This window comes from Larimichthys crocea, chromosome X (assembly GCF_000972845.2).
Source record: "Larimichthys crocea isolate SSNF chromosome X, L_crocea_2.0, whole genome shotgun sequence".
Lineage (NCBI taxonomy): Eukaryota > Metazoa > Chordata > Actinopteri > Sciaenidae > Larimichthys > Larimichthys crocea.
In genome coordinates this window covers 18,305,048-18,449,226 of record NC_040020.1, presented here as the reverse complement: position 1 = coordinate 18,449,226, position 144,179 = coordinate 18,305,048, and the positions used below count along the sequence as shown (strand labels likewise).

At 40.9% G+C, this 144,179-nt stretch overlaps 6 protein-coding genes across 16 annotated transcripts in view; 4 read left to right on the top strand and 2 right to left on the bottom strand.

Moving 5' to 3' along the window:
* The window catches only part of tenm3 (teneurin transmembrane protein 3), a 229,612-nt gene extending 175,333 nt beyond the window's left edge, over positions 1-54,279 (top strand). For 4 of the 7 annotated variants that reach the window (XM_027282802.1, XM_027282800.1, XM_027282798.1 and 1 more), the window contains 28 exons: positions 7,985-8,056; positions 8,610-8,787; positions 9,504-9,524; positions 21,738-21,862; positions 22,053-22,160; positions 23,929-24,083; positions 24,827-24,928; positions 25,091-25,264; positions 25,560-25,619; positions 26,007-26,169; positions 26,675-26,813; positions 26,912-27,017; positions 28,264-28,406; positions 28,908-29,086; positions 31,390-31,494; positions 32,651-32,781; positions 34,844-35,013; positions 36,112-36,238; positions 47,017-47,274; positions 47,801-48,145; positions 48,696-48,940; positions 49,024-49,205; positions 49,570-49,772; positions 50,297-50,407; positions 50,517-50,659; positions 50,773-50,897; positions 51,348-51,478; positions 53,483-54,279. In XM_027282802.1, the coding sequence (XP_027138603.1) occupies positions 7,985-8,056; positions 8,610-8,787; positions 9,504-9,524; positions 21,738-21,862; positions 22,053-22,160; positions 23,929-24,083; positions 24,827-24,928; positions 25,091-25,264; positions 25,560-25,619; positions 26,007-26,169; positions 26,675-26,813; positions 26,912-27,017; positions 28,264-28,406; positions 28,908-29,086; positions 31,390-31,494; positions 32,651-32,781; positions 34,844-35,013; positions 36,112-36,238; positions 47,017-47,274; positions 47,801-48,145; positions 48,696-48,940; positions 49,024-49,205; positions 49,570-49,772; positions 50,297-50,407; positions 50,517-50,659; positions 50,773-50,897; positions 51,348-51,478; positions 53,483-54,238 (4,757 nt within the window). In that variant the 3' untranslated portion in view covers positions 54,239-54,279. The remainder of the gene's footprint in view (positions 1-7,984; positions 8,057-8,609; positions 8,788-9,503; positions 9,525-21,737; positions 21,863-22,052; positions 22,161-23,928; positions 24,084-24,826; positions 24,929-25,090; positions 25,265-25,559; positions 25,620-26,006; positions 26,170-26,674; positions 26,814-26,911; positions 27,018-28,263; positions 28,407-28,907; positions 29,087-31,389; positions 31,495-32,650; positions 32,782-34,843; positions 35,014-36,111; positions 36,239-47,016; positions 47,275-47,800; positions 48,146-48,695; positions 48,941-49,023; positions 49,206-49,569; positions 49,773-50,296; positions 50,408-50,516; positions 50,660-50,772; positions 50,898-51,347; positions 51,479-53,482) is intronic. The other 3 variants (XM_027282804.1, XM_027282801.1, XM_027282799.1) reach the window with 1 other exon arrangement.
* On the top strand, positions 16,306-19,174 carry LOC109140120 (piggyBac transposable element-derived protein 3-like). The gene is made up of 2 exons (XM_019265921.2): positions 16,306-16,721; positions 17,635-19,174. The coding sequence occupies exons 1-2, from the start codon at positions 16,624-16,626 to the stop codon at positions 19,124-19,126; spliced, it is 1,590 nt and encodes a 529-aa protein (XP_019121466.2). The 5' UTR covers positions 16,306-16,623; the 3' UTR covers positions 19,127-19,174.
* LOC109141790 (uncharacterized) lies at positions 38,917-44,043 on the top strand. Of its 2 annotated transcripts, XM_027282806.1 has the most exons (3): positions 38,917-39,524; positions 39,612-40,835; positions 41,690-44,043. In XM_027282806.1, exons 2-3 carry the CDS (start codon positions 39,659-39,661, stop codon positions 42,736-42,738), a joined length of 2,226 nt encoding a protein of 741 aa, XP_027138607.1. In that variant the 5' UTR covers positions 38,917-39,524; positions 39,612-39,658; the 3' UTR covers positions 42,739-44,043. The 2 variants fall into 2 exon arrangements, with proteins under 2 accessions (XP_027138607.1, XP_027138606.1); XM_027282805.1 differs by having other exon boundaries at positions 38,917-40,835.
* Positions 54,280-80,555: 26,276 nt separating the features above from the next.
* On the bottom strand, positions 80,556-107,293 carry dctd (dCMP deaminase). The gene is made up of 6 exons (XM_019265897.2): positions 106,948-107,293; positions 106,224-106,323; positions 104,617-104,752; positions 98,859-98,975; positions 93,680-93,775; positions 80,556-81,777 (listed from the first exon to the last, which is right to left on the bottom strand). Exons 1-6 carry the CDS (start codon positions 106,983-106,985, stop codon positions 81,749-81,751), a joined length of 516 nt encoding a protein of 171 aa, XP_019121442.2. The 5' UTR covers positions 106,986-107,293; the 3' UTR covers positions 80,556-81,748.
* A 1,725-nt stretch (positions 107,294-109,018) lies between these two features.
* cep44 (centrosomal protein 44) lies at positions 109,019-119,082 on the bottom strand. 3 transcript variants are annotated; one of them, XM_019265923.2, is made up of 11 exons: positions 118,881-119,082; positions 118,699-118,796; positions 116,937-117,084; positions 116,611-116,748; positions 115,967-116,041; positions 111,737-111,877; positions 111,369-111,488; positions 110,759-110,857; positions 110,592-110,660; positions 109,761-109,798; positions 109,019-109,316 (listed from the first exon to the last, which is right to left on the bottom strand). In XM_019265923.2, exons 2-11 carry the CDS (start codon positions 118,788-118,790, stop codon positions 109,256-109,258), a joined length of 981 nt encoding a protein of 326 aa, XP_019121468.1. In that variant the 5' UTR covers positions 118,791-118,796; positions 118,881-119,082; the 3' UTR covers positions 109,019-109,255. The 3 variants fall into 3 exon arrangements, with proteins under 3 accessions (XP_019121468.1, XP_019121470.1, XP_019121469.1); XM_019265925.2 differs by lacking the exon at positions 115,967-116,041 and having other exon boundaries at positions 118,881-119,080; XM_019265924.2 differs by lacking the exon at positions 118,881-119,082 and having other exon boundaries at positions 116,937-117,100.
* fbxo8 (F-box protein 8) lies at positions 118,445-132,281 on the top strand. Of its 2 annotated transcripts, none has more exons than XM_027283090.1 (8): positions 118,445-118,568; positions 121,237-121,336; positions 124,798-124,881; positions 127,667-127,811; positions 128,246-128,372; positions 128,528-128,646; positions 128,823-129,019; positions 129,981-132,281. In XM_027283090.1, the coding sequence occupies exons 2-8, from the start codon at positions 121,237-121,239 to the stop codon at positions 130,166-130,168; spliced, it is 960 nt and encodes a 319-aa protein (XP_027138891.1). In that variant the 5' UTR covers positions 118,445-118,568; the 3' UTR covers positions 130,169-132,281. The 2 variants fall into 2 exon arrangements, with proteins under 2 accessions (XP_027138891.1, XP_010744415.1); XM_010746113.3 differs by lacking the exon at positions 118,445-118,568 and adding an exon at positions 119,396-119,563.
* Positions 132,282-144,179: the final 11,898 nt, after the last annotated feature.

Sequence of the window (144,179 nt, the reverse complement as noted above, 5' to 3'; positions counted from 1 at the left end):
TTCATTGTTAAAACATTCTGGAAACTCATGCACAGTCGGTAGGACCTGACTTAATGTACAACCCTGATTCCCAAAAGTTGTGACGCTCCTCCCAGAGGACATAATCAATCCATCCATCAGGGTCACGGTGAGGCTGGAGCCCATCCAGCTATTCACCTGCCAGCCTCTTGTCACGGTCCCTAATTTTTCAAATTCAGAATGAGAATGAGATCAGTTTAAGCATGAAATATCTTGTCTTTGTACTATATTCATTTTCATGTAGGACATAAAGGATTTTTAAAGTTGTTACTTTCTGTTTTACACAGCATCCCAACTTTTATTGGAATCAGGGTTGTACATGTACGCAATATACAGTAACATTAACCAAAATAATTTAACAATCTACTTTATCTTGACCAAAATATTTGAGTCTGATATTAACCACCAAAAGAAGTGCATGGTGTCACTTTTATGAACCACACGACCCCATGACACATACTGTACATGGAGCGAACATTTTCTTATTTAGAATCAGAATCAGAAATACTTTAATAATCCCATTTATTTTTTATTGAATTATTTTTATTTTTAAAAAATGAACATTATCTTAAATTATATTAAGTTTTACTGACCATACTATTAAACAGAGCCAAGTAGAATTGACAGTAACTTTATCACAGCTGTTTTTTTTATCATTCAACTCTTCTGCAAATAAAAAAAATCAAGAAGTGAAGACATGAAGATGTTGATGAGCCTTTTTTAAGTTGATTTGATTCCAGCTCAGCAGTGTGTGCGTGTGTGCGCGTGTGTGCGTGCGTGTGTGTGTGTGTGTGTGTGCGCCCCTTCTGCTCTGTAAAGGCTGTATGACAGTGATCAGTGATGGTTACTCAGTATATACAGTATATTGATTGACTATATTTGAAGATAGAAAAGAAAAATGCTTGCACTTACAGCCCATCTGTCTGCTTGTCTAAGAATAGATATATATTTTTAAAAAATGCATTTTGCAGTTTTAAAGGCACTTTGACTTTATAAACTCTCCTCCCCCTCCTCCCTCCCTTGCTTCTTTGCTGTCCTCTATCTGTCACCCCATCCATCACATTGCTATTCATCCCTCTCTCCCTGCAGTCCTCTTGGGCTTTCAACACCTTGTCACCCAATTCAGTGTGTGTGCGTGAGTGTGTGTGTGCGTTTTAAAATGCAGGTGTGATCTTCTGTTTATATGCGTACTGGTCTCTGTGGGTGTGATTTTGTGTCTTGAAGGGACAGTACTTCAACACACTGTGTGTGTGTGTGTGTGTGTGAGTGTGAGTGTGTGTGTGTGTGTGTGTGAGAGAGAGAGAGACCATTAAACACTTCAGCTGTGTTTTCTTCGTACTTCTTGTCTTGTAGCGTCACTAATGATGTGTTAGATTTGGAAATGTCTGCATGTAAACATACAGTGAGCGTTGACTTCCAACAGCCTTCAGGGATTTCATTGTTTTTCTTGTTTCTATCACTGATAGTCTCAGATTCAAATTTGAGTTTAGTCTCAGATCTGTAGATAGAAATATGATGCAGCTGTCAGATACGTCCAGCTTTTAGTTGTAGATGCGCCGGTCCTGGCTATCAGACTGTAACGTGACACATGGTCACGCAGTATATTGTTCATATCATATATCATCTACAGCACTGACACACATGCCCACTGCATATTACAATGACCAAGCTGTGACTGCTTGGTTAAAATAGTCACACAAACAGGCTCTGGTCTCAGTCTCTGAGCTTTCAGATAATTTTTTGTCTGGATCTGACAAATGAAGGCCTGAAGCATGCAAGTGTGTGAAACAAAACAAAACTGTATGCAGTTTCTATGAGCAAAACAAAAGATTAGAGCTTCACTTTCTATCCATGTTCTTTCTCTTCTCACAGATATATAATATTAGCCCTCAATAAGAGTAATAAATAAAGCAAACAATCAAAAGACACTTATGTGGAGCTGATTCTATCAAAGGTTTAATGTGTAGGAAGCCAGTGTTTGGTTGGTCTGTAGTAACTACATCTGGGCTACTGTAGAATAAAATATGGGAATTAAAATGTAGCTATAAAAGATTCATTTTAACAAAAACAAATCAATTCAATTCAGTTTTATTTATATAGTGCCATATCATAACTTAAGTTATCTCATGACACTTTCCATACAGAGCAGGTCTAGACCGTACTCTTTATAATATTATTTACAGAGACCAACAGTTCCACCATGAGCGAGCACAAAGATATATATTATTTTCACACTAATGAAAACAAAATTATGAAGATCATATTCCATCCCTGCTATTCTAAAAACCCCAAATCTAACAAATTGGACGTTTATTTATTATTTTGTTCTCTGTTTTTGGATTTGTAATAATGCTTCACATAACATGTAGTAACTAGACATTCTTTGAAACTGCTTCTTTTTCTGGATGATTTGGAAAAAATCTAAGCATCATACATGGAAATATGAATTCCGTTGTGTGTAAATAATCAAAGTAAGTCAGTCTATAGTTTGGACTATACAGTAATTCTGTACATTGTCATATTTAATGAAATATGAAGGACTGACAGAATATAATATAAACAGCAGCATGTCTCACATCGACATTTACTGTTGGAATGAAGAAGCATGTCTTTGTTTTATAAGCTACTTCTCATTGACCAACATAAACTAATAACATTTATTTTAAAATATTTTTTTTACATTTTGTAGGAGCACTGCCATTTTTATGAAATTATATTTATTATATATGATTTCCATTAGGCATACTTTGACCTTTTGTGTTTGACAACACTGATTCTTAAACTCTCAATAAACTTTTCTTTCCTACCGGGAACAAATCATCTGAAAACCATGTCATGTATTTTATAATGTGGATATTCTATATTTACTTGTGAAACGAGAGGTACCAGAAGAAATATAACAAAAGACAGCACAAACGTAGATGAGCAGGATTTAATAAAAGATTAGGAAAACAGGAAATACATGAAGAGAGAACGAGTGGACTAAAGGAGACACACTGGATTTGTGTGTAGAAGCTTTGTTCACACTTTAACACACAGACACAAACACACAGACCGACACGCACACCTGGTGTTGTGTGATCTGTAAGCACTGAGTAGTGAGCACTGCTGAACAACTCTGATAAGACTGGATGAAAGAGAGAGTGTGTGGAGGGGTTTCAGTGGCAGTTGACGCTCTGCTTCCTTGTGCATGCATTGTGAGGTTTTTGTGTGGGTGTGTGATTTCCATTCAAGTGCACGTTTTGAAGCCACTGTTTGTTGCATATTTCCACAGTATTGTCCTTTGTCCAAAAATCCTGCCACCAAGTGCACAGGTAAAAATAATGTGCGACAACGACCACTCCCCAGCAAGCCAAATGACTTCCGGTTAACGCTGTGTTGATGTCACTCTGTGACGTTTCGGACTAGGCTACATCACGTTCAAATAGGTGTTGTTTTAGACGTCATTTCCAGGACATCCTCACCAAGACCTCACCTCAACAGCTTTTTAATAACCCTAACTGACCACATAACCGTCCAATTTATGTCGTCGAGAGGACGTCTTGATGACCACGTCCTGGAAATGACGTCCAAACGTCCCCCTATTCAGCTGTGATCGGGCCCATTCCTAAACTTCACTGAAAAGCTGTCATCGCATCATATTTAAACATCCATTGTCCTTTTTTTTTTTTAAGGCAATATATGCAATACATGATCACAAATAGACATGGTCTTTTTACAAAATTCAGCATTTCAGTAATTTCAGTACAATATTTAGAAAAATATTTATTTCATAAAAACAATATTGAACAATTTGAAGACGCAAATGATGCAAATAAATCAAACTTTACAAATTAAAACACTAATGATACAAATAAACAAAAAATTCAATTAAAATACTTACAAGAATACTATATATTTACATGTAGACTATATATTTTACATTGAACTAAAAAAATATTTTACCACTATAACTTTCACCTTAATTATTATAAAACTATACAACTTTATTATTTACTGGAAAACTTTTATTTACTTATTATTGGTGTGTGGTGTTATGGGGAGGGGAGAGGGTTCGAGATGGTATTCAATAATCTGCAACAATCGCATTTATGCTACTGTCAGTTGCGAACTTGTCCCAGCATTTGATAGCATCTGTAATACAAAATCAATAACACTGTCAGACTTTGAAAACTTTAATTCTAGGACAGTAAAAAACATTAATAACAATGCTGTAATTACCTAAGACAGATGCATGCACAGCTGTTGGCTGGAAGGCCATCTTTACCCCTGTCCCCCTCATGTTCATTCCAGACATTAGGCTATTGGTGAACAATCTGAAATAAAAGAAAGACAAACAATATCAAACACAATCACACACTAATTCTGGGCGTGTAGTATTTGTGGTGTTATCTTTGGGTTTAAAGTCGATCCACCAGGATGAGTTGGGCAGAATGTGAGACCAACTCAGGCACTTCTGATGAACTTTGTCTCTAATTCTCCTTGATCAAGCGTCAATAAATAATACAGCATCAGACATCAGAGGCTCCTGAACACTTTCTGAACTCCTGACCTCACCATTGACCTTTGACTTCAGCAATTTCTCCACAACAATCCCCAACTGACTGCAAGTCAAGACATGATCAAATAAATTGTCAGTGTTGACCTGCACCAGTCTGCATATTCTAGGATATTCATTTTTACTGAAAATATCAGTCATCTGTCTCCTTGATGACTAATTGTTACCACTATCTTAACCCTCCAACACATTTCAGGTTAAGAAACGTTCCGTGCTTAAATCGGATCATTTGTGCATACCGATCCAAAACCCTGTGGACACAGTTGATCAAGGACTTCCCTCCTACACTGGCCAGTAAGGCTGCCACGATTAGTCGATTAGTCACGATTATGTCGACGAACAAAATCATCGACAACTAATTTAGTAATTTAGTAGTTGACGCATCGTTTATTTATTTATTTTTTTACTTTGCTTTTCTCTTGAAACTGCGGCTGCAGCCTCCACTGCATCTGCCTTTCTGTCACATTCACACACACACACACACACACACACACACACACACACACCCCTACGCACATGCGCAGTAGTGGTAATTGGCGTCACCTCGATTTTTCCGCAACTTCCGCGCAGTCTGCCCGGGGGATTAAACTCGGGTCAGGGACGGCCGCACGGTGCGGGAGGATCCCCTCGTGGGACCTCTCCCCGGCACTGGCTGGCCTCCGCTGGGCACATTTCCTCCGCGGTGGCTCTGGGTCGGCATGGGAAGACTCAGTGACAGTGAGCAGTCGGAATCAATCATTTCACCATTTTATGCATTTTTTCTTCTCCTCCTCTTCATGTGCAGCTGTTTGTCCTGACACTTTATTCTCTGTGAATTGTGCATTGTAAGAAGGAGTGACGCAAAGACAACGGCTGCCTCTCTGGGCAGCGGGGTGTTTATATTGCTTATAATGGAATAATATCAGTACAGCAACATTGCATGAGCACATCTACACACACACACACACACACACATTCTTAATTATTTGTCTGTTCACATTAAACCAGTTCACAGGCATGAAATTGGCTGACTGGTGTGTTGTATTTCTGTTATGTTTTTTGGCTTATGAATACAATGTCAGGCAAAATAATTCAATTCACTTGAATTAAAATAAGTTAGGACATCAACACGTCTAAAGCGGAGTGATACATATAGTTAAAAGTCCCAGAGTTATGGAGAACTATATCAGCACTCATGGATTCAATTCAATTCAATTTTATTTATATAGTGCCATATCATAATCAAAGTTATCTCATGACACTTTCCATACAGAGCAGGTCTAGACTGTACTCTCCACAATACAATCTACAGAGACTATTCCACAACAGTTCCACCATGAGCAAGCACTTGGCGACGGTGGCGAGGAAAACCTTCTTTTAAACAGGCAGAAACCTCGAGCAGACCCAAACAAAGCTCATTGGTAGACAGTCATCCACCACGACTGGTTGAGTTAAAGATAGAGAGGGACGGATAGAGAGAGAAGGGAGGATAGATAGATGAATAGAGAGAGATAGAGACACACAGATGCACAGCAGCAGCAAATCATACACTAACTATAAACTGTAATGGAGATATGGCAGCAATAATGACAGTGGTAATATGTGTAGTGGACGTCGTGCAGGATCACAGCAGCAACCACGATCCACGAGAACCTGCTGGACGACAGAGCACAGAAACTCCAGGGAAGAAGTTTAGTTAGTAACATGCATTAATGAGACATGGATAAGACAAATAAAAAATTTTAAAAAACCTTTTCATCAATCTGACTTTGTTGGTGCCAGATTTTTGAGATCAGATCAGTGTCTGGGCCCTGAGTAGATGGGGTAAGAATGCAAGAATCTAGGTTTTCAGAATGAGAGTTTTAAAATCAAGGTCAAATGCGTGCACAATGACAAACACACACACACAGAAAGCCATGTGAAAAAGCCTGACTGCTCTCTCTTTTAACACAGCAGGAGAATTCAATGTTCCTCTTTCTTTGACACTGCTCTCTCTCTCTCTCTCTCTCTCTCTCTCTCTCTCTCTCTCTATCTATCTATCTATCTATCTATCTATCTATCTATCTATCTATCTATCTCTCTCTCCCTCTCTCTGTCCACATCACCACACATACACACCTTTTCCTGTCAGGCAAGTAGTTGGTTGCCTGTGTAGACCGCAGCACAGCATGGGTGGAACCCTGCTGGTTTGGCCTCTGTTGATCAATCAACACCTTCTAATGGAGGGAGAGATGAAAGAGGGAGAGGAGGACAGGAGGATACAGAGAAGGCCAAAGAGGGGGATATAGATATAGCTGGATGGGAAGGGAACTGACTGACTGGGGATTTAAGGACCAGTAGCAGTACGTCATGCTGGGATTGAAGAATTTATATTTTGACTACATTAACTGTAGAAGGTTAGAGGAATGGAAAAAAGAAAAGAGTTTGTCTCCTGACTTCCCATTAGCACTATATTCATTAAGATAAACAACTAGTGGCGCCAGTTCTCCAGACGGTTGTCATTAAGAATTGCAGAAGAAGAAGCAGCAGCAGTCACACCTCAAACGATGGAAAAATGTGTGGAAAACATTACGGACGTGGCATTTTTGTTTGTTTCATGTAGTCTATTCGTGTGTGGAATATTTTAGTGTATGTATGACTCTACACACATCTGATGTGTGTTTTTTTTTCTGCTGCTGAAGTTTGAGTCATACTACGTCAGGATTTATTCACTGTCTAGATAGATAGATAGATAGATAGATAGATAGATAGATAGATAGAGCGCAATACATGCTGGTTTCCAAGATGGCGTCAGAGTTTGAATAATTCAGCTCGCCACAGGAGGCTCCTCTTTGAAGTCTCACTTTGAAGAACGAGTGCATCCCTCTCTTTTTCTCTCTTCATCTTCTCTTTTCTTATCACTCATATACATTAGCCTTGTCACACGTCACACACTCAGCCCACACTTCTTTGTCCTCCGCTTAGCTCACATAGTCTTTCCTCTCCTCTTTCATCTTGTGTTTTTCCTATCTGTCCACATTTCTGCTTCTATTTCCTCTTTTTCATTCCGATCTCTCTCTGCAGTGAAATATGAAGTGATTTCTTTTCTAAAGGTCTCTCTCTCTCTCTCTCTCTCTCTCTATCTCTCTCTCTACCTTTATTTATTTGAATGATTATGCATAGTTTGTTTATTATTAAGTGTAGCAATAAAGTAGTTTTGCACTGTATTAATGAGTAAAAATGAGCTTCAATACAAGAACATAGTTCAACATAGTATTGGGTTGGGTGTGACAAGTTAATCTTCTAGTTGAATCTAATAAACATGGATGTGTTGACAGCATGTGTCATATTTGGGTGATTGTGTAATGACAGCTGTGTCTAATGCTTTCATTCACATCACAGACATGCTCTTTATATCTTTCTCTCGTCTTGTCATATCCTGTCCACCAGGTATACTGTACAAGGGCAACGGTGAAAACATTTTCATTTCCCAGCAGCCCTCTGTCATCAGCAGCATCATGGGTAAGTACAGATTAAAAAAAGAATTGAGCTTCTAAGACCGGCACATTTGTGTCGGTGTTGTCGTGTCATTGCATGATGGTTAGTCATTTTGTCTTGCTCCAATGATTTAAGTGTGAGAACTGGGAATCTAGCATGACCCTTAAAAAATAGCTTGTGCGGCTGTGTGCTAGCTGTTCTCTAAGAACTACAGAACTACAAAACTGCAAAACTTATGAACCATTAATACCAAATATTATACACTCACAGAATTTAAGATTCAGTCATCACTTTTTTTGGAAGACAGTATCTAGTGGCCATCAGTTTGTCTCTCACCATGGAATGTCCATCTCCCAATGTGCTGTAGTCCTTGTCAACAATAAATGACACATTTTGTCAGTGCCCACATCTTTTTCTTTACCTGTCCCGCATTTTTAAGTCTTCCTCTGAGGACTCAACAACCTAGCCTACAAAAAAAAGTCATATGGAATGAGCTCTCAGCTTGAGTAAGTTTTGTGTAAAGAGCAGAAATCAAATGTTGCAGTCAGTAAAAATGCATTTCAACATCCTGTATTAGGAAATGGGCGTCGCCGCAGCATCTCCTGCCCAAGCTGTAATGGGCAGGCGGAAGGCAACAAGCTGCTGGCGCCCCTAGCTCTGGCCTGTGGAGCAGATGGCAGCGTCTTCGTTGGAGACTTCAACTACATCAGGAGGATCTTCCCCTCTGGGAATGTTACCAGTGTCATGGAGCTGAGGTAAGAGTAGAGGGAGGGAGGCTGGCTCTTGCTGCGGCCAGATCTGGGATATACATCTCCTAGTGTCACACAGATAAAGATGTCACTCAGAGAACTCTTCATCCATTCTAGTAATGCTCTGCCAAAACAATTTCATCTATGTCCCCCAGGTCATCATAAAACAAACATATGACATAAACATTTGTAAAAAATAAACCTATTTGTGAGTGCTTGGTTTTTAATTAAAATGTACCACCCAAATTCATCTTCTGCCTCAGCTTTTTGGGCATCTTTCCTTCCTGCACTCAACTGTTCAACTCTTGGAGGTTTTGAAGCAGTGCTTGAAAACATAAAGGAAGAGACGGATAGATGTATGGCCAGATTGGACACTTTGCCGCTGCACACTACTTACTCTTTAGCCAAAGCGCTAAAAGATACAAGAGCACTCTGAATTTAGGAGGAAAAATCTGCATTAGTGCTCTGAATATAGCACCATGCTTCTGGCACACTCATGTCTCAAAAACTCCTCATCTAACAGCTGTCTGAAATCTTTTTCCTACTGACTTCTGTTCATGATTCAAATTCTGAATTGTGACTGAATCTTCTAACTGTTCCCTTTTTATCTTCCAGTAAATTACTCTGCTGATTTTAGTCATAATACTTATCAGAGACCAGTCTGTCTACTAACTCATGTTTCTTCTCTCTGTTTTCTTTCCTTTGTTTGCACTCTATTAAAGAAACAAAGATTTCAGACATAGGTAAGACTGACTAATCCTGTTCAACCCCTTAACCTTCTTTTCATTCCACTGTCAGTTGTGCTACTTGTGCACCAGATTCTAGTCTGCACATTTGTTCAGTCTCTCTTTCCTTTTTTTCTTTCAAAACAATCACTGGTGCTCATTCCTGGTAGTTTTCTTTAGCTCCGCTAATTTTCAAAGTTGGAAACTTTCCATGGGAATTATGGGAATTTAGGGGAATAAACAGGAATAAACTGTGAATTTACAAAACAGGGAACTTAAATATAGTTGGGTAAAATATATTTGAGCATAATATTGACTAAAACAACCAGATTTCATGCAGTTCCACTTGAATATCTGCTATTCCTCAGTCACATGCACATAGCACACTGCTTACTGCAGGGCTATTGAGGCTACGCCCCCTACCTGCACAGGTGATTTCTGTACCTGGACCACAATTTAGAGCCCAGAGCACACAGAGACTGTTGAAGACACACATTTGAGCTTGTGGACTACATAATATTGTTCAATAAAATAATTAAAACTTGATAAAGTTCTACTTACAAATAAATCTGTTGAAATGTTTTGTAATTGTTTTATTTTGCATGTCTGCTTATGACAAAACAAAATGTTTAGATTCATGTTTGGATATGATACAGTTTGTTTAAATTACCCAACATTTACAGTTAATTCACATAAATTTCCATAATTACCATGGAGTTTCCGATTTGGAATATTTCCAAAATTCTGAAATTCTCTGGTTTTAAATTAATCAAATGATATGTCATATATCATATATCATATGATATATGATATATGTTAAAACATAACTGAGAGGCCTTTTTCCACTTTAGAAGAATTCTTGTTAATTAAATCATCATAACGGTTGCAATGATGTAATTCAATCCTCTCTTGACATATTTACTACTTACTATTGCTTTTTTGATATTTTATTATGTATAGTTTGCTTTATAGTATATTTTTATTCTTTGTTGTCACTTGTCACTTTGTGTAATGCTGCTAATCTATTTGGCATCCACCAAATATGTCAATCAAAGAATATCTGACAGAGACAGAAATCATTGTCCCAAGCACATTTCAAAATAACTAGGGAAGTGTTCTGCAAACTAAATAAATAATCTTATGCAAAGGATATTGATGCTTAAGCTGAGCGACTAAAGATTCCATGGGTGTATTGTCAGGCAGTCCAAGTAATTATAACTTTGGTATCTGTCATGATCAAATTTCACTCACCAATGTAATTGATAAAATCTAGAAACGTGGATCCATTTACTGGCTAATCAGTAATGTTGCAATATGACTCTCAATAAGGAGGAATGAGGCCTGATGCTTATCGTCTTCCTCAGTCTCATTCTCTTTTCTGCTCTCGTCTTGGTTGTTCACACCAAATCGAGTTCTCTGCTCTTTTGTTGTCAGCTCAGATGAACAACACAGTGATAATTTTTAGCAGCCCCTGGCAAGGAGAGATGTGGGGTAGGGTGGTGGATGGGTGGGTGCTGATTATGGTTACTGGTCTACCTTATTTCTCTCTGATTTATATTCCAGTCTCTTTATCCACCCCTCTCCCAGTGACACCTTCATTGTTGTATTTATATTCTTTCAAGTTGATCCATAGTTCATAGAAAGAGTACACACAAAAAAACTATATATTTATATATATATATACAAACTTGCTGTGGCTCAGAGGCAGAGCGGGTCGTCCACTAATCAGATGATCGGCGTTTCAATCCCCGGCTCCTCCAGTCTGCATGTCGAAGTATCTTGGGAAAGATACTGAACCCCAAATTGCTCCTGAAGGCTGTGCCATCAGTGTGTGAATGTGTATGAATGGTTAGCTCCTCAAACTGATGAGCAGTTGGCACCTTGCATGGTAGCCAATGCCATCAGTGTATGAATGTGTGTGAATGGGTGAATGAGATATGTAGTGTTAAAGTGCTTTGAGTGGTCGGAAGACTAGAAAGGAGATATATAAGTACAGCCCATTTACCATTTGTACATACCAAAGATATTACCATTTTATATAAATAATGAACATGCATTGTTATAGATTAAAATACCTGCAAGTATATAACAGAGTTCAGCTTGTTCACCAGCTGGCTGCTAGCTTGGTCTTTGTGCCGCTTGGTGCTGAGCAGGTTAGTGCGCAGAGGCTTTATGAGATACTGATATTGGTTGTGGCTGGAGAAGAGTTGATAAGAGTACAGTATCTGTCCGAAAACCAAAACAAGGAGCTAAAAGAGGCTCAGTGACAGGGCTGTGCAGAGCAGTTCAGTGATCATCACTACATGCGTTCATAAATTTAATTATCATGAATGGATAGAATGATACATATCATTTTTGATCCCCTCCTTAAATTTAACTCCAACAACAAGGAAGAGCTTGAAGCTGAGGCAGCCAGGCGGACACTTAGTTATTTATACAAGTAAAATATGAATTTGGTTCACAAACTAGTGTGATCCCTTTCCGTTCCTTTGGCTGCTTAGTCTAGTGGAAAATTCAAATCTCAAGTTTTAAAGTACTCTGATGTTGAGAGGCAATTTAGTGATGGCATGTCCTGCTGCTCGCTGCCACCTAATGGGCACTGTCCAAATAAACAACAAGATAAACTCTTCTATGTCCATTGCAGAGGAAACATCAGACTTTTCTCAACTTTTCCTAGTAAATAATAATACCAGAAAACTCCATGACAGGGTGAATTCAGTGAACCCTCTCTGCTTCCCCATCACTCTTGTCTTTGGTGATGTCAAACATTTTCTTGATGTTGATTCCTCTGCTGTGAGAAAAAAAGCACTTGCCCTGTCATTTCCTTTAGTTGTGTGGTCTCCTCTTTGCCAGGTACGGCACTCATGTTGTTATACAGCAGCCCTCAGCGTGAAGAGTGTGTTTTTTTTAAATAACATATATTTTCAGAATGAACACATTATGCTTTTATCACTAACCTAATTTTGGAACCAGATTAATATAACATGGGTTTAGTGTGCCCAAGCTGGCATACTTGTCATGGGTTGCAACCCCCCAGTAAGTGCCCCAAAATCAGCATCTGTTGACATGTCTCAAACAGAGAAGCTTGGGTGGGTGGTTGATCTTTCCCTACCTTTAACCACCTGGTAATTAACAAAGTACATATCTTAACTCAACCATTTTTTAAAAAACTTAATCTAAACCTGATCCATGTTACTGTATATGCCATAAGGCTGCCATGTGGGTAAATCCTGTGTTTAATTTGGTTTTCTGAAGTCAGTGAAGATGCATCCGTCATCACGTTCAGTGCTCCATCCTTCTTTACAATGCAATGCTCACTCTGTGATTCAGGCTGAAACATTAGGAAATGCAGCTCTGTCTCGTCTCATCCTTTTCTCTTTCGTCTCTTCTGAAAATGACGCTCAGCCCAGTTAGTTTTCTTCTGTATCTCCTCACACGCGTACAAAGCAGCACCATACCTGGAGCTTCTTTGCCACTGGCAAGACACAATGATTGGATTTCATTTTTTTGACCCGTCCAAATATAGTTTTAAATTAAATGTAACTTTTTAATTAAAACACAATTTCCTCTCAGGTAGAGGAGCATTTTTCTACCTTCTGTCCTTCCTTCACTTATTCACACCAGCTTGACTCTACGTTCCTCATTTAAGACTTTTTTTTGTTTTCTCTTCTTTTACAGCCATACTGTTCTTCCTGCTTTAATCCCTTCTTTTCCTTATTCTTCATTTATTTCCTTCCATTTTTTTCATTCCATCCCTTCAGTGAGTCATATATATATATATATATATTATATATATATAGATATATATATATATTATATATATATATATTATATATATATATATATTCATTCTTTTGTCTTTCTGCTGCTGCCCTCACTTCGTCCTATATCTTGTTCAGTCACATATTTTAATGTGTCCTGGCATGTTTAGGTGATCAAGTGCCAACCATGTCAAGTTCATCCTCCGGGCTGTTTAACTGAACACACACACACGTCTTAAATTAGCTTTGCCATCAAAAACATCTTCACAAGTTGTTCTGTTGGTTCATGGGAAAATAAAAGTGAACCTCATTAAATGTTTAAAATCTGAGGATGAAAATGATAAAAGAGGAGACAGAATTGTCAGGATGTCATTGTGTTTAATTAACAGGATGGCTCTTGCAGACAGGTGGAAGCAGACAGACTGTGTTCACACTGAATTCTGACAGAAATTATTCACTGAATTTAATTAAGTCCTTCCATCTTCCAGTGCTGTTTTTGCATTGGTTTTAATGTGCACAATGCCTGATGCCATGCATTCTGTCTATACTGCTGCCTATTCTGAATCTTGAAAGTGTTTCAGTCTTCAATGGATCGCTCTGCCTAAATAAGGGTTCAATGAAAACAAAAGGGCATGCTTATCAGCACGTCTGGGCCTCACCAGTAGAGTCCGACTGATATGGGATTTTTAAGGCCATATCCCATATTCCATATTTGGTGATTTAAAAATCCAATATTCCGATATATCAGCCGATATATATATTTAAAAAAGAAAACAGAAAACAGATTTCCCTAACACTAATTATATGTACAAGTTACAACAAACAATTTTCAATCATCATTTGCTGCCTGCCTTCTAAAATCTACTACCTAGTGATGCACTAAATCCATTATGTGACTCGTTAATGCTGTGGCTGAACGACGGCAGTGCACACTTGCGTCACTGGATTTCACACACGTGTAAAAGAAAAGCTAACTTTTATGCACAAGCTGTTTGATTAGACAAAAAGAAAACCCCTACCCGAATCCCCCTGTCCCTCCCACCAACCCATATCAGAAGTAGTCACAATAGGTGGTTAAGTTACACAACATATCACATCAACACACAATAAACATGTAGTACAGTAGGATTTAAGAAAGAGAAAAGAAAGGATGGAGAGAATAGATAGATCAGAAAAAAGGAGGGGGGGGGGGGGTACTCTCTCTTCCAAATTGTTAAGAGGCATCCTCAGCATCATCAGGAGTGACATTGAGACTGTTACTAATATAAGCCAGCAGTGGGTCCCAAGTATTATGAAAAGCTGCCAGAGATCCCTTCTGCAAGAACCTCAACTTCTCTAACTTTAAACATTGTAAAATATCCCGTATCCAACTGCTGTGGGTTGGTGGGGAAACCTGCCTCCACTTCAGGAGAATGGACCGCCTGGCTAGAAGGGTGGTGAAAGCAATAACATGTCGTATAGAGACGGGAAGATTTTTAGACAGAGTGAGACCAAAAAGGGCAGTCAGGGGATTCGGTTCTAAATTTGCGTTAAGGGCCTGTGTGAGAGTTTGGAATACACTGGACCAGAAGTTAGTCAACCTCAGGCACGTCCAAAACATATGTACATGGTCGGCTGGGGACTGTTTGCAGCGGTTACAGGCATCACTCTGACTCGGATATATCTTTGCTAATTTGTTATTAGTGAAATGAGCTCTGTGAAGCACCTTCCACTGTAAAAGACCGTGCCTAGCGCAAATCGACGAAGAATGGATCAGCTTTAACATGTCTCTCCACTGGACCTCAGTAATGTCTACGCTCAGGTCCTTTTCCCATGCATTTTTAGCCGATACGGTGGGGGTTGGGCTCAGAAGTGCAATCTTGTTATAAATGACAGATATCAGTCGCTTATGTCGCAGGTCAGGAGATAATAATTGGTCTATTTCAGCTTCAGGGGGGCGATTTGGAAAATGCGGGAACTGCTTTTGAATAAAGTGTCTCATCTGAAGGTACCGGAAGAAGTGACTATTAGGTAAGTTGTATTTTTCTGACATGGATGCAAAAGATGTAAAAACACCCTCTTCATACAGGTCATTAAGTGTTCTAAGACCCTTATCAGACCATATGCGAAACGTGGGGTCAGAGTGGGAAGGGAGAAATGCATGATTGTTCAAAACTGGGGCGAGGGTTGAGGCCCTGTGCAAGCCATGCTGTTTCCTGAACTGGATCCAGATTTTTATTGTATTGGTGACGACCGGATTCAGTGAGACATCACGGGCACTCATGGGGAGCTGTGAGCAGATCGTAGAGTGTAGAGAACAGGAGGAAGATGATATCTCAGTATGAGCCCAGGGTGGGCAGGTGCCTACACCCTCACCCTGGAGCCAATAAGTAAGTTTATTAATATTGCAGGCCCAAAAATAGTGGCGGAAATTTGGCAGTACTAGTCCCCCTTCCGATTTGGGGAGTTGAAGGATGTTTTTTTTTATACGGGCTGGCTTATTCTGCCAGATAAAAGCATTAAGTTGTTGGTCTAGATTAGTGAAAAAGGATTTATTGAGACAAATTGGGATGTGTTGAAAAAGATACAGAAATTTTGGAGGAATAACCATCTTAATGAGATTAACTCGGCCTGCAAGGGACAGGGGTAAGGCAGCCCATCTGGACAAGTCTGACTTGCATTTATCTAATAACGGCTGAAAATTCTTCTGAAAAAGTTCTTTGAAGATTGGTGATGAACACCCCCAGATATTTGAAACCCTTTTCGGCTATTTTAAAAGGGAAAGTGGAGTGTGGGAGGGATCTCACTAAATTAAATAAAAACACACATACTCAAAACATTGACAGCATTTGTGACCGCTCTGTGGGCTGAACCCTTAACCCTTAACATCTTCTGAGCACCCATGCTCACAGCTAGCAGCTAAGCTAACCTTCCGGGGTCTCATCCCTTGTTTTAACATAATTGACCCTATAGGTCACAGAGAAAATGTCGATAAGCAAACAAATGCTTTTTTTTTCTTTTCCCCTTGGAACGATTTAGAAAGGGTTACTGCATACAGCTAATATACCTATGGCTCCGGAAACAATGCCAGAAGCAACATCTATGTGTTAGAACATGTTAAGCCATGTAAATACATGGAGAAAACCAAACAAACAATTAAAGTAAGTGAAAAAGTAAGTGCCTGTACGGGGCACCAAGACTTCTTGGGTAGGCCATTGAGGTGACAAATGAAATTCTACCTATATCCTCCTGAGACCCGGCCTATTAATTTATGTCCTCCATAATGAACATTGTGTTCACCTGCACCTTTCTTAAGTATTGAGTTACCCTATCAAGCCCTATAGTATTCTGTAGAGGACATCCAGGCCTTTCCAGTGATGTGTCATGTGATGGCTTTGCATGCTGGGAAGTTTATTTTTTTCCTCTATGAAGATGTCTGCCATACCAGCAACCACATTTTATGGAAAGAGGAGAAGTAAGTCAAATATTCTTTATCTTTTTCTATTTTACCATGAAAACTATATATATTCTTGTTCATAAACATGTTAAAAACAATATTTTTACATCTGAAAACAGTTTCATAAACATGTTAAAAACAATATTTTTACATCTGAAAACAGTTTTATTATTTCTGTTCTGAAATAACAGTCATTTAATGAATGTCAACTGTAGTGGACACCGGGACCATGTTAATGTATTTATTGACTGCACATTCTTGTAGGAGAAAGAAGTGAAGCAGAGAGGATTCTGTACAAGATAGTAGAGGGAGATTCAGATTTGGAGCTGTCAGATGAGGAAAAGGATGAGGATGAGTATCAGCCTGTGATAGGTGAAGATGATGATGAAGAAGAAGAGGAAGAAGATGCAGGAGAATCTGATGAGACTGAGTTAGAGGCAGAGAGGGAACAGCAAAGTCGTCGTGCTCTGTGGGCCAGGACTGACTTGTATGTTGTTTTTAGTTTAGTTAGTTTCAGGCTAATGTATTACATTTTATGATCATGCTAGATCAGGGGTGCCCAATACGTCGATCGCGAGCTACCGGTCGATCGCCAGACATGATCCAGTCGATCGCAGAGCCGTCCACCCACACACACCGCCGCAGCCGACAGTATGTTGGGCCGTCCGTACACCGTGCGCCCCCCCTCCCCGTAGATCACTTTGACTTGGTCATTTGAAAAGAAGCTCACGAAGCGTGTAAGTGTGGGCACCCCTGTGCTAGATTATTGTAGTATGTGCAATACTACTACTATGATGTATGATGTAATTTGCCTAAAAATATGCTTAGAAAGTTGGTCAATAGGGAGTCATATCACATCCATGAGACTGAAATTACTGCATTAATCCAAAGTGATGTGAAAAAAATTAACTGTTGCTTTTTATCCATCCAGATTCACACCTGTGCTACCTGAGCTTCCTGCCGATCAAGATGACCCTAAAATCCGTGAACACTGGAGTCCAATCCAGTACTTTTCACAGTACATAGATTACAAAATATTTGAGGATCTGGCAGCTTTTACAAATCAAAGACAGCTGCAAACTACAGGAGTGTCACTGAATACTACTGCCCAAGAAATCAAAATTTTCTTTGGCATATCAATAAACATGGCATGCCTTGGCTATCCCAGGGTCAAAATGTTTTGGGCTGAAAAGACTAAAGTGCCAGTTATTAGCAGGAAGATGACAAGAGATAGGTTCCACAAGCTGAGGAGCTCACTCAAGATTGTCAATGACCTGGATATAACTGAAGAGGCAAAGGAGTCAGACATTCTTTGGAGAGTCAGACCATTGCTTGACCGTGTGAGGCAAGGTTGTCTCAGCCTTCCAAGGAGTGACAAGGTGTGTGTTGACGAGCAAATCATCCCATTCACAGGCCGCTGCCCAGTCAGGCAGTATGTCCCAGGAAAGCCAAACCCTACTGGCCTAAAGGTTTTTGTGCTTGCCTCGCCAAACGGTCTGGTCCTGGATTTTGAGATCTATCAGGGCAAGAACACATTCAGGGGTCAAAGACTGGGAGTTGGAGCTGCAGCAGTCTTGAGAATGGTTGAGTCAGTTCCTACCGGACCTAAAGTGTTCTTTGATCGTTATTTCACATCAATCAATCTCATGGACGCTTTGCTCTCAAAGGGTCTCCCAGCAACTGGAACCATCATGAAGAACAGGGTTCCAAAGCAATGCCAGCTGCCAGGAGATAAGCAGCTGAGACAAGAAGGGAGAGGGGCTTCAGTGACGTTGGTCCGGAGGGGACCTGAGCTGGCAGTGACAAAATGGTTTGACAATAAACCAGTTCTGATGGCCTCCACTGTCTATGGGAGAGATCCAGAGGATATCTGCAGGAGATGGTCCAAAAAAGAAAAATGTCATGTCCAGGTGAGACGGCCAGCAGTAATAAGGCAATACAATGACAACATGGGTGGCGTAGACCTCTGTGACCGAATGCTGAGCTTCTACCGCATGTCAACCAGGACCAAGAAGTGGACGTCACGTGTGATGACACATTTCTTTGATGTTGCCATCACAAACTCTTGGATCCAGTACAAGTCTGACAGCAAAGTGCTGAATCGACCAGCTAAGAACACCCAGCAGTACCTGGACTTCAAATTGCACCTGGCTGAAGAGCTGCTGGATAGCCTTGCATTTGATGACAGCAGTGAAGACAGTGAGGATGAGTATCAGCCACCAACCAAAAAAAGAATCCCACAACCAGAGCCATCTGTACGCAGGCTAGGAGCCAGACATATGCCAGAGATGATGGACATCAAACATGCAGAAAGATGCCGGAACAAGGGATGCAACGGCAAAACATACATGAGGTGCACCAAATGCAAGATGTTCCTCTGCATAACCAAAAAGAAATCATGCTTCCAGGATTATCACACCTAAATTATCCAGAAGAAGAAGAAAATTATACTTATGATAGTTATGTTCTATGTCTAAATTCTAAATTCTGTTATATTTTCACTGTTGCTCCGTTGCTATTTTCATGCAGATATCGTCCTGTTGTCCTCTACAATGGACATGTTGTAAAATTAAAATAAAAAATATATTTAAAAAAATTAAAATTGTAAGGTGTTTTTTTTAGGCCCAAATAGATAGGAAATCACAAAAAAACAGAAATTGTAAGACATTTTTTTCCCTTGGTTCTCAGGAGGACGCCTTTGTATGCCACACTGGCATCCATCATGGGTTAAAATTGTCTTGAATTGAAACAGGCAATGTGTCAGCCCGTATAAAGTTGTAACGAGAGTATGGATAAATTGCAAGGAGCATGTCTGCAAGCCTCTTGTGTTTAGTATAAGAGTGGGCGGAGGATGATATAATTTCTCAAAGTAAACTGCAGAAGAGGATTGGAAAACAAAAAAGAGGGAATTCAAGTGATGTGTTAGAACGCCCAGCGTTGTCATGCTTATTTGAGTTTAGAGAACTGATGGTGATGTTCTTTTAATTGTTATTAAAGCAATGTATGTCTTGTGACAGTTGCCAGCTTACCATGAACACACTTCACGATGATCTCAGTCGTGGATAACTGCCCGACTCTGGCTGGATCAGCTGTTTGGTTTGTGGTTGGATCAGCTGGTTGTAGGGTTTGTGGCTTGATCAGCTGGTTGTAGGGTTTGTGGCTGGATCAGCTGGTTGTAGGGTTTGTGGCATTCTGAACAGTGTTGCCAACAGGGACGTGGTAGAGTGCCACCTGGTGGACAAAATATGCAATGGCAACACTCATAACATGGTTGAAGGGTGTCTCGTCCATTTTTTAAAATATTCATTTATCAACCAATATAAATGCTGATGCCGATAGTTTGGAAAATGCCTAATATCGGCCGATAAATCAGTTTTAGGTGTCTTAATTAACAGCCTGTGATCATCTGCTGATTATCACCACCACGCAGACTTATGGCCAGAGGTGTGTGTGTGTGTGTGTGTGTGTGTGATGGATTTTCCATTCTAACATGACAGTGTGGCAGGCATCATTAATAGTGTGTCACAGAGAAGTGATGGCCCATCACCCATTTCTGTTCAGCTGTTCAGACTGACAGACAGACAAACCTGCTGTCAGTACTCACACAGTCACACACACACACACACACGCACAGCATAACAGCACTCTTACTTTCTCACTGATGCTTTATCGTCCATACACTTAATTATAGACGAAATAATCCAAAACATATACGCAGAAATAGCAACACACAATCACCCAGCATTCCCTCTCTCTCACACAGACAAACACACACACCAACCACCCGCTACTCCACTGGCAGTAAATTAACACCAGTTTCATCAACCCTCTTTTTTTCATTACTTTTTCATTATCATCAGCAAGTCTTCTTTATTTCCACATCATTTTCATTGTAAGTTTTTAACCCACTGGTAAAACTGCAAGCCTTAGACTTGATTTTAGTGTTTGTGTGTTTCAAACTAGGTGTTACCCTTTAAATGTTGAAGTCAGTGATATCAGAGGTGCTGACATTACAGTTTTTTCCAATTGCTTAAACACAATTTTGCAAACTAGGCTGTTTTTATCAAAACACTAACACAATTCACCAAACCACACACCCAAACTGCAAAATACCTCATATATCCCGCAAAATGAAGCAGCAGATGGCACACACTTCATTCGTATTACAGATTACAGATTTTTGTCTAACCAACTACACACTATTGGGCATAATGAAAAGCACTCTCATCTTTAGTATGCTTTGCCATAATACTACCATAGTTCAAACTGTAGAGAATTCTTCAGATTGTTCACAAGCACAGAAATATTTGCAGATACACACACGTGCTATTGAAATATTTTTCACCAAACAAGTCAGTGCAACATATGCACAGCAGACATATTTACATTGGAGTGAACTAAAATATGCTCACAAAACAGGAAGCTGAAAAATGCAATGTCAGAAATAATGAAAAATAAAAAAATAAAGAGGAAAGCAAAAATAATTAGACAACACTGCTCTACCCCGACCTCTCGCTCTTCCTCCCCCTCTCATTCTCACCCTCCCTCTTCCTCTTCCTCTCTCAGCAATGTCTTCTGTTGTTGTTGTAAAAGAAAAAAAGATGCTCACCTGTTCTCTTTTATTGCTTACTTCCTGATTGAAGTGTTAACAATTACATAACACCATGTGCTACCTGTTCGGCCAGGTGCCACATATAGTGGCCAATGAGCTCATGTAGTGTCATTTTAAATGGCAGTATTTTGAAATTGCAAACATGTGACTTTATGTCAGATTGTTGTGTTTTATGCAGAGAACCGCGTTCAGTACACTTAAAAAGAGCCACTTCGAATTGCAAAATGTGTGTAAAGCAGAAAATGTGTTTAAAGTTTTGGAGATTTGAGATGAGGTTTTGCTCCCTGTGTGTCAGTTTAAATATTTGTGCTATCCATGTCATTTCAGTGTGTTAGCAACTGGACAAAACTGTAAATATGCACAATGATGACAGTCATTTCTTCTTGTTTCTTCCCTTTTGTCTGCCACCACTCTCACCACAGCAACAATCCCGCTCACCGTTACTATCTAGCCACCGACCCAGTAACGGGGCAGCTTTATGTGTCGGACACCAACTCACGCCGAATCTACCGACCCAAGATGCTCAGTGGTGCCCGTGACCTCATCAGTAAGAATGCTCTTGTTTTTCTCAGTAAGACAGCATGAAGTCAGTGTTTCATAAAGTCATATTAATATATTTGTTATTAATATTGAATGTATTGTATTCACATTTATGCATTATAAGTGAGCTTCTATAAGTGACAAAAGAGACACTTGCAATAAATACATGGTGTGTGTGTGTGTGTGTGTGTGTTCAGGTAATGGAGAAGTAGTGGCTGGTACAGGTGAGCAGTGCCCTCCATTTGATGAAGCACGATGTGGAGATGGAAGAAAAGCTACAGAGGCACAGCTACTGGGACCTAAAGGTGCACACATAAACATACACACATACACACAAAAGATAAATACAAGTAGGTGGTTATTCTTATTAAAACTGACCTTTGAAGTTGAAATAAATCCTTTATTTGTCAAGCATTTATCAATGACCACACAGCATCAAACATTAGACATATACCATCATCACATAAGACACAACTAAACAGATGACCACCAGACAAAAATTCAGTATTTGTTGCTGATGTTTGTGGCAAGAAATTTGAGTCCGTGATGGTTATGGGTTCTCTTGAGACATGTCTAAAGTGTATCGTAGATTTCAGACATGAAATACTATTTACTATAGAGTGGCTACTGAATTTGAACATCTGTCTGTCAGTGGCTGGTAGATGTTTACATTTTAAAACATTAATTTCCCACTCTGTTTACCAGTGTTATGTAGCAAATCAATCTTTCACAAGCGTTTTAAGTGTTGAAATACTGTTTAGTCATTAGCATTATGAAAAAAAGTGATTGACATTATGTGTACCTGTATAGTATTGCTGGAAAAATATTTATTTTTCAGTCTTTCATCGGATGTATCTCTCATAATGAACATTTTCAGCTGTTAACCGCTGACATTTTTCCAAGTTGTTTGCATATGACATGGTCCAAACAGTTTTGTCGTGGGGACTACCAGTCTGTATTTAGTCTTTACAATTTATCGAAATGGTATTGAAGATAAATGGTTTATAATGTCAAAGTACACGATGCAAACAGTTGGATTTGTGATATATTAGTATGTCCAGTGATGAACAATCAGATCACCTCTTTCCATGCCTTTTCAAATCAGTGCACCTTGATAGAGAACAGAGAACAGTAAGTGTCCCTAAAAGGAAACTGGTGCAGGAGGCACAGAATCCCCACACGCCAGCATACAGCACCTGAAATGAAATAAGATGGGGAGGAGGTGACGCATTTGGTTACTGTGCTGCTCCTTGTGAGGAGAACAGTAGGGAACAGAAAATGACAGTAAACCACAGGGACACTTTAACTATGGGAGGACAGCTTCCACCACTGCAGTCCCCAGTGTGTGCAGAGGTTCTGGGTAGACTTTTTCACACTGCAGCAACATGTGCCCATTTGCATGAGAGAAGTACCAAATGGAGTTGGCCAATGTATCATTTACAGAACTGGTTCAGAAGCTTTCAGAATAGATGTGAAAGTAGTAGCTGAACGTTTTTCATCAAGCTCAGTAAATGACAGAGAAAAGCAATGAAGCCTTCAGCATGTCAGCTTTATTTATATAGCTCCAAATCATAACAGAAGTTATCTCAGACACTTTCCATACAGAACAGGTCTAGACCATACTCTATAATATAATATTATTTACGGAGACCAACAATTCCACCATGAGCAAGTACTTATTACCATCTAGATATGAGAAGATATTTAAGCATGGGAGAGTGAACATATTTCAAATGAATACACCATGTTCAATGTCTCCATATATTTCTATACCATGTTCAGAATCTTTTCTTTGCTCCTCTATATAATACTTTTTTATCACGTCTCACATCTTCATTCATATAGTATATTCATCTTGGCTGACTCTGTGGCTCTATAAACAATATGTTCTTATTCATATTTTTCTTTAACTGTGTCCTTTTTAAATGAACAGCTGCAGCTGCATCTGGACTCCCCCACAAGGAGGACTGCCTCTTTTTGTTTTCTCTTTGGAATCGGGGTGTTGATGTATTAATGATCAATTGAATGGTAGTGTTGAGCTGTGTGTGTTCTTTGTTTGTCTGTTCCCTACAGGGATTGCAGTTGACAGAAATGGTTTGATCTACTTTGTGGACGGCACTATGATCAGGAAAGTGGATCGGAATGGGATCATTTCCACAGTGCTGGGCAGCAATGACCTGACTTCTGCACGACCTTTGACCTGTGATACTAGCATGCACATAAGACAGGTAACATGTCACGTAACTCTGTGTCTTAGATGCAATTTATATAATAGCTAGTTCTGATGTGCCATCAGACATATAGAGCCCTATATACCCAGGCAGAGGCAAAAAAGATTAAGCCTTGAAGGTCTCATACTTGACACTTGCAGTGTGTCTGCTTGTGTGTGTTTTCTGGGCAGCATCATTAGAAGAATTTCTTGCTGAGTTGTTGAAGTTGTCTGAACTCTGACCACGTGTCCTTCTCTGCAGAGTTTAGCTCAGTTTGACTTCTAGCTGACCTCGAGTTGACCTCCTGAGTTGACTCGTGAAAACAGTGAACTGGCAGCCCACACACTGTTAGGTTTCACAGCTCGTTCCATAAATTCATGTTGTTCTATTTTTTGACAGTGTAGTATGTATGTGAATATATTATACAGAATGAACAGTATCTGTACTGCTCCCTGTAGACTATCACTTCATCATGTCATCTTTTGGTTCAAACCAGGTGATTCAGTAGACCAGCACTGTGTTTATAGACTATCTTTACAGGTTTATATATTTCCAGGTGAATACAAATACAGTGTAGAAGATGTTTCGTGGAAACAGTATATATATTTTGTTTGTAAACCATCTGTGGACATTGAACCACTACGCACGGTGTATATCAGTATTTAAATCTGTGGTATCAGAGAGCAAAATGCAGTCTGGTTTAATGAGACTTTAGCAAGTCAGAGTAGTGTGTGAAGCCAAACTCTCTCTCCTCTGTCCAGGTTCGATTAGAATGGCCCACAGATTTAGCCATCAATCCCATGGATAACTCCATCTACGTCCTGGACAACAACGTTGTGCTGCAGATCACTGAAAACCGACAGGTATTCTTTACACCCACACTGACGGCACTTCCTGCAGCATGGGCTGCTCCTGGATTCATTTCAATTCATGAAACAGCTTCATCTCTCTTTGACAACAATTACAAGGTATTGCTTAATGATTAAGTTATATCCATGTGTGTGTGTGTGTGTGTGTGTGTTCAGGTGCGTATCGTGGCAGGTCGTCCCATGCACTGTCAGGTGCCTGGTATAGAATATACTCTGGGGAAGAGAGCAGTTCAGACCATGTTAGAGGGAGCCACAGCCATAGCCTTGTCCTACAGCGGAGTCCTGTACATCGCAGAGACAGATGAGAAGAAAATCCACCGCATTCGACAGGTAATCTTAAAGATACATACGACCAAGTCAGCAGTAGTAGTGGTCAGGATTCAGGATCAGGATTCAAGTTGACAGTCCATCATTAGCAGTGCTGAGATGTACCTGTTCCACCCTCTGGCTTAAGAAAAGGCATTGCCTGGCAAACAACCTGTGTTCTGTATCATTTGTATCAATTATTATTTGATCTTATTGTAGTCTCAGAAGTCAGATTTGAACCCCAGATGCAGGCACAGTACTCATGGTGTAATAGCATTTTGATTTTCAAATGTCTTTTTCTTCTTCTTCATCCCACTAGGTGTCAACTGATGGAGAAATTACCCATCTAGCTGGGGCACCATCGGACTGTGACTGCAAGGTAATATACCACACATACTCCCTATACTGTATATGTTACATGGTTTAACACTGAGTCTCAGTCTTCACATCCAGCTTTTAGTTCTGTATATTCATTCATCTTAAATTTCCTGGCACAAAACAGCTGTTTTGTTCATCAGCTCACCAGAACCACTTCATTTCAAAATCACTGTGTCGCAGTCAAGTAATAACAAAGTTTGACAGTGTATTAATAATCGAGTAGAATAAAAAGTATGTTTTTTTTTCCTGTTGACTTTTTGGTGGTGCCCAAATCTCCTCTCTCTTCTCCATAACATATGCCAAGTTAAATTATTCATGCTGTGTTGTTTTCTACCTCTGTCTTTGTTTGCTACTTCTTCCTCTCACACTCCCTCCCTTGGTCCTGCAGAACGATGCCAACTGTGACTGCTATCAAACAGGAGACGGCTATGCTAAAGACGCACGGCTTAACTGTCCTTCCTCTTTGGTGGTGTCTCCGGATGGGACATTGTATGTGGCTGATCTGGGAAACATCCGGATACGAGCCATACGACGCAACCAACCACCAACTGGTATGCATACAGTACACACACACACACACACTGTGTGGGTAATGTTGCTCCCCGTGTCTTTCTGTATTTAGGGGGATCCAAATATTAGAAATAATTTGAAAGTTTCAGGCTACATTATTTGTCACAGTGTTATGTTGTCTGCTGCAATTTCAAATGCAGACCATGATGAATGTGGACCACGTGTTTGGGCTAGAAAGGATGCTGTATACCAACCACTGAGAACAGCAGTCACACAGCATGCACTTACTACACTGATTGAAGGGGTTAACAGCTACTACAGCAGTATACTACTGACCAAATTGTGCATGGTCTTCAAGAAGCCCCACATATATTCCATACACATTATAGACAGTGATCAAACAAAGTTCTTCTGCATACAGCACAGTCAATTGTAAAGGGTGCTGGGAAGAGTTTAATGGACTGAAATAATAAATAATAATAGAAAATCAAATAAATTAGTTTCAAAAGTCTCTCTCTGACTGACTGACTCACTGTGTGTCTTCAGGCTCCCTGGCGTCAGGTCCAAGCTCGTATGAAGTGGCCTCTCCAGCTTCTCAGGAGCTCTATGTGTTTGATACAAATGGGACTCACCAATTCACCATGTCTCTGGTCACTGGAGACTATAAATACAACTTCAGCTACAGGTTGGTGTGGATGTGGAAATAATTTGCTTTTGGGGTGTCATATTTGAAGATGACTGCAATCTCTTGCAAATTTTCACTTCCTCCATTCCTTCACTCAGCAATGAGGAGGATGTAACGGCGGTGACAGACAGCAGTGGGAACACCCTGCGTATCCGTAGAGATACCAACAGGATGCCTGTACGCGTGGTCGCCCCTGACAATCAGGTGAGACAAGTCTTTTGCCATGCTGCACAGCTCAACTTGACAGAATGAACTTTCATATGAAGACATTGGTTAACAAGAGGTTCCACCATTTTGTGATTTTGGAAGCAAGAAAGATGCTAAGACACTGTACTGTACAACCCAGACTATTTATCGTATTACATATTATAATAATATAATATGGAGTGATTAGTGATGTGATGATCAAGTTAAAGTCACAGGCGCTGTGGTTAATATGCATATCTGATTAATAGGCACATGTTGCAGGTGGGTGAACTAGGGCAAAGTGTCTCCTTATTAAGAGATGCAGTCCATATTTGGGTGTTTCTACATCTGTGCCCAGTTGTGAAATTTTGGTTTTCAGCTAAAATTATTCACATGATGCTTGATAAATATATACACAGTGTATATACATAGCTTCACATCAAAATAACTAGTAAATAATATGATTGAATAAAATCTATGAAGGTTTTTATGGGTCTAAACACAACCAATAAACTTTTGTTAATGTCCTGCACATTTTAATTGAATTATCTCATTTCGCATATCTCGACACTGAGATATGCGAAATGAGATAATTCAATTAAAATGTGACATCATTTCAAATAAAATGTTAGTTCTCGCCTTTTTTGTTTAGTCATCTCATCTAAATGTCCTGTCCCAACACTTCTGACTTTTTACTGCAACACTGAACAAAATACCACAGTTTTCAACACCTAATATAGCTTCTATGGAAACTGAAGTTAGCAGTGAGCACATGGACGACAGGTTAGGCCACCTACACAAGGTGACCCTCAAGCTGAAGAAAAACCTCTTCTTCAGTTTGTTCTGTGTCCTGAAATCTGAATGACTCAGAATGACAGTTTTGCAGTTTTTTTAAATGTCAAAACATGAGGTACAGCAGAGTGATATGCATATTGATTATTAAAATCTCCTGACAGCCTGCCAGGATGTAATGTGAATAAATGTTCTGTGTTCTTCGACACACAGTCCAGGATCATACAGTGAAATTTACAGTGCAATATATATATATATATATATATATAATCACTGAAGTCGATACAGCAGTACAACACACAATAGGCAGTACTGAAGGAGTGAAATGTTCATGCAGGTGCTGCTCTCTGAAGTGGAGAAGATGTGATGTGATGTGGTGATTTATGCATGCACTCCATGTCATACTGATATTATTCCTGATCCCTGTAGAATGTTTGTAACCCTGTTTGATTGTGTCTCTGCATGTGTGTAGGTCATCTGGCTGACCATCGGGACAAATGGAGGTCTGAAGACTCTCACGGCTCAGGGTCAGGAACTGGTTTTGTTTAGTTACCATGGCAACAGTGGCCTGCTGGCTACCAAGAGCATCCAAATAGGCTGGACTACCTTCTATGAGTGAGCAGTTTGACTATGTTTCTATCTTTGTACATGTCTGTACTTTTTTTTTTCAATAGCATTAACCAAGTTAAATTCTCTCAGCTCTAGCTTCATCTGTTCTGATCTGCAGGTCTGTATAAGATGTCAAGCTAAGCTGACAAAGTTGTCATTTCATTAGTTTTTATATCTAGACGAAGGTTTTTGTGCGAGCAGTGGGCAGGAGACATAAAATAATTGAAAAGTTACTTAAATGACCAAGCAGAATTTTACTGAATTTAAAATGTATTTCCTCCAGTTACAACAATCAGTTTTACTCTCTGTCTCTGGGGAGATCCACTTAAAATTTTACCTTTTCTGAAATTGCTATTCCACAGTCCGATGTAAGAAACCCGCCACTGCTGTGTGTGTGTGTGTCTAGAATATTTAGTAATTTTTTTTACACAGGTGCCTATAATGTAATTTAGAGTAATGCCGACTAATGTGCCTTTATTCGTCCCTCATTGCATCGTGTCCTTGTAGCTATGACAGCGAGGGCCGTCTAACTAATGTGACCTTCCCTACCGGCGTGGTGACCAATCTCCACGGCGACATGTCGTCAGGGGCTGTTGCTGTGGACATTGAGACGTCAGGGAGGGATGAGGATGTTTCCATAACAACCAACCTGTCATCAATAGACTCGTTCTACACTCTGGTGCAGGGTAAGGCACTTACACGTGTGTGTGTGTGTGTGTGCGTGCGTGCGTGCGTGCGTGCGTGAGCATTTATTTACATACTGGACAATATTGTCCCAGTAGAAACTGTGTGTTCTCTATTCAACATTTTTCTTTAATCGAAAACCGTGCCCGGTTTCTATTTAAATCACTGACAGGCAGCTGTGATTCACATGGAAGTCACTGTGAAAAAAGCCCAACTTGTATTCAAGGAGCAATCATTATCTCAACCAATTCTTCCTCACACTGAAGACACATAAAGCTGTGTACTGTCTCCAGAGAAAGCAGAGAAAATAGGATTAGCTGATAGAAAGTTGTGCAGTGTTTTGAACAAAGGACACATTTTCTGGAACAGTTAGACATGTGGTTGTAATGTCATAAACCATGATGCAATGACTGAAAATGTCAGACCAATCTCCAGAGTGTGTTTTGATGCAGACTTATGAACTACTGACAAACACAAAGAAAGAAATGTACACAAACTGGGTTTTATTTAAAATTTCTTTTCAGTTTCCAAACCTGAGTGCTCATGAGGACACTGAGCAGTCCTTTTCTTCTAATCCTAATACGAGCATTAGAAAGGGCCTTATTTTTATTGATTCTGTGGACTGGAGCTTTGATATAAACATATAAAAGTGCCTGAAGCTCTTTCCTAACAAGTGCACTTGTTTTTAAAATGTGTTTTAAATTCTTCTAAATGTAGATAAATGTAGACCTTTTTTTGGGGGGACAGAGACAGCTGAAGAGTGACAGGAATGTGGAGAGAGAGACGAAATGACATGCAGCAAAGAGCCACAGATCGGATTTGAACCCTGGGCCACTGCAGCAAGGTCTGAGCCTTCACACATGGGGCAGTTGCTCTACCAACTGAAATAAACGCCGCCTCAATCTTCAAGTCTCTTCCCTTTTACTTTGAAAAGCAGTATGACGCAGTAAAGTAAATCACAGCAGCACCATGTGTTACAGTTGATAATGAAAGCTGTAAAGAGGATTTAAAGTGTTCTATCTCTATTTTAAACCTTTTAGGAACTGATCTGAGATGAGGAAGTGGCTTATGGATTTATCTGTCAAAGCATCCCCTATGAACTGCAAAAGGAAAGAAAAAATGCTAGCTTACCATCCTCATCATCCTTCATGTGAGACGTTGGGTCTATACAGTGAGGGAACACAATAATTTAGCACTGATGCCCTTGTTAAATCTGAACTAATGAGCCAGTTGAAGCGAGGCCTCGAGTGGCCGGCAGTGATTTGTTTCAGAACGAGCTACATGTGCCCAGAGTGTGAAGGAAAACAGAGTGGGATCTCTCTCTCACAGCAGAGCAGTATTGATTGGAATGTAATAAGTTATTCAGAGCCATCGACAAGTGTAGCATTCCTCTCCATCAATTCATGTACATTATTTATCGTTTCACCTCCTCCCTATCATCTAAACCACACACACTGTGCCAGTGTGAAAGTGGTCTCGGTAATGTGAAATCACATTGGGTGCAGGCCAGAAATTGTAAACAAGCTAATATAGTTACTTTATTTTTTTATGTTATAATGGGCTGTCTCTCCACATTCATAATATATTGCACAAACCTTTCCTGTGTGCTATAAAATTGATGTGTGTGGATAAAAATACAATGGTCGCTGTTACATTCGCCACAGATCTTTGTAATTATTATTTGACCTTGAAACCTTGAAGACTTTAGCCAACCAAAGCTATATTTTTTCCACTGGTGTTTATGGAAAATCTCGTTTTATTTTTTTTTTTTAAATGATCCTGGTGAAACAAAATCAAACTCAAAGTGTAAAATGAGATTTAGAAGATCATCCCTGTGTACTGTGTAGTAAAATGTGTAACAAAAGAAGTGTGTTGAATGTGTCAGTGTTTTCCTGTGCCCTTGATTACTGTGAAAGGTTTCCCTTCTACTAACTACTTTGGTTCATTGTTTAAAGAAAATCAGTCAAAGGGGAATCATTTAAGTAAAAGTGTCTCATATCTCACACACACACAGACACACACACACCCACGGCCATTAGCCCTGTGAGAGGTCAAAGGGAATGTAATTAAGAGAGCCTGTGGATGTTAATACCATTAGCAGGTTCAAACACTGCCCACAGAAATGAATTGTACCATTTTCTCTCTGTATATTTATCCCTTTATCTCCCTCCCTCCTGTACTTTCTTGCTCTTTCCTTCGCCTCCTCCTTCCTTACTTCAGTTCAGTATTAACACAGTGTGTTTGCATCAGTGCATTGACATTTGTCATATTGAACACTACTGATACGTGTCTTTCTCTCGTATAGATCAGCTCCGGAACAGCTACCAGGTGGGTAATGACCATTCACTGAGGGTCATCTATGCCAATGGGATGGACACACACTACCAAACAGAGCCTCATATACTAGCAGGTATGCTGCTTTGAACACCCTGATTGTATAATGTGGACTAATGTGAGGCCCTGTAAAGACCGACATATGTGACAATTCAGCTTGAATTTAAGCAAAATAATTCCATTATAGATTAGTTGAAATCAAAAAGAACCTGTTAAATAGCTTCATTTGTTTTTATACTGCAGTATTTGTAAAGCACTGGGGTACAGTGGTGGTACAGAGTGAATGCTTATTCTTATATAATTATGGGCTTGTTTGTGAGAAGAAGTATAGTGGGATGTCATTGTCATGTAGTTGTCCAGCTGTAATCTAATGTTGTGTAATGTAATCTACACAAATGTTTTTGGCACACTGTTTTCTTTGCAAGTATCTGAAAATATCACAATAACACAAAAAAACACAACAAAAATGCCTTTCATTTGGTCACCACCATCATGCTTCAGCCTTTGGGCTGTATTTAGCTCATGCAGTTTTGAAAAATGTTGGATATACTCTCATGAAAAACATGGCTGCTTTTATTTATGGGCAGTGATAGAAATAGGATTTTTTCAAAATCTTTTTTCCAAAATCTTTCGGTTCTTAATTTTCACAATCTTCAGTATTGTGTGATCAATCACTTTTAGATATTTTACACATATAAGTTTAGGCATTAGGACCCATGTGCTTCAGTCCGTATCAAAGTGCAATAATTATTGGGGATTACAGTCTGAATCAAAACCTGGTTAGTTTGTTCACAGGTCTCTGTAAAGTGAATGTTTTTACGTGCTGTCAGACATTTTAAACACATTCAAATATTACACAGCATCAAGTCACCCTCAGCTCAGAATCAAACCTCTGCATGTCCCTCTGTGAGTGAAAGTTCTGAAGAATAAGTATAAAGCTTTAGACACAAAGATCAGTCATGATGAGGCTGGACACAGTGATGAAACATAATTCCAGTAATACTGAAGATTATATGTTCATATTCATGTAAATAGGTTGCATTTAGAGAGAAGGCCCCACTCAAACATTTTACACACAGTAGAAATTGTGTGTATGTAGTGGACAGCACATTTTGATTCACTGTTATTTTGTTGTTTTTTGGGGGATTTTTTTTGGCTTTAGATATTCTGCTTTAGACTTTTCCACTGTCATATATTGTTGGTATTCATGTCTTATTCTTCCTCATTGCTAGGTGCTGCTAACCCGACTGTAGCCCGACGCAACATGACACTGCCGGGAGAGAATGGCCAGAACCTGGTGGAATGGAGGTTCAGGAAAGAACAGACACGGGGAAAGGTCATCGTGTTTGGGAGAAAACTCCGGGTGAGTACTCTTCAGCAACAATAGAAAGCTTCATGACTGACTGCTGACCTACAAATGTTCTTAAATTGAGAATGGGATTTCCCTGTGTCCATTTGGACTAATTGATTGAGTTTAATGAATTATGAAAACATCATTTTTGTTGTTAATCATGTATTTGACTTCCACTATTCCACCCATTTAATTCTACTCCTCACACAAATCAGAGTTTTAATATTATGAAAAATATTTAAATGATTGAATCCTTTAATACACACACATATATAATTCCAGTTCCAGTATACAGAGAGGAGGTCATAGAAGGCCAAACTGAATGTTTTTACTGTAGCTCCGAATGGATAAACTAAATGCCAGCTATGGGCTTTTTGTGTTTTTTTCATGTTTTGTTGTGACCATAGTTTGCTTCATACTAGAAAATATAACGGTGAGATGATTAGGGTTGCAATCAGCGATTACACTGCTGGATGCCACTGCTACACACAACTTCCTAACCTAACATCCAAACCTAACATCCATCCTAAAATTGGACATTGGCTGTGAAAACTGGGCAGCATGACCTAATTTTTCAAAACTGTCCTAACTCTGAAGGTCAGTTACTTAAATTGCTTCTCGTAAAGATAGAAGTGAAAGTGCACACACATATGAGATTGTAGAAAGAGGACAGCATAAGAAAAAAAATTCAAGCTGCAAATGGGCCAATTGACATAGTGCTGTAAAAGATATAAAATGAGTGACTTGGAGGAAAAGGTAAATGGGTGAAGAACATTCAGTCAATCAAACTATGACATAAAGTCAGAAGAAACTTCAGGAGCTCAGTTCTTTGCATACAAGGACCCAGTAACAGAAAGGAAAAGCTAATAATTTGCGATTGATGAATACACCCCAAATATGTTTCCAGTAGTGCCACTTTATACTATGTAGTTGAATAAATGTATTCCAGCCTATGTTGAGCAATTCTATGCTAAAGGGGACTGTCAGAGAGCCAGAGAGAGTCTGGCTTTACATTGGAATGAAAGTCACAGTGCTTGGACCCACATGGACGTGACAGACCATGCCAACCTGCAAAATGATTTGTTTCCCCTGATATGGTGTGGCTCACACTCTGCATGGCTTTTGGCTGTCATCCCGATGGTCTTGTTTTTCATCCAGCTGGCTACTAGCCACCATCCCAATATCCTCCTTCTCTGCCCTCTTTATTCACCTCACTGCATTCAACTGGTGCTAATTTACAAATGAATGAGTGGCTGAATAAAAAGATGAGAAAAATTACTCTTGAACATTTTCCAGCAAGACTCTCTCTTTAATGAAATAGGTCTGTAAAACAATTGATTGGCTAAATCTTAGTATTTCCCCTTGCTTCAAGGACCCATAAGGTGAGTTTAGTGCTGAACCTGGGTTATCTGTCTTCGTAAATTGGAGTTCGAACAAATAGCAAGTCATTTAGAAAGTAATAAAGAGTGGCTAGCTGCTGATGCTACAGTGTTTTATGAGTCTTGGAACAGAAGTTTGTTTTAATTCTTTGGCTGAGGCGCAGATGTTGAATTGAACAGCCAAGAATTTAACACCTGGGTTTATTTATTGTTTGTCTGTTTGTTCAGCCAGGTGGCTAATCCTTCATTGTGGAGCATTCTTTGCATGTTTCTTTGTGTAGCAATAAATCAAACAAACAGAAAAAAGATACTGAGTAAGATCTAAACCTGAACTGGCACTCTTTGTCTTCATTTCAAAGTATTTGAGTCATTTAGTCAAAGTTGACCCAACATGTCCTCAAGTTGCAAAAGGTGGAGCAGTTTATTGTATCTATCGGATATTTCTTACTCCCCAGAGGATTACCTCCCTCCATTCCACTCCACTCAGGACAAAATGTATACTAGTATTTCTGTAGGTTTAAATGTACCGGACTGCTATGATGACCTAATTTCCCTTCAGGGATAAATACAGTCATTCTATCTATCTATCTATCTATCTATCTATCTATCTATCTATCTATCTATCTATCTATCTATCTATCTATCTATCTATCTATCTATCTATCTATCTAATTTGTGTGTCTCGACTCCTTTAGGTGAATGGTAGGAACTTGCTATCTGTAGATTATGATCGTACGCTGCGAACAGAGAAGATTTATGATGACCACAGGAAGTTCCTGCTAAAGATCATCTATGATACCCAAGGCCATCCAACACTCTGGGTTCCCAGCAGCAAGCTACTGTCAGTTAACTTGACCTACTCCAGGTAAGCCATTCTGTATCAGGGTATTTATTATTTTAGGAGGCTCTGTCCACCTGCTTCACTCCACTATACAAAGTTGTAACATACAGTTTAGACTAGACAGGCCAGTGGCATGGGGCACTGAAGGACAGTCCAACAAGGTTTCACTTCACTTTAAAAATCTATCAACACTTGTTTGTACACTAGGAAACACTTGTTCACCACACCATGACTGATGTGAAACAAACCCAAACCAGCTGCATAAGCAATAATGTTACAACTAAAGCTTATAGACAAAACAAAAGGTCTGTGCCTTTTAATTTAGGTTTAGTTTTAAACACTTTGTGGTATACAGTTTGTGTAATAATTTGATTTCATCACCATTACATAAACTTAACTCACCAGTAAATAAGAACAGTGGTGATGAGCCTTGGACTGAAGATTCAGGTCAGGTCAGTCTTGTTGTGGACATTCAAAGTACACCCGCAGAGGTGACTGTCACTTCTCTCAGACTTCAGTCTGCACCTGTTCAGTGTCACAAGAGAAAATGTTTGCTCCCCTATGTACAGTATCTACCCTTTTTTGCATGGTAGATTGATGATGATTGGTGTTGGTGTACTTGAGTGCATTCTATTGAAAAGTATTTTTGAACATTTTCTCCATTGGGCAAAATATTAGACACACTGTGGCCCGGCAAAGCCGTTTTGATACAGGAGAAGAGTGCAAACAATGTGCCTATAGTGACACCTATTGCTCACAGTACGAACTGCACTTGGTCAGCTGGTCAAATCAGATTTTCATCGTAATTTAATTAATGGGTCATATAAATGAAGGTGTTAGGCCACATATGTCCCACAGACACGGCTAGTGTATACAGTAGGTCTGAAGGCATCCTGAAACTGGTCAAGGTTGTATTTATTTTATGATTGTATTGAACATGAAACAGCCTCTGAGTCTGCACGACTGTGCCACTAATACACTGACATACAGTGCTGTTAGTGGCACTGTCATTTTACTTTAACTCAGTTACTCACTTCAATGGCACATCCTTATATGGACCAGAAGAGTTTTATATTCTGTGTCTGTGTGTGTGTGTGTGTGTGTGTGTGTGTGTGTGTCTAGTACGGGACAAGTGACAGGCCTTCAGAGGGGCCCAACCACAGAGAGGTGGGAGTATGACAGTCAGGGAAGAATCATTTCCAGAGTGTTCGCTGATGGAAAGACATGGAGCTACACTTACCTGGATAAGGTACAAGATCACACAAGTAATACACACACTAAAATTCTTCACTGCGGTGGCCAGATGGGGCCTCTAAAAATCTTAAATATCTTATACACTAACACCAAAAGAGTGTGACGTAGTGACACATGGTCAAAAGCAGCTGGCTATGCATTCATTATTTTTATATGTTATGAGAAATATACATTATTGATTTAAATAAATTATACAGCCCTGTTTCCACAAAATGAGCATACCATGTTGTCTTTGTGCTGTTTTCAATTAATATGGAGTTTCAATATTCACATTTCACACAGCGCGTCAACATTTTTGGAAACAGGGTTGTGACTAATATTATGCATCTGAGACTGTATCAGGGTGGCTGTGCCCCCTGAGAGGGCATTGCACATTGTTTTGTTCAAAGTAGATGTGCCCATGTGTCATCACTATGTGAGCATCACTTTTCATGTATGTTATTGTATTTACTCTCTCTCTCTCTCTCTCTCTCTCTCTCTCTCTCAGTACAGGAGGTACTGTGATAGAAATGCTGCTCAATTCTGCAGATAAATGAAAAGATAAATGACATAGCCATAGTACACACATATTCACACAGTTTGTTTTCTGTTTTTCCACACAAAGCAAGGTTACTGCTGGTCAAGCAAAATAAGCAACACTAATTGAAGCGTTTCCCACTGTGTAAAATGTACTGTCACAAAGTTAGTGAGGAAAACAAAAAGCCACACAAACAGTCCACCAGGAGAGGAGAGGAGAGGAGAGGAGAGGAGAGGAAAAATGGCTTGTAATAGTTTTGCTAATTTAATAATAAACAGCTCGCTAGTCTGTTAAGGAGAAATGAAGAGAGGGAAAGACATGAAGAGGAATACCTCACACTATCTTTTCCCTTCCAGGTATACTATGATTGTCAAAAACATCTGACTTTGAGTTCCAGGGGATTAGGTCAGAGTAGCTTGGATGCTAATTTGGCATTGACTCTGGTCTCACTTCATTTCACTGAGAATGAGATTTATAGGCAGTGGACACAGATTAAAAGTGGAGCCAGTAAGCTCTCAGCAGGCAGGTTTGCAGTGACATTGAATGATAATTAAAATATGGAAAGGCAAAGTAGCATCTGTTAACTTAGACCTGACAATGCTGTATCTGTAACAGAGCCAAAGATTTCCCCAGTGATCATATTGCTCCCAGGGGGCAGAGAGAGGCAGCTTTAAAATTGGTGACTGACTTTGTTTCTTACACAAAAAAGAAGAGAGTAAAGGAGGACAGAGCAGTAAACCAATGTCTGTGAGGACAAAGAGGCGACACATGAGGAAAGGAGAGGTGACTGAAGAAAAAAGACAGAAAGACATACTTAAAAGGGAGAGACTTTAAAAAACAACTCACCTTGTCGCTTAAGAAGTACAAGAGAGGGGGTTCTTTGCAGTACGAAAGGTAGGTTGTAGAAAAACAAATGGGTGTGAGAAGGATGAGACAGGAGGGATAAATCAGATGCTTTCTGTGTTTGTTAGCTCAGGAAGACAGAGGGGCAGACAGACAGAGCTTGACACCAAACAACAACAGTGCACACTGAAAGACAGAAATGATAGAGAGAGAGGGAAGACGAGAGACAGATAGTGGAAGGATACATATTTAAGAGAGCCTAGAAAGACAGAGGTACTGCTGCAGAAACAAGGCCCAAGGGATGGTGGGAGCTTAGTTAAAGCATGTTAGACAGAGTGAGAGAAAGACTGAGACAGAGAGAGAAATAGCAGTAATTGTGATGAAGAGAGGCAAGAATTATGGGAAGGGAGTGATAGAGTACAACACAAGGAGAGAGGAAGGAATAATAAGAGAGAAAAAGAGAAATAACAGGGCCAGAAGACTAAAAGAAAGAAAAGCAGAGGAGGTTTTCCCACAGTACACTGTTTCAGGATTTTTAATGCATTCTACAAAAGATACAATACATTAAATGACTGTTTATTGTTTAGTTCAAAAATAATATACTACATATTCAGATAGAACATAAAATCAGCAATGAAACAATGACAACAATGAATCACAAATAAACAGGTTTTCAATTAGATTTTCAGTCTGGTGAATCCAGGACACTTAAAATACCATTTCACTACTCTATGCATCTTAAAGAAAACTGTACTGACACTGTATTGTACAAAACAACTGTGCATACATAAGCAAACTTGCACAACACAATAACAAATAAAGCACAAATCACCTCAATAGACTGTCAATCAGTCAAGCAGAGTTAGGCTTTAATATCAAACTTTGTCTGAGCATCAAAGTTTATTCTTGGGATCAGTATGTGTGACAAAGCAGTGCCAACTTAAGCTCTACTCGCTAGTGTGTTTGGAGCTCCATCTCATCCTTATTAGTGAATCAAGCTAAATCAGGAGTCATCACATGACTTAATGTGTAGAATTTGTCATTTCCCTCAAAAAAAGCCTCATGAGTGCATTCCGATCTGTTAGTGTGTTGGTTAAGTATGTTTGGCTAACTAAAACTATGCTACCTACATGACCTTCTGGCTTTCGTACTTAAGGGTAAGGGACTCTTGGACAAACAGGCTTTTTGTTGAGTGGCGGCCATTTTAGTAGTTCTTGGCACTTAATTTGAACTTGTCTGTCTAAAATGACAGACAGAGACAGCAGAGCAGCTAGCGTGTTAGCACTAGCTGTAAAGACAGGTAATTGCTAACATTAGCGGCCAATGTTAAAATTAGTGCTACCGCTAATTGCTAGCACGTCAGCGCTAGCAATTAGTATTGCTAGCACATCAGACCCCCGGCAACAAAACTCATCAGTCTCAAAATTTCTGCGGGATTTTTCTAGTACTGAATTTTCTGAGCAGTGTCAGTAATAATGTATGGGGGCGACGGGGCCAGAGTCACGCACACTCAAAATTTCTTTCGAAATTTTTCAAGTTGTAGAATACAAACTTTATTCAGGGTTCGTACGGTCATGAAAAACCTGGAAAAGTTTTGGAATTTTAAAATTAAATTTCCAGGCCCTGGAAAAGTTATGGAAAAAGTATTTTGCCCGAAAGTTTTGGAAAAGTCATGGAAATTAATTTAATGTTTCGCCGATTATCTGATTTAATGTGCCCGGTAACGAAATGTTAACTAAATTGCCACGAGTTGACTTTTAAATGTCTCAAATGCAGTCCGCATATGCCCGTTGACTGCCAAACCCTGTGTTGCCAGATTGGGTAGTTTCCCTAGTTTCCGCCAGGCGGATCTTGAACATTTTGAGGGCTGGAAATCTTCAGTAATATCTGGCAACCCTGCTCGGCGCGCTAGTGCTGCAACGGCTGGATGATGGCGTGACATGATTTAGTATGCCGGGAAAGTGTAGCTTTAATAGTGCGTGGCTTTCAAAAGAAAGCTACCAACAGTGGCTGGCAAGGGATGGCGACCAAGGACGTGCCCGGTGCAAGTTTTGCATGAAAAGTTTTGATGTGTCTAATATGGGCGAGGCAGCACTTGTTAGCCACCTAAAAGGCAAGAAACACCAGGTGCTAGCCTCAGCTACGAACAGATTAGCAATAACTGACTTCATGACCACGGTCACAACAGAGAGGCCATCTACCAGTAGCGTCGTCTTGTCAGCAGCAACAAAGCAATCGACAATCAGTTCTGATTCAAAAAACGAAGTCCTGAAAGCTGAAATATTGTGGGCGCTGAAAGTAATGAATTCACACTACTCGTTTAAATCGTCCGAAGACACAAGCAAGCTTTTCGGCGCAATGTTCCCAGATAGCGAGATTGCGAAGAGATTCGCCTGTGGAGAGAGAAAGTGTGCGTACATGTGTACATTTGGGATTGCTCCTCATTTCAAAAAGCTGCTACTGTCAGAGGTGTCGAGCCAAACGACGTATGTCATGTTGTTCGACGAGAGCTTAAACCACCATTTGCAGTCTAAACAAATGGATTTGCACGTAAGGTTATGGGACGGAGCAGAGGTGAAGACAAAATACATCGGCTCGGAATTCCTGGGGCATTCCACTGCAATCGATCTTGTTGAGAAAATTAGCAACGCGCTGGCCGAGACAGGTGTGAAGAACCTCATCCAGCTGTCCATGGACGGCCCTAATGTTAATTGGAAAGCGTTTTCCCTGCTTCAAAAAGAGATGCAGAAGCAAGTGGACAGATCGCTGCTGAACATTGGCTCCTGCGGTTTGCACATACTTCACAACTCATTCAGAGAGGGATGCAAGACTACTGGCTGGGACATCGAGCACACCCTGTCATCCCTTTACTGGTTATTCCACGATTGTCCGGCCCGCCACGAAGATTTTGTCACAGCCACTGGATGCAGCACTGTGATGCTGAAATTCTGTAAGCATCGCTGGCTTGAAAACGTGACCGTGACTGACCGAGCTCTGAAGCTTTGGCCTTACGTCCAGATCTACGTAGAGAGGGTACTTCGAGGCGAACTTCCGAATCCAAAGACCAAATCTTTTGAGACAGTGAAGAACAGTACCAAGGATTGTCTGTTCATCCCAAAAGTGATGATCTTCAACAGCATCGCGAGAGAGATCACCCCTTTCCTTACACTTTACCAGACGGATAAGCCGATGCTCCCCTTCCTCAGCGAGGATATGCTTCAGCTGATGAAAGGTAGGAATCTTCATTTTTGTTGTAATCAGGGCCGGTCCTAGCTATGGGCAATGTGGGCGGCAGCCCAGGGCGCATTCTCCGTGGGGGGCGCACGAACGCCCGAAAAAGGGCGTCGGACATCCCGGGGCGCACGGCGCATCCAGGGGCGCACGGGCGGCCGTTAGGGCGCACGAGAAAATATTCGCCTCGGGGGGGGGGCAAATGTGGCCAGGACCGGCGCTGGTTGTAATGCATGCGTGCGTGTGTGGATAATTCCTGATTTAGCGATCTATCTTTGTGCTTGTGTGGATAATTCCTGATTTAGCGATCTATCTTTGTGTGTGTGGATAATTCCTGATTTAGCGATCTATCTTTGTGTGTGTGGATAATTCCTGATTTAGCGATCTATCTTTGTGTGTGTGTGTAGTTTTTATAATGTCTCAAAGTAAATCAGATGGACCAATGGGTTTACTCCTTAACACTAAATTTAATCTAGGCCTTGTTCATTGCTATGTTTTAATGTGGCTCTAAGACTAAAGTTTGTATGAATAATGTTGCTGCATAGTGTCATGCAAACTTGTTGATGGCAATGACACTTGATAAAGTCTATAGGGAGAAAAGTCTGCCTCCTAATGGACAGTAAATGTAACTGAATTGTTTTGATTTGTACTGTTTTGACTTACGTTTTAAATACTGTTATAAATGATCAGTAATTGTATTTAGCAAGGCAATGGGTTGTTGTTGTTGTTATCATTCCAGTTTGTGTGTTTTAACTTTTATTGATGCCAGATGTAATTTGATTTAGCGCCATCATTTTTCTCTGTCTTTGTAGTAGTCGGTATATTTACTTATGTCTATTCATTTATTATTTACAGGACTAATGGGGCGATTCTGCAATGACAAATCTCTGAAGGATGTTACATCAGTCATGAAGCTTCTGCATATCCCTTTCGAGGACAAAAGCCTGCATAAGGATACCAATAAAACCAACCTGGGTTTCTCAGCGGAAGCCTGTCTTAACCAGCTGAGATCAGACAAAAAGGTGTCGGAGAGGGAAGCACTGGAGCTGAAGAAAGAATGTAAAACATTCTTGATTACCACACTCTCAAAGCTCCAGAGCAAGGCTCCTGTGAATCATCAGTTGGTGAGGAGCATGCAGTGCCTTGACCCCAGGCGCATGGCGTCATCAAAAGAGGCGTGTCTGGTGCAAATGAAAAGAATGCTCCACCACCTTGTGGAGGCCAACCACATTGAGGAGTCAATATGTGATGATGTTCTCCGTGAATTCGCAAACTTCTGTGACTTCGCGGCCCTTCAAGCAACTTTCAGAGAATTTGACCCCAAGACAGACAGAGTGGACACTCTGCTGTATGAGACGATGGGAACCAGCAAATCCTTTGCCAATGTGTGGCATGTCGTCAAGATGCTGCTTGTCCTATCTCACGGGCAGGCCAGTGTTGAGAGAGGCTTCTCAATTAACAAAGAGTTGGTGGTTGAAAACCAGAAGGAGGCCTCTTTGATTGCTCAGAGACTGATCGTTGGCCACGTCCGATCTGTTGGTGGGGTTACAAATGTGGCCATCACTAAAGAGCTTTTGCTTTCTGTTGCTGGAGCCAGACAGCGATACCACAGTTTCCTTGATGACCAAAAGAGAGCCAGTGTGAAGGAAATGGGTGCGCAAAAAAGAAAAGCTCTTGGAGATGAGCTGGATGAACTGAAAAAGAAAAGGAACAGAGTAAAGGAGGACATTGGCGCGTTGGAAAAGTCAGCCAACAATTTCGCTGACAAAGCTGAATCCACAGGCAATCTGACATTTATTGCCAAATCGAACAGTTTGCGTCGCACTGCGAAGGACAAGAGGGCTTCCCTTGAAGAAATTGAAAAGCAAATCGACCAAAAGGTTGCTGAGATGAAGGACAAATAGTTCTGTTCAATGCATACAAGTGTGCAAGGGCTACGAGGTACCCCCCACTCACACACTGTCAACATCACACTCAACAGCCAAACACCAGGCACCACATGCGCACGCACACACAAACACATACACAATCAACATGGCTTTCAACAGCCGAACACCAGGTACAAAACACAAAAACACACACTCACACAGATACAGGTCTCTCACACACACCATCAACATGGCATTCAACAGCAGAACACCAGGTACCACACACACACGCCCACACACACACAACATAGCACTTCAACATGGCACTTAACAGCAGAACATCATCTACCATAATCTCTCTCTCTCTCACACTCACACTCACACACACGCGCGTGCACAATTGTAGAATCGTACTGTGCCGTGTAGGTTTTAAGGATTTGATGGGATTTTTTTGTTGTTTGAAACGCCTAGTTTGTAATAGGTAGCCATTTGTTAATCTTGTGTTCTCTGAATTTGGATGTCTCCATTAGTTTTTGCTTAAATTTATTGGAAAAGGATGGACATTTGACTTCAGATTTTTTGCAGTCTATTTTCATTGTTGATATTCAGTGTAGGGCCCTGATGACCTTGCTGCATTTGAATGTAAATGTTGTTGAAGAAATAAATACACTTGTTCTCAATGTTCTCTACACTTCATTTCCGCATTTACGATATCATGATATCATTTTAGGGGGTGCGTGTCTTAGTGCCGATGTGCACTACGACAATTATGGTTATGGATAATCTGTGAAAGGTTTTGGAAAAGTCATGGAAAAGTTATGGAAAAAAACTAGTGAAAAAGTGTATGAACCCTGTTTATTTGACTTTTATTTTTTAATGAATACAGAGAAAATAGCAAAAAACTAATGTAGTAAAGACAGGCGGTAGAGAAAGAATCCAAGGAAGCTAAAAAAGAAGTGTGGGAAGGCACAAACCAAGTAGAGAGTAATAGAAAGAAGAGATAACATTTCCCCTATGAATAAATGAGCCATATTTTATTACACCATGTGTCACAATGTGCACGTTCTCACCTTCTCTTGCACTTGTTTTTCATTCACGTCCTTCCTCCATCTGTCACTTTTTCTCCTTGGTAAATACTTACCTCGTTAGGAAATTCAGCGTCATATCATTCACAATGAATGCCATGAGCACAGTTGAGTGGACAGTAAGCCCATGAATTTCCCAAATACTAAGTAGTATAACCAATTACAGCTCAGAATCTTTTTGTCGCAAAAGGGAAAATAAGTCAAGTACCTACAAAGGTAACATCAACAGAGTGAGAACATAAGCCATTTAACAGTTTCAGACATACACAAATGTAAAGTAATGTACATGTAGTGTAAAAATGACATCACTCTGCAAGAATTTAATATCTCTGCTTCCTGGCAACACAAACTGAATGTGATGGTGTTTAAAAACATGAAAGCACTAATGCACATATTACACATACACATAATAAATCAACTTAGATCACTTTAAAATAAGAGTTTAGAGCAAATATGCAAAGAAGCTAAAAAGCGCAATCATTTCCTCATGAGCCAGTTCAGCAGGTTAAAATAATCAAGGTGATCTTTACCTCCTGCCTGCGGCAAGAAGCACACACCCAGGAGAGCATGATTTGTGAGAGCATGTATTTTCACATTTAAAGAGTTATCTTCCAGACAAAGAACAGCCGCTGAGATTAGATGTGTTCTCCTCACATTTTACATCAGTGTGTGATGAGGGAGAGTGCGGAAGGGTCCCAGAGGATTTGTGAAAGTGATGGGTTCGACTTTAGTTGTGGGAACTTTGAGGAAATTGGCGTCACATTATCTACGAAGATGCCCAGTTTTCCTTATTGTGTAGCACACCTACAGTATGTGTGCTAAACCCAGAGCCCCAGTGCAGTGTGGAGAATGCCCATGGGACGAATTAAGTAGCAGGGCATCCAAGTTGAGGAAAACATGTTGTGTTATGTTTTAGTGTCAAAGCAATTTCCTTGACCTGTGCTGCCATGTCTGCCTATTATGGGAAATGTTAAAATGTTTCCTAAAGGTTAATTAAAAATGTACAGGCCATAGCACAATCACTTGCTGATTTTTTCAAAATTGTTTCATAACTGTCCTTGCTTCCTTTGTGCTTTTGTGTGCGACAGTTCAATAACATCCCCACCTGTGGTTCAACAAAAGCACAATCACCAGGAACAGACTGACAGTAACAAATGGTGCTATTCAATCAGCACAAATGATTATTTCTGATACTGAACAATCTAGTATGTAGAAAACTAAACTACGTCTTTTTCAAAACACCTCCCTTTTTAAAAAAGACACACTGGCATTTTTTGAAAAGACAAGAAGTATTGATGACCTCAGAACAGCCAACTGGAATTCAGTCAGACACACTTGCTTCATAGACTTGACCATTTCTAGAAATTTATGGAAGAATTATCCTATCTTTATTGAAGAGCGCACATTTTCAGTTTGAGAGCATGATTTCTCCTTCTCGTGCTCAGATTTATTGTCCTCGTGCTCACATTTTATGCTCACACTCAAATCTAATGTGCTCGCATTCAAAACATGTCCTGTGCGCGCTCAGATCTAATGTGCTCGTGCTCAAAACAGCACATCCTCTCAGGTTGAAGTGTCTGCACAGACTGAAGGATGTCCCGCCCTGCGCTTAAATTAGTGTGTTTCACCAGCCAATAGGGAGACAGCTAGAGTCTGGCCCAATCTTGGGTGTGTTCCTTCACGCTTTTTGGGCACTTCGCAGGGGCGGGTATACGGTCTGTTTGTAAAACTGCGTTATGGTAGCCGAGGGGTTGTTATACCTTGAACCATGGGACACCGGTTCGCATCCCGGCCGTTGCACTCTTGCTGCATGTCATATTATGATTTTAAATTTAAATTAACTGATGACTGTTACCGTAATATAATCTGTGTAATTCTCTTATTGTAACGTTCAACAAGAGATGGTGGGTGAATAGGCTAGGCTACGTGATTAAAAAGGTATAATATAAAATACGCTATGATGATAATGACTTGAGGATAACATTGGTAGCCTATTTACGACGTACGATTCTACGTATATATGTCTATATAACCAATATTGATCCATATATAAGGTGCATAGGATTATAAGACGATAAGACTGTCAGCTTTTGAGAAAATTGAAGGCTTTTAGGTGCGCCTTATAGTGCGGAAAATACGGAATATACCTTTTTAATCACGTAGCCTAGCCTATTCACCCACCATCTCTTGTTGAACGTTACAATAAGAGAATTACACGGATTATATTACGGTAACAGTCATCAGTTAATTTAAATTTAAAATCATAATATGACATGCAGCAAGAGTGCAACGGCCGGGATGCGAACCGGTGTCCCATGGTTCAAGGTATAACAACCCCTCGGCTACCATAACACAGGTATGTGTTCAGGTGTATTTATAGTATGATATGACTGTTTTATGATATAGAATTAGAAACAGTCTACGATAAATGGAGTCATATGGTGTCTAAACGATGATAACTCTTTTTAGGATTTTTTAAGATTAATTATAGATAAATAAACTGGCGTCTTAAATAGGTGACGATTCAAATAGCTGGCTAGTATGGTAAATTGGTGTATTTTCAAGAAAGGCAGTTTTACAAACAGACTGTATACCCGCCCCTGCGAAGTGCCCAAAAAGCGTGAAGGAACACACCCAAGATTGGGCCAGACTCTAGCTGTCTCCCTATTGGCCGGTGAAACACACTAATTTAAGCGCAGGGCGGGACATCCTTCAGTCTGTGCAGACGCTTCAACCTGAGAGGATGTGCTGTTTTGAGCGCGAGCACATTAGATCTGAGCGCGCACAGGACATGTTTTGAACGCGAGCACATTAGATTTGAGTGTGAGCATAAAATGTGAGCACGAGGACAATAAATCTGAGCACGAGAAGGAGAAATCATGCTCTCAAACTGAAAATGTGCGCTCTTCAATAAAGATAGGATAATTCTTCCATAGAAATTAGTTAGAAAATTACATTTGGTGGGAAGTCTCTGTGGCAGCATGTTTAGCAGGGAACTCCTGACCCCCTACTCTCCAGCAGCACATTCCAGCTCCTCCTGGGGGATCCCAGGCTAAATTGGCTATATAGTCCCTCTAGCGCATATATATCTATATACTGTATATACTGTATATTGTGAGATAAAAGTGCAAATTAAATCTAATGTGTCTCATTGAGCATCTACTCTGTATTTTTTACTGCTTTGATGACATCTTAGTTATTGTCTTTTGTCCTGCTTTCTTCCTGGCAGTCCATGGTCCTGCTGCTGCACAGCCAGCACCAGTACATTTTTGACTACGACTCAGGGGACCGCCTGTCAGCGGTCACCATGCCCAGCGTGGCTCGACACACCATGCAGACCATCAGATCAATAGGATACTACAGGAACATCTACACACCCCCAGAGAGCAACGCCTCTGTTACTGTGGACTACTCTGAAGATGGACAGCTCCTCAGAGTTGCCCATCTAGGCACTGGCCGGCGTATACTGTATAAATATCGCAGACAGGTATTTCATTTTTATTTCAAACATATGAGTTTAGAGTTATCTTAATGTAAATTTATGTTTGTGTTTATCTCCTGATCCACAGAAAGTACACTATAATTTGTTCCTCAATTATAAATCACCTCACCTCACCTCAGTCATCCCACATATGAATAGTTTGTTGTGGATAGGTATAAATAACTGAACAGAGTTAGTGGATATATAGAAAATAGATGGAAAAATTATTTATTTTAGCATCAATCAATCATACTCAGTTTTGTTTAATTGAAAGCCAAGGCAGGGAGAGATCAATACATGGAACCATGAAGGAACAGATTTAGGAGGAGCCTGGGATGGTGGTGTAGCGTGATATGCATAAGTAGCAGCTGCAGCAGAGAATGAACAGGAACTCTGACAGCTTGAATAGACCACTCAAGAGTTAATGGCAGTCTTTGAAGTTAACTGATGGTATAGCTGATCCTGAATGAACATGATCTGACAAGGTCCATTATTGTAAACACATACTGCACTGTTTTATGTGCCTCATCAGAACAAGCTGGCAGAGATCCTCTACGACTCAACACGGGTCAGTTTCACGTACGACGAGACCGCTGGTGTGCTCAAGACGGTCAACCTGCAGAGTGAAGGCTTCATCTGCTCCATCCGGTATCGCCAGATTGGCCCACTAGTTGACCGGCAAATATTCCGCTTCAGTGAGGACGGGATGGTGAATGCACGATTCGACTACACCTATGACAACAGTTTCAGAGTCACCAGCATGCAGGCTGTAATCAACGAGACACCACTGCCAATTGATCTCTATCAGTTTGATGATATATCTGGGAAGGTGGAGCAGTTTGGGAAGTTTGGAGTCATCTATTATGATATAAATCAGGTAAGATAGGATCGGCTGCACTAATGAATAAGCAAGCAAGTAACTCCAAAAGTTGGACATAGTGATACCTAAACATTATATACATCAATTTAAATGGTGAAGTGAAGAAAGCCAGTTATGGCTAGTGCATCACATCACAGTCTTTCCTACATTACTGATGATATAGCATATTTGAAGTATTAGTTGTTATGCAAATGACAAGTAAAATGACATCATTAAACCTATTGTTTTTATTCAGATTGTTTCTTCTGCTAACCAAACATGTCAATAAATCAAAAGCAAGAATGTACAAGCAAGAAAACAAAAAATCAGCATTTTATTGCATCTACGTAAATTGAAAGTAGCAGCACGTAATCTCCCTCAGCAGCATCACTGAGAGTGAGTGCAGAAAGCTTAAGACGCTTGAGACACCTGATTTCCTCATATACTAATACATCTTGTATACAGCTTGTCATCGGTGTGTTTGTGTCTACAAAGCAGGTCAAGAAGTTATTCAGTATTAATGAGCCGTCTTGCAGCAAACAGTTGATTTTCTGAAGCTCTGTTTCAGATCATCTCCACAGCAGTGATGACCTACACCAAACACTTCGACCAGCACGGTCGCATCAAGGAGATTCAGTATGAGATCTTCAGGTCTCTGATGTACTGGATTACCATTCAGTACGACAACATGGGCAGAGTCACCAAACGCGAGATCAAGATTGGACCGTTTGCTAACACAACCAAATATGGTTACGAATATGACGTTGATGGACAGCTTCAAACAGTCTCCCTCAATGAGAAGATGATGTGGAGGTATGATCACAACATTAACCTGATAAAAAGCACTATTATTTAATGATGCCAAATATTAATACTACCATTTTCTGCTCTTCCAGATATAATTATGACCTGAATGGAAACCTGCATTTGCTGAACCCTGGGAACAGTGGCCGGTTAACACCTCTACGCTATGATCTGAGGGACAGAATCACTCGTCTGGGAGATGTTCAGTACAGGCTGGATGAAGACGGTTTCCTGAGACAGAGAGGAGCTGAGATATTTGAATACAACTCCAAAGGTGGGAGGAACAAGAGATATATCTGTATCATTGAGTCGTGTCTCATACCTTTTCTACAAACTATTGCTCTTTTGTGGAATAGTTTAGACTCTAAGATGGATGAAGGTTAAATAAAAGTGGGTGGTGCAACACAGTAAGCCACTAAGATGGCTGTGGCTCACTCTTTCCTCCAAAGTCAGTGCTGTCAACTCAAAACAAAGATTGAACACAGACTTGACATGAATTAAATTCCCCAGTGTGGTGATTCAACAAATGAATGAACTTAACAAATGATACCACGTCTACCTTTTCCTGATGGCTTTAACATCTACCCTACTGTCATTCTTCAAGTCTGTATTCATCCTTTTTATCGTCTGTGATTCAGGTCTTCTAGTTCGTGTCTACAGTAAAGCAGCCAGCTGGACCATACAATACCGTTATGACGGTTTGGGTCGGCGCGTGGCATCTAGAAACAGTCTTGGCCAACACCTGCAGTTCTTCTACGCTGACCTGAACTACCCCACCAGGATCACACACGTCTATAACCACTCCAGCTCTGAGATCACATCCTTCTACTACGATCTGCAGGTAGCTACACTGAAGAAGTCAGTCTGGATCTCTCTTCCAAACTCAAATGATCTCCAGCTAGAGACAGTCATGACACTGAAGGTAGAGGAGTCTAGCTCTCTCTGCACAGCGCTCTCACTGACTGTTATTTATTTCACTTTTGGTTTTCAGGCTTAACTTTTGATTTATGATAGCAGGTATGGAGCAGGTTTCCCTCCAGTGACTATAGAGAAAACATGGTGAATGCTCAGCATCTCAACTAGAGAGGATGGATGTAGCAGTTTATCACTTCACTTTATCACATAAAACATATTTTCTCCTTTAAAATAATTTACAGGTTAGACAACTTGGAAGACAGTGACAGCCAGATTTTGTCTGTTTTATTCTAATGAATATGGTTCATGAACAACCCACATAATTAAAAATGACATCATTATTTAAAGGCCTCCTATTATCACGTGTACAAAATATATTAGTAATAACAAAAGTCATCATCATTAGTATGATGTTCATAATAATTGAAATAAATGTGTGTTGTTGCACAGGGCCATGTGTTTGCTATGGAGATCAGCAGTGGAGAGGAGTTTTATATTGCATGTGATAACACTGGGACTCCGCTGGCTGTCTTCAGCAACAATGGACTATTGCTTAAACAGGTATGTGTGCACAGTTATTGGAAGCTCTCAAGTGTGTATGTTCAAATTATATTCATGAAATTGTTTCATGTTTCCAGGTCAGATCATAAATATCTGTTTTTGTGTGTAGGTGCAATACACAGCGTATGGTGAGGTTTATTTTGATTCCAACCCGGACTTTGTGCTGGTCATCGGTTTCCATGGAGGCCTGTATGATCCTCTGACACGACTGCTGCATTTTGGAGACAGAGACTACGACATCCCTGCTGGGAGGTAGGCAGTCTGTCACTTCTTCACTCATTATCAGTCTAAGCAGGTGATTCTATACAAGAAGATATTCCAGATTTGCCAGTGTCTCCTGTGACCAGAGTGTGTTTGTTCTGTAGGTGGACCACTCCTGACATTAGCATATGGACACGTGTAGGTAAAGACCCACAGCCTTTTAACCTTTATATGTTCCGAGGCAACAACCCCATCAGCAAGATTCATCAGGTCAAAGAGTATGTCACAGGTAAGAAGAAAGCTTTACAGTGTAGACTTTTAAAAAGTTAGACAAAACATGCAGCAGATACAGTCTGCCTGCAAATATTTTGATGTTCTATGTCTGTGTTTGTTGTTTCTGCTTCACTGCTCAACATTATCTGAAAGCTACATGTGATGAAAGTACACCGAACAGTGTAGTAAAATGAGCCTGGTGCTGGTGCAACAGCTGCAGAACAGATCAACGATCTGAGATGATCCAGCCTTTCATGTGGATCACATTTGGAGTGCAGAAATTGGAAGTAATTGACAGCTGCATAAACTGTTTATGGTAACAAGCTGCAACCATGTGAGCCATTAAATGATTTTTTAGAGATCTACAGTTTGTTCAGCTGCTGCTGCTACTGAGTACTGTAATATCAAAGCAGTATGCTTGAACTCAATCTCTGACTCTTTCTCTCCTCTTTCTTTTTCTCTGTAGATGTCAATATCTGGTTAGTCACATTCGGCTTTCATCTCCACAATGCAATCCCAGGATTCCCCATTCCTAAGTTCGACCTGACGCAGCCATCACTGGAAATGAAAAAGAGCCAGCTGTGGGATGACCTGCCTGTATGTATGCCCACTACTCATACACAGAAATGTTCCCCTGTTGTATTAGCAGCAGACTGGACTCAAACCGTGAAGCATTGTTGTGTGAGATGGCCACACCCAAATCAGGTGTTACTGTATTAAATGGTAAATGGTAAATGGACTGTACTTATATATTATAACACCTTTCTAGTCTTCCAACCACTCAAAGCGCTTTACAGTACGTATCTCATTCACCCATTCACACACATTCATACACCGATGGCATTGGCTGCCATGCAAGGTGCCAACAGCTCATCAGTTTGGTTGTTTGTTTAATCTTACCATTCATATGCGTTCACACATTAAAACAACATATTTGAATAATATTTGACTATTTCACATCAATTGAAAGGACACGACGAATTAGTTGTTTTCTGAATGTGGTTCATGCTAAACAAAGATATTTAATGCATATTCATTTTCTATAAAAAATAAATCCATCAATGATAACAAAAAGTTGATTGATGGTTCTTATATTTGGTGATATTGATAGAGAAACAGAGAGACAAAAACAAGACACACAGATGATCAAATGTCCATGTGAAATAGAAACAGTTAAGAAAAAAATAAGATGGAGCTAAATATATATTCAGAAAATCCAGACAAAGGCTACAAACTGACCATTCAGAAGAAAACAAAGCAGTTGAAAACGTTAGAATAAAGAGAGAGAGAAAGGGTAAAAAATCGAGGAAATCAAAAAATCAACCTGACATTCACGGAGAAAAGAAAATGAGGAAATGGAGTGGAAAGAGGAAACTATAGGAGGAAATGGAGTGGGAATAATGAGATACGAAATGAGGAGGAAAGACAATAAAGAGTCATCCAGCAAAGCCAGTGATTCATGCCTTTTCATCTTAAAGCTCCTTCCTCTTCTTACAGTCACTCAGTTAATGTGGCTGTTTATACACTTTGGTGGACAGGTTATGAGGATGTCACACTTGTGCAGAAAGAGTGAGATACTGTGTGAAACTTAGTAAAAGACACCAACATGAACACTGCTTAATGAAGACAAAAATAGAAGCGGCACATTCAGAGAGGAACTGGAAGGAAACCAGAGAAAATGAGGAAGGGAACCAGAGAGACTTGGACTGACTGACAGTGTTGTTTGAAGTGTGAATGCACTGGACTTATTTGTGCAGTTTGAGAGCTGTAACGGCCTTTCTCATCGGGAAATTCAGAAGCTACAGGGGTGTTGATGGGCCGAGCCCACACATGTACAACACACAGAAAAATACACTTTTATGCTTCTAAGCTTTATGAAAAAGTTTCAGTTGAGTTTGTGCTTTGCTTGAGATCAAAAATAGTTATGTTGCATACATGCAGTATGGACTGTATGAATTTTTTTGTTGTTTCAAATCCTGTCAGTGCTTTGATGCAGAACTTTTCTGTTACTGGTCCTTTCTGCTTTATTCTGATTTTGTGCTGTATAGATCTGAGGAGAAAGCACAGGGTGCACACAGACCTGCAACAGACTTACAGTAAACTAACAGATAGAAAAATACAACCAGACATCATATGTTCTGCATAACATACTGTACACCCACACACATTACCTAGAAAAGACAAAGCAATAGATCAACGTAAAATTGCAAGAAAATGTGTACATTACAAAAACAGTCCCTTAAATTCAACAGTTACAATTCATTTATAGTTTTATAGCAACCGTAAAACAACATACAGCACTTTATCATATTGTCTACCCAAGAGTAAGTCTTTTTCCTGGCTACCCCAGGCACAGAGCAGTACTAGACCACAGAACATTTGTTATCAGGGCTCAAGAAAGGGATTTAATTTGGCAGCTCATGTTCATACAGACAGACTGAAATCTGACTCAGATTCAGTCTTCATTCCAAAAAGTAAATTTTTAGGACAGAAGTAACCAACCAGACATTCTCCATATTGTCTGTATTATCATCCACTGTTTCTGTAATGTCCTCCATGTTATTGATATCAAACATGACTTTCTTTTTCTCTTGTCCACAGTCTATCTCAGGTGTCCAGCAGGAGGTGACTCGTCAGTCTCGGGCCTTCCTGTCCTTTGAGCGAATGCCAGAAATCCAGCTCAACCGGCAACATTCTGACCAAGCCAGACAGTGGCTGTGGTTCGCCACCGTCAAATCACTGATTGGTAAGGGAGTGATGCTTGCTGTGATCCAAGGCCGCGTGGTGACCAACGCTCTCAACATTGCCAACGAGGATTGCATCAAAGTGGCTGCAGTCTTGAACAATGCCTTTTACCTTGAGGACCTGCATTATACAGTGGAGGGACGAGACACGCACTATTTCATTAAGACCAGTCTGCCTGAAAACGACCTCAGTGCACTGCGGCTCACCTCAGGCAGGAAATCACTGGAAAACGGTGTAAACGTCACAGTGTCCCAGTCTACAACAGTGATGAATGGGCGAACGCGGCGCTTCGCTGACGTGGAGCTGCAATACGGGGCTCTGGTACTCCATGTGCGTTACGGGACAACGCTGGACGAGGAGAAAGCACGAATCCTGGAGCATGCAAGGCAGAGGGCACTCCTGAGCGCCTGGGCCCGCGAGCAACAGCGGGTGAGAGACGGTGAGGAAGGAGTCCGGCTGTGGACAGAGGGGGAGAAAAGGCAGCTGCTGAGCAGCGGGAAGGTTTTGGGTTACGACGGCTACTATGTCCTATCCATAGAGCAGTACCCTGAGCTAGCCGACAGCGCTAACAACATCCAGTTCCTACGGCAGAGCGAGATAGGGAGGAGGTAACACGGCATCATTTAATGTCAAACCCCCCCCCCCCACCACCACCACAAAAAGTGAATTTTTAACACAAAATGGATGTCACAGACTTAACAGTCTTGAGACTCAAAACTAGCCACTGAAGAGACCCTGTGTTTGCAAATTTGTTTTATTCTAAGATGGTTACGTAGAATTTATAGACTGATTTGATTAAGGATGTAACATTCACTTCAACACAACTGACGAGTAACATGATGAACCTCCAGTTTAAAACATCTTCATGAGCCCTGCACTCTTTTTCGACCAATGCCTTTTCTTTCTTTCTTTCTTTCTTTCTTTCTTTCTTTCTTTCTTTCTGGCCCTGTTGTCTGCCTTCAGACCACCTGCACGCATGCCCCTCCCCATCTCTCTGGTAGGCGGGACTGACCTGAGTGCTGTCTAGCTGTGAAGCAGTGGGATGTAGAGAAGTGTTCAAATAGCAAGTTTAGCATTTGGGCAGGCTTCACAGCTAGATGAGCCCGCAAACATTCAGACAGTTGTAAACTGTCAGAGCAGTGAGGCTAACAAATGTTTGTGGATCCCTAACAGATGTTGCAGGTGTCATATCTGTGTGAGTCCAGATGTGACCCATCGCTCTGGGTTATAGACCTTGAAGAGCCATGTCTATAGGATCTGTTGTTTCCATGGCTGAAGCCATTGAATGGAACTGTTGTGGAACTCTCTCTAAGAGAGACAGGCACAAAAAAAGGACTACACTTTGTACGAAGGAAAAAAAAGACTGATTTTCTGTTTGATTTTTTTGTTCTGTTTATATATAAACTTGCATTTGCTTCAGAAAAAAGGGGATATAAAAAATGAACAAAAAAGTGTTTACATACTATTACCTATACCACTATTACTACTATTACTACACCACCACCGGATGGACCATGATTGGACTAAACAAAACCAGAAACTTTGAGTTGTGTTTTTGTTTCTTTCTTACTGATATCTATGATCTGTTTGGTCAGTTCTAAAACCACTCCTCCTGATCCCCTGTGCTTTTACAAGGTCTATAAAAATCGACTACAATCAACAGCAATGATTGAGGAAGCAGGGCGACCACGGCCCAGCTGTTTATGATTCTATGTGGTTGTACTCTTTGTGGACCAAGTGGGCTCACTGGTCCTGTAAAACACTGGTCCCGTGTCAGCCCAGGAGTCCCTCACTTTTGAAAAATGTGACTCAGCCTCATAATGCATAGACCTTGTGCTTTTATCGGTCAAAGGTAGTAGTATTGCTTGCAATAGAAACATGTTGTCATGGCTTTGGGGGGGCAGGGTTGCTGTGAGTAGTAACTAATTGTTGCTTCTCTCCTCGTTTTTGCTTGTTCCTCCTTAAAGGGACAGTGCATCGCCATCAGTGACTTTAATGAGTAACAGTAATTGATCAAAAATCGATCTGGATGTTTTCTCATTGATTGTGGGTCTCTGTACTCTTTTAGAGGAGTTTTCTTTGTGTGTATGTGTGTTTACAATGGTGGAAGCCGACTTTAATCATTTCAAAGGAAAGGACAGGAACTTTACACAGAGAGTTAACATCATATGCTACCAATCTTTCTTCAGAGACAATTGAGATAGTTGACAATGTTTTATGGGTTTATCTTTTTTATTTGGAAGATTGAGAAATTCCACATCCGTACATCAAAATTAGTCTCAGAGAAAGTAATTTATGTACAGTGTTTCTACGGTAAAGAATAAAATCCTTGAACCTATTTTTTGCTGTCTTGTTTTTCTCTCCACTCTCAAACAACAGCAGCAATGATGAACACAATGTCCTATAATGCCTGCCTTGTTACTGACACATTTATCCTCTGAATTTCTACTACTGTTATGAAATATTCTGAAAACAAATGTAAAAGAATTATAACTTCAAACTAGAAAAATTCTGAAGAAATTTTGAGTGTGCCTGACTCTGGCACCGTCACATTTTTGGGAGCTTTTATTTTGTTAATTTTATTTTGGTAGTTTGACCGTTCGCCCTGACGTGATGTCACTTCCTGGAGATTCTCCTCAGTAATGGTACACTGCTGAGGAGAGGTGTGCGTCTGGGGACAAATGTTGCTGAAATGATCTTGTTGTGTTGTACAGACTGGCGAACAAACATCCATCACCTTTCTTCATTCACTACACAACGCAGAGTCCAATTAAAGAAGTGTCAGGCCAGACCGGCTACACAAAGTCTCAGTCTATGCCGCAGTGGCGGAGGTTTTGAATCCCAGAAAAAGTAAAAATAAGAAAAAAATGTCTGAATTTTGAGAAAAAAAGGCAGAATTGTTGTGTTTAAAAGTCAGGATTTTTTTTTTGAGGGACCACTGTATTATTACATTTTGGGAATATGTTGACGTTTAATGTCACGTTTAAGACATCTTTTGCTCGGCAGAAAGAGTGGACTATTTGTAAAAACACATTTCTTCAAACTCAATACACTGTAAATGTTCGTTACCAAACCCATTTTTGTCGTCTTTTAAAAGTAATGAGTGAGCAAGGGATGCTGTGGTTATGCTGTTAGCCATTATCGATTCCCCTTATTAATCTGATTCTTTGCCAATTATGTTATTGATTTATGGTCAGTATTCTGTGCGGGGGGAAACTTTACTGTTCTATTATTGTCACTGTTAATAGTTTGGCTTGCTATATACAGTCTGGAGGCTGCACTGCCCTGCACACACACACATGAAGCTGCACTTGAGTTCTGCCTTTGTTGATCAACATCATATGATATTGGATCCAAATTCAATTTGTTGTTGATTTTCAACAGGAAGTGGTTCTCAATTTCCCATCCCTAATTGTTATGCTGCATGATAATTAGAGGAATTAGAGGTATGGAAGGAGGTTTGCCCATTTTGCCAAAGAAGGACAGGCAACCCTTCGAGACAATGTACCACCGGTATTCAGGATCACACGAAAAAGAAAACATCTAAGCAGCACCATGGTCAGTGAAGACCTTACACAGTATCCATCACTCCTGCCTGTTTGAAAATAGGTCACCACTCAAACAGCTATTAAATAAACATTCATAGTACACGATGCAATACGTTTTCGATGGTACTATGTTATTATACAGTTGCATTCAAAATTATTGCACCCCTATTGCAGAATCGGTGTATTAGCAAAATTAACAAGCTTTCAGAAGTTGGCATTAAACAAATCAAACATGGACAATTCAAATGGATTCAAGAATACATCTGTCATTTTTGCAATAAATGTATTTGTCTGTCACTCAGGAACATTTCTGACATGTACTTAAACGTCACCATTCACAAATCTCTAGCCAGTACAGTTATTTGAAGTGATATCTGAAGCACACCTGATATAACTAATGAAGCTATTGATAAATTGCATCAAGTGTACAACACCAGTTTTGCAAATGTGTACTCTTATGAGGGATTTCATTGCAGGGATTGGATGATTTTGAGACAGCAGTAGTCATAAAAAGTGGGATTTTGCATCACATCTTGAAAAACCACAATTATTGTGTGTTGTCTTTTCCAATGTTTTTTGGTTGATTTGTTTATTGTAAAAAGCAGAAAGTTTGTACATTTCATCAATAATTCAATAATTTGCAATGGGGGTGAAATAATAAGTGCAAATGTTAATCCTCTCTGGATCCCCATAAAACAAACTGACATAATTATGGTTTGCTTTCCACAGGACACAGACCCTGCCACCGACCACACCACCGACCACATGTATAGCAAGGCCTTACAGCTTTCCACCCAGAGAGCAGGTTAATGTGAGTGACGATTATTGCCTTGTCTCGTCTCGTCTTCTCCCGCTTATCCGTTTGAGTCGGGTCGCGGGGGCAGCAGTTTCAGCAGGGAGGCCCAGACTTCCCTCTCCCCAACCACTTCGTCCAGCTCTCCCAGGGGGACCCCAAGGCGTTCCCAGGCCAGCCGAGAGACATAGTCCCTCCAGTGTGTCCTGGGTCTTCCCTAAGACCGCCTGCCCGGAATATCTCACCAGAGAGACGTCCAGGAGGCATCCTCATGAGATGCCCAAGCCACCTCAGCTGGTTCCTCTCATTGCAAAGGAGCAGCGGTTCTACTCTGAGCTCCTCACGGATGGCCGAGCTTCTCACCCTATCTCTAAGGGAGAGCCCAGCCACCCTGCGAAGGAAGCTCATTTCGGCCGCTTGTATTCGCAATCTCATTCTTTCGGTCACTACCCAAAGCTCGTGACCATAGGTGAGGGTAGGAACGTAGACTGACTGGTAAATCGAGAGCTTCGCCTTTCGGCTCAGCTCCTTCTTCACCACAATGGACCAGTGCAGAGTCCGCATCACTGCAGAAGTAGCACCGATCCACCGGTCGATCTCCCATTCCATCCTTCCCTCACTCGTGAACAAGACCCCGAGATACTTGAACTCCTCCACTTGAGGCAGGATCTCATCCCTGACCCGGAGGCTGCACTCCAACCTTTTCCGGCTGAGAACCATGGCCTCGGATTTGGAGGTGCTGATTCTCATCCCAGCCGCTTCACACTCGGCAGCGAACCGCTCCAGAGAGAGTTCAAGGTCACGCTCCGATGAAGCCAACAGGACTAGATCGTCCGCAAAAAGCAGCGACCCAATCCTGAAGCCACCGAACCACAGCCCCTCAACGCCCTGGCTGCACCTAGAAATTCTGTCCATAAAGGTTATGAACAGAACCGGTGACAAAGGGCAGCTCTGGTGGAGTCTAACTCCCACGGGAAACAGGTCCGACTTACTGCCGGCAGTGCGGACCAAGCTCTGGCACCGAGAGTACAGGGACTGGATAGCCGGTATTAATGGGTCCGGAACCCCATACTCTCGGAGCACCCCCCACAGGACTCCCCGAGGGACACGGTCAAACGCCTTCTCCAAGTCCACAAAGCACATGTAGACTGGTTGGGCGAACTCCCATGCACCCTCCAGGACCGTGCTAAGAGTATAGAGCTGGTCCACAGTTCCACGACCAGGATGAAAACCACACTGCTCCTCCTGAATCCGAGGTTCGACAATCTTGCGGACCCTCCTCTCCAGGACCCCCGAAAAGACCTTCCCGGGGAGGCTGAGGAGTGTGATCCCCCTATAGTTGGAGCACACCCTCCGGTCCCCTTTTTTGAAGAGGGGAACCACCACCCCGGTCTGCCAGTCCAGGGGCACTGCCCCCGATGTCCACGCGATGTTGCAGAGACGTGTCAACCAACATCCAGAGCCTTGAGGAACTCCGGGCGGACCTCATCCACCCCCAGGGCCTTGCCACTGAGGAGCTTTTTGACTACCTCAGCGACCTCAGCCCCAGAGATGGGCGAGACCGCCACGGGGTCCCCAGACTCTGCCTCCTCAAAGGAAGACGTGCTGATGGGATTGAGGAGGTCTTCGAAGTATTCCCCCCACCGACCCAAAACATCCCCAGTCGAGGTCAGCAGCACCCCGTCCCCACTGAACAGTGTTGACAGTGCACTGCTTCCCCCACCTGAGCCGCCGGATGGTGGTCCAGAACCTCCTCGAAGCCGTTCGAAAGTCGTTCTCCATGGCCTCACTGAACTCCTCCCACGCCTGGGTTTTTGCCTCTGCAACCGCTGAGGCCACACTCCGCTTAGCACGTCAATACCCGTCAGCTGCTTTAGGAGTCCCACATGCCAAAAAGGTTCTGTAGGACTCCTTCTTCAGCTTGACGGCATCCCTCACCGCTGGTGTCCACCAGCAGGTTCGAGGGCCCGAGGGTCGCTGCCACGACAGGCACCAACCACCTTACAGCCACAGCTCCGGTCAGCCGCCTCGACAATGGAGGAACGGAACAAGGTCCACTCGGACTCAATGTCCCCTGCCTCCCCCGGGACGTGAGTGAAGCTCTCCCGGAGGTGGGAGTTTAAGCTCTTTCTGACAGGAGATTCAGCCAGACGTTCCCAGCAAACCCACACAGAACGTTTGGGCTTGCCAGGTCTGACCGCCATCCTCCCCCACCATCGGAGCCTACTCACCACCAGGTGGTGATCAGTTGACAGCTTCGCCCCTCTCTTCACCCGAGTGTCCAAAACATGCGGCCGCAAGTCCGACGATACGACCACAAAGTCGAACATCGAACTGCGGCCGAGGGCGTCCTGGTGCCAAGTGCACATATGGACACCCTTATGCTTGAACATGGTGTTCGTTATGGACAATCCATGATGAACACAGAAGTCCAGTAACAGAAAACCGCTCGGGTTCAGATCAGGGGGGCTGTTCCTCCCAATCATGCCCCTCCAGGTCTCACTGTCGCTGCACATGTGAGCATTGAAGTCCCCCAGGAGAACGCACACGCCCCCTGTGACCCCTCCCATGGGTGGTGAGCCCATGTGAAGGGGGGCCCATGTCACCCTTTCGGGCTGTGCCCGGCCGGGCCCCATGGGTAAAGGCCCGACCACCAGGCGCTCGCCAACGAGCCCCACCACCAGGCCTGGCCCCGGTGACCTACGTCCGGGCAAGGGAAACTTAACTCCTTGTATATACATTTCATCAGAGGGTTTGAGCTGCACTTTGTCTGGTCCCTCACCTAGGACCTGATTGCCTTGGGTGACCCTATCAGGGGCATGAAGCCCCCGACAACATAGCTCCTGGGATCACTGGAACATGCAAACCCCTCCACCACGGTAAGGTGGCAGCTTCAGGAGGGGGACGATTATTGCATGAGAACAAAATATCCAGTGTTTACAGCTGTAATGTCTTTGTGTGTCTTGATTAAGGACAATAATGACAGCATGGACCAACATGACGTGGTCACAACAACCAGAGATGTTGGGATCCTGAGTGAAGACACGTGTTTCAACAGGCTTGTGGTAAGGACATGCAAAGGATCAAGAAACAACAAATCTTGTTTAATATACTTAGCCGGAATAATCATGTTTAACATCTAAATTAGGCATGTAAACGGTTAATCAGTTAATCGGTTAATCGTCGAAAATAATTTAATCGATTAAATTAAATTAATTAGGTTAACTGAATCTAGGGCCATTTTCCACAGGAGTTTTTTTCAGTGAAATGTCATGGTGTCACCAGTTGAGGGTGCCATTGCTTAATCTAGGCCACACCGAACATACCTGAACATAACACGGCGACAGACCCAGAGTGGAGTATGGAGCATTTCAAACTAAGTAATGATGACAAAGACGCTCAGTGTAAACTCTGCGGTGCTACGTTTAAGTTCAGCAGCTCTACGAGTTCGCTAAGATACCACCTTCAAAACCTGCATGCAGCCGTGTTGACGTGCTGACGCGCTAGCAATTAGCATTAGCCACTAAGAATTAAATACATGCTAATTGCTAACGCTAATTGTTAGTGCGTCATCGCTAGCTGCTCCTGTGTCTAAATAAACATGTTAAAAATGAATATTTAAGGTGTGCTTTTTGAATACAGACCCCCAGCAACAGCCCACTCGTCACTCAACATTTCTGCGGGAAATTGTTTAATAGAGGCCCTCTAATTTTACTGTCACCTTCCTCAGGGATGATTTAAGTTGTGTTCAGTACTACATGTAACTGTAAGTTTCCAGGGTTAGTAATCTTACTGTGGTGCTGCTAATGTTTCGAGTTTTTCATCTAAGTACTTTACCAGATAATTATATGTAGGCTTAATATTGTGTAGGCTAAGCCCATATTGTATAGCATGTTGCTTAATGTTTCACATGCAACAGGTGAGCCAGTGCACAAATTATTTTTTTTTCAATTTTCAATTTTCTGTGCAGAATTTATTTTGGTAAATGCCATATCTGTACCATGTCCCAACTGGTACAATAAAACATTAGTTGAGGAATATAACATGCATTTTTTATTCAGTATATAAGCAGTATTTTGCTTTATGTTAAAAGACACGGTGAGAAATGTATGTTATCAGGAAAAAAGTCGCTTATCAGTTAATCGTTAATCGACCGATAAGGTCAATCAACTAACGATTAATGAATTAATTGATAATTTGCATCCCTAGTTCACAGAATAGGTATTGATCTGTTGTGATCAAACCAAGGTTATTATCGTTTACAGAACAAACGTGTTGATCATTTGTGATCAAGCAATTGTTGAAGCATTTTGGATTTTATTCATTGTTCAAAGGTAGGCCAAAGACATTGGATTTCTTTAGGTCACCTGCAGATCTTTGCATGAAGAGATTTTATACTAAATGTTTACTTACTGGGGTGGTCGGTAGCGCAGTGGGTTGTGCAGGCGCCCCGTGTGCAGAGGCTACAGTCCTCGCCGCAGCCGGCCCCGGTTCGACTCCTGCATCAGACAGCCCTCTGCTGCATGTCATTCCTCTCTCTGCTTCCTGTCTATCTTCAGCTGTCATATCAATAAAAGGCCCAAAAAATATACTTAAAAAAAGTTTACTTATTTGTGAAGTTATTTGACACAATTGTATTTTAATCATTTAGATGAAAACAGGCATCTGCTGAACATTTCACTCATGTTTCAAGTTCACTCATCAGTGATGGAATAGAACTGAGTACCTAAACTTAGCTGCTACACTTAAAGTGTCCCTACTATTTATGTTTTATTTTACAGTTCAGAGAAAAATGTTGCATCACACATAAAAATGCTTTAAAATAATAGCTGCACATCAGTACCTCGGGTTAGACAGTTGCTCAAATTGGGCAGCAACAACAGGGTAATCAATTAATTGTAGTTTGCAACATCACTACTAGATGCCCCTAAATCTTAAACATTGCACCTTTACACAGTTTGCAGAAACTGACTGTATTAGACAGATAATATACTTTTTGTGCACTGTGACATCGAAAGATGTGTAAACACAAGGGAGTAACCCAACTTGCAACCATTACAGTGAAAATTAGCATAATATGTTCCTTTAAGTAGTTAAAAGAAAAAAGTTTGATTTCCTGTATAGCATTGACTTTGTAGTATCATAAATCCCAACTAAGTCCAATTCACCTTTTATTTTACTGTTCCATTTTATCAGATTAAAATTACTAATACCAGAGATTAATTCTCAACTAATTCCCTTTGAAAAACTGCTTATTAATCTTTGGTACAATTGACATTTTAGATAGAATGTTACAGGGTAATGTGTTCAAAGAAAGTGTCCTCATGTACACACAATTTGGACCCTTATTTGGAAAGATACTGTAGGTCTGTAGCATCATACTGAGGCAGCCTCATGTCAAACACAAAAACAAAGTGAAAATTGTGAAGCATTTATAGATTTTCGAGTATTTTATTTCTTAATAGTGAATACAGTTATGTGGCACTGTATGCATCCGTAGGAGGACTCCAAACATTTTCAGCCATTAGGAGAACGCAGAGCTTGAAAAGAGTCTTATCACAGGGGTACTGCCCTTTTGGGGTGCACTCCTCCTTGCAAACAGCAACTTCCTCAGGTAGTACACATTGGAGTTTGTCCTCTGCTGCACAGAGCTGTGGCATAGAGTACATGAGAATGGGCCGTCCTCTCTGCACACCATGGGCCGGTCTTGATCTTATCTGGTGTGTATTCCATGTTCTGACAACCTTGTCAAGTTCATCCTGTAAATAAATAACCATTTAACATTAATTATAGTCAATACAACCACTGTTGATCACAATGAAAATGCACTGTGTATTTTGAAGATCCCTTTGCAGATATGCTCTTTTGTGAAAGCACTGTGTCCTGCTTATTCACACAGGACGCAAGTTGACCATCAACTACTGCAGGAACTGACAGGAATATTTATCTTATATAATAAATACGTATATGAACTATACATTTTGAATGTCGGATACTTTAACTTAACTTTCACTTTAACCAAATTAACATTTAAAAATGACACTGTATACACTGTGGCGATACTTGTAATTTAAGAACAACTTCGTCCAACACTGTACCTGGATGAGGTTGAGGAAGCAGAACTGAACCAGGGATTTAACCAGAAAGTCCTCTGAGAAGAGCCCATCATCTTCGAGGGTCTGAAGTATGTCCATCCATACATGAATACTTCTTTTTATGAAGTATTCAGCTATTACTTTGGGATTGATGTTGGTTGTATATGCCTCCATCCACATTATGTGGCGACTAAATCCGTCAATGCAGCCGTTAATAGCAATGCCATAGGGCTTTAGTTTATCATATGAATCTATTATGCCATAAAGCGTTGTGGCCTCTGCAGGTGTACTGCCGACGTCGGGGATGGCGAGCTCGCCGGAGCTCGACTCCCTCTGGATCCAAAATCTTAATTATCAGTCGGATTGTTTCTTGAGAAACCACAAAGCCCCTCTAAATGGCCTGCTGATGCATCCACCGATAACCCTGCAGTCGACCACTTCCAGCCATTTCCCCCTCCACAAAAGCAGCGATTTCCTTCAAGTCTGCCTGGTTCTTTCTGCGGAAAAGATGCATTTTCTTGCATATTTTTTTTAAAAGTCCTGATACTTATGACTATGTGATGCTGATGTGCCAAAAGATTAAGTATCTCATTGTTTGTGAAACCTATGCTAAAGAACAATTCCACAAAATGCTCCACGTCCCTCATTTTAACAGCTGTCCTCTAAAACAACAGAATAGAATATTCACGACTTTAATCTCGTAATTAATTCTTGCCATATTAAATAACGACTTTAATCTCGTAATTAATTCCAAAAAAATATTTTTATTTAAATGTGGCCCTAATAGTCCGTCGTAAGTTTTAAAGACAGAATTTTTAGAAAAAAAACAGAATTTTAAGAAAAAAAAGTCTGAATTTTGAGGGAAAAAGCTTTAAAAATTCAGAGTTTAAAAGTCAGAATTTTAACAAAACAAACTGTTTGGTGAAACGCTTAGAAAAGTCATAGCCCACATCGCCCGGCCGAGCCAGTTGTTTTGATACCTTTTTTGTGTCTGTGCGACCAAAACTAGAGAAGTAGCGTACTGAAATTCCTGGGATACGTAAGAATAATAAGCATGGGTATAAATAGTAAATAGTGTGCCCTGCAGGAACACTCAATTCTTATTTTCCTCTCCCATTTATCATTATGACCCCTCAGATTTTTCTTGTGGCCCCTTAGGCGACCCAACTCTTAGGTTGGGAACGACTGATTCAAACTTCCCTACTATATAGAAAGTAGTTTAAAGTAACTCCACCTTCTCCACCAACTTCATCGTGCAGGCTGGGAGGACCATCAGGAGGACATTACAGTAATCAAGTCGTGAGATGACCACAGACTGTATTAGTAATTGGGTAGCATGTTGATTAAAGTAAAGCCTGATTTTTTAATTTTTTTTCAGTTGATTGGTGATTGTTGGTGCCAACCCAAAGTGATTTGACAACTTTGAAATGGGACTCCAGAGTTATTTCTCCCCTAATTCCAGGAGTGGAATAATATCATAAATTCAAGGAGTAATAAAATCTAACAATGCTCCATTACAAGCCCTGTAGTCAGTGTTATACTTAAATAAAACATAAAACTACTAATGTATTGTCATTAGTATTTGAAGTAACAAAAGTTTAAAAAAAATCATTTTGTTCTAAAATATATATTATCACTGAGCCTATCCTGAATTTGGGCAAGAGACGGGGTATGCCCTGGAAGTCGCCATAGAGACAAACAACTGTTCACACTTACGGACAATTTAGAGTCACCAATTAATGAAGTGTATGTCTTTGGACTGTGGGAGGAAGCCAGAGTGCCTGGAAAGAACCCACGCAGACTCTGACTCCCATGCAAATTCTCGAACCAGGAACCTCCTTGCTGTGAGGTGTCAGTGCTAACCACTGTCCCACCTTGCTGCCCTTCAGTTTGTGCAAATCTATAAGGAATAGTTCAAATACAAAATTGATCGTTAATGGATTTGTTGCCAGATTTTGGACCAGTGTTAATTTCGTCAGATGAGACGAAATATGTTCGTCAACGAGCCTTTTTCCCTTGACGAAGACGAGACGATGACGAGACGATACAATGTTCCAAAAACACTCACGAAAAATGTGCCAATGTGCGTTTTTGTTGACGAATAAAAACGAGACAAAAATGTCATGCAAGAAATAAAAATAAACAAAAACGTCCTCCTTGTTTTCGTCTAGAAAGTCCAGTCCTGCTGTCATGTGTTTGTGCCAGCACCTCTTTTACTGTAGCAACGACAGCTTTGTAGAGCCCAAACCCGTTTGCAGCCCGACGTTATTAAAATGTGCACATATGGCATAACAGTCAAGAATGAGTCTAGCCTCCCCATTTGTGCTAAACACTAACAGTGATGGACATTTTAGTAAATGCTACTGGCATAAAATTAATTTATTTATATTGAAATTTAACAATTTCATGTAGAAGATGACAGAACCTGTCATAATAGGGTGTACCTGCTATTAGTAGATTAAAAAATGAAATCAAGTCATATTAAGTGTGTATTGAAACAACAGACAAGACACTTAGAAAAGTTGCATTGAAGATGAATTCATTCAATTCAATCAAGACGTTTAATCAATATGTTAGCTGTGGAACACAAGTGAACTGGAATTAATAAACAAAACAAATATTCCTGAAATAAACAGAAGACTAAAATGTTTTGACTAAAACTATACTAAAATACCCTGTGTTCACGTTTGACTAAAACTAGACTAAAATTTTGAGACTTTTAGTCGATTCAAATATGACTAACAAAAATGATTTGTGAAAGACTAAAAGTGACTAAGACTAAGAATGAACTTTGAAACAAGACTAAGACTAAGACTAAATTGAAAAATGGGTGACAAAATTAACATTGTTTTGGACCAAACATCCACTGCAGTGATATTTATGAGAATGTAGTACCGTACATGTTTTAACTGGAAGTGCTCTCCCCCCTTGTGGTGCCTGTGAAATGATTGAAGACTTTGCTGTGACTCAGTTTAGTCACTGACTTTTGACGATGCTGAATGTTCAGGTTTGGCTCAACTTCTGAAACACAGCAAAGTTTTAGGCAGGAAGTCTGCGGATCATCAACTTGATCTGCCAGCGATTGGAGAGCAAGCAGCAAGTACCCATCGCTGTCTATGATGAAGCAACGTATATTCAGTCACAAGGAATACAAACGCATACACACAGGAAAGCTCTGACGTTGACATTTGCATTTTGATTGTTTCTGACTGAACTTTTATCTGCTTGAAGCTTTGTGTCATTTAGAAACTGAGTTTTAACTCTTCTGCAGCACAATGATGAGATGTTAAAGACTTTTCAGCTTGCCTGTTCTGCCCTGAATATGTTTATATGTTAAAAATGGCTGTAAGTGTTTCATGTTAACATTAAGAAGTTAATACTTACCTGTTGTTCACATAACATAAGTCATCTTTTATCGGTGTAGCCCAGTGGTTGAAATATGAGTTAAAACTATTTCACAACTAACATGCTAATGTGTATTTTTATGTTTAATGTGTTAAAAAGGTAATGGGCTCAAATATATAACTGAAATAGATGCAGTTGCCTTAAAACAAAATTGAAGTTTATATTTATTATGGTCTTTGAATGCATCACACCATTCATGTTAGGTTGAATAGTGTTCATCCAGGTTTAGATCTAACTTGGTTGAGTTGTTTTCATTCATTGGTTGTTTAATGTTTTGCCTGCCAATAGGCGTCTGTTGTTTGTTTGAGGAGCGGGATTTTGGCTGCTGGGTCCGAAAATGTCCGTGCATGTCAATGTTTTTTTCTTTGCCGACAAGCTGAAAAAAGCCTGGGAGAGTTGTCCGACAGAGGGGAGTTTTGAAGGAAAAGTATATTTTAATTGGAGCTGACGAAAAGTTTTCCCGAAAATTACTTAGAATTCATCTTTCCAGGAAACGACGAGAGTGGGACCCGTGCTGGCTGCAGTTTCCCAGAAGGATGGCGCACATCTGAGGCCTTTTGTTCCCCCCATCTTTTCCCTCGCTGCGGTTCATCCTCGCCACCCCCTGACGCCATTTTGTTTAAACTGACTTTGAGAAACACCGGTAAGGTATCAGGCCTGCAACGTTTTGTTTGTTTTTTTGTTTTGCCGGCTGGGGTATACATTTATTTCATTTGTGTGGTACCACAGGTAATAAATTGAATGTGATAAAAAGGTATTTGATGAAGTTTGAAATTGAACTACAGGGTACTTAAGGAAATCTGTATTTTGTGAATTTGATTTCTACGAACTGTGAAACGAATTTATTTTTTAAAATTTTTCAAATTTGTTTTGTTTATAAATCAATACCTGATGCAGGATAATTTGGATTTAAAGCACAGTGGTTTGTGTCCTTAATTTATATAAATTGTATGATTGCTGGGGTAAGGAACGCAGAATAAAAGTAAAAATTACTAATTCATAAAAGTCATATGAACTCAGGCTCCTTCTATTGAAAGGCAAGCAGTAAGAGTAGGTGTTGGAGAGTTAGTCAGCCTTAATACATAGAGTAGGGGTTACATCTCTTTTATAGTTTCACTCCAATTCAGTGTTGTCACCCTGACCCGGTTAGTGCCTCTGCTAAGGCCAGAGCTACAGCTGAAGCTGCACGTGCAAGAGTCACGTTCGCACAAAAGTAGTTTGAAATTGAAGAAGCAGAAAGCAAAATTAGATTTGGAAAAAGCTACACTGGAAGCAGACTTAGAAGCGCCCAGAACTTGAAAAGGCAGCTGCTGCTGCTAATGCAGAGGCTCAAGTTTTAGAGGCTGCAGCAAGAACAGAATGTGAGGATACATGCAGCGTCGCTAGGAGTGATGTCTCGCCACGGTCAGTTCAACAACGAACAGAGGCATACCTAGAACAACAAGCTCAGGTCAGCTTCAATCCTAACACACCTGTCTTACCAAATTTGATGATCAGCCTGAGAGCTTCAGAGCATGCCAGTCCTCTTTCATTAACGCGGTTCAGGATTTAGACCTAACAGCTAGTGAAGAGTTAGATCTATTGGTAAAATGGCTAGGAAGGGAATCATCGGAACAAGTTAAAAGGATTCGAGCAGTCCATGTCACTAACCCTCAAGCTGCGCTGCAGATGTCTTGGACAAGACTCACAGAGTGCTATGCCACACCCGAAGTGATAGAGAGTGCTTTATTTAAGCGGCTGGATAACTTTCCCCGTCTCACTTCAAGGGAGAACATTAAACTAAGAGAACTTAGTGACCTGCTCATGAAGCTGCTTTCAGCTAAAGAGGATGGGTACTTACCTGGACTGAGTTACCTTGACACACCCCAGGGCATCAACCCCATCGTTGAAAAGTTGCCTCCAAACCTGCAAGAAAAATGGCTGCCGATTGGGTCAAGATATAAAGAACAATATGTAGTTTGTTATCCTCCATTCTCTTTCTTCGCTAATTTTGTCAGTAATGAGGCAAAGGCCAGAAATGATCCCAGTTTTGTCTTGATGAACAGCAGCCGCACTCATTATCGTAATGAAAGGCCCATAGGAAAGTATGATGTTATGAAGCCAGGTATATCTCTCCATAAGTCAGATGTGTCAGCAACAGCAGGCTCAAGCGGGACATATAGAGCGGAGATGGAGAAGAAAAACAGAGGTGATCCAGCTAAATACTGTCCACTTCACAACAAATCTCATCCTCTAGAAAAATGCAGAGCCTTTCAAATGAAGTCGCTGACAGAATGCAAGAAGTTATTAAAAGATCACAGACAATATTTTAGGTGCAGAGAATGTCCTGTGGAGCTAAAATGTAAGTGAGTGTGAGCAGTAGTCGAGTTGTAAAAAGAAACCAGGGGGGATGGTGAAATTTATGACATATTTTCCAGCAGGGGGTCTGGGGGAAAATTTTGTATTTCTTAGATGCAGTTTCCTGCATTCTAGTCAATTTTAGGGTGACTTGCTAGACATGGCAAATCCTAAATCCCATCTGATTCATAGCTTGCATTCTCAGTTGCATGGCCTGCACAAGACAATACTATTTATCAGAAAGAAACAAAAAACACTTAACTATGGACATCATGTCATTCACATCTTTTTTAAACATATTTGTAAAAACATTTTAAATATCTTTATTTGTGAATGTGCTCAAATTTTTTTTTAAACACAACTTTGTGTATGTTTTTAACATCTTTGTGTGTTTTTAAACATATTTAAATACATTTAAACACATCTTCACTTAAAAAAACACAATTTAAGGAGGAGGAAAGAAGACTTCGAGTTTTAAGACGACGCGATGTTTGAAACAAGCGGTATTAAAGAATATGAAGCAGCAGGTAGCAGCTAGAGAGTGTGGATGATTGACACCTGTCACCTGTCGACCAATCAGAGTCAGGAGAATCTATTAGTACCGCCCACATTCACCTTTGACCCACCAATGACGATCCAGAATGAAGTAAACCCAAAGGTAGTATATCGCAGCAAGAGTCACACTTCACTGTCAAAGCCTCTTTGTCTTTATGTAACAACCAGCAGCTTCATGACTGATTCAAACTAAAGCAGAGACATAGCAGGAGACATTAGCAGGACACATTAGCAGGAGACATTAGCAGAGACATAGCAGGAGACATTAGCAGGAGACATTAGCAGAGAGACATTAGCAGAGACATTAGCAGCGTTTCTTCGCGCTGAAATAGAACTTTTGACACGAAACAGCAAAGATCAGACATACTGTGTCGTTTTGTGGATTTTGTTGCTACTCTTTGGGGCTAGCTCGCCGAGTTTTCATCGCACAGTGATGAGACACATAACTTTGTAAGATATATTTTTATTTTTTCCCCCGCCGCACCTCCCCTGAAGTCCTGTGGCGCCCCCCAAGGGAGGGGCGCCTCACACTTTGAAAACCGCTGTCATAGGTAATAGGCTGATTATCATAAAGCCCCCCTAAATGTGGAACGGTAATTCTATTTCCAGTGTTAAATATAAGTAATTTTCACATGCATTGATAAAATGCCATAAGGGATGGAAGAAGGGATGACCATTTTAGAAGAGGGATGATTTTGACCCCCCCTCAACTCGAGTACTGAGCGTGAGAGTGACCGACCAAGACGCCAGCTTCTCACCAGCAGTGTCATCTGCAACTGAGCCAGACACAGCGCAGCGAAACAACCCACCTCCAGAGATAATATCAAGGTGTACTGAAGTCTGTGGAGAAGGCTTCCCTGCACGTTTGTGTGCAAAAATATGCTTGGTGCAAGTTTTCCCGCAAGGACAAAAAGAACGCTCAGTCAAGATGTATGCTATCCTTGACAACCAAAGCAATTGCTTACTGGCTAGAGCCAAGTTTTTCCAGATCTTTGGAATCCAAAGCCCCCCTTCACCCTACCTGATGAGAACCTGTGCTGGCACTATTAAAATGACTGGAAGAAAGGCTGTTGGTTTCCAGATAGAAGCCATAAATGGTGAAGTGTGTTTAGACTTACCACCACTCATTGAATGTAATGAGATCATGAGCGATCGATCGAAAATCCCTTCATTGGAGATTGCTTTTTCCCATACTCACCTGAGGCCTGTAGCGCCTTACATCCCAGAGCCAGATCCTGAGGCGCAAATCTTGATCTTACTGGGGAGAGACCTCATACGTGTTCACAAGGTGAGACAACAAATCACTGGGCCCCACAATGCACCTTTTGCCCAGCGTTTGGATTTAGGCTGGGCGATAGTGGGGGAGGTCTGCATTGACAGTGCTCACAAACCTACAGTAGCCGTCTTTAAGACCAGCTTCCTGCAGACATCCCGAAATGAAAGAACAGTTAGTTGCCTTCGTGGAGAAGCTCTTTAAAAATGGACATGCTGAGGAAGCCCCACTCCTCCCTGAGAATGCAGAGTGCTGGTACTTACCCATTTTTGGAGTGTATCACCCCAAAAGCCGGGTCATATACGGGTTGTATTTGACTCGAGCGCACAAGAAGGTGGCATCTCTCTCAGCAACGTCTTACTCTCAGGCCCTGACTTTAACAACTCCCTCCTTGGAGTACTGCTTAGGTTCAGAAAGGAGCTTGTCACACTAACGGCCGATATCCAACAAATGTTCTATGGATATTTAGTGAGAAAAAATCACAGAAACTACTTAAGGTTCCTCTGGCACAAGGATAATGATCTGACTAAGGAGGTAGCAGAATACAGAATGTGTGTACATGTGTTCAGGAACAGCCCCTCACCTGCAGTGGCTATGTATGGCCTCCGAAGAGCTGCCAAAGTAGGTGAACAAAAGTATGGCTCAGACATTCATCACTTTGTTGAGCCACACTTTTATGTGGATGATGGGCTCATCTCCCTCCCAACTAAAACCGAAGCCATTGATCTGCTCAAGCTTCACTGGCAGAGTCAAATCCTAAACTGCATAAAATCGCCTCTAATAGTGTTGCAGTGATGCAAGCTTTCACACCTGGAGAACTGCAAGCCTAAAAGACTTGGGCCTTGAATAGGACACTGAGCTTCCTGTAGAAAAGTTAAATAAGTGGGAAACATGGCCGCATACACAGAGTTGTGTGTCTTTTCCGATGCTCCAACTGGGCTATAGGGGCAGTAGCTTACCTGAGAGTTGTCATGACGGACGGGCAGTGTAGAGTCGGCTTTCTGCTTGGAAAGGCAAAGTCAGCACCCCAACCAGAGCCCACCATCCCTCGCCTTGAACTATGTGGAGCTGTGCTAGCAGCTGAGATGGCTGAACTGATTCTCGATGAGCTTGACCACAATCCAGGTGCAGTGAGATTCTACTGTGACACCAAGGTTGTCCTCGGCTGCATACATAATAACTCGGCTGCATACATAATAACTTTTGTATATGTACACAATCGTTCACCGTATACACAGGACAACTTCACCTCAACAGTGGCATTATGTGCCTACGGATCAAAACCCGGCTGATCTAGCCACCAGGTCTGTGCCAGCATCACAGCTCACCAACAGCATGTGGTTTACTGGACCAGAGTTCCTCCACACACCACATCTGGCTGAAGTGCATGAGTCCTTTAAGCTTGTGGATCCGGAAATAGACGCAGATCTGAGACCTCAGCTTACCACCCTCGCTACTCACATAATTGAATATAAACTTACCATCTTTGCTGAGGGCAGTTTCATTCTTGATCCATCAGTCTCACTCATACAGGTCTGACTTGCAGACTACATGCAAAGGATGGCATCAGTGCAACAAACCTCGTACCCCAGAGGAGCTGGCAGCAGCCAAGCTGGCCATACTCAAGTCTGTCCAAAGGGACACTTATCCAGAAGAGTACGCTGCACTACAAGACAGAGCAATTTCAAGATCAAGTACAATCCTGAACCTTGATCCTTTCCTGTGTGATGGTCTCTTACGGATTGGGGGACGGCTGAGACATGCCTCAATCAATCCAGAGGAGAAAAACCCAATCATTCTCCCAAAACAGAGTCATGTCACAACATTACTGGAGAATCATTACCACATAAAAGTGGAACACCAAGGGCGACATTTCACTCAAGGAGCAGTCAGGGCTGCAGGCCTGTGGATTGTTGCCGGCAAGAGGCTGATAAGTTCAAGCCTTCATCGGTGTATTACCTGCCACAAGCTGAGAGGAAAACTTGTGGTACAAAAGATGGCTGGTCTCCCCCCGGAGCGTCTAAGCTTGTCACTACCATTCACATATGTGGGACTAGACGTTTTTGGGCCCTGGAATGTGGCCACCCGACACACCAGAGGTGGTGTAACTCAGAGCAAGCGGTGGGCCATACTTTTCACATGCATGAGCACTAGAGCTGTGCATGTGGAGGTCATAGAGTCTATGGATTCAGCCAGTTGCATCAATGCCCTGCTGAGGTTTTTTGCTTTGAGAGGGCCAGCAAAACAGCTGAGGTCGGATAGAGGAACAAACTTTGTTGGAGCCAGTTCTGAACTGGGGATGAGACCAGATGATCCAAATCAAACCAGCACTTTAAGGTACCTACAGGAGAACGGTTGTACATGGGTATTCAACACCCCACATGCATCTCACTGGGAAGGAGTGTGGGAGCGGATGATCGGCGTAACATGGACGATACTTGACTCCATGTTGCTACAAACCAAACACGCTCAGCTGACTCACAAAGTGCTTTGCACTCTGATGGCCGAGGTCTCTGCCATAATCAATGCTAGACCATTAGTCCCTGTCTCCTCTGATCTTTCCTCACCAATGCTATTGACTCCTGCTATGCTCTTGACCCAGAAATCAGGTGTGCCTCCTCCAGCCTGCAGTTTCAATGAGAAACATGAGAAAGCTGTTGTCACCACATCTCTAGGACCTAACTATCCCATCAAGTCTTTACATAACTCTAATTAAAGGCTTGCAACTGTTTTGGGTCTTGTAGTTCAATACTAGTACTAGCATAATATTTACTGATGGTGATTTGTACATGCATGCAAGCCTGCATACAGTATGCAGTGCAGTTGGCACATACTACTAAGCACCGTCACTGATAAGTGCTCTCAGGCAGGACCAAACCATTTCATGTAGATACAGGGGGGTGGTCAGTCAATATTGATGGGTATTTTTGGTCAATGGGGATATTTAACTTTTACTGCCCATAACACGTAAAAACAAAGAGATAATTAATTTCATTATTGTATTTGAAATATATAAACTAATGTAGCCACAAGGGGGCACAAGCCAGTGTCCCAAGCCCGGATAAATACAGAGGGTTGTGTCAGGAAGGGCATCCCACGTAAAACTTGCCAAATCAAACATGCAAATCGTATCTATGACTTCCATACCGGATCGGTCGAGGCCCGGGTTAACAACGACCGCCATCAGTGCTGTTCACCTACAGGGTGCTGGTGGAAATTGGACTACTGCTGGTCGAAGAAGGAGAGGAGGAAGGTGTGTTTGTTGGTTGACATGATGCAGAGGAGGAAAGTAGACATACTGTGTGTCCAGGAGACCAGGTGGAAAGGTAGCAAGGCTAGAAGCTTAGGAGCAGGGTTCAAGTTGTTCTATCATGGTGTAGATAGGAAGAGAAATGGAGTAGGAGTTATCTTAAAGGAGGATTTTGTTAGGAGTGTCCTGGAGGTAAAAAGAGTGATAGAGAGAGATAGAGTGATGAGTCTGAAGCTAGAAATCGAAGGTGTGATGTTCAATGTTGTTAGTGGGTATGCTCCACAGGTAGGATGTGAGCTGGAGGAGAAGGAGAAATTCTGGTTGGACCTTGATGAAGAGATGCAGAGCATCCCTAGAAGACCAGGACGTAGCAAAGATTAGTGAGGATGAAGTTAGGAGGGCATTGAAGAGGATGAAGAGTGGAAAGGCACTCGGCCCTGATGATATACCTGTGGAGGTATGGAAGTGTCTAGGAGAGATGGCAGTAAATGTTTTGACTGGGTTGTTCAACAGGATCTTAGATAGTGAGAAGATGCCAGAGGAATGGAGGAGAAGTGTGATGGTGCCCATTTTTAAGAACAAGGGAGATGTGCAGAGTTGTGGCAACTACAGAGGAATAAAGCTGATGAGCCATACAATGAAGTTATGGGAAAGAGTAGTAGAAGCTAGACTAAGGGCAGAAGTGAGCATTTGTGAGCAGCAGTATGGTTTCATGCCAAAAAAGACTACTACAGATGCAGTATTTGCTTTGAGGATGTTGATAGAGAAGTACAGAGAAGGTCAGAGGGAGCTGCACTGTGTCTTTGTAGATCTGGAGAAAGCTTGTGACAGGGTGCCCAGAGAGGAACTGTGGTATTGTATGAGGAAGTCTGGAGTGACAGAGAAGTATGTTAGAGCGGTGCAGGACATGTATGAGGGCTGTAAGACAGTGGTGAGGTGTGCTGTAGGTGTGACAGAGGAGTTCAAGGTGGAGGTGGGACTGCATCAGGGATCAGCTCTGAGCCCCTTCTTGTTCGCTATGGTGATGGACAGGCTGACAGACGAGGTTAGACAGGAATCTCCATGGACTCCATTGTCAGTCATTGTAATTGTACAGTATGTTTGTGTTAATTTGTCCTGTACACGTGACATCCATTGCACGTCTGTCCGTCCTGGGAGAGGGATCCCTCCTCTGTGGCTCTTCCTGAGGTTCTCTCTCACATTTTTTCCCTGTTAAAAGGGTTTTTGTGGGCAAGTTTTTCCTCACTCGAACCGAGGGTCTAAGGACAGAGGGTGTCACTCCCTGTACAGATTGTAAAGCCCTCTGAGGCAAATGTACTTTGTGACTTTGGGCTATACAAATAAAATTGATTTGATTTGATTTGACTATGATGTTTGCAGATGACATTGTGATCTGTAGTGAGAGCAGGGAACAGGTAGAGGAGAAGCTAGAGAGGTGGAGGTTCGCCCTGGAAAGGAGAGGAATGAAGGTTAGCCGCAGCAAGACTGAGTACATGTGTGTGAATGAGAGGGATGCAAGTGGAAAAGTGAGGTTACAGGGAGAAGAGATAAAGAAGGTGGAGCATTTTAAGTATTTAGGGACAACAGTCCAGAGCAATGGAGAGTGTGGAAAAGAGGTGAAGAAGCGTGCGCAGGCAGGTTGGAATGGGTGGAGAAAACTGTCAGGTGTGATGTGTGATAGAAGAGTTTCAGCTAAAACGAAAGGAAAGGTGTACAAAACTGTGGTGAGACCAGTGATGTTGTTTGGTCTAAAGACAGTGCCACTGAGGAAAAGACAGGAGGCAGAGCTGGAGGTAGCAGAGATGAAGATGCTGAGGTTCTCTTTGGTAGTGACCAAGATGGATAGGATCAGGAATGAGTACATCAGAGGGACAGCACATGTTAGAGGTTTTGGAGATAAAGTCAGAGAGGCCAGACTGAGATGGTTCGGACATGTCCAGAAGAGAGATAGTGAATATATTGGTAGAAGGATGCTGAGTTTTGAACTGCCAGACAGGAGGCCTAGAGGAAGACCAAAGAGGAGGTTTATGGATGCAGTGAAAGAGGACATGAAGGTAGTTGGTGTGAGAGAAGAGGATGCAGAAGACAGGGTTAGGCAACTGATTCGCTGTGGCGACCCCTGAAGGGAAAACCCGAAAGGAGAAGAATATTTAAAATATATAAACTCAATGATGATGGTTTAATAATTTTATATTGGTGTTTATCTATTTTTTGGGGCCCCTGTCAGTCGTGGGCCCTTAAAATTGTCCTAACTTTTCCCCCCTATACAGCGCCCCTGCGTAAGTGGCACACAGCATGTAGCACGTTGTGCTACTTAAAGAGAGCCAATCACCCCAAAATGAGTGGCCAATGGGTCTGGTCACCTCTACTAGTCCAGGCAGTGATGTGAAGGTCCGCAAAGTCGAGGTCAGGACAACATCACAAGACAAAGTGAAGACATTCCTAAAGCCTGTCTCTGAAGTGGTCTTACTCCTGACAAAGGAAAGGCTGAAATCCACTTAGACAGGAAGTAGGTAAGATCGTAAACAGTGAGAAAAACATGACAGCGTGCAATGATTAATACTTACCTGTTGTTCACATAACAGTTTATTAAGTCATCTTTGTATCTTTTTTTTTTATAGTTTCACTCCAATTCAGTGTTTTCACCCCAACTTACCTGCTGTGTGCAAAGTCATTAAAGGAGCAAGCACGCTCACTTCCTGGCTCTTGAAAAGGAGTTTGGCTGGTTGTTTATCTATGTTAACACTTGAGGAGTACAACACATAGAGAGAGCAGTACATTGCCCTTTTCTTCTCTTTACTCTCTTAGAACTGTACCTCTCGTTCCTGCTTCGACTTTGACACTACATACTTCCTTTGGATGAGACTGTGCTCTATCTCTGGCAGTGGTGGCCTTAACTCTGTTGCATCACACTGACTAGTCATTTAGGTTATGTCAACAAGGATTTTCTTTCTGATTCACGTCAGATCATTTCTGCAGGACTTTGCTGCAACTCTTTCATTGTTTATTTGACTGCATTGAGGACAGCAGTAGCCTCGGCAAAGAGCAAGTGTCAATGCCAGATTTTAGGCTTTTTGCACACTCCATTCCCCAAAGCATTTCAATACATACCAAACTCTAAACTCAGTCTCTGGGGAAAAATGCATCTCTGTAATATCCTGGCCAGGTAATAAACACCAAAACAATTCACAGTTTTGAAGAAATAGTTTAAAAGCAACCTTTTTAAAAGAGCCAACACGCATCTGACCTTCTATATTTTCCTGCTGTTCAGCAGAGATTGCATTGTCAATGACGTTATTTTAAACCAACAGCTTCCACTAATTATACAGCAATTCAGGTTATAAAACAGTGTGTTTATCATTTATTAATATTATTCTAGATATAATTGTTTTCATAACACCTCATATTGGAGAAACGTAGTAGCCAATGTAAGTATCTATTGTATATTTGTTATACATGCAAAGCTATCTTTTTAGGAGGTTCAAGTTGCAGTCCTGAGCACACACATCTCAGATAGGAAGTGATGTCAGGGTCTGTATTCTGAGGAACAGAGTAATGATTCCAATATATTGGTGCAGACTTGCTATGGAAATGAGCAGCAAATCAATCTGACAGAGAAATAGGCTGCTGGATGCATTTACTGCCTCTCTGTGTAGGCATGTTTGCAAAAATGTCAAATAGCAAATGGAATATGTGTGTTTGTGTTCAGCGACATATGCATCAATTGAATGAATGTATGTATGTGTATGTGTATGTGTGTGTGTGTGCGCAAGCGAGCAAGAAAGAGATCTGCCTCTTTGCATGATAGTCACTAGAAAAAACAATGAAATATCGGTGTCCATAGGCCCATAATGTTCCTATGAATATCTTGCTAGCAGAATGCCAAACTCTAGCTTGCAGATGGAATATTTGAACAAATGGAGCTGCTGAGGAAGCACAAACCTGGCATTTGTGTTTTATTAAAAAATACACCATGGAGCACAACAGTGAAATGATAGAATGACCTACAACAAAGGTCAAGACCTGGAGTGTAACCATCTATGGAAACTGAACTATTTGCATTGCTATTATGAGAAGAGCACAGGGCTTTCATTTGTGTTACATCTGTTCAGACTAAACATGAAGAGAAATCTAGAGGTGGTAGGACTGCATTTAGGGTGTATATGGGATGATGACAAATACAGACAACTATGTGAAATTCAATGTTCTCAAGACCACAAGAGTATGATTTATGCTAACTCCAGTCCCACCCTTTCCAGCCATGATCTACAACAGACTTTGCAGTCGGAAGCTCCCCGATCTCTATTAGAAACAATCTGAACAAGATCGGAAATGCACACATGCTGCTCTCCATCTGAAGTTCTGTCTTGGGGCTCTAAGACAGAGATACAGAAAGACATCCCACCACCCACAGTCTCAACTCCATCCACCAACAACCCCGTTTTCTCCTCTTATCTCTCCTTTATCTTTCATTCAAACACAAGAACCACAGGGCTCTAAGGCTCTGATGTTCTCTGCTCCCCCTCAGCTCTATGATTTACAGAGTTTCCTGATGGACAGTAAACTGCTGTCAACTGTAGCTGCTGTGAACTAATGTTAGCTCAGTTTGCCAGTCAGGCTGCCCAGACTGTGACCTCAGAGCACTGGGGGAGTGTTGGCACACAGGCATTTTTTGGAAGACAAGGATTTCAAGCACTCGTAGTGTGTGGTGTCATACAACTAGGCAGGGTAACTCAGTATGCTCTACATCAGAGGAGAAAAGACCAACGAGGATGTTGATAGAGAAAGCTAAAAAGAGAAAAGGAGAGTGAGTGAGCAAGAAGCCGTCACATAAGAGTATATCTGGGACTGACTGTTATTCATTGGTTCATGAAATAAAGGCAGGGGGAAAGACAGTAGTGGAGCTAGCCTTCTTGCTGTTGGACTATTTAAAACTTAAGGTCCAGTGTGTTAGATTTAAATGTTAAGTGGACTATACTTATAGACCCTTTCTTGTCTTGTCCTGTCTTCCGACCACTCAAAGCGCTTTTACACTACATATTTTGGCTGCCGGACGTGCCGCAGTCACAGCAGCAATACGTTCTAGTCAATGTTTCAAACCTCACCGGCTCTGCTGCTCAGCTCCACATTAAATAATCTATTTTTGACGAACGCCACGAGCAGCCTGCGTCAATTTACACAGAGCACAAGCAGACAGGAGACAGACACAGAAACAGCATAGAGAATCTGGTGGAAATACCCTATGCACACTGCCGGTCATAAAAACAGACAAAAGAGAAACAAATGAACTAGCGGGCTAAACGCCCCGCTTCTGAAACGCTCTTGGTGGTATTTGAAGTCAAAATCAAATCAAATCAATTTTATTAGACAGCGGGCGTCCTCCACCTCTCCAAAGAAACTCTACTGTTTTAACAGGACGTTGAAAGTGAAGTGCAATTCAGCTTCTGAGTTTAACGTGCCAAAAAGTGAAACCAGCGTGCCTCCTATTGCAATAAACACTAACCCCTCTTCTGAAAGCTTATGTTGATGACAGATAGATATTTTAATAAAAACACCAGAACAAAGAGCAAATATCTAAGTCGCATGCAGGATGGACCAAAACAGCATGCCTGGTAGGGTTTCAGGGTTAGACTACATCCTAAAACACCTTTTAAGAATAATGAACACAGTAGACACAGGCTCATGTGGTTTTATTGACAACAGCACTGACAGCTGACATGGTTAAAGGAGTGATGGTGAAAAAGATTGAAAAGTGTTTCCCTGTCATTGTATTGTAGTAAATACATACTAAGTAAGAAGCAAATGATAAGATTTCATCTATTTGTCATGACAGCATTTTAGACAGTACAACAGCAAAAGGATAAACCATTGGAAGCTCAATGGCAGTTCTTCTTTGAGGTCAATGTAGTAAAAGAACATGTTTTTAGAAGCCCTTTGCTACAATAAAAGAAGTTAAAATAAATTCATTCATATCCCCTACAGGGAATATATTAAAAATCCACATGCACACAGTAACATATATCATATATAAAGATGGATAAAGATAATGCTAAATTGTAACACTGGCTAATTCTTGTACACTTTGTTGAACCTAACTGCAAAAAAATATAGGAGTGACAGATAGAGCAACCCTGATAAGATTCAGCTGTATACAACCAATCAACATAAAAAATAAGAAAAAAATCATTGATGATTAAGTTTAGCCATTCTTTACAGTGTACTGTTCCTACAGTTTGTACTGCCTGAACTGTTAATACAGATGCTCAGCGGCAGACAGTAACACTGAGTGGCTCCCAGTATTTACCAAAAACACACACACTGGGCAGCTTCAAGTGTGAATGTTATAGGTCAAATGAAGTGAATATTGAGGCGTGTCTAGATTAGCATTGAATCTTTTCTTAAAGAGGCTAGAAATATGATTCAGGTTTTTCCTGTGCTGACATCCAAGAGTATCAAATTCACAGCACACACATTTAAAATTCATAGTGGTCAGAGTCCTTGTATATTCCTTAACCGAAAAGTTTTTAAAGAAGGAAAAAAAAAAAAATTGAAAACTGAAAGCAGCATTTAACAACCTTCCACCACCCTCAAAGGGAGAATCGTCAAATTAAAGTACCTTGAATATCCAGTTAATCAAAATATCAAAGGACGCGGGGTAACCAAAGGCGAGGTATCCTTGGGTTTTCCTTTGGACAAAGCAGGGGGCAAGAAGACAGAGGAAAGAGGCATCAAAGTCCCTTTCAATCTCGTCAGTTCTCTTCGGCTTCCCTGCCTCATTCAGCACGTCCCCAAGGTGAGCCGTTCACATTTTCACTTGGTCGTGCTGTTCAGCATTCCAGAGTGGTTAATGGAATTAAAATCAATGACTATCTTAGTCCTCTTGGGGTTGAACTGCCTGCCAAAACGAAAAAAACAACAACATCCACATCAGTTTTAGACACACAGGTATGAGGACACATGGAACAGACCAAATAAAACCCATGGATGAGGACGAAAGTCACTTTTCAAGTCATACTTTCATCTGTCCCTCACCCTGGATCATTTTTTCACAAGGTCCAGGCAGGTCATAGACAAAAATAAGTGAGAGAGAAAGGGAGCAAAACCTAACCCTAACCAAGAAGGGAAGAACAGAGCAGAAAACACTTAGAGCTTTTACTCTGCGACAGTGAGCTTCAGAGCCCACAGCTTCACTGTTTTCACTCTCTGCTCTCATCTGAAACAATACTGAGTACTAGGTTGTTCAAAAATGGCATACTGTCGGCAGCTTCAAGTGATGATACATTTTTCAGTAAATCCACGTGTTAAGGAGAGACCTTAGTCTATTAACAAAAAGTCAAGCAGCTGATAGACAGAGATAGAAACTTGCGGTTTTGGAAACAGTTTTGGAAAGTGTCACGTCTGTGGTCTGTCTGATTGTGGCTAACGTTCACAGTTAACAGCATCAGCAGCTTGCTCTCCTTGCAGGTTACTGTCCACACATCTGTGCTGGATGTGACTATTGTTCTGGTCAAGTGGTTCTATGCCAGTTTATTTTGACACAGTCTACATACATCATCATCAACATCATTAAAATACTGCCAAACCACTTTTCTCATCTTTGTCCCACTTTCCACCTTGCTGGCTTGTATGTGAATGTATGAGCAGAAATGGATACAGTGCTGGAGGCATGGCACCATTCATTCTTATGGAAGCTGCTTATTAATATTAATACTTAATTACCTGGATCTTCTGCACATTGTGGTGCCCATAAAGCAAGCACACACACCAACGCTGCCAAGCTGCTAACTTCCTGCTTAATCAGAATACCAAATATGGTCATTTCCAGTTGAGAAACCAAGGTGTCGACGGCCATGACACCAACCTCAACATGGATTCACAAACTAATGGGTGACATCACAGGGGGTTGAACTGACAGCTACCTGTGTAATGTACTTTGAATCTCCACTACAAGACTTAGACAGCATCTCTCCATCTCTGTTCTCATTAAGAATTGGGGAGTGAAATAGTGATAAAGTCATCAACTGGGGAGAAACACAAAAGTCCCTGGGTCCTGTCGAATAGTCAGTTTCGCTAAGGAAGGTTCCTCACTGAGTGAAATGACCCAGAAGTATTAACGTAGCCACCTTGATAAGAGCTGTTTGAATTCTCTGACTGTTAAGGAAAGGAGATTCAGTGCTTCCTCTATTATCTCCTTTAGCACATGATACACCGGAGGTAATGCTGTCCCACAATTGCGGCAGCGACAAAATGGGGAAAAAGAAACGATGCACCACTCAGTCATTCACAGATATAAAAAGAAAATCAAGTGTGTTCTGTTGTTGACTGTGGAGGAGTAAAAACTTTCTAACTGTGACATCCAGTGTCCCTGCAGATCATCATGAAGTTACCATTGATTGTTAATCATCCATCTTTTTCCATAACTTGCTAATATGTTTCTATATGAGTGGACAGGAGGGTGAGCGACCATACTAGCGTAACAAACACTTCATCTGACTTCTGTGACAGGTGAACAACATTCATTATTATTTGAATTCTGACGTTGATAATGAAGTCAGATTTTTCATTGGGTTGTCCACGTTTATATTTCCTGCATGAAACAACACAGAGCGCACGGGGAGTATCTAGTAAGTATCTCAGATGCGCATTTGTAGTCCATCTTCTGAACTTTGTAGTTTTATCACTAGGGATGTAACGATACATCGTGACACGATTAAAATCGGTACAAATGCGTGACGACTCGCATCGGCTGACAGAAAAAATGAATCGCGATTCTTGGCGAATGCGAGAGAAGTAGGATATGTTCTTTTTCGTCTTTTTTTTAATTAGAAATAGGTTACGTTGTGGCTGCAGCTTCCACTGCCGCGTCTGCCTTTCTGTGTCACACACACACACACGCACTCACACACACACACACACCTACACACCTACACACATGCGCAGTAGTGTAGTGTAGTGTAGTGTAGTAGTAGTAATCGGCGTCAGGCCTGACTGTACCGTAAATGATACCATAACACAGACCCTCCAGCAGGGCCGGTCCTAGCTATGGGCAATGTGGGCGGCCGCCCAGGGCGCATTCTCCGTGGGGGGCGCACGAACGGCCGAAAAAGCAAAAAACCTCTGTAATTTTCGATACCGCTCATTAAGTTAGCGGAGCGGGCGCCCCGAGAGCGGGGTGTTGACAAGGCAGGGGGGACGTCGGACAGACCGATGGGGGCGCACGAGAAAATGTTCGCCTCGGGGGGGGGGGGGTTCGCCCAGGGCGCAAATGTGGCCTGGACCGGCGCTGCCCTCCAGGAATTCACGATGTTGCAGTTTGCAACTTCAACGCAACTTCAGTGAATCCCTGTGAATTCAGGGGTGTTGCAATTTTAACCAATCACCGCAACTTCCGCGCAGTCTGCACGGGGGATTCAACTCAGGTCAGGGACGGCCGCACCGTGCGGGAGGATCCCCTCATGGGACCTCTCCCCGGCGCTGGCTGGCCCCCGCCGGGCGCATTTCCTCCGAAGGTGGTGCGCCGCGACCGGCTCTGCGTTTACAGCGCCCGGACCTCGCCGTTTCCCGGGGCCGTGGACTCTCATTAAAGGGTTAATGAGCTATCATCCTGTTGTTTTTATTTTCAGTTAGCTCATACTTCAAGCTGAAAGGTAATGGTCAGATCAGCTGCTTGCTGGCAGCCCTAATAAGAACACAAACTGTTTGAGAGTTTCTGTAAAGAGAGATTTTTTTCCTACAAATAAAAAGATAATTTTATTTGGTCATAATTTGTCTGTAGCTCATTTTGATTAAAAAAAAATCGTGAAAAAATCGTATCGTGAACAAAAAATCGTGACTCGAATCGAGTCGTGAGTTGAGTGTATCGTTACATCCCTATTTATCACAGGTCACGTCAATAACATTCGCCGTCGCATGATGAAGTGTAACTGCAGTCGTCTTCTTGTTCACATCTTTCCTTGACCATGTGATGTTTTCCATCAAAGTCAAAGAAAAGTGGTTAGGAAAGGACTTATAGCTAATTTCTTTGACTATTCAACTATACCCCCCTATCTAGAGTGTTTAGTTTGTCTGTTCAGAGCTGCTGTAGAAACATGGTGGTTCAACATGGTCTGTAGATATAAAAGAAATCTTCAGGTGACTATACAGTAGGGGTGGGCGATATATCGAATATACTCGATATATCGCGGCTTGTTCTACGTGAGATGTATGAAATGACTATATCGCGACCATCGAGTACTTGTCACGTAAATGTTTTAAGCCGTCTGCATTTAATTCTCCGGAGTTTTGCCTGTGTCACTCCTGGTGATCCTCACAGCACGCAGCACACTGCCCCGCCCACCCAGAAAAATCCCCTGCGCGCATGCGTACTTTTTGTATCAGGTGAGGAGAGAAGTGAAGAGCCCGAGCGAGTTAATTGAAGATGGAGACGGACGACTTGGTTCCAAAGAAAAACAACTGCGGTCACGCCAGCCGTCTCTCGTTTTCGCGTGGTCACGTCAGCTGCTCCAATATTTTCAAGTGCGCCCTTATTGCGACTTTATGTCAAATACTTTGAGAAAACTGGGAAAGTCAGCGCTAGCTTACTGCAGCGTGTGGACACTTCCGGTTTTCAAAATAAGACGTGGGTGTTAAATTTATTAAAGGTTTATTTATAAAATATGAAGAATGGTTAAAATTTGATTTAAAAAAAGTGTGTCTCATAAGCCAAGTATGATCCTGCACTGCTTCAGTGCTCATATGTACATTATGAAATATATTAAAAATTCATAAAAAATATGACAAGTGTTAAAATGCTATAAAAAGAGGTGTGTCTCATACAGCAAGTGTAAATCTACTGTTCTACATTGATTCTGAGCAATTACAATGCTATCAAGGTAATAATGACATTATTATTTATTAGAAATAAACAATACAAAACAACAACAAAAATATCGAGATATATATCGTGTATCGCGATATAGCTTAAAAATATCGAGATATTGGTTACAGGCCATATCGTGCAGCCCTACTATACAGTAATAAAAACATATTCTGTATACAGAGCCCTCGAAATCCTTCAATCAGCTAATCTGGAAAAAATCAAGGTAAAGGTATGCTTAATATTAGCACACTAACAGCATCAATGTTCAATCAATGTTTCTCTGGCTATTTACAGTTCTCTCCTTTTTGTCAGCTTTAGTGTGCCTCCACGTCTTCCTGTGTCAGACATGACCAACACAATCAGATACAGAAAACTGCAGCAGACACACTCACTTTAGAGCCCTGAACAGATCTGACCTTTAATTTGATCAAGCAGGGCGCCTCTGGCATGCCTTGGAGCACTTTGGTTGCCCTCAAAAATTTGTCATCCACCTGCCTCCTGCAAGTCATAACTGCTACTGTTCACTGTGGTGGATCAGATAGAAATCCTTTCAAAAATCAGGACAGAAGTCAAGTGAGGTTGTGTCATAACTCTCATCACAAATTCAATATATAGCAGGCAGCATATCACTTTAAATAAATAATCATATAACATGTCATTAAGGACTTAAATGTGATCATTAATCTGTCAGTTTCCCTTCACTTCATAGTGTACGGTACAGAGAGCCCTTCTGGTGCGTTGTTATCAATCCATTCCACTTGTTCAGAACGCAAAACCACATTACTGAAAATCCAGTCCACGTTTTCCCTGCGACCTTGCTTGCAACTCGGTACCTGCAGCCGTTAGTAGCTACTTCTACTGTGCACACAGAGCTGAATAGAACAGCGTTAGGCAGGGTCGGACTGGGAACAAAATTCGGCCCTGGCATTTTTCCTCTGGACCAGCCCACCATTGAGCCGATGAACCCGCCCCCAAAACAGTTTAGCTCGGTAACTTAAGTAGCCGCTCCATATGCGAAGGCTCGCTGCGGAGGCGCAGGTTTGACTCCCGACTTGTGCGGCTCCTTTCCCACATTTTAACTCGGATTTTCTCTGCTCCTCCTTTCCTCTTTTTAGAATCTCTGTCGTCCATAATTTATTGTAATTAATATTCGTGCAACATACAGTATGAAGTTTATTTATAGACTGTATATGAGTCTATCCCTGTTTCGGTTTCACATAAACCTAGCGGCTGCATGGACGCATCCATTTGAGGGGGCAGGGGAGGGGGGGTGTAAATCGTAACTAATGAACCTGGCATGAACAGGCAAATATTAACCGATATTAGCCAGTGCAACCCAAAGCCTATTCCAAATGGATGCAAATGGGCCGCAAGTCCATTTTGGGCTGCTGGGCAAATGTTGCAGAGGCTACAAAATAACAAATACATACATACAAAAAAACAAGGCCACCCGCCCAAATGGGGCCCGAGATGGACCGGCCCATCTGGCATTTGCCCGGTAGCACAGACTGCCAGTCCGAGTCTGGCGTTAGGAGACAAACGTGAATGGATGGATGCGCAAAGGGATATAAGAAAGTTTTTCAGGACAGTAAGTATTCATCACTGCTTGTAGTAACAGTTAGTTAGCTCCAGCCCAGCTAACAGCAGAAAGTCCCATGTAATTAATGACACGCTCCATGTTTGACGAATGAAAACCTGGCTTACACACTACAGACAATCTATGCACGTCTTACCTTTGTCGTTTTGGGTCAAAAGTTGCATCCAGCTATAAAAGAACACTGCTGTTTAGCTAGCTGGTTAATGTGCACTCTACCATTTATCTTTGGGGTGACTTCCTTCTGGAGCATGGATGCACACCATGAAACAGGAGCTGAGCTCATTAACGTATGATTATCATCAGTGGATAATAATAATAATAATAATTATTATTATTATTAAAGCTGCAAGCAGCGATGGTCGGGCCATCGCACATGTGCGCATGTCGAAATGTGCATAACATAACCATGATAACCGCAAGAAGTTTCAGACAGCTCTGAGAAGGTGCTTCCTGCCAATTTCTTCTTTGAATGAATTTTATGGATCGCCACGCCCACACCGTTCCCTCAAAATTCATCATTTTGATAACTCTTACTCAGGAAGTCTATATGAACACTCCTACCAAGTTTGAAGTAAATTGGATAAAATCCCTAGGAGGAGTTCGTTCATATATGACCCCTTCTCAACCAGCCCGAATAACCGAAAATGGCGATTTTCATTATTAAATATCTGGCTTCCTGTTCATTGTAGCCCATTGCTCCAAGAGATTTGTTTGTAGGTCCTGGCATGTTCTACAATTGGGCTCAGGTTTCATAATTCTGTGTCCAAAACTGTGGCGGGGCTGTTCGAAAGAAAAATTCCAGGGGGCGCTATAGAGCATTTTTGCCCCGCCCCCTAATTAATTATGCAGCGAATTGTGCATAATATTCGTCTTAATAACCACAAGAAGTTTCAGACAGCTCTTAGAAAGTACATGGAAGGACAACACATGAGTGTCTGACAATCAAGCAATCAGCAGGGGATTCGTGGCGATTTCTTTAAATTTTTTTATTGATCGCCACGCCCACAGCGATTCCTCAAAATTCATCATTTTGATAACTTTTACTCAGGAAGTCTATGTGAACACACCTACCAAGTTTGAAGTGAATTGGATGAAATCTCTAGGAGTAGTTCGTTCAAATATGACCCCTTGTCAACCAGCCCAAAACACCGGAAATGGCGATTTTCATTATTAAATATCTTGCTTCCTGTTCATTGTAGCCCATTACTCTTTTTTGTAGGTCCTGGCATGTTCTACAATTTGGCTGAGTTTCGTGACCCTGTGTCCAAAACTGTTGCGGGGCTGTTCGAAAGAAAAGTTCCAGGGGGCGCTATGGAGCTTTTTTGCCAGACCCACCAAATGATATTATGCAGCCGAATTGTGCATAACACTGGTCTTAACAACCACGTGAAGTTTCAGACAGCTCTGACAAAGTATATGATAGCCCCACACTTTTGCCTGAAAATCAGCCAAAAAGTCAATGTAGTCACATTTAAAAAAAGAAAAAAAAAAGAAAAAAGAAACGGCAGCGTCGATTTTGACGTACTGTCACGGCCACGTCCTTTGATGAAAAGTTGTGATTTTGATAACTTTTCATTGTCGAGGCCTTCAGAACACACACGCCAAGTTTCAAGCACATCGGATGAAATCCCTAGGAGGAGTTTGTTCAAATGCGACCCCTGGAAATGAGGCCAAAACCGGAAAAGTCCAAATTTGACAAAAATTGGATGCCGTATGCTTCACTTTAGCCCGGGGCACCAAGAGACTTTTTTGTGCATCTGGGCATGTTACATACTCCCACCAAGTTTCGTACACGTGGATGAAACCGTGGCGAGGGGCACCGCCTAAAACGCACACCTAGGTGGCGCTGTCGAGGCATATGCGCACGTCCATGTGTGAGACCCCCAAAATGCGAAATTTTACACCTGACATGGGGGGGATAGGCAAATTTTCGTGAGTTTTCGAGGGGATATGGGCTGTCGAAAATGTAATTTACTCTTAAACGTCGTTCAGCGTTCGAAATCCAATAGGGCCTCGCCCCAGCATGCTGTGCTCTGGCCCTAATAATAACTCCATCACCCCTATTGACCTGTAGGAGTCAGGGCAGAGGAGCACAGTGTGTGAGAGGGGAGAGACCTCTACTGGAAAGTGAGTCTAAAGGATTTCACAGAATAGAGTTATTTGTGATGCAGACAGCCTTGGAAATAAATGGAACTCAATTTGAATATGAAATCTGAAACATTTCAGTCAAGGTGCACCATATAAGACTTATTTAACTTGAGCTTTTATTTGAGAGTAATGATTAGAAAGTGGAAAAAGCCAAGTTATGTGTGTGTGTGTGTGTGTGTGTGTGATTTCAAAATATTTGGGAGCAAACAATTATTGTGTTCTGAGCAAAAGTCATGGCATTAGCCTCTATGTTGATCAGTTATTAATTCAATTCATTGTGTATCTTGAAGGGTCAGGCAGAAGGAGATGCTGAGGGAGAACAGGCAAGGTCAAGTCAGAGAGAGCAAGGGGATCCAGAGGCAGAGGAAGATGAAGTTACTACAGAGAGAGAAGGAGAGCAAACAGACAAAGAGAGGGACAATTATGAAGCAACTACTGCAACTCACTCCACTACAGGGTTTGATTTAGGTGATAAAGACACAGGGCCGAGACAGGCAAAGCTGAAGAGCTACCCTCAAGATAGTTTTGGTACACAGAAGCGAGCATTTCACCCCAGCTGGTTTGAAAAGCACAACTGGTTAGAATATTCAGTCAACCAAAATACAGCTTTCTGCTTCCCATGTAGAATGTTTGGTAAGAACATCAAACATGATAGTTTGGTCAGTAGTGGTTGCAAGAACTGGAAGAAAGCTTTAGCCATCTTTGGCAAAGCATGAGATGCCACAAACACTTAAGGACAGTGTTGTTGCATGGAAAAGCTACCAGACAACTAGCAAACAGGGAAATGTTGCACAGATGATAGCATCTGCAAATGTGAGTGAGACAGTAGAGAGAAGAGAGTATCTAAAGCGAATCGTTGCAGTCACTTCTATGTTAGGGAGACAGGGACTCCCTTTTCGTGGCCATGATGAAGGTAGAGACAGCACAAGCAGAGGGAATTTTCTTGCATGCATGGAGCTTTTGAAGGAATTTGATCCTTTTCTTCAAAAACATAATCCCCCATCAAATGCTCAGTATATCTCACCAACATCCCAGAATGAGATGATTGACTGTTGTGCCCAGGAAGTTACTAGTGTCATTGTGTCTGAAATGACTAAATCCAAAATCATGGCAGGTGAGGCAAGGGATGAAAAATCAGAGCAGTTAGCTGTTTGTGTCAGGTATGTGTCAGAGGGGGCAGTGAAAGAAAATTTCCTAGCACTTGCAGAGATAAAATCATTTGATGCCCAGTCTATTGTGAATGAGCTGCAGCAGCAGATCCAAAACAATGGTCTTGCAGAGCTTAAGTGTGTAGTACAAACATATGATGGTGCAGCCGTCATGAGTGGGCCCACTGGAGGTGTACAAGCACATTTTAGAAGGCTCCATCCTGAAGCTATTTATGTGCATTGTTATGCTCATGAACTTAACCTGGTGTTGTGTCATACTTGCAAGGCCATCCCAGAGGCTATGGAGCTTTTCAGCTTGTTGGAGTGTGTGTACTCTTTCTTCAGCACCTCCCTAGTGAATCATCATAAGTTCATGGAGGCTCAGACAAGGCTTGGGTTGACAATAACTGAGCTTGTGCAACTTTCAAACACTCGCTGGGCATGTCAGTTGCGATCGATCAATGCAGTTCTTGAGACATTGCCTGCCATTTTGGGGTGCCTTTCTGCCATTCGATCCACCGTAGCTTAGGGGTGGGCGTTATATCGAATATACTCGATATATATCGCGGCTTGTTCTCATCGAGTACTTGTCCCGTAAATGTTTTAAGCCGTCGGCATTTAATTCTCCGGAGTTTCGCCTGTCACTCACTCCTGGTGCTGCTTACAGCACGCAGCACACTACCCCGCCCACCCAGAAAGATCCCCTGCGCGCATGCGTACTTTTTGTATCAAGTGAGGAGAGACAAGGCCCATTGGCCCGCTCCGGAGGCGTACGCGCTGCGGTCACCGGAGCAGATAGCTGCCAGTCTAGTCAATGAGAGCACTCACACAGGGCGCTATTTTTGATGCGAGCCGCTGCTAAACCTTGTAAATTTCAACAGAGCACTGCGCACCAGACAGGAAATCCGACACAGAATCAACATAATAAACTTCCGCCCCCTTTCGAAATAAAACACAATACGCAGTTCATGTAGCTTTTTACAACTTCACACCAACGTTACGTCATGACCGGTGGCACCAGGTCGATCAAAGGGTCTCAACATGAACGATGAGACTAATTGTTGAAGTGGAACAACACACAATCGTTTATGACACAACAGATGCTTTTTATAATCTCCTCCACGTGGGAGAAGCAAAGTCAGCTGTTTGTTGTTGTTGTTTTCTTTATACACAGTTTATCGCGGGGTTTCGTGTACGTCCAGGATTCTAGCGTGATCTCGCGTGAATACGGCCGGCTTGCTACGCTGCCAAGACGCGCCCAGTGTGAGTTGACGCAGGGCAGAGGACGCAGCTAAAACTAATACTAATCTAATAGAAGGGTCTACTTGAATCATCATACTGATGTTATTTTTTGCATCAAATTTAACATTCATGGTGATTTGCAGGAGAAATAAAAATATCGAGATATATATCGTGTATCGCGATATAGCTTTAAAATATCGAGATATTGGTTATAGGCCATATCGTGCAGCCCTACCGTAGCTGTTGGTCTCACAGCAAAGCTCTATAAGTTCTCAGCAGTCTACGCACTACTGATGTTTCAGTCACTTCTGTCTTTAACCGAAGGACTCCACAAGCTCCTTCAGAAAGAGACCTTAGACCTGGCAGAAGCTTTGATCTGCAAACAAGCAGTGTGTTACACACTTGAGGGCAAACACACAGATGCATTTGCCACAGAGCTATATGAGAAAACCAAAGCCCTGTGCCACACCCATAGTATCCCAGAACCAGGTGTCAAGACAAGGCATAAACAGAGGAGAATGGAGGATTTTGTGCTGGAGGCAACTGCAGGTTCACGCACTGAACTGAACAACTCAGACACATTCAAAAGAGAGTTACTTTTCCCTTGTGTGGATAGGATGATTGGCGAGCTTGATTTTGCAGTGTAGATGCAGGGCTACTAAAAGGCATCCAGGCATGCAGTCCTAAAGGTGAGACCTTCTTGTGTGAATCACATTTGAATGAACTTGCAAAACACTACAGCATTGACCTGAAAACAGAGGAGGTTCTGGTGGCCAGAAATTTTCTTGCCCGGAAAACAGAGGCTGGATTTTCACCTGAAGATATATTGTCTGTGCACAACCTTCTTGATTCGGACATGTTTCCCTCTCTGATGGCAACCATCCAAGTTGCCCTAACAGTGCCTGTAAGCAGCTGCTCATGTGAAAGGTCCTTTAGTGCACTGCGTCGGCTGCACTCCTGGCTGTGTCAAACAATAGGTCAGAAAAGACTTAAGTCTTGCAGTCATGTCAATTGAAAAAGCTGAGCTTCAGCATCTGAGTCACAACAAAGTCAGATTTGCCACCCTTAAAAACAGACGACATTCTTTGATGCTTCCACCCACCAAGTAACTTGCAATTGTAGCCATATTTTTCTTGTTAATGCTGTAAACATACGGCTACTGTGCAAACCTTTGTTTGTTGTTTTTTGTGTACTGTATTTAAAAAAAAAAACAGGACTGATAATAAATACTAATATAACTACTAATACTAATGATCATTTCTCAGTCTTTACTAGCTGTTTGCAAATTTTGTGCTCACGCGCTCGTTTGCTCACATCCTGTGCATCTCCTTGGGGCTAAGCCCCCCTGTCCTTAAACCTAGTACGCCTCTGGTTTACAGCATAACAAATTTCCTCCAGGTCAGTGTCAACATTCAGGAGCAGCTATCGACAAAAACAGAATCTAATCTTCAGAAGTCTGTTTTAGTGTCTGATCAAAAAAGACCACTGTGTTTGTGTTACCTTAGAACTACAGACAGAGATACGTGGGGGAGCTTCAACAGAGGCCACTATTTTTAACCACTATGTTTGCACAGAAGTCCGAGAGAGGACAAACTAAACACTGGCTCGAGATCTTTGCGTTGTTCACGGGTTTCCAGACACCACGGTTCCTCCTTTAAACTTGGAAGGCAAGGGTAAGGGGAAAAGTTACTTTCAATCAGCTGTCACCAAAGTCACAATCTACAACTTCACCACTAGGGCCATGAAATCCACAGAAAGAAAGAAACACTTCTATTTTTTTGTGCCAGAGAAAAATTGTTACTACCTGCACTGTTGCCAGCCATGCTGAGCAGCCTTCTGGAAGCAACCATCTCTGGCGTGTCATGGTACTTATCAGAAAGATAGACCACTTCCTTGATACCTGGCAGCGGACACAGAGCAAGTAGTGCAAAAAGATCATATTGTTTTTCTAAGATGGCAAAGTGCCACATCACAGCCCACTGTACTACTGCTGGCTGTTTTGCTTTACAGTCCAACCACACAAGCAGCCGGAGCTGCACGTACAGCCTCCATGCACCTCCAACTGTTAATGCATAGTCCTTCAGAATGAACCTTCCCCATTCCCCGACACTCAGGCTGTTCTGTTGTGCTGACTCTCTGCCCTACCTTGCATGCAACAGCATTTCAAGCACTGATGCTTTAAAACGTCTGTTTTTTTCTCTCTCTCTGATCACTCTGGGATCCATAACTTACAGACGATCTGACTTTAAATGACTGTGTGCCTCTAAATAAAAAGGTGTACACATTAGAAAAGTCCTCACATTTTATTAGTGAAGACGAGTGCTGAAGAGTTAAAGGGGTCAGTTCACCAGTGTTATGACCCAGGGTCATAATTTAGTATGTGTTATTTTTGTGTCGTTGTTCCTCCCTGCCTAAGGGTGGTGCTACCACCTTTGGGTAGGGGTGGGCGATTATACGATATACTCGATATATCGCGGCTTGTTCTACGTGAGATGTATGAAATGACTATATCGCGACCATCGAGTACTTGTCACGTAAATGTTTTAAGCCGTCGGCATTTATTCTCGGAGCCTGTGTCACTCACTCCTGGTGCTGCTCACAGCCCGCAGCACGCCCCGCCCACCAGAAAAATTCCTGCCGCGGCATGCGTACTTTTTGTATCAGGTGAGGAGAGAAGTGAAGTGAAGAGCCCGAGCGAGTTAATTGAAGATGGAGACGGACGACTTGGTTCCGAAGAAAAAACAACTTCGTCACGCCAGCCGTCTCTCGTTTTCGCGTGGTCACGTCAGCTGCTCCAATATTTTCAAGTGCGCCCTTATTGCCGACTTTATGTCAAATACTTTGAGAAAACTGGGAATCAGCGCTAGCCTACTGCAGCGTGTGGACACTTCCGGTTTTCAAAATAGACGTGGGTGTTAAATTTATTAAAGGTTTATTTATAAAATATGAAGAATGGTTAAAATTTGATTTAAAAAAGGTGTTCTCATAAGCCAAGTATGATCCTGCACTGCTTCAGTGCTCATATGTACATTATGAAATATATAAAAAATTCATTAAAAATATGACAAGTGTTAAATGCTATAAAAAAGAGGTGTGTGTCTCATACAGCAAGTGTAAATCTACGTTCTACATGATTCTGAGCAATTACAATGCTATCAAGGTAATAATGACATTATTATTTATTAGAAATAAACAATACAAAACAACAACAACAAAAAAATATCGAGATATATATCGTGTATCGCGATATAGCTTAAAAATATCGAGATATTGGTTACAGGCCATATCGTGCAGCCCTACCTTAGGGTCTCTCTCTCCAGGTGCTGCCTGCCAATTGGTTAATGGACTGGTGGGTCTGCTATAAATGGCCGCCGCTGGAGACACCGTTTCTCTTCTCTTGACCCTACTTTCAACTGCACCAGGCCGTATTGTATTGATTAGTTGTGTTGTGGAAAATTGTACTTGTCTCCTTAGCAGACTTTAGCCCAGCAGTTCAGGTAGTTGTAGGGGTGAGTAGCTCTTTTGGTTCATCTCCTTTTTCTCCTGTTATTTTGTAGGGAGGCAGGTGTAGAAACCTGTATTTTCTTTTCCTTGTTTTGGTGAGGTAAGTTAGTTTTTGGACAGATTGTTTGTTTGTTGTTTTGGCCCTGCTCACCCTGAGGTTTAAACTACCACTTTTGAAATAATATAATAATTAAAGCTGCAAGGCAGCGATGGGTCGGGCCCTCGCAGATATGCGCACCGTTGAAATGTGTGCACGTCGAAATGTGCATACAAAACCTTGATAACCGCAAGAAGTTTCAGACAGCTCTGAGAAGGTGCTTCCTGTCGATGCCTTCTTTGAATTTTTTTATTGATTGCCACGCCCACAGCGATTTCTTAAAATTCATAATTTTGATAACTTTTACTCAGGAAGTCTATTTGAACAGACTACCAAGTTTGAAGTGAATTGGATACAATCCCTAGGAGGAGTTCGTTCAAACATGACCCCTTGTCAACCAGCCCAGAACAGCAAAAATGACGATTTTCATAGAGCGCCACGCCCACAGCGATTCCCCAAAATTCATCGTTTTGATAACTTTTACTCAGGAAGTCTATGTGAACACACTTACCAAGTTTGAAGTGAATTGGACACAATCCCTAGGAGGAGTTCGTTCAAACATGACCCCTTGTCAACCAGCCCAGAACAGCAAAAATGACGATTTTCATAGAGCGCCACGCCCACACCATTTTCCCAAATTCATCATTTTGATAACTTTTACTCAGGAAGTCTATGTGATACTCCTACCAAGTTTGAAGTGAATTGGATACAAATCCCTAGGGAGTTCGTTCAAACATGACCCCTTGTCAACCAGGCCGAAACACCGGAAATGGCGATTTTCATTATTAAATATCTCGCTTCCTGTTCATTGTGGCTTATTGCTCCAAGAGAGTTTTGTGTAGGTCCTGGCATGTTCTACAATTCGGCTGAGTTTCATAATTCTGTGACCAAGACTGTGGCAGGGCTGTCCCAAAGAAAAATTCAAGGGGGCGCTATAGAGCGCTTTTGCCCCTCCCCCTCATTAATTATGCAGCCGAATTGTGCATAATATTGCTTCCAACAACCCCAATAAGTTCAGACAGCTCTGACAAAGTATATGATAGCCGCACACTTTTGCCCGAAAATCAGCCCAAAAAGTCAATGGAGTCTTGTTTTTTTGTGAAAAAATTCGCAGCAATATCTCGCTTCTGTTCATGTGGCTTATTGCTCCAAGAGAGTTATCTGTAGGTCCTGGCATGTTCTACAATTCGGCTGAGTTTCATGACTCTGTGTCCAAAACTGTGGCGGGGCTGTTCCACATGAAAAATTCAAGGGGGCGATAGAGCGCTTTTGCCCCTCCCCCTCATTAATTATGCAGCCGAATTGTGCATAATATTGCTCTCAACAACCCCAATAAGTTTCAGACAGCTCTGAGAAAGTATATAGAATCACAACATGTGAGTGTCTGAGAATCACAAGCAATCAGTAGGGGATTCGTGGTGATTTTCTTTGAATGAATTTTATGGATCGCCACGCCCACACCGTTTCCTCAAAATTCATAATTTTGATAACTTTTACTCAGGAAGTCTATATGAACACTCCTACCAAGTTTGAAGTAATTGGATGAAATCCCTAGGAGGAGTTCGTTCAAACATGACCCCTTCTCAACCAGGCCAAAACACAGTAAATGGCGATTTTCATTCTTAAATCTCTTGCTTTCTGTTCATTGTAGCCCATTGCTCCAAGAGACTTTTTTGTAGGTCCTGGCATGTTCTACAATTCGGCTGAGTTTCATAATTCTGTGTCCAAAACTGTGGCAGGGCTGTTCGAAAGAAAAATTCAAGGGGGTGCTATAGAGCGCTTTTGCCCCGCCCCCTCATTAATTATGCAGCCGAATTGTGCATAATATTGCTGTCAACAAACCCAATAAGTTTCAGACAGCTTGACAAATATTGATAGCCGCACACTTTTGCCCGAAAATCAGCCCAAAAGTCAAAGGAGTCTTGTTTTTTTGTGAAAAAATCGACAGCGTCCACTTTGACGCACCGTCACGGCCACGTTCTCTGATAAAAAGTTGTGATTTTGATAACTTTTCATTGTCGAGGCCTTGAGAACACACACGCCAAGTTTCAAGCACATCGGATGAAATCCCTAGGAGGAGTTCGTTCAAATGCGACCCCTGGAAATGAGGCAAAAACACGAAAAGTCCAAATTTGACAAAAATTGGACACCGTACGGTTCACTGTAGCCTGGGACACCAAGAGACTTTTTTGTGCGTCTGGGCATGTTACATACTCCCACCGAGTTTCGTGCACGTGGGTGAATGCGTGGCGAGGGGCACCTCCAAAAACGCACACCTAGGTGGCGCTGTGGAGGCGTATGCGCGCGTGCATGTGTGAGACCTCCAAAATACGTAATTTTACGCCTGACATTGGGGGGGTAGGCAAATTTTCGTGAGTTTTGAGGGGGATATGGGCTGTGGAAAATGCGATTTACTCTTAAACGTCGTTCAGCGTTCGAAATACAATAGGGCCTCGCTGTGCTCGGGCCCTAATAATTGAATAAATGATCTTTTGTTGTACTGCAGTTCTGTGACCTTGGTCATTCTTGGGAGTGGGGAAAGAGGGGAGCGTCCTTTTCTTGTTATGTTTGGTTCCCCTAGGCTGGACGTAACAAAAAATGTTGTCTCCAGCCCTGCAGACAGATTATCTGTCTGAGATTTGTTTTTGACATCTTGATGCAGTGAAGCTGACTACACTCATTTAAAAGCCATTTTATTCATTGTGAAGTTTACATGTGGGGAAGCATGAACAGAATTCATATTTTAAAGTTTACTTGAACTTGATTAGCAGAACTCAAGGGTTTGCCATGGAAAGTTTAAATGTTACATTTAATAATCATCCACACTGACCTGTGATCAGGTGAACAGTGTCATTGGTACGTCTGTTCTCACACTACGTAACTTTGGGCTCCGGGTCGGGAGAAGTACGTAACGCTTTACGACACAAAGTCACACACCACCAACTATCACTGATTCTGGTGAAACTGGATCATATTTTATGGAGAAAATGTTTTCTGTTTTTCCCTCTGATGTCCTCCGGCTGCTCTGCATCAACTCTGGTGTTGTTGACCTTGTTCAATGTTTGGCTGTTAGCAAAGATGTCGACTTGTCGGCTAGTTTTAAAATCAATCATAACAAATACATATGTACAGTTGTCCAGATTTACCAAAGTGGGATTACACTCTTATACCAACTGGGGGTGACAAATCACAAAAATACCAATTTCTACATAACACCGCTCCAATGCAAGAACAAAATATGGGCACATACGAGCAATTAGCACCAACTTTAAGCAGTTACAGCTTAAAAAGCCTTCTGAAGTCAGTATCAGTGTACAAGTGATTATAATGTATTAGCGTGCGTGAGCGTGTGAGCGTGTGTGTGTGTGTTGTCAACACCCACCAGCCTGGATGATGAGCTTGGCACATTCATTGCAGGGGAACAAAGCCACATAAATGGTGCAGCCTTTGACATCAGCACTGTTCTTGTTCATAATGGCATTCAGCTCTGCATGGCACACTGTGGGACAGGGAGTTTGGGAGACATTGCAAGGGTTAGGATGAAAACAAAGTGACAGGCAGCCATAAAATAAGATAACTGCCTCCTAGGATGGTGTACATTTCCTAGGACATTGGACAATCAGACCTTCAGACTTCCCAAAGTCAAACAAAGAACCAATAAATATTTGGTTGAAATAGTTATTTGTGCATTATCCAGAGTAACTGTAAGAAGTTGTTTTTAAGATGGACCATGGACTACTCTTCCTCTGGATAAATACTAAAACAAATTAAATCTTTCATGTGCAGGATTCACACAGTTCCATCTTCAATCACAAAAGCCTTTATACAACGTTTTCACATATGTAATTGGACTCCTCCAAGACCTGATGTGTAGAATTGGCTATAGGTTTAATGATTCTTTTGTCTTTGTTCCAATTTACAATGGATGTTATGTAGCTCCTTCACACAAGGAGAAAACATTGGCAATCTGGAAAACGATATGCTAATAATTTATTAATTACATAAAATAAAAACAAAATCATTTTTATTGTAGATTTGATCCCATTCTTTGTAAACAGCACAATGTCATTTAACAACAATCAATGTCAAATTTAAGTGGAACAAGATAAACATGCACTAAATTGACCTCTAGAAGAAGGGAGAGAGAAACACGGAAAGATAAAGTAGATCATGAGAGTGTCTTCCATGGAGAGGAGTTGAGATTTCTTCATTATTTATCCTCTACCACCCTCTAAAGGCCAGGTCAGCACGAGATATACAGAATGTCAGAGCACCTAGAAACGTGCCAAAGTTGAAACATGAAGAGGACTCAGCAAAAATCTGTAAAAGTGGATTTAAAATCAGAATCAGAAACAGGTTTTCACATTGCAGGAATTTGCAATTTGGTGTGTTGGTGCATAGTTCAACTGTTCAGAATTTAAAGAAGGTGAAAAAAATCACAGCACTAGAAGATGTAAATACATGCACTGTTTTTTTTTTTGTTTTTTTTTTTTCTTATTTGGAATCTCATATCAGCACTTTACACAATTACCTTTGCTTGAAATTAAACACTGATTCATCTTCATTTTTTTTTTAATATGAACAGAACATTTCAATCTAGCACAAAAAGCAAAACAAATGAAGGGTGTTTAGGAGAAATATACATTTCCCACTTTTAAATGTCCTCAGATTTAGTTTTCTGCAGTCTCGCAGAGAAGGTGATTCTGTCCATTACCAAGATTTCATGAAGAATATCATACCATTCCTCTATAGATGGGCTGTTTGGCATAGGCTATTTCTTTGTAATTGCTTTTCTAGCAGCTACACTCTGTATACCATGTATATGTTTATTTTCTTTTAATATTGGCAAATGTTCAGAGTAGAAACCTAAAGAGTAGTTCATCCCAATTAAAAGCCATTTTTAACCCAAATATCAGCATTAATTCTAAGAAATAGGGATGGGCGATATGATGACTAAAAATGTATCCCGATAATTTCTGGTATTTATCACGGTAACGATAAAAACGACGATAAATAAACACCAATTTAGCCTAATCTTTTGGACTATAAATATCACCAAAATAATAAAGGCTAGGGGAGCTGGTGGTGGGCGTGTCTATTCCTGCTGAATGTAACCGCTGTGAAACAAGGGATTAATTTTTTATTTTGCCGATTAATGACAGCTTTATCAAGGCTTTTTTCTCTTGTTCTCTCACTCGCTTGCTGTCTAATCATTGGACACAAATCAAATTCAACTTCGTCAACTTCGTCATTATATTTTGCAGCATAATTTGTGAGTCGGACTCAGATTTAGAAGCTGGTACATGAAATAAACAAAGTGAGAACACACACAGGCAGATTATCAGAGTTTAGTCCGTGAATCCACCTGGATAGTCTCTGCTTCAGAGACATGTCAGGCTGTCTGTGGAGGTTTGACCGATCCGAGTGTCTGATTGGCGGCCGGAGTGTGAGGAAAGAGCTCCTCACTGCCCGGCGTATCTGCTCCGCCTTCCGCCATGTTTGTCGATATGTGTGTTGGGCTGCGAGTGTGTTGTGCACATACATACGTCATCAATTGGAATTTATCGTTTTTATCGTGGGATGACATATTCTTACCATGAGGAATGTTTTTGACGATATAACGTAAACGATAACATATCGCACATTCCTACTAAGAAAGCATTTACAATTAGACTAGAACAAGTGATAACGGTTTGCTTTGTGAGAGCCATGTCACCTGAGTGATGAGACTGCTGAACAGGTGAAATAAAATATCTGCTAAGATTCTTCAAGCCAAATACTCTAAGAGATTCAGCTTGATATCTTCCCATGAAATTCCTGATTCCAGATTTCCTCTGTAATGCAACTGTTAGTTACGTGTTCCCATTTTTGTTTAATGGTGCTACTAGTTGTCTTAAGTGGACAATTCATTCTCAAACAGAATTATAAAGCCTCAAAGCTATTCACTGTCCCCTGATTAAAAAAGGTGCAATATGAGGAGAGACATCGATTAGCCCATCTCTTACAGCTAATGTCTCACTTATTTGGGGTTAAGTTGGTGTCACCAGGTCACTAGTAAACAAAAACTTTTTTTATTGTATGACTTCTTCACTTCACAGGATGTGGACTTTATGCTCCTGACAGAGACTTGGCTTCGGGATGGTGAGTGCACACCATTTTCTGAACTCCTTTCTCCCGGCTGTTCATTCCTCAGCTTTCAGTGCTGTCCTATTCCATCTACTACCTACTCCAGTTTTGAACTGCAAACTTTTGAGCTACAACTTTCCTCTTTCTCTGTTATGTTTGCGGTTGTTTATAGGCCTCCAAAATTTAACAAGGACTTCCTCTTGCAGATTTTCTGTAATGTGTCTCCGTGAAATACAATCATTTTCTTTTTTCTGGAGATTTCAATATACATGTCTGCTGCAGATCAAGACCATTGGTCACTGATTTCTTAAACCTCACTGAATCTTTTAATCTTGTTCAATGTGTTAAAGACCCGACTCACGAGAAACGGCACATTTTAGATTTGGTTTTATCACACAATTTATCTGTGAGCGTTAATGAAATCTGTGAAATCTGTGATCTGTGCGTATCTCTGACCATCTGCCTGTGCTTTTTACTGTTTCAATCCCTTTAAGGGCAAAAACCTGCTTCTATGCGCCATCTGCGCACAATCAGTGCTCAAACTGCATCACAGTTTTCAGCCATGTATAATGACTATATCATTTCTGGTGATATACTTAGCACTATGGACGATAATCATGCTCTCAAAACTGAAAATATTTTAAGCAACTTTAATTCTACTTGCACGGATATCCTTGACGCTGTTGCACCTTTTAGAACAATGTGCATAAAAGCACGTACAGAACAGTGGCTTAACAACTCCACGCGCGCTCTCAGGCGCTGAGAGAAAGTGGAAAAAAATTAAACTCCATGTCTCTAAAGAAGCTCTTCGTGAAACCCTGTCTGTCTACTAGAGTGCTGTTAAGGCTGCTAGAATGGATTATTTCTCCAGTCTTGTCTCTTGTAATCGTCACAAGACCCAAGTTCTTTTTAACATTTTTAACTCCCTTGTAAAAACTCTCCAGTTGTAACCTCGCTCACCCTTTGTGAGAATTTCATCAAAGTTTTTATTTAAAAAATATCTGCTCTTAGGTCACCTGCCTCTCCTTCTGCAGGCCCTAGCTCTGACCTCACCCTTTCTCTTTTACATGCTGCTTTTGATCAGTTTGAACCTGTATCCCTCTCCGCACTGTAATTGTAGTTCAGCATCTGCGACCTACAAAGTGTTCTTCAGACAGCATCCCCTCTCGTCTTCTTAGAGAGGTATTCAGTACGGTGGGCCCTGACATACTTTTATTTAATTCCTGTCTTAGCACCGGATGTGTGCCAGCTGCTCTCAAGCATGCTGTTGTGCAGCCTCTCATCAAAAAGAAAAAAACGGATCCCTCTGTGGCCAATGATATTTATGAGAAGTTTCAGTCTGGCTTTAAACCATCACATAGCACTGAGACAGCACTGCTGAGAGTTTTTAATGATCTAATGGTATCTGTTGACTCAGGAAACCCTGCTATGCTAGTGCTCCTTGATTTGACAGCTGCCTTTGACACTGTGGATCATGGGATTCTCTTGGCACGATTAGAGTAGTGGGTGGGCATTACAGGCTCTGCTCTCTCTTGGTTCCAGTCTTACTTGAGTGATCAGAGTTTTTCTGTGCAGCTAGGTAAATTCACCTCATCCTCAGCCCCTCTTACTTCCGGGGTCCCCCCAAGGCTCTATCCTCGGGCCAATTCTCTTCTTGCTATATGCTACCATTAGGGTCAATTTTCCGGAAGCATAATCTTTCTTTTCATTTTTATGCCGATGATGTTCAGATCTATTTACCCTTAACATTGAATGATTCTGTACACACACCTCAAGACCTCAAACTTTTTGAACCTAAATGAAAACGAAAAGAGGAAAAAAAGAGGAAAAAAGACGGAAATCATAATGTTTGGATGTGGTCCAACAGACTTTCCTGCTGGCTTTCTGGGCCCCCTTACTCCAAACATTTCGTCATCTTTAAACAATCTCGGAGTAATTTTTGACGACAAGCTGAAATTTGATCGCCAGGTTAGCTCAGTAGTGAAAAACAGCTTCTATCATTTGAGGATTTTATCGAAAGTAAAAGGATACCTGTCACGTAAAGATCTAGAGACTGTAATCCATGCTTTTATTAATACGAGATTGGATTACTGCAACTCGCTTTATTTTGGCCTGGGCCGCTCACTCTTACACTGCCTGCAGCTGGTACAGAACGCTGCTGCCCGTCTCCTTACCGGCAAACGCAAACGTGACCACATATCCCCTGTCCTGGCGGTGCTACTTTGGTTGCTTTTAGAATAGATTTCAAAATGTTACTGTTTGTTTTTAAAGCTCATAACGGCTCAGCCCCTCAGTACTTGACTGAGCTTCTCCACATCCACACCCCCGCCAGAACTTTGAGATCCTCGAGTCAGCTGCTACTGGTCGCCCCTAAAACAAAACTGAAAACCAAAGGTGACCGAGCCTTTGTGGCTGCGGCCCCTAGGCTCTGGAATACTTTGCCCTGGCACATCCGATCTGCTGGATCATTTGAGGTTTTTAAATCCTCTTTAAAAACCCACCTTTTCTCCCTGGCTTTTAACCAAGTTTAAATATCTTAGCATTTATCTTGCTTAACCTTTTGTAATCATGGTATTATATGTATTATGTGTTAATTATATGTTAATTATATGTATTAACCTGTACAGAACTTTGGTCAACCTCAGTTGTTTTTAAATGTGCTTTATAAATAAAGTTTGAGTTGAGTTTACTTTGTGTGTTTTTTCTTGTCTTTTTAAAGCATTTTGTTTACCCGTTATATCTACCTTTACTTAAGTTTTAAGTTTTATTGGGTAACTTTCAAATATTATTGTCAGGACTTGTCGCTCTATGCTGATATCAGCAGGAAGTCATACAATATGTTTGCAATGAAAAGAGCTGCACAGGTCTGAGCAGGAATGTGTAAAGTTCACAATATGCTGAATATTTAAGGGTGTATATTTATGTTAAGATATTCTAAACAAAAGTGTGCATTCATGTCAGACATTGAGATAGAATTGTGTTCAGTCCAGTTCTGTGTGTGGATGCATTCTCACCATACGGGTATTTAGTGTCAAGTCGGTCCTCGGCACACCGGGACCACGGTAGCAGATCATCATCACAGCCATTCGGCATACCGTTGTAACCAATGCCAACTATCTTATTCTCTTGGTTCACTATACATGCCCCCACCTGCAGAGAGAGAAAGCAGTTCCACAGTTTATTTTCTAGATGTAAATGATTAAATTAATTAAAATCACCAAATAATTAAATGACAAACAAACAAATGATTAAATTAATTAAAATGACCAAATTTCCAATGTATCGTGAATTAATCCAAGACCAAACAGTCAGTGGCTGGTAGTTCAGTACCCACATTGGTACACATGGTGTACACTTGGTCTACATGCATGGAGATCTTTTTGGAGTGCCAGTGTGTTTGTTTAAAGATGTCAGAGCTGCATTTGCATGAACAGCATCTTTCTACGTTGTTCACCTGTCATACTGATGCTTATGAAATCTGAATATATTGTTTGACCCCAACACTACATCTGTGAGAATAACACATCATCTGATTCATTTTAAAGTTATTAACAAAGCACTTAATGGCCTGTAAATGATTCCAGACAAAACTAAACACAAATCACATTGAACAAGCAATTCTGAGTTTATAGTGTTACGAACCTGGCTCAAAGGTTTGCAACAAAAGGAGGAGTCCACACACTAAGGTATTGCAACAAAACGTTTATTTAACTAAACCTAACACAACCTAAACTGTGATGAATGTTATTTATCAGTTGTGTAGAGCGGGTGTGTGTGTGAGTGGTTAAATAAGTTACAAATGCAAAACAAACTGAGTTCCCATACTGCCAGAACCAGAGAGAGAGAGAGACAGCCTATAAGATGGCCGCCCTATTTATAGCTCCACCCTCTCTAGGTGCAGCCAACCAGCTGATGGCCTGGAAGATGCTACAGAGAGGTAAAAGCATAAGAGAGGGTTAGAAATAGGCCGTCCCAACAGTCCACCTAACTTGAGTGTGGAAGGAGCAGGAAACTTCTACACACATAGAAGTCTGCCAGCCTGCAGATTTGAACCCCCAACCTTCTGGTGGGGGCTGGAAGTGTGAAGTCTAAAGTGTCATGAGATAATGTCTGTTGTGATTTGGACCTATATCAAAATTAAATTAAAAATTAAATTGACAGTGCTAACTGAATATTCTGCATTTTCACATTACCTTGTGAACACTTGGTATTATTCTGCACAAACTGCTATATACTGAGAACATATTGTACGTATATTTATATTGTTTATATCTCCTTATATTTTTACACAATATTTGTTATGCACCAATAACATCAAGACAAATAAGTAAAAACCTACCTGGCAATAAACCTGATTTTGATTCACAAAGCCACAGTCTTTGTAAATTCTCATCTGTCTGTCATCTGTCATGTTACACATTGTTACAAATCTGAATGCCACCTGGGATCTGTATGTTTGTTAAGTCATTACGTTGAATCCATTATGTGCGGACTATGGTAAATCTGGAAGACAACGTAAACTTCAAAGATGCTTTTAACCCCTTTAACTACCTTTCCTGACTCAGAAACACCTATGTGTAACTGGGACAGCCCTAATACGTATCCACACAAACACACACACCTGTGAGCTTGGGTCTTTGCTCCTTTGGGCTGACAGAAAAGCTACAGCCATAAAGTAGTCTGGCCATTCCAGGTAGTCCTCTCTCTTCCTGGTTGTGCCACTACAGAGAAAGACACAGAAAGTTTGTGATTAAAAAACAAACAAGCAATTTCCACTGACTGAAAGCTTATTTCTGTTTACACACATCCAGCTGTATTACCTGATGTGTACAAACACAGTAAAGATACCAGCACATTGTCTCTTAAAAGAATCTTTTTCCTTGCCACTGACGCCAAGTGCATGCCAATGGTGGGAACTGTTGGGTCTCTGTAAATATTATTATAAAGCATAGACCTGTTTTATCTGGAAAGTGTCCTGATATCATTCGGCACTGTAGAAATAAAATGTCATTGAATTGGTTTGAAAGATTTTAAAGCATTGCCAAAAGATGGACTGTCAAACATCTGTCTGTCGGTTAACAAGCTGCTTTAACGTAAAGACATGAAGGAGTCTGAGTCTTTACGACTTCTATCAGACGAAATAAGTGATGAGGAGCAGCAGCGTGTGGACACACACACACACACACACACACACACACACACACACACACACACACACACACACACACACACACACTCACTCACTCACTCACTCACACTCTCACTCTCACTCACTCTCACTCTCACTCTCTCTCTCTCTCTCCTCTGCGTTTGAGCCTTGAGGAAGACAAACTGAAAGTAGTTACCCGTTCAGATGAGCAGGCCTCGGCTGACTGTCCTCCATGGTCGTCGTGGTTTGGTCTCTGGTGTGCTGCTGGTGTGACAAACACTCCCGACACAAAGTGCGACACGCCACACGACGTCAACAAGAAGCACGCGGGAACACTTCTCCCGCGCTTATAATCTGGATCTTTTTACCCAGACCTTTGTCTGCAAGGACAATCTCCGACTCCTTCGCTTAAAGACGCCATCACAGTCACGGACATAAAAAGACGAAACTTATTTTTTTCTAACAATAGCATTAGAGTGTGTTAGACAGATGTAAACTGATTTATGAGAAAGTTCGGACTGCCTAATAGACAAATTCCGGGGTCAAAATAACTTCATGTCATATGGCACGCCTACTCCAGTGCCATACACGCCCCCTGAGATAACTTCCTGTTTAAACTTAATATTTGAATATTATGTGTGTGTGTGTGTGTGTGTATTATATTTGAATGTTTTCCAAAAACTTAAACTGCCACTGTTGGAGGTGTGTCAGCTTGTTTAGTAAGACCTCGCTGTGCCTGTAGCAGCAGAGCAAATGTTTGCTGTGAGCACAATTAGCATGGTTATATTTTTTATTGATTAACAATGAGGAAATAATTGATGGATTGCTGTCTTGTTGTAATTATTAAAGTAGATAGCCTCCAAAATAATCAAATAGTATTGGACTGAAGTATTTCAGTCAGTTTTGCAAGTCTGATTAGGGGAGCAAACTGAAGGATGATAAGTAAATGCAGCTTTAATGATTTTTTTTTTTACACTTTATACATACAATACAAAGTCTCGATGTACCCAGCCTCATTTTGTTATTTTCTATTAAGCTGGAGCAAGTTCAGTTTCCTTGTACTCAGTTACTTGACACTCTTACTTGAAATTGCATTTTTAACAGAGAGAGAGAAAAAGAAGAAATTGATGCAGGGAATAAGTAATGCTGTCCACACATGCAGAACTTTGTAATGCTGAAAATGAGAAGGACCATCACTGAGTAACTTTAGAGTTTCACTGGCTAATACAAGCCTGAGGAATAATGTAACAAACACATAACTATATATGCATGCACCACCAATTGAAATCTCCAATAACATATCTCTATACTAGGCTGCCACATCCAACATAAACCTAAACACACATCTGGTAGAATTCCCTGCATGGCCCTTATCATCACCAAGAAATCGTCATGGACTGGAAATCAAGGACCAGAATCAACACCATAATTTGGAAAAATTTACTAATAGATCATTGCATATTAATGAAAATGATCTGCTTCAATTGAAAAACAACGGTTAATTCTGACTTGAATTTTTGCCCCGATTTTCACTTACCTAATTTTTGCCTTCCACCATCCACAATAACCATTGCATCCACATCACACACATACCTGCCGTTACAATTTTTCTCTATATTATTTTCTACATTTTTGAAGAACTGAAGACATGAAAACCATGAAATAACACATATAGATATTTTACATTCTTCAAAGTAGCCACACACACAAAATCTGCATTGAGCCATCCTGTGCTGCTTGGATGTGGCTCAAAACAAGGTCTCTTTAAATTAAAACTGTTATACTGTATTATGTTGACTATTATAGGTTATTATATTCATATTATTAAAACAATAATACTTCACATTGTTAGAATACCTATAACAATAGTAATATACTGCTCTTTACCCCACAACGCCCAAACATGCACACATGGGTTTCTACCCCAAGACTCTCACTGTTTTATGTTATCTTGTCTTTTTTTTGTATCATTCCAAAAAGAAATAAATAATAAAAACATGACAAGAGCATGAAAAAAAGCACACAGACCTGACTGAAAATACAGAGAGCATAGCCAAATGCAGAAATACAGTGTGCAGTGCAGTCAAAAAAATGTTTAATTTGCTTTTGTTGTCTTTTTGCATTTTATTAGTGCTTTCATAAATTGCCACTGTCCCAATATACACAATTCATTTTTTTTAAATCTTTTATACTCAATGTCTAGAACTTTAAAAATGTCTATGATGAAATAATCATAAATGAAAAAGTCATAACAAAGAAACAACTAGTTTCATGAATAAAGCCTTTATTCCTCAACAGTTACTGTTATGATGACAGTATTTCTACTTCTTAATAACTTCACTTGAGACATAAAATCATCTACACAAGTTCCTCAGTAGCTTGTTAGAAAATTTACAAAGCAGACATCACAGTGTGATAATTAGCTTTTATTAGGAATATGAACATTACCAAGATGACATAAAATTACATTAAACCAAACTGAAATGATCCTCATTTATCAGAATTCATTTGCAGGGTGTTGTGGAGGACTCGGTGCTCTTCAGCAGAGTCGAGGTGCTCTTCAGCCTAGACACAGGCACAGACACAGACAGACACACAACTAATAATAATACAATACAATACAATACAACTAATTATGATCTATCTCACAAGTGCAAAATTATATTATATGAAATGTATAATAGCTATATTATTAAATATAGTAACTACGCCACCACATTTATCATATTAAAGGTTGGAGGTATTATCAAGCAGGCTGGATGGGATATAGTAAGATGATGAATGAGTAAAAATCCCCTGAATGAAAAGAATTTGAAGTTTTGTCAGAAGGACCAAACACAGTCTGACACTGATTTGGAACACATCTGGAGCTTGAACTGTGTCCACCTTTTACCTGTCAGAAAACTAAATGCCAAATGGCTTTTCCTAAGCTCTGTAGAGAAGAGTAAAAAGTTTTCAGAGAGACTCACCACAGTGCTCAATCATGAACAACTGGAATGAAGAACTTACATGTTAGTGATTCTCTCCAGCTTGTCCTTGAGGTCCTCCTGGACAAACAAACATGACAGACAAGAAAAGAAGTTTCAAGTTCAGAAATACATTTTAGGCAAAGTGAACAGAAGAAAGACTTACTGCTGCACCTGAAAACATTAGACACGCATGTAGATGGTTAGCTGGAACTGCTTCAGCAAACCTCTCTGAGCTCTACTGCATTGATCAAACACCATTCCTCAAAAACATATTCCCTCATTTTGGTTTAATGGTGGTCGTCGGTCCATAATCACACATTTATTGTACAGTCAGCTCACCTGTGCACCAACAACAGACCTTCTTTCAGACTCACTTAGATCTTTTCTTCTACTTAGAATCAACTGAGGTGCACAGTATTTTCTATGAGCCATAGTTCAACCATACACTTTTCATTTGTTGACTGTTTGTTGTTGTTAATGGCACCGGACAATCATGGTTAGAGCAGATTATTCTTACTAGACTAGATCATAAAGACAAATACAGAAATCATATTCATGTTTTGCGGCCATGAATGGCATTAATAGCTTAATGTGACTTGTTAACCAAACTGTGCCGTAGAGGCAACCTACAAAACGTGGACAAAACAACACTGTGAACAACATTTTACAGTATAATGCAACACAGTAGACCGGAATCTACAAACCCAAACAACTTGCTTTCTTAGACTGTTTTAGAGTCTCAACAGTAAATGGAGGGACACTAGAGCAGCTCTGTTATTTACTGTTAAAAATAACCCTCTGAAGTGTTTACAGTTGAGCACAATAGAATATGAAAGTAATAATACAACCAGAACAACATTTGCTGTCTTACCTTTGAAGCATCAGACATGTTGGAAGAATAGGATGAGGTAGATGGTGCACTTGGCGGTCGGGCATTAAACTAAGACAGAGAGATGAGATACAATATTGGGTTCAAGCTAAGTGAATATGTTTCTACATGGAAATAAAATGAAAATGTCAGATCAAGTACACGAGTACCTGTGCATTGCTCAGTTCTAGTTTAGTTTCCAGTAACAGGACTCTGCTCATCAGATTTTCCCAGCTCTCTCTGGATATGGTGATGACTTCTCCTTCATTCTGGAATAGATTATGAACAATAGAAAAGCTTTCTCTGTTTCATGCTTTGTTATAGTGGGGCTATTCTGCTCATTTGCAGACTCCATTGATCTTACACTGACCTACAAAAACTTGAAAAGTAGTCCTGAACAGAGCAGTCCAATAGACAGACTTAACGGGTGGACTGGACTTTATGCGTGTGCTGTACTTGGAGCTGATCAAATCAAAGAACTGTGTGATGATTTAACATGGGCTCATCATGCAAAGTAGAAGAACCCATTAGAAATGTTGCATTCAGAGCAGTCTGAAAGCTGAACTTTTTGCTCACACGATTACATACATTTACTTAATTATTTGACAGTTTGACCTTGTTTAATATAAACACAACACTGTAATCTTAAATATATGACAGAAACTAAGGAGAAGCATAATAGGCTCCATTTAAATTTTCTGTCTATTCAATAAAGAATATTAAAAATATGAAATGAATGAGCTAAGACATTCAGGAAGCAGTGAAGAATGTCTTGTCTACCTTGTCATTATTTGTCTCGAGTTTCTCCAGGCGTTTCTCCAGGATACTTAGCCTGTGGAGCCCAGAAAGACTCTCTAGTTGAACCTCCAGTGCTGAGAGTCTTCCTTCCACATCTGATGACTGAAAGACAAAAAAGACAATAATAATAATATAATAAAATATCTGTGGAGGATCCAGTGGTCCACAGAAGGTTTCAGAATAAGAATCAGGTTTATTGACAATATATTATATTGGTTTTCATATTCAAGGAGTTTGCTTTTGTATACTGGTGCACAACAAACACAGTGCAAGTAAATATCAATAAAGTACTGTGAGTCAAGAGGCCTAAACAGAAAACTGACAATAACATATGAAAAATTGTTAATTACATAAGGACTGTTCTCCTTGTCCTCCTCCCCTGCTGCCAGCTCTGGGATCCGAATTCCAGGAGAATTAGAGGAGAATACTTCTACATGGTGTGGCTTTGTGGGACTGTGTGTGTGATTTACAACAAATGGTATATTGGACACCTGAAACACATAAGACCATTCAGTCAGGAGAAATTCCATTAATTCACTAACACACATTTTTAATTATTTACATTTTAAATTATTCACCTGTCTGACTCAGTACACTTATTTATGTCTAATGCTCCTGCAAATTTCAAAGGTAGCTTTAATGTGTCTGTGACCAAACCCAAGTAACCCCCAGGTTACATTAGTCCTTTACTCGGCGCTCTGGTGAGGGCGCTGAGATTAGGACTGAACAGGGAGGACAGCAGACCCAGAAAGAACCGGCAACATCATTATTCTCACCCCAACAAGTGGAGTCTCCCCCAGCCCCAACAGGGGACACTCAACCTCCACCCCCCCAGACACCACCTAGCCCCCAACTCTCTCCATTCAGTCTGGACGACTCCCCACTTCTGGATTTCACCGACAGGATGAAGAGTCTTGTCAATATGGGAATCCAATTAACACCACGCCAAAATCCCCTATTTTCTCCCCTTAAGCTACCATATCGTCCAGCCCCACCTATTCCACCTCGGAAACAACCCTCGACTAAAAGTCACAGAGCCCCCCCACCTCCTTTGAATCATCATATCTGTGAGTCTGACTGATATGTGCCGGGTCCAGGCTGCAATACTGCTATAAATAATCTTCACCAGGAAAAGTCAGGGCCCTATGGAGTTCAGATACCCTTCTCAATCCCTGTGATGACAGGTAACAGAAAAGTGGTTAAACTGATGAGAAATAAAAAGGGTTCATTTAAATCTGCCAATCTACTGAGTATAGCATGTCAACCACGAAACTTACCAGTGTCTCCTGTTATCCCCACAAGGATAGCCCTACTCAATATCAGATCACTAGTCAACAAACCACTGATAGTAAATGACATGATTATGACCTATAATCTAGACTTTTTACTTCTTAGTGAAACATGGCTGACTGAATGTAGTTGTGCTACCATTCTTAATGAGGCAGCGCCAACAAATTACAGTTTTATGAGTAAGAGTCGAAATGGCAAGAAGGGCGGGGGTGTTGCTGCCATTTTCAAATCAGTATTTCAGTGCAAGGACATTACATTTGGTGATTTTAGTTCTTTTGAATATCTCTGTTTTTTAATGAAGGGTGATCCAAAAGTCCTTTTTCTAATCATTTATAGACCACCAAGGTACTCAGGAAAATTTATTGATGAGTTTGCTGATCTGATGTCAGTTATCTGCACTGACTACAACTTTTTTATCGTAACTGGGGATTTTAACATTCACATAGACAACAACATGGATACTAATGCCAAAGACTTCTGTTCTCTACTTGACACCTTTGGCCTTGTCCAACACGTCAAAGGGCCCACACACACTCGGGGACACACTCTAGATCTGGTTATCTCTAAAGGTGTTGACATTTCTTCTGTTGTTGTTAAGGACTTGGCTCTTTCTGATCATTTCTGTGTGTTCTTTGACTTACAGATAATTCCAAACATTCAGATAACCTCTGTGTCTGTTAGGAAAAGGTACATAAACGAGAATACTAGTGCTAAGTTTATGGAGGCTATAGCAATGTCACCAACTGTGAGCGCAGAGACAGTTGATGAACTCCTGGATAATTTCAACTGGAAAATCTCAAATGTCATGGATGCTGTTGCACCTATTAAAACTAAGATGACCTTGAGTAGACAGAGATCACCATGGAGGAACACTATGATGGTAAAGGCATTGAAAACAGAATGCAGGAAAGCAGAGCGTAAATGGAGAAAAACTAAACTCCAAATTCACCACGACCTCTACAAACAAAGTCTCAGTAATTTCAACCATGAGTTAATCAAGGCTAGACAGCAACACTTCTCTAAAATTATTAATAAAAACATCAACAACACTCGCACTCTGTTTGCTATAGTTGATAAGCTTACAAACCCCCCAAAAGAGATAGTTTCAGAACTCTCTTCAAAAGAAAAATGCAATGAATTTGCTCACTTTTTCGATGAAAAAATCAAATCTTTAAGGTTAAATATCAACACAAATCTACAAAATGATAAAGTGACGCAATCCCTAAAACCGCCTAGGAATGAATCAACTGTGATGTCAGAATTTAATACAGTTGATCAAAAAAACATAGAAGAAACAGTTCAGCATCTTAAATCATCGACATGCTGTCTTGACACAATGCCATCTGACTTTTTTAAAGCTATTGTAAAATCTGTCCAAACAGATCTGCAGCAAATAATAAATTGCTCACTTCAATCAGGCACGTTTCCTAAACCCCTAAAAGTAGCTGCCATCAAGCCACTCTTAAAAAAGCGAACGCTGGATACTTTCAAGTTAACCAACTACAGACCTGTCTCAAATCTTCCTTTTATAGCCAAGATTGTTGAGAAAGTGGTTTTTAATCAACTCAGTAATTACTTGAACTCCAGTGGACTTTTTGACAAATTTCAATCAGGTTTTCGAGCTCACCACAGTACAGAAACAGCTCTTATTAGAGTGTTAAATGACATAAGGTTGAACACTGACTCAGGCAAAGTATCAGTTCTGGTCCTGCTGGATCTCAGTGCTGCGTTTGACACTGTGGATCACAGCACACTGCTGAACAGATTGGAAACATGGGCAGGACTCCGTGGAACAGTCCTAGAATGGTTCAGGTCCTACTTGGAGGAGCGGAGTTATTTTGTGACCATTGGAAGTAATCAATCAGATCGAGTGGCTATGACATGTGGGGTTCCTCAGGGGTCAGTTCTTGGACCCCTTTTGTTCAGCCTATATATGCTGCCTTTGGGTCAAATTCTGCAGAATTCTAATGTCAACTATCATAGTTATGCAGATGACACACAGATATATCTTGCGCTGTCCCCAGATGACTGCAGTCCTATAGAGTCATTGTGTAACTGTCTAGAGCAAGTCAAAAATTGGATGAACCAAAATTTTCTTCAGTTAAATCAAGAAAAAACTGAGGTAATTGTTTTTGGCAATAAAGAGAAGAGGGTTGCTGTCAGTAAACACCTTGAGTTACTGTCTCTAAAAACTAAAGACCAAGTCCGAAACCTTGGCGTGTTGATAGACTCAGATCTGACCTTCAACAGTCACATAAAATCAGTCACCAAAACAGCCTTCTACCAACTTAAGAACATATCCAGAGTTAAGGGCTTTATGTCCCAAACAGATCAGGAGAAGCTGATCCATGCTTTCATCTCCAGTAGACTTGACTACTGTAATGGTCTTTTGACTGGACTCCCCCAAAAAAGTATCAAACAGCTGCAGCTCATTCAGAACGCAGCAGCTCGAGTTTTGACCAGAACAAAGAGATCAGAACACATCACCCCAGTTCTTAAGTCTTTACACTGGCTCCCAGTTAGCTACAGAATAGATTTTAAAGTTCTGCTACTAGTTTACAAATCACTGAATGGTTTAGGCCCACAATACATAAATGAAATGTTAGTAGAATATAGACCCAGTAGGGCTCTGAGATCTACTGACTCAGGTCAGATAGTGGAGCACAGAGTTCAAACCAGACACGGTGAAGCAGCATTTAGCAGTTATGCTGCTCACAACTGGAACAAACTACCAGCAGGACTGAAATCAGCCCCAACTCTTAGCACTTTTAAATCCAGGTTAAAAACTTTTCTATTTTCACGTGCTTATGGCTGAGCTCTTTTAAAGAACTTTTAAAGAATTTTTAATCATAATCCAGTGATTCGTTTGTTTTAAATTGTTTTCAAATTTGCTATTTTAATGATTTTAAATGACATTCTGATGTTTTTAATTTAATTTTCTTCTCTTTTTAATTTGTTTATTTCTATTGCTATTGCTTGTCTTAATGTCAAATGTTTTTCCTTGCCTCTGTAAAGCACTATGAATTGCCTTGTGTACGAATTGTGCTATACAAATAAACTTGCCTTGCCTTGCCTTGCCTTACTATTGCAAACACAGGATTCTTAGCGCAATATCTGTGTTTCTGCTTAAAAAAGCTGTTTGTTTTTTTTTTTCATTCTTGGAAGTGTGTTCTCAAATTGCAAACCTGTAACACCTGTACTCAAATGAAACAAGTCAAACAGGTCAGACAATTTTGTTAAACTGAGAAAGCCACAGCTACAGCTTACACAATACTTTAGACGATACTTACAGTGTCTGCTTCAGTCAGTGGGGGATGAGCTCCACCTCTGCCATCCTTGTTTGAGGCAGGACATCTGACTCTGGGCTACAATGCACGCACACACACAATTCTATTAAATATAACTGACTACAGCACAGCTCAAACTAAGGTAAGTGTACTACTGGTGGTATTTGATCTCCCTCTAGGAATCTCTGAAATCCATCAATTTTCTGTAACCGCTTATCCTTATCCAGGAGGCTGACTTTGGGCGAGAGGTGCAGCACACCCTGGACAAGTCACCAGCTCATCACAGGGCACATAGAGACAAACAACCATTCACACTCACTTTCACACCTAGGGACAATTTAGAGTCACCAAATACCTGTTGTGGTTTATGTCTGAACTGTGGGAGGAAGTCGGTGTTCCCAGAGAGAACCCACGCAGACACGGGGAGAACAAACAGAATGCAGACTCCACACAGAAAGGCCCTAGCCAGGATTCAAACCAGGAACCTGCTGTGATACAATCATGCTAACCACCATCGTTTTGCATTTCCTGTAATATTTTTAGTAACACAATCATGCTCATGCAAATTGTCTTCAACACCACAGTCAACGAAATCTTATAGACTGGACCTGAAGACACATAAACATATAGCAATAAATGCTCTGTACCTTCTTCAGTTGATTGTGTTTCTGCAGGACCAAGTTAATGATGTCACAGATGACCGAGATTTTCCTTTGAGAGAAACCCCACTGGAGGAACTGCTGCTTGGTCAATATGGGTTTATAGTGGAAAACATCTCGTAGTACCTGTACACACAAAGCATAGACTCACAATGGAACAGACCACTACAGGCTAGTAGATTCATTGTGAGAGTGAAGTAAAACTCTAGGTTAGTAGTCACTGCCACTCAATGGGGGAGAGGATGAATGTGGATTCAAAGGCTTGACTTCTATCCCTGTGAAAACACAGCGCTCAGGATGTGTGCATGTGTTACCTTATAAAGAGTGTCAGTGAATCGGAGGTCAGTTTTGCCCGTCACATCGAGTCCAGTTGCCATGAGTTGCTCAGCAAAAGGAGGAGAAAAGGAAGTGAGGGTGAAACTCACGATTGGTAGAAAAGCTGAGGGATCTCCTTTGGAAAGGCTGGTGGAGAAACAGACTGTGAGAAAAAGTACAAGTGATGTGCGACGTTCTCACTGCTAAGGATAGTTGTCACGGCAGAGAGTGCATTAGACAATAGCTGACAACAACCAGATTTTACTAAATGATATGAAAATAAATACGTTTTCAATTAAACTGTTTGGCCATTTATTGCATGTTATAAACTAGTGATACATATTACCTAATGGAATAATGGATGTGTTGTAATCCTGCATTTGTTATATCATTGTGCGTCTATCAGAACGGACATGCAGTCTATCCAACGTTAAACTAACAAGCCATCAAGCTGAAATCTCAGACCTATTGCTACATTTGTTTTATACGTGTTTTTGTTTTGGAGAGGGGACAGAGAGGGCATAAGTGGACCTGTGGAGCCTTCGGTGTCCCTCCAACTGATCAGTGAGAAATTACGCTGCCTCCAGTGAGTCGGACTGACTTTGAACATTTCAAAATTACTCTGCACATATTTAACTTCTTTGCACAGGTTAAATGTAAATGCAAATTCAGCTCATAAGTTTAACTTTAACATGTTTACTGTAGTAAAGGTCAATTTTAATGTGTGTTTAGGTTCATCTTAATGCATGCTTACTGTATGTTTACTGTATGCTGCTACTGAATGCTGTGTCTGTCTGTCTGTCTGTCTGTCTATCTATCACTTGTAAATGAGGCATATTCCTCAGTTTATCAGCACATCTTTCCTCATTCAAATGGTAAATGGACTGTACTTATGTAGCGCCTTTCTAGTCTTCCGACCACTCAAAGCTCTTTACTGTACGTATCTCATTCATGCCTCTCTCTCTCGCTCTACCTCTGAGCCACAGCCGCCCCAATTAATGCAAAGAGTTTAACGTCATTACAACAAACTGCTCACGTCTTAGCATGAAATCTTTCAAAAGATTAAAAGTCCCAGAGTTATGGAGAACTATATCAGCACTCATGGATTCAATTCAATTCAATTTTATTTATATAGCGCCATATCATAATCAAAGTTATCTCATGACACTTTCCATACAGAGCAGGTCTAGACTGTACTCTCCACAATACAATCTACAGAGACTATTCCACAACAGTTCCACCATGAGCAAGCACCTGGCGACGGTGGCGAGGAAAACCTTCTTTTAAACAGGCAGAAACCTCGAGCAGACCCAAACAATCCACCACAACCTCACCGCAATCGAACTACTTGGTTGGAACTAACTGCTGTATAATGTTTATATGAAACAATACAGGTTCCATTCTAAAGTCACTATCCTTGGCTATAAACCGTATCAACTGGAACACAAGAATCATTGATATATTCCACCTGGAAACATAGTAACTGAACCATCCATACATAGATAAATAATACTCTAATAATAATAATACCTGTCTGCTGCTGTCACGTTCGAATGGGCTCCTTATTCTTTGAAGAAAGACGGGAGTCGTCCACATGAGCTCTTAATCTAACGGATTTAACGGTGTGCCAGGTAAATGAACGTTAAATATTAACCTGCGACATACTTGACTTAAAGTCGTTATAATGGGCAGTATTGTTTTGCCGTAACGTAACACGGTGTATGGTAGTTACTTTACGATGTCTACTGTTTAATGGCTTACCCATTGTAGTCGACGTGTCCTGGATACTTTATGGCCCGCAGTAGAGTTTCCAGTTTACGAAGACAACCTTGGACATCTCCAGTAGAAAGCATCTTTACCTGCAAGCCAAACATGACAGCGCCATCTTCAACGTCTGTCTTCACTGCTGATGTAATGTTAACAAACACGAGCGAGTTACGAACCTGTTACTGCAACGGGAAATATGGTGATAGACGACAGCAGATTAGACTCACTATATTAGATATCCAATTGAAACAGTGGATTTGATTTGTTTTTGTTAGTCATTGGTCCGGAAAGTGCAATAATCAATCGGATTTGTTTCCGAGCTAACGCTAGCTGCTGCGTTTGGAGTAGCTGGTTTTGTTTGTGCCGGGTGATCGACAGCACAAACGCAATAGGCTGCAGGTTTTTCTACGTGTACGTGTAACGCCTTGACGTCAGTGACGTAGACTTGTACGCACGTCCTTCGGGCTACACACGCTTTCTGTTTTTCCGCGTTCAGCTTCATTTATCAGTTTGTTATAGGTACCGTAAATGAACACGATAATTGAATGTGTTTAACACGCCTCTGTTAAATTGTAATAATAACAATAATAATAATAAATAAAGTCGAGCTCATCTGTTTCTGCGATGACAGGAGGACGGGGGGGGCAGGCTGACAGGCTGACAGGCGGAGGCGGAGGCGGGTGTAGAGCACATGATAGCTGTGTTAGTAACAGCCCACAGTATGAAAGGTTCCCGTGAAGCGAACGAGCAGCTGCTCTGTTTTTATTCGTTCTTGGTTCCCACACACGTCTCATAGCAGGAGAGCGCGTTCCCCGCCGTCACTGTGAGCAGTGCTGCTCAGAGGAATCACTCAACTCAGGTAGGTAGCTTTAGCTCGAGTTTTGGCGCTTTGTCGCGCTTTTGGGGGAATATTTCACGGAGCGTGTGAAAGAAACAAGATAAATGTCATGTGACAGGTCAGCAAAATCAACGAGCTCGGCTCGACACTGTCTTTGCCAACTTAAACTAGCTCGGTAAGCTAACTCGGGGATTTGTAAGGACAGATTGTGAGTGATAACCAACTCAACCAATGACGCTCCGCTGTTAGTGCTGTTGTATTATGTGTGGCCAATGTTACTGAAGGGAAGGTGGGACTACAGGTCAAAGTACCTTGCTTGCTCGACTTTCCAGCGTTGATGTTTACAACAGTGTAATGGATTTGTTTATGCAACACAGTTGACGTTGGACAGGCGGAGAGGCAGAGGGCGGCTGTCCTGCGTGCACAACCACACCGGGCATTGCTGCTTTGTTTATCAGTCGACGAACACGAAGCTTAGTTTGAAGTTCATCAGCATAGAGTTCTGACAATAGTCTGTCTAAATTCTGTCATATAAGTGTCAGCTGTTGTATGTACATATTGTTTGTCAGGGGTTGCTTTAAAATCTCGAGCACAGTCATCCCATTGTCTGTCATATGACTGTAAGCACGGTCCCGTCTTGTTTTAATACAGTCAAAGCATTTTATAATATGATCATAAACTTGTATAAATGCCACAGGTCGCCTGTACAAGATGGACTTCAGTCTTGTGCAAACAATAATGTGTCACAAATTGGCACCTCAAACAGTCAGTTGAAAAAAGTGAACTTAAAGATCTATACTATGAAATAAATGTTAAAAATGGAACAAAATTTAAATGTCGTAAACCCATTTAGCACGTGTAATGTTATGCCATTTCAGGCCTAAAAACACAGAATCAGTGAGATTAAGCACCAAATGCTGCCTGGACATGTCACCAGCATGTCCTCACGCTGTCACAATCAGTCAATTTAATTTCAAGATTAAAAATGTAAACAGTTATTTGTTGTTGTACATTGTGTGACAGAGATACACATTAAACAAAGTTAAACTGGCTGAAGTGCTGAAAACAGCTCGTAGCTTTACTTTTGATACGATTTAGCTGCTTCCTTTGGTTGATTGCAAAAATATTGGACACCACAAATTGTGACTGTATTCAGTTACAGTGTTTCTATTATAGTATTTTTCTTCTGAACTGACTTTCACACCGTTGTGGATTTGTTTTTGTTTTTTTTATCAGGCTGCTAGTTAGTTATGATTTGTCATTATATTATATCTGCTACCTCAAACTCACTGGCAGACTCAAAGATTAGATTTTGTTTTTGTAAAACCCCGCTCGTTGGTCATGTAACCAAAATATTTTAGTTGCTCAAATGCATAAATGGGATAGTAAAAAATCCATTCAATGTCTAGAGTCCTGAAGCATCACTGCAGACCCTTTATATCATGGACACACAGGCCATCACTCCATATAACACTAAAATCAGCCAGTGTCATGAACACATTATAGATTATTTGTACCATTTTTACCATTGTATACACTGTACTTTTGGACTGTTGTCCTTATTTTTAACTGTTATGTCTATTCCTGTGTACATTGAATCAAACTCAAGTTTCTTAATAAAGCTGATTAAAATTCTGAACATGTATCATCATCTAAGCATCTTGCTTGTTCTGTGTTACTGTGCTAACATGTAGATGGGTCAGGCACTGTGGAGGCTGCCTCCCAGACAACAGCAGCAGCTTCAGGAAGAGCTTGCCGACCGACTGGCTGACCGAGGAGGACGACGAGAACAAGGTAATGTTAACTTTTTTTTTATATATACCCTGTCACCATCTTCAAATGTGGAATAAATATGAACTTACATACAGAAAAACCACCATATCAGCACAGCAAGCACAAAATTAAATTAGTCCACCTGAATATATTTGATCCAAATCAAATTTGTTTTGTTTAGCCCAAAGTCACAAAGTACATTTGCCTCAGAGGGCTGTACAGGGAATGACACCCTCTGTCCTTAGACCCTCGGTTCGAGTGAGGAAAAACTTGCCCACAAAAAACCCTTTTAACAGGGAAAAAAGGTGGAAGAAACCTCAGGAAGAGCCACAGAGGAGGGATCCCTCTCCCAGGACGGACAGACGTGCAATGGATGTCACGTGTACAGAACAAATCAACACAAACATACTGTACAATTACAATGACTGACAAAATGACAATGAATCACAATGAATGATAAAATGATTACAGTAGCAGTGGAACCTGTGATAGAGATAATGTTAATTGCTCGCGCATCAGCGCTAAAATGCTAATGCTAACATGCTAATGTTAATTGCTAACGCATCAGTGTTAACATGTTAATGTTAACATGCTAATGCTAACATGCTAATGTTAATTGCTAGCGCATCAGCGTTAACATCAGCATTAATATGCTAATGGTAACATGCTAATGTTAATTAGCATTAGCCATTAAGAATTAAATTCATGCTAATGCTAACATGCTAATGTCGAAATGCTAATGATAACATGCTAATGCTGACATGCTAATGTTAATTGCTAGCGCATCAGCGCTAACATGCTAATGTTAACATGCTAATGTTATCATGTTAATTGCTAGCACGTAAGCGCTAGCTGCTCCTGTGTCTAAATAAACATGTTAAAAATTACTATTTGAGGTGTGCTTTTTGAAAACAGACCCCTGGCAACAGCCCACTCGTCAGTCTCAAAATTTCTGCGGGAATTTTCTATTACTGAATTTGCTGAGCAGTGTCAGTAATAATGTATGGTGGCGTTGGGGCCAGAGTCAGGCTCAAAATTTCTTTAGAAATTTTCTAGTTGATTATAGTATTGCATTCAATGTTATCGTGCCCAGTGGGCTGGTCACCAAACTGCTTGACCTCAGTCTCAGCAGCTCTTGGTGCATATGAATCAAGGACTTTCTATCTAACCATCTACAAACAGTCAGACTTTGCACCTACCTCTCTCCAAGCCTGACCCTCAGCACTAGTGCTGTGCTCCCCTCCTCTAACCTCTTCATACAAATAACTGCATCTCCACACACCCCTCAGACACCATCATTAAATTTGCAGATGACACAACAGTGGTGGGACTGATCTAAAATAGGGATGACACAGCTTACATGAACTGGTTCATGGTGTACAGAAGACAACCTGTTACGGAACATCAAAAACACCAAAGAACTCATCACAGATTTTAGGAGACACTGTGAGGAGGTGTGAGAGGACCTCTGTCCTCTAAACATCACAGGAGTTGAAGTGGAACAGGGGCATGTACAAAGCTTGTGTACGCACAAAAAAGTGGCGTATATCCTTTTCCACGCTCACATTCAGATGTATCAAACGTGAAATGATCGTAGAAATGTGCGTGCCCCACGCCAACTTCATGGCTGGCATACGCACGTTTCTACAGCTATTGTTCCTTTGGCGACACTTACAGGTAACGCTGGGAAACTGTTAATAATGTGAAAACAAGTAGTCATCAGAGTGATGTGCACATCAGAGACACACTTATGAACATTTAACATACCCACGTGTTTGCAATTATATGGGTGGATATAAAAGCATGAGTAATGTGATGAAGAAAATGGTATTAACAATGTTAGTTAATGTTAGTGTTGTTAGAGGACCTCGCAAATGGTGCCATCCGAAATGAGCGATTTAAGGAACGCAAGGATTTAATTGCAAACAATGATAATTGGCTCATAAGGCGATTTTGGTTACCAAGGCCAGTGTTACTGGAGTTGTGCGCAGAGCTGTGGCTGGCCCTAATGTAATCGGAGCCATCACAGGATAGATTTGTTTATGTAAGTAGGAAACATTTTCATTCCATCAATGTTCAAATCATATGTGATGCGCAAATGCAGCTAACTAACATTGTGGCAAGGTGGCCTGGTTCAACGCATGCCTCATTCATTATGACTAACAGCATGGTTGGGAGCAAGCTGGAGGCTGGCACGGTGCGCGATGGGTGGCTTCTATTCGTTTAATTGTCCCATATGTAACGCTGGTTTACATACGGGACAATTAAACGAATAAACTTTACTTACCCACCAATGCACATTTGGGCATGTGCGCATTCAAATGTCATGTTTTTGGTTTTCTTTATTTTCTGCTGGTGAAATTAGAGCTGCAGAGCTTTCTAACAAGCCCCTGTTTGTCTCCCTGTGTTCAGTATTCTTGTCAGTAAAAGCGGGCGCAAAACGTCAGCCGTGGCGCCACACCTGTCCACACCTGTGTGTGCGCTGCTCGGATCCCACGGCATTTACAGCCTCACACACACGCTCCCACTCACTCAAAGAGGTGAATCTCAGGTCCGGGGCCTATTTAAATAGATTTGCATATGTAAATGGGGGCGTGGACAGGGAGGAGTTGCATGTGCGCTCAATTCCATGTTGATTGGGATGTACAAAAGAAACGTGCTTGGATCCATGCATACGCACACTTTGATACATCTGTATTTTTCTGTGCGTACGACAGTTTCTGGGTTTTGGGGTACGCCAAGTTTCACGTGAAAATCCACACAAGTATTTGTACATGAGGCCCCAGGTCTCCAGCTTTAGGTTTCAAGGAATCCACATCACAGAGGACCTCACAATGACAATCAACTCCATTACTCTGGTAAAGAGGTCTCAACCGTGGCTCTATTTTATTGAGGAATTCCAACCTGTCCAAAAAAGCTGCTCACATCCTTCTATCACTGCTCTGTAAAGCTCTACAGAAGCTCATAAACATAACCCAGAAAATAATTGGACTTCCCCTGTCCTCACTGGAAAACACTTTAAGATCACATTACCTCCGCAGATACAGCAGCATTCTGGATTCAGTACAACCTATCATCATCTATTCTCTCTATCTGGAAAGTGATACAGGACCTTAAAGACCTGCACATCCAGGCTCAAAATTTTTTTTTTTACTCCAGAGCTACCAATGAACTGAAATCCACTGCCCCCACCCCCAGCATCCCAACATCATCACAACACTTCACACTACAGGACTGAGAATGGGACAGTTCTGTAGCTACATTTCATGAGCAGCTTACAGTATAATGAGTTAGCAGTCTTTGTCATTTACTTTGAAATGTATTGATTTATTAAGTTAAATGATGACAACAGATTGTGCCTGGTCAGTCTTGCATAATAGGATAGTCTCCTTCTTCTCTGGCATACTAAGCAGTGTACACATGTATGAATAAATAAAGAAATAAAAAAGATGATTCTGATTTTTGTTATTGTTTTTTCTTAGGGAGAGATGGAGGTCCTCAGAGACGAGCTCCCCAGCACTGTTATGGCCCTGACATCTACCATCTGCTAAGAACGCGCATGGGAGGTATGAGCACACAAACACAGGCTAAACATATGGCTGTTACTAACCCTGTACCAACACCTTGTGACCATACTGTTACATACCATGCATACCTTTATCTGTGTTTTGAGTGTATTCTTGTTGTTTTTAGTTGTCTTCTTTAGTTACTCCCCTCCCTTTGATGGTGTGTGCATGCAGTCAACATTATTAGAAATAGAAATATTTGTATATATTGTATATATTATTATATATATTATTCGTTATATTAGAAATATTTGTTGCATGCATACAGAAAAGTAGGTTCAAGTTTAATTGTCACAAATAATCATACAGGTTCGAGGGGCAGTGGAGGGGGTGGTATCTCAAATATAATGTGTCCACTCTTAGGCATTGTTCTCATTTAGATCCAAGTGGTCTGGGAGAAGAAGCTCTTCCTGATCCTTTTTTTTAGTTTAGTTCTGTTTCCGTATTGGATAGTGAAGTTCTTTGTCAAGATGCTCTTGATGGTGCAGGAGGTAGGAATTCTCCTACACGATCAAGGGGTTGACTGGAATTTTCCTCAAGCTTCAGGTCCTTGAGCTTTGTGATATAAGTGCTGGTAATCCGTGGTTTCTTGTTGTTAAATGATTTAACTGTTGTTTTTGGGGACAGTTGCTTCTGTAGTGTTGCAAATAAATTGCACCACAGACTCAGTGAATCCACTGATGTCCTCTGATTGATCTGCCCGTTTCCTGACCTCTTGTGTCACTGAGGCCATGCATCACTTTGCTTTGTAAAGCTCTGATGGACAGCTTCTGTAGTCATCTGAAGTGGGACATTTTGTGCTGTGTTGATGACTGATGCATGAGGTAGGCAGGAGTGGAATGTTTTTTTTAATATTCCTGCTGATAGGCTCTATCCCCACCCTGATGAGGATAAGTGGTTACCAAAAATGGATGGATGGATATTCCTCCTGTCACTCTAAACCAAACAAAGCACACATCAAACAACCAGTTCTTATTGGATCACTGGGAAATAAAATATTGGAAGACTTGAAAATTTTGACTGTTTGTCACGGATGGCGGAGAGTGGGAGCATAGTTACGTAGCACACCCAAGTCGGTTGAAACCCGCCTCCCCAAACTAAGTTTTACTTGACAAAAATTAAGGTATGAGTGGGGTAAGCAAAACACGGAGAGATAAAGAATAATCTGGGGATTACAGATCAGTCTCAATATTGAATGTCGATTATAAGATCTATATAACAATTATCTCAAAACAACTAACCAGTTTTATAACAGAACTAATAGAAGAGGATCAGACAGGATTTATAAGAGGCTGCCAAACACATGATGATGTTAGAAAAGCCTTGCTTGCATGTAGTAGATCAAGCACAAAGGCCAAAACAAAACACCATATTAGTATGCACCGAAAAAGCATTTGACCAAGTCAGTTGGAAATTTGCTAGAACAATTGAGATTTAATAGCAAATCAGTACAATGTATTAAGACATTATACCAACAGCCCACTGCCAGAATTAAAATAAATGTGAATCTGACAGGTACATTTAATTTACAGAGGTTAACTAGACAAGGCTGCTGCTTATCACCCTCTTTATAGAACCTTTAGCACAGGCTGTCCACCAGTGTACAGAAATTGATGGAGCTATGGTAAATGGAAAGGAATATAAAATAGGTCTTGAACAACTGAAAAACATCATCACCAATTAAACATCCACCAGTTCACAGATGTGGAGGGAATTCTCATGGAAAATTCTGATCTGGTTTTTTATCATGCCCAAGGTCAAGGGTAAATGTATAAGTAAAACTCATGCTGGAGAGAATGTGGAGTTTCCAGGGTGGATCACTCTCATATATTCTGGAACTGTCAAAAAATTATAATACTCTGGAAATGGTGCACAGATTACAGAAGATACTAGCATATGATATTCCTATGAATTGCATGGTACTGGTATTGGTATTTATGTAATTTTTCAGAAGAAAATATACAAGGAAGAGGCAGATGTCTTGTCCAAATTTTGTTAATGTTTTGTTAGCCTATAAAAAGCCATCACAAGGCAATGGGGGAAAACAAAGCCTCCCAGCAAGGAACAATGGACAGAAAGTAGTGCAGAAAATGTATAGAATGGAAAAAATTACACATCATCTGAGATTGCAAGAAGCACAACATGAAGAAAACTTGCTAAAAGGGCCAACATATAGAACCCAAAACAGAAAACACTGACAAAGACTGATATGGACTGAATCAACAGACAAAATGAGAGAACTGATGTACTACTGATTATTTGTTGGTTCAGGTCCAAATGTTCTGTAATATTCACATTAATTTTCCACATATATGAATGTCACCATAATTCTATCCAATCTACAATTTATTGATGATGGTTTTGGGGACTAGAGACTCCATCAGCATCACTGTGACAACAAAGCAGTGTGTGTTTCAGAGTGCTCTTTGATTTTGGCTTGGTTTCTGTTTTTCTGTTTAACTGTTTTACTTTTTAATTAAAAAGTCAAACTCGGTGAGAGATAACCATCCAAAAAAACTATACTCAAGTAGAAAAAGAATAAAAGGTATTTGATTGACAGTGAAGACCTGCTCAATGCAGAACAAAGTTCAATGACATCATCACAGCCCACACATTCATAGCCCACACCAACCTAAAGAGAATGTCTCAGAACTGCGTTGCTTAAGGCAACACAGCTATAAAGTAAACAACATAAAGCCTGACTGAAAGAATCCAAGTTGTGCACATGATTCACTTTCATTGTTTTCTATTTTTGTCCCCTTCTCCCTTTTCTCAATGACTGCAGGTAAAGAACAGCATGGTTTTATAGATTTAGAGATGTTGCCACCTGAATTAGGCATCACCATACTGTCATACCTGAATGCTACTGATCTGTGCCTGGCTGGCTGTGTGTGGCAGGACTTGGGAAATGATGAATATCTATGGCAGGGGTAAGGATGTTCACCGAGAGGGTCTGTGATTTTTGTGTGATGATTTTTCTTTTGGTGACCAGCAATCATCCTGAACAGATGTACTGTGTGATTTGCTCAACTGACATACAAAATATCTGACAACAGAGCAGATTTAGACTGAGACTCCTGCAACGCCAACATAAAAAGGTCTGCTACAGGAAGTCATTCCTGCCCACTGTCATTACTCTCCACCAGGCTCTGTGCAGGGAGAGGAGCATCAACTCTAACAGTTTATTTTTGGATATGGACATTAATACATAACTTGCACTGACTATCAGAAAGTTAAAGGTATTCAAAAATAAGTGACACATCTTTGGCAAATACTTCTGTCACATTCTGACTTTGTCTTTTGGGTTTTTTCACAGTACACAGTAAAATTATGTTGTGTTCTTTGTTTCTATTTGATCCACCAGGCTGTGTAAGTCCACATGGGGGCACTGCTCCATCTACAACAGAAGACTACCTGCTGGTTTCTCATATAGAAGACTCTACCTACAACTGGATGAAGGCAGTCTGACATTCAATGCTAACCCACAGGAGGTGCGTGTGTGTGTGTGTGAGTGAGTGAGTGCATGCCTGCTGAGTCAGGAACAATGAAACAATGATGTCAATACAAAATGTAATTTTTGTCTCATTTTATTTTATATGGCTCTTTTTCTTTGTGTGTGTGTGCGTGTGTGCATGTGTATGTGTAGGGTATCAGTTATTTCATGTCTAAAGGTATACTAGTTGATCATCCGACCGAGCTGGCTAAGTTCATCTTTTACACCAGACGGCTCAACTGGAAGATGCTGAGGATTTACCTGGATGAGAGGTTAACACACACACACAGCTTGTTTTGTTACATGCACAAGTTAAAAAAGTCTTATTACCCCACTGTGGATTGGTGTTTATTTAATGTCTCTGCTATGAGAATAAATAAATGTGTATCTGTGTGTAACTGAGCCACGTTTATTGTCTATATGACTATATATTTGCGTGTGTGTGCAGGCGGGATGTCCTGGACGAGTTGGTGACCCTCCATAACTTCAGTAATCAGTTTCTTCCCAATGCTCTGCGGGATTTCTTCAGGCACATCCATGCACCAGAGGAGAGAGGAGAGTATCTGGAAACCCTCATCACCAAGTTCAGCCACAGGTTTTGTGCCTGTAATCCTGGTCTTGTCCGAGAGCTGGGTCTCAGTCCTGGTTAGTGCTGATACACACACGCACACATGCACACACACACACACACACACACACACACACACACACAGACAAAACCAAATATTAAAGGAAATATAAAAATATTTTAAATAAGTTATTTGCGATTCCTCTATTCACCACTAGATGGGGCCTGCATACCATCAGTGGTACACATACCATAGTTTGAGAACCAATGCTCTATAGAACATTAATACATTCAGAAAATGTCTAATTTAATTACATCTTATTTTGGATTTGAATGTTAAAATGTTGACTTGATGATGATGTTGTTCAGAAAGGTCCAGATGACCAACATGTTTAAGAAGGTAGACCACAGAAAACCACAGTTACAGTCGAAGTGGCTTTGAAGCTACTACACGTGACACTAACTGAGAGGGAAACTGTCAAGGTTTTATCTAGTAATCCCTGGCTTCAGTGTTGTCAATGTACCATGCATTTACTAGCTGAGGGTTTTGTTAATGGCAGCAGACTGGACAAAAAATGATCCTTGAATCTGTTACTGTTAATTCCTCGGACCCACTTGTATGATTAGTAGGATTAGTGTAATGGTTTGGAGCCCAAGGCTGGAGATTGATGGATGGCTGCCTTTTCATTTCACTGTTGCTCTACCCCTCCATCCCCTGTGGATGGATGAAGGACTGGGCAAAGTGGAGTTTATTATTAGCACAGTATAGTTTTATGTGCTCTTATTGATCATATTTACATTTGATTACTTTCTTTTACTGCCTCCTTTCTCTCCCTTTCTGGTGCTTCTTGCAGTAGTATTTTACGATGAGGTGTGATGAGGTGAAGTTATCTGTATGAACCTTGCTTGACAGTCATGAAGGCATCAGGGTTGTGTGGACTCAGTAGTGCTAACAGCAATGACCTGTTGTCACAGTTGAGCTTTGTGTGAAACAAAACAGTCCTGTTTCATCACCATTTCCTCTCACCTCTTTTGTAGATGCTGTGTATGTGCTGTGCTACAGTCTGATTCTGCTGTCCATTGACCTGACCAGCCCCCACGTCAAAAACAAAATGTCCAAGAGGGAGTTTATCAGGAACACTCGCCGAGCAGCACACAATGTCTCAGATGACTTCGTCGGCCACCTCTATGACAACATATACCTGATTGGTCATGTGGCTGCGTAGCTCCACCTATTAGCCATCCAGTAGAAATCCTCATATAGCACTGAAAACAGAAATCAGTGATTCAGTTCCTTTTCATGTCTGGAGAGAACATTGTGGAAATGGATTTTCACGTCCTTCAAGAAATATAACAAGAAATAAATCTTACTAGAAAGATTAGAAAAACTAATGAAAATCACCACTGCACTGTGAGAGAAACTGTGGTACCAAATATTAGTGATGTTATTAGATTTGAATCAAAGGTGTGAAAAACCTAAAATGTTTTGAAAACCAAGTCACTGTAAAGAGCGTTTTTAAGTGGTACCATGAAGACGAGCTCTGATACTGCACTGAACAATAGGTACTACTGAAGGAGGAGGAGCAGCGCTCTCAGCTTGCCTCAGATGTTGGGACAGTCATGCAGATTGCGGCGTCACTTTGGACAAACACTGGTCTATGCATCTAGGAAATGATACAAGGGACGTTGACACAAAATCACTCACTAATATAAGCAGTAGCAGTTACCAGGGTAACTAATGACAAAGATACATTGAAGATACTCTGCCAATCAGTCAACCATGAGAAACTGTCTAAGTGTCCAGATGCAAATGCAACAAGACGTTGAGTTTTTGTTTTCTTTTTCTTTTTATGAGTAAAATGAACAAGACAACATCACATTGGGCTTCTTCTTCTCCTAAATCTCTTTTTATTTTTTGCTTGTTTGAGTGTTCCAAGACTGATTCACCAAACTCTATGAACAGCAGAGAGTGTAACGCACTTATGAGATTTGATCATTATTTGAGTTTTTGTCCAGATTGTGATAAAAATGAATGTATTAAACATGAAATTAGAGAAATGTTTGGAGATGACACATGAGCTCAGCAGCTTGTATGTAATGCTGCTTTTTGAAAAAAACAGAAATTTGAAAGTCTAAAGAGAGTTTGGTGATCGATGTAATTTTGCCATCATTATCAAGGAACTGGGGAGAAAAAGGCCATGTTCAAGATCTACTGTGGAGAATCTAAGTGGCATCTAGTGGTCAAGTTGCAGATTACAACCAGCAGAATACCCCTCACCACTGCCTTCCTTCCAAGTGTGAAGAGAGTCAGTGGGTTACTGTAGAAACATGGTGGGGCAACATAGCAGGCTATGTTAAAAAAACATAATAATTCTTATTTTCAGGCGATTCTACACTAATGAAAACATAATTATGATATATATATATATGAAATTACATTTATGCCATATTCTGTAACTAGAGTCCCCTAAATCTGACACCTTTTAATAGTTGACACTGGACCTTTCCATCTAGTCATTCTTTCATTGTGGCTTTTTAAAATGATCATGGAAGGACAGAACCACTGTCTGGAGTGCTGATGACATATAATTTCATAGTTTTGCACAATGCACATGTATTTACCGGCATTTACCACAAGTTTAGCTTTAGTTCCCACAGTCATAATCAACTGTTTTTAACATTCGCTGGCAAAAGAGATGCTCTATATAATATATATTAGTACAAATATTTATATGTAACACTATATTTAGCTGTGTGGCTAAAATCAATTTGTCATTTAAAGTAATGGACTACATTTACTAGTACAGGAATATGTCAGAGCTGTTAGGGCAACAGTACAGTGAAGAAGATGTGTCTGACTGGCCTCTATAAGCCAGCTGGGGAAATTAAATTGTATAAATTGATATTGATTACTTCAATCAGTCTAATACATGCAATATTTCCAGCTATTGCTTTCTTGAAAGTAAACCAGTCTAACAGCTGAAGCCTGTCAGACCTGAATGCAGCATGGCAGTCACTCTGTGTCCAGTAGCTAATATGTAGCCGCAGCAAACAGTGAAATGTCACAGTGAAGCAGTTTTGTACTTTTGAAAATGAAGGGACTTTGTGTCAGCTGGTTACATTTATTTATTTGATCAATTGGCTTCTATCAAAATAAATTGTCCAAACATGTATTTGATTGATTATCGCTGATGATGCATGCTGAATTTTGTATTAATTCTGACGATAATTGTGAAGGAAATTCACTTCCTGTATTGTTTCCTTGTCTTTGAAGACTTTACAAAATGTACTGATGAATTGTTCCAAATGTTTGACTTATTAAATCTGGGCTTGATTTTACTGACATGTTTCAACCACCTGTTGAACATTTAGTTAGTGATAGATGTTGTTCTTCTTTCTCACAGGATGAAGGTGATGCAAAGAGCAAGTAAAGTACTCACAGTAAATCATGGACACATGAAAGAGATTACAGACATTTGAACTGATGCTGGGAGAAGACGTTCATCCAATTACTATTATTATTATCATGATTATCATTAACTCAAGGAGCTTACTGATGAATTATTGCAGCTAATGGCTAATGGTAAAAACCGTTACGGCGTTGGGTTAATTCTACTGCATTGCACACAGAGGAGTGCAATGGCACCCAGTCACATGACTGTTTCATGGGCTTAGTCAGCATAATTGTAAGATGAATTAATTGATAATGATAATAATAATCAAGCTACAGTAATTGCATCATAACAGAACATAAAGCTATAAACAGACGGTTTTATACCAAGATATATATTCCTTTGAAACAGGTCACACTGCATCTCGCAATGTGTGTGTGTGCGCGCGCGCGCGTGTGTGTGTGTGTGTGTTTGAGATCAAACGAGTAAACCCTCTCCAGACACAATATGACCTTTGACACCCGACCTGTGTGTGTATGTGTGTGTATGAATGACCTATCCTTGGGTGGTGTTTGTTTTATGTACTGCAAATGAAAAGAGAGCAGAGGGCAGAGATACCCTCCCACACATACACGTACACACATTGTTCCACAAAGTGACTCAACATTTTAATTCTATGTGTGTTGAACAGACTCGTGTTTACTATGAGTGATGAAGCCTAAAGGAGCTCACTGTGTGATCAGAAATAAACAGCAGTCTAAAAAAAGTCAATATTTTTGCTGTTCCCGTGATTTTGCACTCAGTGTGCCTCCCTGTTTTCATATTCAATTAATAATTATTTCAGTTCATCAGATAAAACCCGTAGTCACAGGGAATGTACCACTTAATTTCATTCATAACAAACAGACGGGTTGATTCTAAGATATATATTCTTTTGAAACAGGTCACAATTCTCACAATTCTGTTTCTGTGTGTGTGTGTGTGCGTGCATGTGAAAATAGGAAAACCTAACATGTATCAGTGAATAGACATGCCACATTTTAGGACAGAAAAGGTGTTGAGTTGGTGTTGAGATGCACATACCTGAACATATAAATGAATTATGAATTATCTATCATATGTTTTCATTGAACTCTCTCTCTCTCTCACTCTTTCTCTCTCTCTCTCTCTATCTATCTATCTATCTATCTATCTATCTATCTATCTATCTATCTATCTATCTATCTCTCCCTCTCTCTCTCTCTCTCTCTCTCTCTCCCTGTGTATGTGAGGGTGATGATGAAGGGGCCGGTGTTTATTTAGTCCAGCTCAGACCGGTGGGCCTGGGTCGTTGTCTGGTGGCGTCCAAGTCCAGAGAGTCTCACTTAAGCCTGATGGAGATGATGGATGGCCTCCTGAGCCCCAGAGCCTCTGCACTTCATCAGCATGAGCAGCCACTGCTGCAGACATACACATACACACACATTCTCTCTCTCTCTCTCTCTCTCTCTCTCTCTCTCTCTTTCTTTCACTCTCTCAAACACACACACACACCCGCACACATGCCCCTGACGCTACAGTTACTGCTGCTATTGCTAGTTACTAAATCCCAAATCTCTATTTCTGTAGTTATTATATGAACACATTATTATTATTATTATTATTGTTATTATTATTATTATGACAAAGAAAAGTAACGTTATTATTGCTTTCATACAAAGATTTTTTAAGAACTGATGTAAGAATAAGAACAATACATTAATTGATTTATTTATGCTTCATTTATTAAGTCATATTACCATTTTTATGACCACATTCTTACAAACAAGTGCTTCATTTAGTTACTTTGTGCTTCAGTCAATACACTCATGACTCATGCTGTGCAGATTTAAAAATTTTAAAATATGGCACAAAATACTGTCAAACGCTCCCTGTTTTCAATATAAATTTGATTACCGTAGAAGTGAAATGACAACATTTGGCAACACTTTGTTTGACTAGTTACTGTACAGATGGTTTCTATACTATTCTGATGTCAGCCGAATGTGGTTCGGTTTGGTTCGTTAGAGTTAGTTCATGAATTGTCATACTGTACAGACAAAGCGAAACAAATCATTTATAAATGAAGCTACACATTATAAACTAAGCTAACTCATCCATGGGTGGAGCAAGTATTATCACTGGTTTAACAAACAGATATTTGTAGCAGCAGCACAGCGAAGACTAAAGAGAACAAAAAGGAAAGAGAGCGTGTTAGTTGTTTCAAAAACATCACAGAATTTCTATCATTTGAAAGTGTTTTTCTTCACTTCATTTATTTATCTGTACAAGGAACAGCTGTTCTTTTCAATTCAACTTTTACCAAATTAGACATTGCAAGTGCTTGATGCCACTAAAATGCATTGCGTAAAACATGGTGAACTGTGTCCCTGTATGTCCCTGTGTGTCTCTGAGTCTCGCTGTGTGTCCCTGTATGTTACTGTGGGTCTATGTATGTCTCTGTATTTCTCAGAGTCTCCCTGTGTGTCCCTGTGTGTCTCTGTGTGTCCCTGTGTGTCACTGTGTCCCTGTGTGACTCTGTGTGTCCCTGTGTGTCCCTGTATGTCGCTGTGTGTCCCTGTATGTCACTGTGTGTCACTGTGTGTCCCTGTGTGACTCTGTGTGTCCCTGTGTGTCTATGTGTGTCCCTGTGTGTCCCTGTGTGTCTCTGTGTGTCCCTGTATGTCACTGTGTGTCCCTGTGTGTCTCTGTCTGTCCCTGTGTGTCTCTGTGTGTCCCTGTATGTCTCTGTGTGTCACTGTGTCCCTGTGTGTCCCTGTATGTCACTGTGTGTCCCTGTATGTCACTGTGTGTCACTGTGTCCCTGTGTGTCCCTGTGTGTCCCTGTATGTCACTGTGTGTCACTGTGTCCCTGTGTGTCCCTGTATGTCACTGTGTGTCACTGTGTCCCTGTATGTCACTGTGTGTCCCTGTATGTCACTGTGTGTCACTGTGTCCCTGTGTGACTCTGTGTGTCCCTGTATGTCACTGTGTGTCCCTGTGTGACTCTGTGTGTCCCTGTGTGTCCCTGTGTGTCACTGTGTGTCCCTGTATGTCACTGTATGTCCCTGTATGTCACTGTGTGTCCCTGTGTGTCACTGTGTCCATGTGTGACTCTGTCTGTCCCTGTGTCCCTGTGTGTCCCTGTATGTCACTGTGTGTCCCTGTATGTCACTGTGTGTCACTGTGTGTCCCTGTGTGACTCTGTGTGTCTCTGTGTGTCCCTGTATGTCACTGTGTGTCCCTGTATGTCACTGTGTGTCCCTGTGTGACTCTGTGTGTCCCTGTGTGACTCTGTGTGTCCCTGTGTGTCCCTGTATGTCTCTGTGTGTCCCTGTATGTCACTGTGTGTCCCTGTGTGTCCCTGTGTGTCTATGTGTGTTGAAAAGGGTATCCTCCACAAGCCTGTTAGCAACAATGCCCAATGCCCAATGCCCAATGGAAGGAGTCCAGTAAAAAGCAATTTCTTAATGAAAAGCACAGCCACATGAAACAGAGATGGAGAATCAATAAACGCTCAGCTGAAAAACAGAGGATTAGGACAAAGAACGACAGAGAGGATATTAACCCATATCCAATGACAGAGAGAGGGAGGGAGGGAGGGAGAAACGCTGATGCAATTAAGACACGAGAGAGAGAGAGAGAGAGAGCAGCAGATTTACAGAGTGAAAGAAAGAAAACACGGAAGCAAAGCAGGATTAAGTTAAATATCACATTGCTACCTTCTGTGAGCAAAGAATGACTGGCGGCCGTCTTCTCTGAATACTGAGAAGGTTCGGTGAGTATTAACACATGATCAGTGTGTGGACATGTTTTATGATCGGGGCACAGAGAATTACATAAAATGAAAGTGTTGAAGTTGTAATCCATTTTTAGATTTCATACACAGCTAAAGTGTGTCCTTTAATATGTATAAGATTAAAACTATAATAACTATCGAAATGATTTGAGAGCAAAGACTAGAAAAGACAATACAGAAATGGATTGTGCAGAGATTATAATACACATATAAAAAGAAACACATGTTAAGGTTAAGTTAAAAGAGTAACACCAGTAAACCCAGTCACTGTATTTCTTTGAAGTTCTAAAAGTGCTCTCTCAGATCCAATTTGAAGGAAGACTGCTGAAAGAAGAAATTAAACTCCATTTAAATATGTAATTGACTGGATAACTGTCCCCTTCTAGTCTTTTAGCCCTGACCATTTCTACATATTTTCCAGCTGTGGTGGCTGAGGTGGCTGCTGTGACCATACAAATGATGAAAAGAGTACTACCTACAGGAACTCAGTGTCTTACAGTCTGACTGCAGCAAACAACTTTTTGTCCTAATTGAAACACACGCTCACAGAAGTATAAAACTGAGCTGTTGAATGTTTTTGGAATATTTGTTGTATGTTGTATATTTTGATTTGAAGGTGTTTCTCGCAGATTTTATAACATACTATGGCCTCTTAACTGCTGTTTCTGCCGCTGTGAGCTAAATCAAAGCTAAAGTCCTGAAAACAGAGCCATCAAAACCACAGAAACCACCTCCTCTAAACACAGGAGGATTTACACCATTTCTGCTTTCTGTCTCTCTGTCTGCTGCTCTCATTTCTCTCAGTTATTATACAGCCTTGCTGTCAGCCTTCTACATGGCAGAGCTGTTATGCTGTTGATTCATTTGACTTTGATAACGAGATCATTTTATATTTCTCATGTTATATTATGAACCATATTATGATTAGTAACAGTGTAAGTAAAGATGTCCTGACCACTGTATTTGTACTTCAGAAAGCCTTAAAGTGAGCTTGATAAAACCAGAGAACAGACTGTAAAGAACAAAATCGACAGACATTAAAGTAGTATTAAAAGATACTGAAGATTTTAGTGCATAATTAAAAATAGGTAACAAATAGAACTGTGAGTTTTACATGTCCAGTACTGTATGTGCCTGCAACCAATGTTGCACACTTACAATATACTTGTAAACAATAGTATAACACCATTTTAAAGTACAACTTGTCAAAATACCTGCAGATGCAATAGAAATGTGCTACAAAAGTTCCCATGAGAACATGAAGAAGAAAGTTATGAACAGAAACTATTCATCTAAATTTAACATGGAGAATCTAAATAGACCATTTCTCACAAAACAATGAATTTATTTAATTCAGTAATTTTACATTTTATCAGTTCCTACATATTCCATGTAGGCCTTGAAATTGTTCATTTTCAGGTCAAAGGTCATATCCATGGACGGCCTTTGAATCATTGTCCAATACTCCTTTGTTGCGCGGAGCGCATAAACTCAACATGCTTCCAGGTGGCTTTCATTTTCATTGTGATTGGATAAGAAATAGCTTTTTGTGCTGCAAGGACGCAGTGGTTTTGGTGCTGTCGAGTATTATAGTGACGTATTCAGGCAAGTCATGAATGAGCAGAGACGAAATGTGTGATCATTCTGTAGCACTGATGGATAATATTTCAAAATGCTTCATTTGTTGTCTTTAAATCTAAACTAATCTGGAGACACAATCTGAAAGAAAAGTGTGAGTGTAAATGTGTTGCAGCTTTGATTTAAATATTAAAATATGTTCAAATTGTGACTTTACTATGTGACTCCAGTGTGAACTGAAAATATAAATTATCATTATCATTATTATTAAGACAGTAGTAAATCCAAATTCCAGCCCAGTTTATGGTTCATACCATAGAACACACAATATTTTTGGCATGGAAATGGAAAAAGAGTTAATCACTTTTTTTGTGAGAATTGTGAAAACAATGACCGAAACAATGTGAACAAAAATAAACTGAGTCAACAACTTTAATATCCAATTACGCTTCCTGGATTTTACATTAAACATTTTAAATGTTTTATACATTTCTTCTCTGACTTATTAGTTTGTGTATGACAATAGCTGAACAGAGATTGACTCAAAAGACTCTGAGACTGATTCAAATGTTTAATCCAAAGCCTTCATCAGTGCATGTTAAACAGACTGTAAGACTGTGAATTGTCCTCCAGCACACAGGGTTTCTGCCTCTGATGTCAATAGTATGGGACAAGTCATTAATGTTATTTAATTAAAGTGTTGCTCTGGATATCAAAACTTTTAAAACGTATCTCTTTTATAACGTATTTTTGATTGACTCCTTTCTCTCTCTATCTATCTGTCCATATTTCATAATATTCACAATGAGATTTGAATTGTTTTCTGGACAATGGAATTTGAAATGAAAGGGTAAAGTTCTGTCCTTCAGTAAGATGTGTGGCGTTTCTCCTATGTCCCCCTCCAGTAATTTGAAGGGTTGTAAATATAATTATTGTTCTATCATTGGTAGCCCTTTCCTGTCACTGTACTGTTTTTATGTTATTATTGCAATTTCTCATTTAGCATTTTGTCCATAACTGCAACATTAACTTCCAGTCTACATGCAGGTACTGTTAGTAAAGTGGGTTTCAGAGACATAACCACTGTAGACAGCTTTACTTCTCTGAACTGTGTATTTTGTGAAAAATCTTTGACCTCCGTATTTCTTGTGTGTGTGTTTTTGTTTTCAACTCATTTCACATTTTTCACAAAGAATCGATCTTTTATTGAGATCTGGGTGTATCAAGAGGGAAGTTTATACGTTGCCAGTTTATGTACATATATATATATATATAGATATATATATATATATATATATAGATATATTCCTAATCTTGTCCAACCATCCAGAATTTAAGTAGATTAAGACGGAGAGAAGTGAAAGTGAGGAGTGAAAGGAGTGTGAGCAGAGAGGAGAGGAGTGAGTGAAAAGAAGACAAAGAACAGCAGCGAGTAGAGAGAGATAAGTATTACATTATTAACATATGAATGAAAACTCTTTGACAGCTTTCTGACCTGAAGATGACTTGTTAAGTTGCTTTGCAAGACTTTCCAAAAAGGACCAGCAGAGAAAATAAATGAAGTTTGTTTTTTGCTCCTTATTTTAGTTTATTTCATTAGCTTGGGGTGCAAGTTGAGTCTTGGGAGCAGTAATGGAAAAAGCATTAAAACTAGAAGGGCACTAAGAGCATGGAGGCCTCCATCAAAGCCACCAGTCCAGTCTCTCTCTCTATCTCGCTCTCGCTCTCCTCTCTCTCCTCTCTCTCTCTCTCTCTCTCTCTCTCTCTCTCTATAAATAATATATATATATATTAAATATATATAATATATAAATATATATATATATTATATATATATATATATATAAAACTTGTTCCCCCACAAGATTCAGATTGACTGTAAATGTAATGGGTTCCTTATTCCCCCGTGCTGCAGAGACAGACAGGCAACACATGTAAGGTAATAATTCACTTAACTAAACATATTAATGCAACAACATACCAGTGCAGTGAGAAGCACTGTATATGCACTGAAGTGTAATAATATAAAATCATTAAATGAAATACAACTGCAGAAAAATATCTAAAAGCAGTATTTTGCTTTCATGGTTTGTTTGAGGCCCTTGTGAGCAGCTGTGATCCACATTGTTGTCCAGGCTTTCTGCTTTCATTTCAAGCCGATGCTGCCCATGTCTCAGCTCTTGTCAGGTGTTGTGCAACACTCAGCAGCAGCTGGCATAGCCACGCAGCCTGAGCAGAGGCACTCACAATGATGATTTATTAGTTCAGAAGACATGATCACTGTTAGATCGTGTTTTTTTCTGTGTCTCCCTGTGTCCGTCTACTAGTAGATTTACTGCTGCTAGTGCAGCTCCAGGACAGCAGAGAGCTGCTAGCTTATGTTTTCATCACAGACAGGAAGGAAAGAGGAAATTGAACGAGGTGAGCACTGAGTATTATGTGCATGAAAAAAAGTCCTTTTATCTAGGATGAGGCTAAGATGTAGAAACACACTAGAAGGAGACAGCTAATGCTGTCTGATGAAAGATTCTTTTACAAAAATATTTTTCCCATCTTTGCTATGTAGATTTTTTTTTCTTTCCTCAACTTTATAAACAATGCTAATTTAAAAATCAAAATCAAACACCACAGTGGAGACATACTGCGAAAGAACAGTCACACAGCAGAAAAGCAAAATGTGTGCATTTACAGAAACAAGCTGCAAATTCAGGAATTATACAAAGTCAAATATGCATGAAAACATTCAAAATAATTGCCACTGAAAAGCACTAGACTTGAAGTTAATGCAACACAGTGGCTCCTGGCCAGAGGGAGTGCTAAGTGGGATAAGCTGAGTAAGTCTGAGTTTCCACTTGGGAGAAGCTTTTCTGGCAGATCCACTCTTGACTGTTCTTTTCCATCACAGAAATAGTAAGCTTTGGCATCAGTGCTCTTAAGGATCTGATGTGAGTGCTTATAGCTGAAGCCAACCAATGAAAATACATGTCCTAACTCAGCACTGCTTACAGCCTAATTCATAGTCACGCTTAAATGCTACTGAGAAAGTTGTGTCTTAGAACCAGTTGTAATACATGACCACACCAATATTGATATATATCTCACAATACAATATATTCTACTTTTTTTTTAAAGCATGACCAAGATTTTTTTTCATTGTACAAACTGTATAGAAATCTGAAATCTGAAAATCTCTGCTCATACTTTGTGAAATCGAAATGTTTGGCCTAATGGACATACTCCAGGAGAACAATATCAGAAGAGGAAGAGGTCATCAGAAGGATTAGTATTTGTCCTCTGGGTACTGTGTTTAATATTTATATTACATTTCAACATAATCTGGACAGACTGAGACAACATTTGGTGACAGCATTTTGGTTTTGTGTTCCTTGAAAGTTCCTTGAAACAGCACAGTATGAAACACTAGATGAAAGGTGACCACATTCATGCCTGCTAGTGGCTCTGTGAGGCTCTAAAGTGGTTAAAGTTGTTTTTTGAGTAAGCAACTGACCGACAGACCAATGATGCCATTTGTAGAACCCCACCACATGAATGCTGAAAAATGTAGCCATATTCATAAAAGATCCAATTGTGTCCTTAATTTGACTGATAGCTTAAAGGCTGTTCATTTCCCTTACACAAGTGACATATCTTCGAAAATTCAAGGGAACCTCTTATACTTATTATATACTGTATAATATATACTATATTCCACTAATTTTCAGCTCTATATTTTTATTATGTGACTCCAGTGGATTCACTTTGCACAGTTAAATCCTTATTTATCTTATACTGGGACTTTATGCAGCTACTCAGTTCGTCCTCACTGATTTCACTGATGGTGAAACTGGATAATATTTTATGGAGAAAATATTTTCTGGTTTTCTGTCTGATGTCCTCTTTTCTGTCTGATGTCCTCTAGTTGCTGTTAGTTCGTTATCTGAGTTAGCTTTTCAGCTTGCAGTCCTATGAGCTAACACTTGATGGACTGGGAGCTCAGAGCACCGAAAAACAGTTGCAGAGAACTTTGGAGCGCAGGGGGAGTGCATTTACATTTAGTCATTTAGCAGATGCTTTTATCCAGTCACTCACAAAAAAGGGAACCAATCATGGTACAGCGCAACTAGGACATGTTAATAAGTACTGTGACAGTACTAAAGGGATTGATTTAGCATGTCCAGAGGGGGTCCTCTCTGAAGAGCTGGAGGTCTTCAGGAGGTTTTTTAAGGTAGAGAGAGACCTGATCTGGTAGGAACTGGTAGTGCGTTCCACCAACAGAGAACAACAGACAAGAAGAGTCTGGACTGCCTTGAGCAAAGGTGTGGCAGAGCCAGGCGTCGTTCATTAGAGGAGGGCAGGTCATTGGCCGTAAGGTAACCTATGTCTGTATAGGTGGGTGCAGAACTGGAGACAATTTTGTACCAGTACACTGACCTCTGGCTAGCTACCCAGCTACCTAGCTAATGGCAGCTACAGTTGGCAATAGTTAGTATTTAATTTAGCAACAAGCAAATGACTGAAAAAAAATCGATGAGTCAATGTTAGCTCATCGTGTTAAGTAGAAAGTAGCAAGTATTCAGAGGAGTCTGAAGCCAGGGATTACTTTGACGTGTTGATCTCACCCTCTGAACCCAACATTCTAGCATTACACAGACAATAAGGTACAGGAACAGTTCTAGGTTTGTTCAGTGACCGTGTGTGAAAGCTCAGTTGTGTGAACTGATGAAGTGTATTGACCACTTCTGACCACTGGACATACATATAGTGTTTGAGCCTATAAGAATCAGGAAACATCTCTCTAACAAACAGCTTGTAGTTAGCTGCTGTTCTAGCTATAGCCTGCTAGCTAGATATACACTGTAGATGAGAAAAGGTCATGTGTGTGTGTGTGTGTGTGTGTGTGTGTGTGTGTGTGTGTGCGTGTGAGAGCTCCAGCCATCTGTTAGCCAGCTGTGGAATGATGCCTCACATCATACCTCTGACTCTGTCTCTTTGTTGCTCTCACTGACCCCTCCCCTGATGGAGGGAAAGGTGATCTGAGCTAAGTGGTGCAGAGATGCGTTATGGTTAAAAAAATATATATATATATATATATATATTTACATAAACTGGCAACGTATAAACTTCCCTCTTGACACACCCAGACAGACACACACACACACACTCACTCTCAAGAAGGACGCAGTATTTGTATTTGAACTGCACTACAGAAGGTTTATCGCTCCTTTTGGTCAAATGAACCACTCTGCCCCATGACCCAAAATGATCTGAGGCACAAACTAAAGCTGGATTGCGCTGTCCAATTTTCTTCATGACTACATGACTAACGCACCTACCTAACAACCCAACAGGGTGTTTACTTGAGTGGACATACGTACGGTTCATGTCAGCAGAGATGTTCTTGGTGAAAAATGAAGCAGCTAGTGCATCAGAGTAGTTTGTGGAAAGTCAGAGTTCTTTAATTCTGTCAGCAAACAGCAGGGAGGACCAAAACTGTAGGTCAGATTCATCAGCACAGCACTTTACCTCCAATCCTGCTGCCTGTCCTCCCTCTCTTTCTTTTTCTTTTTCGACAGAACATCTTGCACAGCTTTTCTGTTTGTAGCATATTTTTCTTTACATACAGGAAACATATCTAACAGATCACATTCAACTCATTTTACATTACAGATCATGTTCACCGGTTCCATTTTTCTCCAAAACACAAGCACAGTGACATTAATATACCACAAAACAACGTTACTATCATTTAGTGTACACACTGCAGCAGGCTGCATTCAGCTCAGGCAGTCAACCTGGACAACGAAATAATTGTTGTCCACTGTACATACACAAGTGTTCACAAGTCAGTTAGCATGTTGAGACATTTTGTACAACCTAACCAGTCTCAGATGGTATTCCTTAAGTGTTTGGGTTCTAATGTGGATCTATGGGGTCCTTGACAGTTGGGGGAAGCCCTGGTTAACTCCTACAGGACTCTTTTTAGAACACTTCCTTTAATCACACACTCTTTACATGTTCACACAACACACAAACCAGGTGAGTAGAACATGCGCAGACTACACACTCCACTGGTGATGGATCGCGTGTTTTTCCGTCCTGTTGGGGATCTGGTCTTGCGACTAATTTACTCTCAATGTGCGCGAGACCGACATCCTTCACACATTATAGCTTACCTGCACGGTCACACGCGCTAGCGTCCAAGTATCTCTGTGTGTATTTTTCGGAGTTTCATTTGTAGCGCGGGCTTCAGCTAAATGCCACCATTTATCATCCTTACAATAATCATCACCATCATCATCATCATCATCACACACACACACACCAAAGGTCAGTCACATAATCCACTTTAATCACAGGCGCCATTACCATCATCACGGCATTATGTGGAAATCAACACCGAGACATAAACTTTGTGTCACTTTCATATTTCAAACCAAATGTTGGAATTAT

What these genes read in the sequence shown, in the direction of transcription:
- fbxo8 (XM_027283090.1), top strand. Translation starts at nt 121,237, where the DNA reads ATGGGTCAGGCACTGTGGAGGCTGCCTCCCAGACAACAGCAGCAGCTT. An exon ending in GCTAAGAACGCGCATGGGAG is followed by an intron (nt 124,882 to 127,666) that starts GTATGAGCACAC and finishes CAATGACTGCAG; the next exon opens with GTAAAGAACAGCATGGTTTT. An exon ending in AGAGCTGGGTCTCAGTCCTG is followed by an intron (nt 129,020 to 129,980) that starts GTTAGTGCTGAT and finishes CCTCTTTTGTAG; the next exon opens with ATGCTGTGTATGTGCTGTGC.
- LOC109140120 (XM_019265921.2), top strand. Translation starts at nt 16,624, where the DNA reads ATGTGTCATGTGATGGCTTTGCATGCTGGGAAGTTTATTTTTTTCCTC. An exon ending in ATTTTATGGAAAGAGGAGAA is followed by an intron (nt 16,722 to 17,634) that starts GTAAGTCAAATA and finishes TTATCCATCCAG; the next exon opens with ATTCACACCTGTGCTACCTG.
- cep44 (XM_019265923.2), bottom strand. Translation starts at nt 118,790, where the DNA reads ATGCTTTCTACTGGAGATGTCCAAGGTTGTCTTCGTAAACTGGAAACT. An exon ending in GGACACGTCGACTACAATGG is followed by an intron (nt 117,085 to 118,698) that starts GTAAGCCATTAA and finishes TTTCTCCACCAG; the next exon opens with CCTTTCCAAAGGAGATCCCT. An exon ending in ACAAGGAGAACAGTCCTTAT is followed by an intron (nt 111,489 to 111,736) that starts GTAATTAACAAT and finishes TTTGTCTTTCAG; the next exon opens with TCATCAGATGTGGAAGGAAG.
- dctd (XM_019265897.2), bottom strand. Translation starts at nt 106,985, where the DNA reads ATGGAGGACAGTCAGCCGAGGCCTGCTCATCTGAACGG. An exon ending in GCAAAGACCCAAGCTCACAG is followed by an intron (nt 104,753 to 106,223) that starts GTGTGTGTGTTT and finishes CTCTCTCTGCAG; the next exon opens with GTGGGGGCATGTATAGTGAA. An exon ending in CATGGCTGGCAACAGTGCAG is followed by an intron (nt 81,778 to 93,679) that starts GTAGTAACAATT and finishes TCGTTTTGGCAG; the next exon opens with GCAGTTCAACCCCAAGAGGA.
- LOC109141790 (XM_027282805.1), top strand. Translation starts at nt 39,554, where the DNA reads ATGCCGGGAAAGTGTAGCTTTAATAGTGCGTGGCTTTCAAAAGAAAGC. An exon ending in TATGCTTCAGCTGATGAAAG is followed by an intron (nt 40,836 to 41,689) that starts GTAGGAATCTTC and finishes TATTATTTACAG; the next exon opens with GACTAATGGGGCGATTCTGC.